Source organism: Rutilus rutilus, assembly GCF_951802725.1.
Source record: "Rutilus rutilus genome assembly, chromosome: 2".
NCBI lineage: Eukaryota > Metazoa > Chordata > Actinopteri > Cypriniformes > Leuciscidae > Rutilus > Rutilus rutilus.
This window is the reverse complement of record NC_140210.1, coordinates 40,563,486-40,707,664: the sequence shown is the minus strand read 5'-3', so window position 1 is coordinate 40,707,664 and position 144,179 is coordinate 40,563,486. Positions and strand designations below refer to the sequence as shown.

The following is a 144,179-nucleotide window of genomic DNA, read 5'->3' as shown; positions in this document are numbered from 1 at the left end:
AAAAAGACATCTAATAAAGTCAGATTTAAAATAACACTGCATAGTTTATCATAGATAGATTAAAGCTTATATCATTCAAGAGCTGCGACTGATTTTCTCTTTGCCTTTTGTAGTTTGGTTCACATTAATGGAGCAATCGTCAGCAGGTTTATTAGACTGCTGCCTCTTTAAGACCAAATGCAGATCTAATCATTATTACGCATCATATTTTCTCCCAACTATTAACGCCCATACTTAATCCTATTGTATTTGTTATTTCCCCAGTTGTAACCTGGTTTCATTGCTGTGATATCTGAGAGGAATTGGATTTAATAGGACTGCTTAGCTAATCAAATTATCGATCTCCTAACTGGCACTGTATTGTGTGTTGTAACGTAACGTACGTCGGCATAACGGCGACAATCAGTAAACGTTATGGATACAAACAATATTTTATATTTTTTATTAAGCTGTTCTTGTCTTTACTAAAATAAAAATTAGGCCAATCAAAGGGAAGAGTGCTCTTACAAATCACGAGGGAGCGATTTGACCGCTGATTTTTGGCTAACGTAATAGACTCGCTGTTTTTGCTGATGCTGAATCGTCTTTAGCACACAATACATTCATTACAAATGTAACTTTAAGTTAAACGTGTATTTAAACTACACCTGGGGAAACTCACTTCACCTTCAGAGGCTCTGGGGCAGCTCAGTCTCTCCAGTCGGGTTGCAAGACACTGCGTACAGATGCACTGTGGAGGCTGCCCTGCTGCCACTGGTGAAATTTCATTTTCGCGGGGGTCGCTGCCTTGCTAGTGATGGGTGAAACCATTGTGAGGGGGAGGGGATTCTAAATCGGCGATTTCTGTTTGAGAGGAGTTTGTTGCGGGTCTCCCTGGCCTTCAACGTGTAGGCTATGAACATAAAATATACTTAAAAAATATTATCTGATTTATAAATGGGGTGGCAACAGGGGTGGCAAGACTGTATCCCAGGGGTGGCAGCTGCCACCCTTTGCCACCCCGTAGATCCGCCACTAGATGTGAGAGATGTAGCTGCCTTGTAGCTCGCGTGAACCAATTGTCGATCTTTTCTACAACATGAAATATGAATGAACATCCGAAGTTTTAAACAGCCTACTACAATCGCCCAGACAGTTTTTTAAACGCAGAAATACGTCAATACACCATGTGAGCAAGTCAGATTTCAAATTTAGGCCTACCTCAGGAAAAGTTTGTTAGCAGGAAAAATGAATTTTAAGAAGATATATTGCAAACAAAAAGTCAATATAGGCTACTATATAATATAGTCCGTTTTCAGTGTCACATGATCCTTCAGTTTTTGCTTGAACACTTCAAAAGTTTGGGTAAGTAAACTTAAAAAAAGAAGCAAAAAATAAATGAACACTTTTATATATAAGGACAAATTAAATTGATCACATGTGAGAGACTTTTATAATGTAAATACTGTTCTTTTGAACTTTCTGTTCATCAAAGGATCATGGGAAAACGTTTCAGTTTCCACAAAAATATTAAGCAGCAACTGTTTTCAACATTGATTATAAAAGTGTTTCTTGAGCAGCAAATCATCATATTAAAATGATTTCTGAAGGATCATGTGACACTGAAACTGGAGTAATGATGCTGAAAATTCAGCTGTAATCACAGGAATGAATTACATTTTATTATATATATATATATATATATATATATATATATATATATTATATATATATAATCAAAAATATCAAAAATACAGTAAAAACACTGTAATACAGTAAAATACACTGATAAAAATACAGTAAAAACAGTAATATTGTGAATTATTATTACAATTTATAAGAAATGTTTTATAATATATGTGTGTGTATATATATATATATACATATACACATATATTATAAAATATTTATTATAAATTGTAATAATAATTCACAATATTACTGTTTTTACTGTATTTTTGATCAGCTGAAAGCAGCTTTGGTGAGCATAAGCATTCTTTCAAAAACATTTAAATAATCTTATCCAAACTTTTGAATGTGTGCATATGTTTATTCATTGTACCATTTTAAATGATGTACATTTATAAAATAAATGGTTGGATTTTAGCATTTCTCATGTATAGAGGCTCCGAAGACTCCTTCCCAAACATACATCATACATTGGGGATTCAGGGTCTCAACAGAGTGCTTTGAAATATCAACGCCTGCCATTGGCACCCTTGTCCCGAAAAGTGGGATCTCCCATCATTTTTTTTCTTGGCAGTTTCCTTGGAAATTCCAAACGGGGTGTTTGTTGGAGATTTTACTTCAGGAGGGGTTTGAGCAAACACTCTTTTCAATTGTTTTGGTGGTATCGGCCTGTACATAGATAAGCTCTGCGCTGTCAGCACAGGCCAAACTAATCCATAACCCTTTAGCGGAGCTGATCGCATTCTTGTGAAGCGAGCCACACCCTGAGACCCCCCAGAAAACAAAAGGGAGTTTCCATATGCCTCATCTACCACCAAGACTGTCTGGCGTACATTTAAGCATTTTTCTTCCCTGTCAATATCATCTTTTCCCACATATTTTTCTCTTGCAGGACCAGCAGTCACACGTTGAAGACGCGACTCTCTTTAATGTTGATCCAAGTGTTTGAGGCCTCACTGAGGGGATGACTGTGATGACCGATGGAGAGCTATCCCATGATTCCCAGCTCTCTGACTCGTGGCCGTTGCTCTATTTTCTGGACGAATCATTTGGGTCCAGGTTCTGTTTGGAACAACGACATTATTCAAGGTGGTTCTGGAGCTGTCAAGGTTTGAAATGCTTTATGGGTAACTAAAAACCTTAAATGATACTCAAAGACTAAGGGTGTGTTCACACTTGTAGTTCGGTTCTCTTGGTTCTTTGGATCCAGACCAAAAAAAGAAAATAGTACATTTAGTCCTAGTTCGCTTAGCATTCACACTGTCATTTTTAAGAAGACAGAACCTAAAGATACAAAAAATGACGTATTTTGCGATGGGCGAACATGGCATTTTGAGCAGCCTTATGCCTGTGCCTAACTGTGATTGAGCACTTTAAAATGTTGTTCTCGTCGGGCTGTCTCTCTCTCTCTTGTAGATCGTCCTGATCCTTTTGATACTCCATAAAGGACTTGCGCCAGAGCAGTAACTGCAGTATAACCCATTGAACAATTATTGAAAAATATAGTTATAGTCATCATTATGACCGCCGCTAGCATAGCTAGCGAAAGCGGTCATATAGGGATTGTCAACGTTTTTTTTTGTTTGTTTTTTTGTCAATCTACTGAATTTTCCGTCAACGATACCAGGGACACCGAAACACCGGGGAACATGAAATTTGGTGAGCATGTAGCCCCACTAGACTTTTACGGAAAAATTTCGTTTGGTCCCTGGGGGCCACTCCCCCCCGCACTGGGCCCCCCCAAACCCAAAAAATGCAGTTTTTCCTAAATAACTACCTGAACCGTGGCACCGAGGATGAAGAAATTTGCAAAGTATGTTGGTCTTAAGGGCCCACATCAACCTAGCCCATAATCGATTGTCAAAGTTTTTTAGTTTTTTTTTCCCCTTCAATCTACTGAATTTTCCGTCAACGATACCAGGGACACCGAAACACCGGGGAACATGAAATTTGGTGGGCATGTAGCCCCACTAGACTTTTACGGAAAAATTTCGTTTGGTCCCCGGGGGCCACTCCCCCCCCGCGCTGGGCCCCCCCAAACCCAAAAAATGCAGTTTTTTCTAAATAACTACTTGAACCGTGGAACCGAGGATGAAGAAATTTGTATGGTATGTTGGTCTTAAGGGCCCACATCAACCTAGCCCATAATCACTCATTTGTGATTTGCGCCCCTCCCATAAAAAATGAAAATGCAATATTATTCTGCTTTAATCGCCCCTATCTTCAGTGGAGATGTTCAGAACTGCACCATATTTCATGTGTATGATTAACTTGACATCCTCTGGGGGTATGCTAAGTTTCGTAGAATTTCATCCATGGGGGGTATAAAATAAATTCATTTATGTGCACATTTAGTGACTGTACACTCATCGGCCTGTAGATGGTGCTGTTGAGCGAAGGGTTGCTGGTTTAGGATGATACTGTCACACACACACATGCAGGAATATAAACAAACGCAAGCATGCACACACACTGACATCCACACGCAGAGACACACACCCATACACACACATACAAATCCACATGCACAGACACACACACACAAACACACATGCGCACACACAAACACACACACATACACACACACACAGACAGACATGCACATACTACTACTTTTTTTAGGTATATACATAAACACGCAATACAGCCAAATTGCTCCACGTCATTTATTTTTGTGGAAAGCCAGTGCAGGCCTGAGCGGCGGTCATATTTTGTACCGCCATGCGGTACATCTAGTTATAGTTATCTTCCTTGATGTGAACGGGACCACACCATGGTATCTTTTTAGTACCTTTACCATAGTACATGAATGTAATATTGATTCAGTTGCACTGTATATATTAAAGTACAGAGATTTTTGTAATCAATGTACCATGGTACTACCACAGTAAGAGTATACAACGTTAAAATTTTCGCATGACGGACCGTTCGTCCATGCATTTGTTCGAAGGAAGGAACGAATTATCAAACAAATAAACAAGAGAATGCCTGTTTCCTAGCTCTCACTGTGCTATAAATGTAATTCCAAGTACTTTTGGGAGCTGGATTTCTTTGTTGTTATTTCAACCTTCACTTTCAGTTTATTTGAAAATCATGAGATCTCCTTTGGAAAATATGAATTTCCTTTACTCCTGAAACCAGATTCCCACTGAGGGCTAAGACATTAGCATTTGGGGCTTTAGCTCTTCCTCTGTTGTCCCTCTTGCCATTTAGACTCGACAAGCCCGTAAAACCTCTGGTGAGCTGTAGGAACTGCGGCCCATGCTGGGTAGAGTCGTGTTAAGCTTCACTGAGAGTATGCCAAAGTGACGCTGATCAGTCTCTTAAAAAGACACTCGCAGCGGGAATGTGAGTGTACGTGGGTGTGTGTGTTTGTGCGCGCCCAGCAATCGCTCAACACTAATCCCTCCATCATTAAAGAGGAGACACAAGTTGACACTAAATGAGGCCCTGATGTCAAACTCAGGTGTGGAGGTGGGTGAACAGGGGAGCAGCGGAGAACGGGTTAGGAGGAAAATAGTGAGGCAGTGATCAAATAGTGATCAGATGAGTGAATAATACTCCCGCTGTGAGTGCTGAAGAGGTGAAATGAGTGGATGAATTCATTAAAAGGAATCTCAGAGGAAAAATTATTATTTATACATTTTTTTTGAGGTTGCTCTTTTATAGGTAATAATGGTCTCAGATGTTTCTCCTAAAAGTCCCCAAGAGAAAAAAAAATGACATAAAGATTGTAAAGCTATATAAAAGTATTTTTCTTCAGTTTTGTATTTCATTTATTTATTTCAAAATTACTGTGAATAGCAGTTCAGATCATTTGATCTTTGTAAAATGTATTTCAATTTGCCGTAAGTAACCCAAAGCTCTGGCTTTTCTTTCTTATTTTTAACTAAAAATTCTTCATTCACCTGACTAAAAATGGGATAAACATGGCAATTTTCAGTTCTGTTTACAACCTGCTTATTCATTGTGCTTATACATAAAGATTATAGATTATTATTATTTATTTATTTTCGTTTTTTTGCAATATTTATTTATTTTGGAAAAAAATGTATGTGGATAGTAGTTCAGATTATTTGGTCACTGGGAAATATTTGATGGTAAATCTGAGCACGGATTGAGGCATATTTGCTTTAAAAATGTGAGAATAGGAGAGACAACTGAGAAAAAGGAGACCTTAAGGACTTAAGCATAAGTTTCTCTCGATTTAATGTCACTGCTGTCTGGGAGACTGAGAAAGAAATCTCATTTGTGAATTTTCTTTCCTGAAGGATGCAAACCCTGCTAAGCAAGAGGTGGTTATACAAGGCAGATAAGCCGTCTTTAATAATCTTTAAGACATCCCACATTGATTTTATATAACAGTTTGGACACTTGGGAAAATGTAGACGGCTTTCAGCACGCTAGTATAACCCGATTTGACCAGTTCTCATTCAAATAAACCATGACACCTTTTGCACTGCATCGTTGGGTTTATCATGAGCAAGCAAATAATGAGAGAGATAGAAATCCTGTATCTCTCTCTGTCTCTCTCTCTCTCTCTCTCTGTCTCACCCCTCTCTCCGTCTCCAGGGATGCAAATCCGAGTTGGCACATCTCCCACCCTCACCGTAGCTGTACACCTCCTCCTCTCTCCGCTGCTCCATGCCTTTGATCTGAGTCCAATGCCCACACAACCCATGGGGGTCAACCGCACTCAACCCTTTCACAGGCTGGCACACTCCTCCTCCTGTTGGCACCGCCATGGCCTGGCTGCCGGAGCGCATAGTGAGTTTCACAAGAGACGAAGATGATCAACGCAGCCGTTGCATTGTGGGGTAATTAACCCAAAGCTGTGGGTTTCCTTCTTAATGGGGGCGATGTATGTTTGAGCCCATGCTGTTTAATCAAAAACGATTTTGATATACATTCTTCATGCGAAGGGATGACGAGATACTATCACAAAGAGGGACCTGGCTTACAATTTGAATACTTGCGAGGCTAAACATGCCATTTTCAGTCCTGTTCACGAACTGCGTATTCATTGTGCTGTCGGATATGGATTTCCTTTTCCAATGAAAACTATTGCCCAGTAGTTCACACAAAATTTTGTCTTTATTTTCTCACCGTCATATCATTCTAAACCCATAAGTCACTGGGTTTAGAAGCCCAACCTGATGTTGATGTTGTCATGTTGTGTTTTGGCCTGATGCCCCACCCTCCACCTATCTATCAATCACGAAGTCAGTAGTGTTTCGGCATCCGGGTTGCCAGCTCTGCTCTAGTTACCACAGCTGCAGCTACAAACGTGTCGGATAAAAAACGTCTAACGTTACGAAACCTAAAAGACCTCGTTATGAATCCGAAATACGTCGTGACAAAGTCCGAAATAAAACAAGGATTTGTATAGGAGATGCCTTTGAAAGATGGAGATGGCTATGTTGCGATACATAATTACTTCGCAAAACATCTCTCATGAAACATAAACATAATTAACAGAAAAAAAACTTACTGTGTAGGACTCGTCACTTGCCATTGGAAGCTCCTTGTAGCAGCCTACGTTCCTGCCGGATCCTGCAGCCTAACTGGCAACCTCGAGTCAGGGGGGAGGGGATACACCGCTCTACAGTAATTTGAAAGTGATTGCAGTACCAGTTTTGGCCACAATCTTACATACGGTTCCTTTAAGTTTATTGCAAAATATGCATATTATATATAAACATTTCAGTATTTGGAGAGCGTAGGGAGATTCGCAGTGCTTCCTGGGAGTAGGCGGAGCTAAAGAGCTGTTTTGGAGTGTGTTGCTTTTTTTTTACTCTGATTGGCATCATTTTCTGTACAGCATCATAGATAATGTAGTTTTTCACCAGGAATCCCACTGTTAAACACGATTATTAAAAAAAAATAAGCTGAAATAATGTGGACTGACAGATTCAACAGGAGTAAATACCATTGATAAACAACCTCGTAGCTCAAGGTCTGTCTTTAAAGTGTCGATTTAAAACATTGTGGAAACACTGATTTATAATATAGATGATATATAATTTCTATAATCTAACAGATCAGTGAGAGAAAAGTAAGGGGTCGTTTACACGATGCATTTTGGCTATTCATTTACACGAAAACGGCATTTTGGGGGCCTGAAAACATAGCTTTTGAAAACAGGATTCAAAGTGCAAGTTTTTTTAATAACCAATACCGTTATCGCCACCATGTGAACTACAAAAATGCGCATTTGTGAAAACGGTGACGTCATGAACATGTATTACATGTTCAGTCTATAGGCTCGTAGTTTCTTTACAAAATGACATCGCCAACTACTGGCCTGGCATAAATAATACAGCGTTTTTAGTCGTTTTCGCGGATCCGTATGAACGGGGATCTTTTTGACAAAGTTGTCGTTTGTACGTGAAAATAGTACATTGCTGTCGTGTAAACGCCCTAAATCTGTAGTGAATTATAATAATCAATAAAAAAGTTATTTTAATTTTAAAGGCAGCATTAAATTCAATAATTTACTTTTGATGTCATTCGATTTCAATGTGGGGTCAATTCTATAAAAATGTCAGCTCATGAATTCAAGGGAACAATTCCTCAGTTGTAAATTTTGCCCAATCCTCTTCAGAATTTCTCCTTTTGCGTTCCACAGAAGCAGAATGCAGGAAATGACGTGCGAGAGAGTAAATAAAGACCGAATTTTCCATTAAAGAACGCCGGTTGGTATGATGTATGCGCTCTGTTGTCTCACACACCTCCTCTTCAGCGCTATACATGTTCTTGTCTTCTCCGCTAGAGCCTTTTCTCTCTGATATTGCTCATCGGCAATTACCCCGAGCTTCTGCCGGCGTCTGTTCTTCAGCGACGGCGTATTCAATCGCGCTCCATTCACATGCAGATGTTTCCAAATCCCTGTCTTGTTTTTGTTTCCCGTGACCCATCAATCAGCACTCCTCCCATCTGTTTGTTACTCGCTGCTTACTGGCACCCTTTTAGCGCACAACAAATGAAAACATCATAATATCCCTCTCTTTAGCTCTCATTCTCTCACTTTCACACCCTCAAGCTTTTTGTATTCATATGACTTTTAGGGGTTAAAAAGGATGCGGATCCTACTATAAAACCAACACACCTACTTTTTTTTCTCTTCTCTGGACATCATGTAATTGATCATAGCGCTTTTTTCCCCCATGGTTAATGTAGGCCTGTTATAAAGAGGGAAAAGTTGTGGTAACTTAGTGATCTCTAATTATGTCATGCCCCTCAGTTCTGCGGTACAGACTGAGTTGGTGGGAGATGAAAAAGGGGAACACTGGATGATTGACAGCACCCCTTCCCTCAGGAACTCATTAGGCTACGGACTAAAAGCTAGTGGGCACACACACAAGCTGGTCTCGCTTCCTCTAGTCCTCTTTTAGTCTTACACTCAATCAGATGGAAAAAAGAAATGCCTTATTTCAGTAAGCTGCAAGAAAAGGGAAAGGAAAGGAGGGGGGGGACAGTCAAGCGCTTGTGCGCTTGTTTCATCTGTTCAGAGGTTGCTTTAAAACCCAGAGTTTTTGGCCTTTTCTTTCAATTATAGTTTCTTAGAGATTCTTTTACTCTCCCAGATCTTTGCTTCTCATGCTTTCTCTTTTTTCTTCCCTCTCTCTTTCTCCTTCTCTTTTCTGTGTGCGCTCTCTCTAAGGCTGGTTTGGGTCTGTTACAAGGCTTCTGAGGAGAGTTTTGAAGTGCTCGGCCCTTGGAGAGGCTCGCAGAGATGTTGTACAGTTCACAAAATTCGAGAAGTTTTCCTCCCCTGGAAAAAAAAAAAAAGTTTGGTAGCAACGTTTTATATAAGCTGTACTGCTAGGACTGTTTAAAAGGGAACATCAGCAGGAATATCGCAGATTTCTCCATGATCATGCTGGCCTTTGATTCGTCAAAGTCGAATCAGTACCATATTTTAAAACAGCATCCATAACCAATGGTCCCGGCCAGCTTGTGACAGTTGTACTTCAAAGAATACGGATGTAAATAAACTTTGAGAGCGTTTTTTTATGAAATTTTTATGATCCCTTTTCATTTGCTCTCACTGTTGTTTATTAAAAATTTTTTGGGGGTTGTAGTTTGGGAAGTAAACAAAACTGGTGATGAAGCTTGATGAACCAAAAAATAAACAGATTTTAAGAATGTACATGCAAGAATTGAATTGTAATATAATAATACATTTTACCATCTGGAAGTATGTTAGTCACCATAACTATTTTGACTTTTTTTTTTTGGCAGCCTGTAGTCAGTATAAGTGAATGTAACCAAAGTAAGAAAAAAGTAATTTGATAAAATGTTATTTAATCTTTTTATGTAAAAACAAAAATGTATTCAAAACAAAAACATCAATTCATTATTTTATGTAATATTTATTTTATCTTTATTTATTATACTTTAATGTAAATAAAAATATAAATACATGTATTTTTTTCAGTTTATAATATATTTTTGTTTATTTTATCTTATTAGTGTAGTTGCTCTCTACCATTTTAACGTCAACAAAAAAATTATCGCTTTAAATATTATGATGATTTAGTTTATTTCAATAATAATTAATATTTCAATCGAAATATATTGTGCCAAAAAGCATTGAGTTTCATTTGGTGGAGCGCAATAAAGAAATGTGTTAAAGTAAGCAGATACCAACATGGACAGGTTGCGTGACCTGTAAAGTACGACATCTTCGAAACCATAAAAAAAAAAAAAAAAACTATATGTATAAGAAAATATGACACAGTCTACATTAAACACAGGTTCTTCCAAGGTGACCAATATGTTTTGTGCTGTAAAACATAGGTAATAATGCTTATTATTTTCAGCTCCTGAAGCAGACCAGTTGAGAACCGCTGCCATAAAGCCAGTTATGATTTGTGCTGATGACATCACAGTGGCCCCATCGGGTCTTTGACATCATCACGAGTCAATGTGCATTCAAACGAATTCAGCGAGGAAGCTACGCCGGGTGCTTAGGAGCTCAGCCAGCGAAATCATGTGCGATGCTCGGATGGATATATTGTAATTCTTTCTATGTTTTAAGTCCGTTTCAGCTTGGGAAGATAAAAGGCTCAGTTTTCAAGGAGTCCAGCTATTAGCCGTCTCCAATTAGAGAGGGAGGGTGTAGTGTTCTTCCACAAGCCTAATCCCCTCTTAAATTAAGAGAGCCTGCGCCAGAGCCACTCAGGGCAAAGGATATGGTCCACTCACTAACTGCTTTTCATTATACATGTGCAAAACACACACATACACACACACAGAAGAATGAGTCTCATTTCAAAGCTACTGTTGCCCCTTCAGTGGGATTTGTACACTCAAGCAAGACATCTCTCAACCCTTATTTTCTTTTTTCTCTGACCAATTTATTCAACAGGCAATAGATTCATACCCCAAAACAGCCATTCATGACTCGGACGGTCTGTTTCGGCACACACAATATGCAGATTCGTTCTGATTTGGTGAGATTATGTTAAAACGCATGGATATGTTGACGTTTTGTTCACATTTTCCATGAAAAAGTGTGTATTAGCGTTCATTTTGAGCTTCTCTGTTTGTATGTTTGATTCTAAATATATATAATCGTTCCCATCTGCCATTTGAGCAAACGATTAGCTCGCTTGCGAGGAACTCGTGTATCTCAATGTTTTGGGAAATTATGTTTGAATTGAGGGGATTCCACCGCATTCAATAGCATTCGGCACAGGAACTGGATTTACCGAGCTGGAATTAATGACTGTTTTGAAGGCTTTCGAAAAGTTTTTGGTGCTAATCCAACAGTTTCGTCAAAAATTAAGAAGAAAGCTAGAAGATCAATGGAGTTTGTTTCACATCAAATCCCTTTGCTTAATGTCTCATTTGAAGTTTGGAGTGAGGAGGCTCATTCACTGGAAATCAAAGAGCTGCCATCTACATTTGGGTTTCAGGGGGATCATGATATGTTTTAGGAGTTTTAGGGGTTTCGGTTGCAATCTAAATATGAACATCAAGATAGATTGCTTGCCATGCACAAACAATGGTGATCCCAAATATTCCTCAGATCTAATGATGGGCGAAACCGCCAACAGAATGTGCAATTGCCGTTGCGTCTCTGCCGGAGAGTCATCTTTGACATTTTCGAGCCGTAACTGCACAGGCTGCTGGGAAGGAACCACATCACATGGCCAAGCCAAACACAATTGGAGGGAATCCATGTCAACCGAACTAAAACAGAACAACTCTTATATAACTCCTGTAAAACACACTTGTATATCATTCTGAGGCCTGAAGCGTAAATAAATAAAGTGTGTTGGATGGTCTGAGTTACCGCAGGTTTACTAAGGAGTTGAGTCCACAAAGAGACACGCTCCAATCAAAGGGCTCTCTGGCACGCTTCGGGCCGACCGCACTGACTACGCCACCGCCGTAACCGACCAAAGACTTTGAGCGCCGCGCCACGCGAAAAGCAAACCTAAGATAAGCTAAACGTGGTCTGGCCTAAAGGCTTTTGTGTGGCTTTGAATACTTTCTGTCGCTCGCTCTCTGTGATTCCATCTGGCTGGTCTGAAGCGATGGGGCACACTCGTAGAGCCCCTCAGAGGGTACAAAGGGAGGATTATTCCAGCTGCCAGTCACACTAAGACCCTCAGCCGCCCGCTCCCTTACCACGGGCAACGTCTTCAGCCCTCATCCCCGTCTCTCACAAAGGGACATCATTAACATGGGACAATGGAGCCTTCCAACAAATCACCAGCATCAGCCAGACACTCATCCTCCCAGAATACACACTGTACCCTCGTTAAAAATGGGGAAAAGAAAGTCCTGGAATATTCAGATTAGAGGAAGATTCCCCTAATGTGATTTCTGATTCTATCACTTACCGTGCAAAAAATGCTTTTCAGACGCTTAGTTGTGTGCTGTTTTTGACAGGGTCGCAAGGTGGAATGCGCTTGGGTAAAGGTGAGCTGAGCACACTGAGTGTTTTTACATGCACCGATTAGGCCGTTTAATAACCATTTAGGGTCGTGTAAACACCTTAAACTGTGTTTATTTATCCGGTGAAGATCATAAACTGTTTGAGCAAAACCAGATTGGCCCACGTTTTTTTACTCCAGTTTTGCTCTGCATGTAAGCACCTTTACCTACGTTCTGGCTGCTTAAGCCATGATCTACAGACACTGCAATGGTTGTACTATGACGTCGCACCACGCCTGGCTACAGCTTTTAGATTTAAGATGGGCCAAGTGACATTCCTGGTGGTCCGGAGTATACATTATTTAGTTTTTTCTCCATAACAGATTTTGTCACTTTATTTTATAACAAAAGAGGCACGTCTTAAAAGAGACTCTATATTTAAATACAACATTCAACGCTAAGGAGCTAAAAAATTAAATAAAAAATATGTTTTTTAATAAATAATGTTAAATAAAGACAAGTTAACAGTCAGTAATAAAATAAAAAGTAATCGACAAATTACAAGCAATAGCACAAATAAATACACAAACAAGGTACAGATGAAATAAAAAGATTTCAGGTAGGTCTAACTGTCACAATTATGTTCTTGTTAATCCCTGATTAGTTAATATTCCTCCACCTGTGTCTAGTTAGTTTCCTGATTTCACCCTGTGTATTTATACTCCCTGTAAACATTGTGTTATACCCTCATCTTCATCTTGTGCCCTCAACTACAACACACACTTACAGAAGAACCGACCTCTCAAAAACGAGAAAAGAAAATGGACTCACCAGCACTGCGACTCCTTCTCCTCCCTGAAAAACATAAGTGGCTGGGGTACCTGGCCTGGGGGCTCCAGAACGGAAGCATCACCCTCACAGCCAGCGAGCCTGAGGCGCCCACGGAGATCATAGAGGAACCAGAGTCAACGCAGGCAGGTCAGTCCACATCAGAGCCAGGAGCGGACCTGGACCTTATAGACGTGAGGTCCGCGGATCCAATTCCCTCCCAAGTCCCCACCCTTGAGTCTTCATCCTCCTTGCCGGTCCCATCCGGAAACCTGCAGCCTGAATCCCTGCCTGACCTCCCAGTCCTGTCTCCATCGCTGGTCACGGCCAGTCCCCTGGATCTGTCGGCACCACTAGTGTGGTCCAGCCCCTCGGCTCTGCCTCCGCCGCTCTCCCCTCCACCAGCTTGGCGTGAGGCAGAGTCCCCGGCTGCACCTCTGGCCTCCAGGCCCACTCCGCCACCTCGTCCTGTCAACCCATTGCCCTCACCTCGACCCACCACTCCTTCATAGCCTCCACGGTCCGTCTGCCCGGAAGCTCCGCTGGGCTCGCTCGACACTCCAGGTCGGCCTTTGGTGGTCGACGCCCAGCTGCTGCCACGGACTTCCGGGCTTCAGGCTGCACCCTCACCCTGCACCCCGTCGGCATCACTGGACTCCTCCCTTCTTCTGACCTCCCCATCGGCCTCCCTCACCACATCGTCACCCCGGTCATCCGTCGCCGCCTCAGTCCCGCGAGTCAGTGGCTCAGCTCCCGTCTTCCGGGTCGGCGATGTTGTCATGGTCCGTCAGCCACTCAGCTCCGCGGACTCCACTGCCACCCGCGGTGCCACCGCCGTCGATCGGCTCCCGGGTGTCGTCCTGCCACTCAATTCAGGCTCCAACCTGGCTCCTCCCCCCTGTCTGCACCACCATAGTTCCTGTGGTCAACGCCCTCAGGGTCCAGTCCGTCCCCAGCTTCACACCCTCCGCAGAGCCTCCGCCCTTTTTCTGTTTTTTTAACTTTGTTGCCATCACGGCGCGAGGACGCGCCTCATCTTCATCTTGTGCCCTCAACTACCACCACACCGTTACACTAACAGTATTCAGGTACGAAATAGTATAAATTAAATGCATATTAATCCTATTAAAGCTAAAGAAGTTATTTAGTCAAGACCAGATTTGAGCAGACTTTTTCTTTTGTTCTTTAATTAACATTAATCACACAAGATAGCAGCAAGTATATTAAGCTACTGTCACTTTAAAGCTGCAGTCCGTAGCTTTTTTGGGTTAAAAATTATCCAAAATAAATTGTTGAGCAACTACATAACCAGCCAGTGTTCAACACTATCTGCTTGCCTTAGCTCGATTCAAAACGGTTAGCTTGTAATAATGTTTTTAATTCCAGTGGTACTGGTGGATTTCCGCGGGAAATTCGAGCATGTCTTTGCGTCATTACGTCACATCTGTACACATAAAGAAGGAGTCTCGGCTAGTAGGCAGTATTGCATGTGAGGGTGTTGGAGGTGGAGATTTATAGCCTTTTCTCGCAGCACTTGATATAACTTATCAATTCGACAAACGACAATCACCAGGAGATTCACCCGCTGTAAAACGCGAAAGACTTAGGACTTCTGAGAAAAATAGAGACTGCAACCAGGCCCATGCGAAAACAAGGATAATATCGGAAGGGCATTAAATGTAGTCACGCAATGCTGAAATTGTTAATATTAACAATTTGAGATCAAAGTATAATTTGCATAGTTTGACATGATATGATAAGCGATCGTTAGATTTAATCAGCGCGATTTACTGCAATGCTTATTTTCCCTTAGTTGGTCAGAACAAAAGTGGATGTTACTTACTTGATCAGATTAAATTTTCCGGTGAAAATTCTTATGTTGGTCATACTTCCAAAAAGTAGGATCTGTGATTGCGAATGACAGTATCCACACCAGTGTGGTGACTGACAGCCACATTCTCCTCAAAACATTGGATTCATCCGCGCTGTGCCGTGCCGAGGCACAACGCACGTAAAGTTGACAATTCCGCGAATAACTGCAATTGCAGATTTTGAACAGAGATGGCGACAAAGAGGAAAAACTGCGGACTGCAGCTTTAAGACCAAACGCACGGATCTGACACACATCAGATTTTCTCCCAACTGTTTACGTTCATTAAGACTTTTTATTTTAAATTTAGTTAAGACTGAGCTTAAGAGAATAATCACCAAAACAGGCATTTTTACGTAATTTTGTGTGTATTTGTCCATCTTTGGGATGTGCTGGAGGAGACTTTTAAGAGTGCTGGACTCTTGCATTGTCAATGCAAGATCTTGACCAAAAATGTATGCACCTCTCAATGGAAATAACATCACAACATTTATTTCCACCAAGAGGTGCATCAGTTTTTGGTCAAGAACTTGTAGATCTTGATGAATACACACTCCACCAATTAGAGTTAGAAGAATTGTTGCCAAACATATAAAATGCTAGAAACATTATAATCACTGGAATAATGATCCAGTCATTGACTCTTAAACTTTTGCCTATTTAAATCCAAACAGCGAAAAATTATTTTTGGCTGGGCAATGTATATATATTTATTTATTATAATAATATATATATATATATTTTTTTTTTTTAAGGACAGTAAGCTGTTGGAGAAGGATCAGGAAAGGATCTCGACTCGGGTTGCCTGACACATCGACTTATGGCACTGTCAATATACCTGTAAAGTATGAATATACTAATCCACAAAGAATTTGCTTTTCAGCACTTCCAATGCCCACCATATTTATTTTGTCCAGGCTTTTGCTTCTTTTTAACTTAATTCATCTGTGTGAACATGCACAAATGAATGTCTAAATGTGCTTTTCATTACAGTCATTTTTCTTTAGTTTTATACGTTCATTGTATTGTGATATAAAATTTATAGAAAACTAATAATAATAAAATCTTTCATAGATGACCCTCTGCTTCATAAAGGAAAAGAAAGTGAGTTTTGGTCCATTTCAAAAACAGCACAGTGGAGCTGAACAGACAGCAAAATTGCGATGTGTGCGGATGGGGTTGGATTAGGTTGGATTCATTTTGGACACCCCTGGGATCCAATCCACTAGCTCTCCACGATCCCCTCAGGGGCCCAGCGTATCAGGGGCGATGATCCTGTGTCAGATGGCGATGGAGGCTGATGTGCACTGGGGTATGGAGTCTCCTCCGATGGGTCTATTGGTTTCTCCAGTGATCTGTTAGCAATGGGGCCCTTAAAAAACTAATTTTCTAAGACTTTGAATCAGAATTCAGGTAAATTGACATCATGTTTGAAACACCCAAATATAACTAAATATTAGCTTTGATATTGACTTCAATTTCAGCAGCTATCTGTCTGCTATTATTCATCTGAAACTTAAGATTAAAAATGTAAGTTATATTTAGAGCCATGATGATTATCATATATTGAAGATATTTACGCAGACAGCTTTTAGACCACACTGATCTTTTCTAGATTTCTTATGTGTATTCTGTGTATTTCAGGAGTTTCTTTCAGGCAAAACATGATCCTTTTCAATTTCGGATGAACATCGTCAACAAACACCAATGCAAAATCAGTACCTTGGGATAAACTGAATGTTTGCATTTGCTGAATATATATTCATAGTTTATATTTATTTTATTTTATATATATATATATAGAGAGAGAGAGAGAGAGAGAGAGAGAGCGCATAGTTTAAATGTAAACACCTAGAAAAGAAATATCTGTGTGTTTCAGGTGTTTCTTACGGCCAAAACATACACTTCCATGTCGGATGAACATCATCAACAAACACCAATGCTAAATCAGTATCTTGGGATAAACCGAATGTTTGCGTGTTTATAAGGGTGCAAATATTTTCCAACCCTGCGCTGTCTGCTTTTGAATCAGTTCTCTCCAGACACGCTTTATCAAAGTCATGCCGTTTGCTAAATGCTCAAAAGATGAAGAAATTGAAGGAGACCACTGGGGAGGAATGTTTATGGCAGTGAGGCGAGAAATCAAAGGAAGGACACGGCACATGGGAGATCCGAGAGGTGGTGAGACGGGATGGGAGGAAGGACGATGGGTCGATGAGGAGGAGATAGAGAAAGAGGAAGGCCGAACGATGAGATGGAACAGAGGCCCATGGGAAACAGGAAGGACATCGGAGTGCATGATCGGCAGCAGAAACACTGTAAACAAACTCGCCGGGGCCACGGGGTCCTCCAGAAATGCTCCCTGTTTACCCACGAATCCCTCTTGTTGAAGGAACGATTCATCGTCAAATGAAAGGCAGCAAATATTTACAGAACCCCGCTCAGCCAATGCTGTGGTGTTTTGTGAAATCATGAAAGGACCCTTTGATTTCTAGTATTCCCTTGGCCATTGATGATAGGGATTAAACAGACAGATGGTTAGGTAAGTAATGACTAGACAGGGAGTGTAAGGGGAGGGGCCTAATTTAAGAGGTGGGGCTGGGGGTTGGAGGGTGGGGTCAGACACTAGCAAGCAGACCGTACATTTGCACAGAATTTCACCATGACTAACAAGATTATAATTTCACAGTTATGAAAAATGGTAATTTGGCACCGCATAGGATACAGCTTTAAGGAACATGATGCAGAGGTCATGGGGTTTTGATCATTAATAGTCCAATAATTGGCTTCTTTGCTTTTCAGAAATGTAGCATTGTGTTTTCAAAAATAAGTAGCCTATGGTAAATATAAACTCCAACTAAAGTTTTAGTTGTGTAAAAATGTACACAACTGCCACTCAAAGGATTGGGGTTGGCTAGATTTGTTAATGTTTTTGATAGAAGTCTCTTCTGTTCAGCAAGGCTGCATTTATTTGGAATACAAAAATACAGTAATATTGTGAACAGTAATAACGGTTTTCTATTTAAATCTATTTTAAAAAGTAATTTATTCCTGTGATGCAAAGCTGAATTTTCAGCATTATTACAGTCTTCACATGATCCTTCAGAAATCATTCTAATATGATGATTTGATGCTCAAGAAACAGTTTAAAACAGTTGTGCTGCTTAACATTTTTGATGAATAGAATATTAAAAAGAACAGCATTTATTTGAAATAGAAACAGTCTTTACTGTCACTTTTGATCAATTTAATGCATCCTTGCTGAATAAACGTATTGATTTCTTTAAAAAATAATCTTACTCACCCCAAATTTTTTCCATACACTGGGGCTATTGTCAGAGTATTTCCTTACCAAAGCAGTTTAAAAAGGTTTTTATTTGGTAGCAATGAGTATTTAATCACCATTGGACTTTCAACAGCATTTGTTGGTAGAGGACAAGATAATAACAAAAGTGAGTAAAAGTGAGTTTCCCTGCTGCAATCAATGAACAGCACATTTATGTTATTATATCTCTGTGCTATGACTTCAGTGCTTTGGATTGAAGTGTTTTACGAGTGTCTTCTACACCAGACACTTGCTGACAGAGATTAACATTTTTTTTCAATTCCTGCATGTCGCTTTGGAGCTGTTTGAACAGGGTCTTTTAACCCAAAAAAGCACTCAGTCAATTTGCCTACCTGAATCCGGACTGAACTGTGTCTGGGAAATCCCTCTGAGACAAAGGCAGGGTTAGTCTTGTGTAGCCAAACGTTTGACTATCGGCTTACTCCACTTTGAATATTTATATGAAAATAAAATTCTTTTTTTGTTGTTGAAGATTTGGTCCAGCCATTAGCTCCTTAGAAGCGCTTATTGTAGCAACATCCAGGTTGATCTTCTTTTGCACTTTTTCAGTTTCATATTGCATGTGGAGGATGGTGAATGGCGTTTTTTATTTTGCTTTACATTATTGCTATACTGAAAAAAATTATTCGTTGAATTTAATCAATTTTTTTTATTGTAAGTGGTTGCACACAATTGATTTTAGCTACATTTAAACAAATGCATTAAGTTGAACTAAAATTGATTAAGTTCAACTTAAAGGGATAGTTCACTTTGAAATTAATTTTTGATATGTTTTAGCTTACCTCAAGGGCATCCAAGATGTAGGTGTCTTTGTTTCCGCAGTAGTTTCAATTTTGATATTTTTAGGTCAAACCGTTCTTGTCTGTCACTGGCTCAAAACACAAGCACAGAGTCCAAATTAAAACAATTCCCCACGTCCAAATGAAACAATTCCCCATCATAAGTACACATTGATGGTCTAAGACACGAAACGAGCGGTTTGTGTGAGAAAACGAACAGTATTTATATCGTTGTTATCTCTTGAAAACAGCACACGTCCAAATGATCTGACGGCGCGGGCGGGTATAGATATATACATAGATGTCGCCTTGGCTACGGTTTCGTTCCAATGAACTGCAGTAGCGAAGGCGACATCTAGTGTATACATCTATACCCGCCAGCGGGCGGGTATAGATATATAGGCTACACTAGATGTCGCTTGGCTACGGTTTCGTTCCAATGAACTGCAGTAGCCAAGGCGAAATCTATGTATATATCTATACCCGCCCGCGCCGTCAGATCATTTGGACGTGTGCTGTTTTCAAGAGATAACAACGATATAAATACTGTTCGTTTTCTCACACAAACCGCTCGTTTCGTGTCTTAGGCCATCAATGTGTACTTATGATGGGGAATTGTTTCATTTGGACGATGGGGAATTGTTTTAATTTGGACTCTGTGCTTGTGTTTTGAGCCAGTGACCATCGACCTGCATTATATGACAGACAAGAACGGTTTGACCTAAAAATATCAAAATTGAAACTACTGCGGAAACAAAGACACCTACATCTTGGATGCCTTTGAGGTAAGCTAAAACATATCAAAAATTAATTTCAAAGTGAACTATCGCTTTAATGCATTTGTTTAAATGTAGCTAAAATCAATTGTGTGCAACCACTTACGATACATTTTTTTTATTAAATTCAACGAATAATTTTTTTCAGTGTAGAACATTTTAGAGCTCTGGATTTTTTAAAGAAGGAGATATTTTGAAGAATGTTTCAGATTTTGTTAATGAACTGACTTTTCATACAATGAATGTCAATGGTGTCCAAAACGACATTAGACCCCATAGGCTTTAATTTTTGTTCTGCAGATGAAGGAAAGTCAAACAGGTTTGGAACGACATGAGGTTTGAGTATAAAATTACAGAATGTTTAATTTTTTGGTGAACACATGAATATTTCTTATGTGAGAATGTAATGGTTTCCTGCTCATTGTTAGTGTGACGAGATATTGACAGTGATGGTTCTTGTTTAAATGCCATTGGAGGTGACCTGTCTGAGAGATGTGTGTGTGTGTGTGTGTGTGTGTGTGCGTGTGTGTTTGATTACAGACAGGACTTGGGCTCTGTGACTCCTCAGTAAGGCGGTCATGACCTTTGACACCTTCCCAGCAGGACTTGACCCAAACTCAATGTGTGCTTCAATAACGCGGCAGGATGAAAAGACAGATACAGCATTCTGGGCTACTGGTGGACTTCCCGTCTGAGGACAAACACAGGCTGTGGAAATTGCACAGGGGTTGCCTCTACGTGTCGGCTGCACAATAAGTCTTTTGTGCACAGGGGTAAAATAAATGTTGTCTCTTTTAATGTATTTTAAAATGTAATTTATTCCAGTGATGCAAAGCTGAATCTTCAGCATCATTACTCCAGTCAGTGTTACATGATCCTTCAGAAATCAGTCTAATATGATGATTTGATGCTCAAGAAAACAGTGTTGAACACATTTTTTTCAGGATTCAAAAGAGCGGTCCATTTTGTCCAACAGAAATGAAGTATAAGTTTTAAATTAAATAAAAAATTAAACAACTTACCCATACCTGACATTTATGAAAAATACCCCTATGTAGGCTAGAAACATGCACACGCTATGGGAGACATTCTGTATGTATCCCTCAGGTCATAGATGTATTGTTTGTAAGTCTTTTCATTTTCATTACGTATTTTGACAGGCTTGCCAAGAGTGAATTTGTGTAGGTGCAGAAGGCTCCAAACTCAATAACCCAGCATAACAAATTTCCCCCTGTTGGGTCTTTTCCCCTCCCCAGCTCCATCCAGAATATGATTTTATTTTAATAACAGTATGTCTCCTTCTCGCCGTGTTATAAATCAGCAGATCACAGGACAGAAGTGGGGCTGAACGCTCAGCTCATCCCCTCCAGACACTTTCCCTTCCTCTGAACATCACCTGTATTCCCACCAATAAAAGAGTAGCAAAAACCATCTCTCGCCTCAAAACCTCCGCCACCTCTAACTCTTCTTCTTCTGACTGATAAATGGCTTTCTTTCGCCCCTCTCAACTTTAATTGTATGCTCTTTTCATCTTAATGTGATGTTTGTTTCCTGCCGTTTATTAGGCGGTGACTGGGAGCTTCACAGCTATAATTTTCGATTCAGGGGGGTTTGTCAGAACTGAAGCAGGTGGAAGAACCGCTGGATCGGCTGCCAGCTTTATCGCGGCTGCAAAGAGTGAGGTTCCACTGAACTGCACTATACTGTGAAATAGTTGTTTCATATCAAGGTAAATGCAAAATAAACATGAAATCAAAATTGATCAGTTTTTTAATACATGTTTATGGAGAATGATTCATCAGTGCACATTATTCCAAAGATAAAAAATGCTTGTCTGATCTTTTATTGCAATGATAACTTGCTCCCCCTCGGATAAAAATAATAATATATACCTGCGTTATGCCGCCCTGAAGTACATGACTCGCATCCTGTTATCTTTGGGTCGTCTGTGACATAAATGATGTGATGACAGGATTGGCTGATGACACACCAATAACACATGCACAGTACCTAGCCCTTTACTAGTGACTGTTCTGAGCTCAGCTGTGATGTCAAAAACAGCAGAAAGAAAAAAAATGTGAACTTGCATATCACATTATTCCTTTAGTGTGTAATGTTGCTGTTTGAGCATGAAAAAGGGGCTTGGTTGAGTTAGTTAGTATTGAAACTCGCAGTTATGGTAAGGCGCGTTACATTTCCCAAACACGCTGGAAGCGGTTGACCAATCACAACACACTGATCCAGCCGACCAATCAGAGCACAGCGTGCTTATCAGAAGGAGGGGCTTCATAGTTACAGAAACTAATCAGAGCGTTACTGACAGACTGGGAAGAGAGGTGCTGCAACAAAAATAATGTGTTTTTGGAACATTCAAGCATGAAAACCTTTTAAGAGCCCAAAAACAAAACACTGGCATAATATGGCCTCTTTATGATTTTAAGATTACAGACTAAATAATAATTATGATTAAATACATTAGCACTTTTTTTTTATGATCTACGGTCAATATCGTATTGAAACAATTTGAATAATTCAAAGGCCAAATCAGCAAATTTTCCCTCCATTATATAGGTCATTCCCATCCTCAGATTACAGTTAAACCAAATTATTAATCCACACAGTTCCTGATCAATAGCAATGCATGCATGAGCGTCACAGCAAGAGGGCAATCTTTTCTGAACTTCTCTTCTGAACCCAACAGTCTAATTCCCGTCTAGATTAGCAGCGCTCTGATAAATTATGCTGTGTTATGGATACATTCCTGGTCCTTCAAGGTTATATAATATTCAATATGCAGTAGAAGAGTGAGAGACAACTAAATTCAGGTCAGGACACAGCAGGACACTTTCCTTTTCATGTTTGATCCAGAGGGGTCACTTCTGCAAACTCATTAAGACGGAAATGCAAATGATCTTCTCTTTCACGATATTTCTCTTTTTTGACGGAAAAAAAGAGGCAATTATTGCGCTGTAAAACTACTGTAAAAGAAAAATACTAGGCAAGAGCTGTGCATTAACATGTAACACTGCTCTTAACTATGTTTTTGTACATTTATGTTTGCTAACAGTTGAAGGTCCAGCGATGACGCAAAGTTCGGCTCTTAAATTATGTATAAGCAGTGTATGTTTTCCTTTGAAGTCTCACTGAAATGTGGATGGTTTTATGTTTTATGCTCTTGTCCTTGCCATGAGGTCAGATACCCTCATGTTATGAAATAAGCTGATTTGGATTTTTATTCTAATTATTGACTGTATATTCTAGACACACAGAGCTGCTTTCCCATACAAAGAATGAGATTTGACTAAATTACTTCTTTGTGAACCAGGAAAATGCATTCACACACTTCACTTCATTATTTAACAATTGATTTATGATGCCAGATAACTGTACTTTTATTTAAAGTCATTTGCCTATCAGTTTTTCAGAATTGTTTTTCTGGCCATCAATCTGTGATTTGCCAATGCTGATGACAGAATTACAGCATTTTTTTCTCTCTATGCCCTACATTTTACTATAAATACATCAATAATTTCTAAATTTGAAGTTAAAAATCCTGTTAATGTCTAGGCTTTTTAACAAGTGCGGTTCAAAAATGCCTGTTTTGAGCTTTCTGGCAGCCGTAATGTATTGCAGCATTACATTAAAACAATCATGCATTCAAATAAATAAAGGTTAGATTGTCATAGAAACCAGTCTGTCAGATTAATGTGTGTTTGTTTGTGTGCATTTTGTTTTCAAGCAGCAAATTTCCCATTTGTCCTTTCTTTACGATCTCTATTCATTCACATTTACCAGTATATGTCCCTGAATTGAATCAATCTGTAGATTTGCTAATACTGAGAACATTCATTGTATAAAAATTGAATTCGAATTTAATTTTCTGCCACTAAAAAAAACATTTCTTTGTTTGACTAAATAAAAAATATTGTCAGTGCAGACACATTTAATAATCATTTTAAAATAATAAATGTTTAGCTGTCTCAGGGCTGTGGAATTACAGCCTTAATGTATTTCATATGGAGCCTTACATTTAAATAACCATGCATTAAAATAAATCCACACAGTTTACAATAACAACACATCTGTCCTGCTATGCATGCATTTCATTTAAAAACTGAAAGGTTCGATTGTTATCCCGGGAGCCAGTCTCAGTGAGTGAATGCGCGAGTGTGTGTGTGTTTAAGGCTCAGCTTTCCGCTACACTCTGGAATGCGGCCAGTCCCGTCCCGTCTCTCTCTCTCTCTCTCTCTCTCTCTCTCTCTCTCTCTCTCTCTCTCTCTCTCTCTCTCTCTCTCTCTCTCTCTGTCGCTCTCTCTCTCTCTCTCTCTCTCTCTCTCTCTCTCTTTCTCTCTCTCACACTCTTGATTCCACATTCGGGTTCCAAATCCAAAGCCTTTGATCTTTCTCGCTGTGTCTCCTTTACCCGGAAGAGAACCGTCGCTTTCCCTCTCAGCTGGGATGAAGGAGCGCGTGGAAATATTGGCGCGACTCCATCCTCACACCATATATGGTCATACAAAGAGTGTGGATGAAAGAGGCCGCCGCCGCCAGATCAAAGGCAGCCGTGGCTCCGCCCACTGACCCCTCCTCCGCCTGCTTTATAAAGAGCTGCCTCCTACTCCAAACTTATTCTCACGCAAGCCGCAGAAACACTTCCCAATGTTTTTCTTCCCCTTTCTTGCTTTCTACTACTCTGAGGGAGGGCTCCTTGCATTTATCTGGGTTTATATATTTAAATATTGCTAGCAGATTTAGCAGCTGTTTACATTTGCTTTATTCATTGCAACAATTTCATAAAATCGGCTTAATATGTTAATTCGACTAAAATGGCTAAATTAACGTTTTCAATTAAAATCTGCTGATAACGATATCTGTAATAGCCTAAGTATTTTTTAAAGCAAAATTGCACAATTGATTATTATGTAATTGTCATTGATTAATTAAATGTATAGCCTATTTCTAACAAATATTTATCGTCAAATTTCAGAGCATGTTACACAATATGATTTTTTTTTTTCTTTTGCAACGGTTCATATTAGATAGAAATAATTCGTTATGTACACGACCCCTAATAAATTACATGGTATATCAAACATTGGATGATTATACAGTGTATGTTTTATAAATAAGCTTAATTGCATACAAAATTTTAATTTAGATTACCTTGAGAACAAAAGAAGCAGTCGGGTCAACCTCAAGTATTCATTAAATCATGCATGCATGAGAAAATGTATTTAATAAGATGACTACGAGATAAAAACAACTTTATAGATCTTTTCAAACGCAATCTCATCCTCTATTATTATACAGCTGCATTAAAACGATTCACGCATTTGCATATTTGATTTCACCCTTTGCAAGCTAATGCAGATCAATGATTATAGGCTAATATAGGCCAAAAGGTGGGTTTTCTGTATTGTTATTATTATTATTTTAGCATTTTTGTTTTCTATTTAAATGACCATTTATTATGGTCATTTCATAATTGCAAAAACGTGTCTCAGATTTTTATATAATATTCTAATATTTGTCTCCTATTTTTTTGTTTATAAATCCAAAATAAGCACAAAGGGTGCTGTTGATACTATTTACTATAGTAACACTAAGAACAATTACATATTGAATTTGTTGTGCTAATCAAATGTACTTGCTCAGAAATGATTATTAATAATGATATATTATATAACAGTTATGTTATCCGCCATCCCACATATTTAATTATAATCATTTCGATTCAAACATTTGCAAACAAAAATATAAATACATAAAACATATTTAAAATCATAAGATGACAAGCCTATACAATGTTGTGCATCTTTGTGGTTCCAATATAAGTAGCCTACATTAGAAAGTGTTACTTTCAAACATTATGATGAAAAGCTCGTGGATATTAGCTATATATCGAATTAAACTGATTTACATGAAACCAGTCATCCAACATTCAATACAATGTTCACAAATGACTTCTGATGTTTCCTGTAAATCCTAAATATTTTACACCGCTTATGTATGATCCCGTAGCTCTTTTCTAATTGGTTAAACTGACGTTGTTGTTACGACACTGTTTTCGTTTCCAATAACCCCAAAAATGAACGTCCACATTTTGTCTGCTCTCTGTCCATTTTTTGTTGGACGAACTGTATAAAATCCCCCTTTACTTTCCTCTGGTGTCAGTCAATACATGTGCGTGCGTGTGTGAGGTGTCAATCACAGCGGCGGCTTCTCTTTCATCTCTATAGTCAGTCAGAGATCAGGGGGAGGAGTACAGCACTACACTCTCTCCAGCCCAACATTACTCTCAGTCTCTGCTGAGCTCATTTCTGAAGAGGGACACCTTTTTACCCAACAAACAAAACGGGAATGACACACAGCATCTGAACTCCAGCACTTTTTTTTTTTTTTTTTTGGGAGTCGGGATTTTTTTTTTAACAGTCACAACCGTCCTGCGTTCATTTGAGCTTTAACTTCTGACGCTTGCTTTAAAAACACCCAAGGAACTGTACTTTAACTTTTTTTTCTTCTTCTTTTTTCTTCAACATTCAGCGCCGCTACATTTTATTCCCCCGTCTGGATTCTTGAGTGTTTCACCGGTCGCGCGCTCTTGCTTGCAGTTGACCAAAACACTCTCGCGCGTGTTTGGAGTGCGCGCGAGCTGAAAGTATACGGGGGTTTCTGTTGCACGCGTTCGCTTTCCGGGCGTTTGTAGGGTGAGGAGGACTTTCAATCACCCGAGAAATGCCGCAGTTGTCAGGTGGAGGAGGCGGCGGGGACCCGGAGCTCTGCGCCACCGATGAAATGATCCCGTTCAAAGACGAGGGAGACCCGCACAAGGAGCAGATCTTCGCGGAGATCAACCACTCCGAGGAGGAGGGAGACTTAGCGGAGATCAAGTCATCTCTGGTCAACGAGACCGAAATCAGTCCCAACAGTAACAGTCACGACGTGAGTAACTCACTCCTCAGACCCACGTGAAGGTCTCCGTCAAACTTCGTGTCCAGCTGTTGGGAAGTTGGAATTTGTTCTCAAAATTAAGTGACATGTTGATATTTTAGCCTCTGTTTCTGTTAGTGTGTGTGTGTGTGTGTGTGTGTGTGTGTGTGTGTGTATGGTTTAAATGGTAGAGCTACACGTGTTAAAGTCAACAAACTAATTTTGACCCACAGTCCTTATAGGCGAGAGAGAAAAAAAACACACTAAAAGGGCCTCGATGGTCATAATTTTCTTCATTGATCACAGAAATGATTCAATGTTTAAATTTTTTTATAAGATTATTCATTCAAATCATCATTAACAATATTCCTTTTTAACCCACAGTCGTTATTTAATTTTCAAAGGCTTTGTTTATTAATATTTTCTTTTACTAATCACAAAATAGTCACTATTCAATATATGTATTTGAAATTGTACTAAGACAAAGCCTGCTTATTCAGTTTATTCAACAATTTATGTTGAACAGTTATTAAACAATATTGTAAACATGATATTGCAATACCATAACAATGCTAAACGTTGTTGTTATTATTATTGCAATTTTTCTGATTAATATTAATTATCTTGGAAAGTCTGCCAGATAATATGGTGATGCACATATTTTAATATTTCTGAAACAGCTCATTATACCTCTGATTGGTTTATTGTGATATTATTTTACAATATTCTGCTATTTGCTTTATTTTTATTAATATAGGCCTACATATGTATTAAAAATCAGCACACCCCATTTATGATGGCGACAAATTAATTTGCCTGTCCTCTTACAAATTACATACTGCAATTTCACACAAAGAGTAAAGAATTATCCAAAATGAATTTTGTGAGACCGTTTAGTTGAGACAGAATTTTGTGTTTCTCTGCTTTAAAAAAATCATAAAAAATCAAATCAATTCCCATTACTGCTTGGTCATGTGAATCAAGTAAAATGAACTGAAGAATAAGCAGATGCTTGGCTTTATTAATGAAATGTATTTCCTCCTGGCATCGACAGCATGCAGGGTTACAGCATGACATGAGAAAGAACAAACTGATGGGCTGAGTGTTAATTGGGAAAGCGGTGCCGATCCTCACTCTGCTGGAAGGCACCCAGAGGGAGCTGAACTCCAAATGGGAGTTTATTTCCCGGCACTTCTGATTCATAATGCGGAGTGAACGAGAATAGTAGCGAAGCCTTTCTTTTTCCTTCCTTAAGATACCGACCGCATCTGTGGTCAGACTCCACAGCAGAGAGAGAAAATGACTGAGTTTAATCAATGTATAAAAAAAAAAACCTCAAGTTATCTTTTCCTTATGGATGCCTTCAGCCAAAAATATGATCAAAGCATGCCTTATTTTGTCAGCTTTTTTCCTTCAGATAGCAGGAATCCTGGAAAAACATAAACGCGTTGCACATCAGAATTTAAGCTGTTAATATCTCTCTCCTACATTTTTGAACAGGCAGCTAGACAGTCCCAAATAACACCAGACTCTTACCATGAGAAGCACAGGGACCATCCGGATGATGGTAAGTCCTATGGCTTGGGGTAAAAACATGGCGTATTATTATTAATTCTTTGATTCAGTGATGTACTTTTTTTTTATTCTCAAAGCATGCTTTTACGAAATCATGGCATTTTCATTTTATGATGTTAAAACACTTGCAAAGAAAGCAATTTACACACACGCACACACACACACACACACACACACACACGACTATATATATATAGTCTCTCTTTTTTAAAATTCAAATGAATACAAGATATAATTTGTAATAAATATGCTGGTAATTATTCCGATTTGTTCATTCGCTTCACTGATCACGATGGCTTTGTGAAGGGAATTTCACAGCCCACAGTCTGTTTGTTGTCGACACGTAATGACACGTGCCAGGGAAGTGCCCCATCTTCCTGTGACACGCTGGCCTCCAAACACACCGTCTGAGACTCTATTGTCAAGAGCAGCATGTTGCTGTGATGGCCCGGAGTTCATTTGATCTCTGTTTGCACCCGGGTCTTTTTTTTTTTTTTTTTTTACGCCGAGCAGGGCGCCGGGGTCACAGTGAAGTGACTTGATTGTCTTTTTGCCCTTTGTTCTCTGCTTGCTGTGAATTAGGATGCTAATTTTCAGCTAAACACTTCAGTGGCCTCAAAACGGCTTCCTCGTTTTAGATGCCTACTTGATTTCCTGTTTAGCTTGGATTTCATGCATTTGTAAAAAAATGTGGCATTTGCTCATTTTTGATTCGTTGTTAAAGTTTTTTGTTTTTGTTTTTGTGACTGGATCACATCAAGTATTAGTTCAAATAAATGTAAATCTTGCCTAGGAATTCTTATTAATTCAGGTTGAATTTTATTCTCTCACAGGAAAGCACCAGGACATGTACAGCAAAGGCCACCCGTACCCCAGCTACCCAGGATACATCATGATGACCAATATGAACAATGATTCCTACATGAACAACGGTTCTCTCTCGCCTCCCATTCCCAGAACGGTGAGTGTTTTCCCGTGCCGTTCACTCCCGATCCCTCGCCGTCCGCCAGTGACATTTTTCATAACTTTATATCTTCCCTCATTGTAGCGTGCAGCTTTGGGTTATGACGTTAGTTGCTGCTTGGCGGCGTGTCTGTGACTAATGCTGTGACCCATATCCATATCTGCTCGTACTGTCTATGCTTTTCAGCGTGGCAGAAAAAAAAAAAAAAAAAAAAACGATATTTGTATGATTGTTTTGAAAGGACGTGCACTCTTTTGGATAAATGTATAGAACTTACAGACGTTTACCCTCTCGGTTATTCTATAACGCAACCGCTGATGGAAGGAGGGGGTTTAAAAAAAAAAAATGAAAAAGATGGTGGATACGCTAGCAGCTGTCCACCCTAATCCTGTTTGGTAGTTTTTGTGTGGTTAAGACTCCCTGTTTGGCAGTGTACTGGTGCCTGGAAGAGATGGCCGCTGCAGGCAGTCTGTGAGCCCGATGAGAGAGAGGGCTTTCTCCGCTGAGCTCATCTCATCCATTGTTTGCACAGCTCTGAATTCAGCTCCTTTATCAGTCTGCGGCCGTGCGATTATGGTTCGGTTTTTGCTGTGGTGACGGACACCAAACAGAAGATTGACCTGTAATCAATCGAAGCATTTGGGATAAATGGTTATTATGACTTAGTTAACATCTTTATTGCTTGGTTCTTCTTAAGCAGATACATTTACACAACGAGATGTGGTTTATATGCACAAACACAAAAAATGCCTTTGGGTCAGCAAGGTAGTCACTGGAACATCCTTTGTGGTTTTAAAGCCTTTGCTTGGGAGGTACACACACAAAAAAAAAAAAAAATCCACAAATAATAGCAGATTATTTCCACTCGCACTTTTACAATGATTTTGCAGAGTTGTTGCAGAATGTGCGACCATTTGCAACTTACCTGAATTTCTCTTTTTCACTCTGTGTGCAAATAAAACCGCAATCACGCCAGATCCTTTTCCTCGAACTCCTCCGCCTGTTGTCTCTTTCTCTTTCTCAAATATTCGGACACAGTATCTCCAAGGCCTGGGATCGGTTTTCTGCGAGATCAAAGGCATCTTCTTTTTTTTTCTACTCCCTCCCCCCCCTTCATTCCCCTGAAGTTTGGATTGATTTCCATTGGCTATGACATTCCAGTGCCTGAACTCCCTCCCAGTCATGAAACAGACAATATTCTGGTGGTCAGCATTTTTTTTGAGTGCGTGTTGTTGCTACCTGGTGAAACGCCAACCAACCGTACGAGTACAATGTTCTCCAGCCCCCCAGCAGTAGTGGATATTGGCATCATGGTGCTTAGTGATCCATGAAAGCTTTACATGTTGCTCTAATCTGATAGACGACATCTGGAAATGGCATCCAGGGTTCCTTTGAGATGACTAACTTGGGGTCAGCAGATAATGTTTCCAGGTAAACACTGGGGCTGCATTGTCTCTGGTGCCCGTAGCTTTGAAGTTATAATATTTTAACATTAGTATGAAATGGTGAATTGGGAATTAAGACAACCTAGGCATTTCCTCCTTTTGAAATGATTTCCCTCGCGCCGGGACGTTTCATGTAGTTCCGCTTATCTCGGGCCCCTTTTAATCAGTTGGAGAGAAGAATGGGGTGAATGGGGTCCTGGATTTCATTGAATTGTTTAATCTGTTCTTCATCCCCTTTCTTTCGTTTCTTCATCTTAAATTGGATTATTTAAAGTTCGAGCGCAAAGTTTCGTCTCACTAAGTGTTTGAGATGTTACATGTTTGACCTGTGACCCATGAGTTAGTTAATGCCTTTATCTAAACGTCCTGAAATTCTTCAGAATGTGCTGATCCAAAGGCTTTTTCACGTTTCGAAACTATAACAATAAGGGAAATGAGTGATCTACTCAAAGTAAGCAAATACGAAAATCTAATTTCCCCATGTATAATAGGTGGTGCTGAATATCAACCAAATTTACTCCTGTATAGTGGTTTGCACACCGCTTTTTTTCTATTTTAGCTGCGATTTCAGATTCAAAGCTTTTCTATATTTGGTTGTGAAGTTGCTATCATTTGATACAAACTATGTCATTGGGCAACATTGTAAATGGCATATTATTTCAAAACCGTGTTTGTGACAAATAGTCACGTTTGGTGTGCAAAAGTCTCAGAGAAGAGCAGAAAATTTAGAACAAAGACCATTAAATCCATGGAAATTAGGTTAAATTATCATTTAAGTTGATTGCAGTGACGCTTTGAATTCTACCTTACTTTCAACTAGGCTGTTTTGATGGGTAGCTTGCTCTCCATATGTATGAATGGCTACTGTAGTACATTTGCTGGAGCTACTGATGGAGCAACTTCTGTCCTTGTGCCGTATACCTCCCCCATCCTGACTGGCCTCTGGCAGTGGAGCTCGGGAAGAACCGACCCAAGATATACACTCGCACTCGGCCTGCTTTGATGTGGGATGTGACGGATCTCTTAGCGTGGACATGCCGTGGAATCACAAACCCCCCCAAACCCTGGCTTTGCCTAAAGAGATTTCACACAGCTGGATCATCTACTCTTACTCTTTTCCTTTCTGCACCATTCGAAGAAACTACAGTTCCCAGCAGCCCTTGTGTGTGGTTTTTGTAACATTATTTCTGTAGCACACTTTCATAGTTTTCAGTATTAGCATTATTATTGACATCATAATCTACATTTTTGAACTTCTAAACTCGCCCATATGCCTTCCTGACGCTCTTAGCACGTACTTTAAACGCGTGTCATCTTTTGATGAAGGCAAGCAAAGCGAACCGCACCCACACATGGGTGATAAGGGGCAAACAAGTAGCCATATCATCTGTTGAGCAGGTCTGAACACCAGCGTGGCCTAGACCTCGCAGATTTCAGCAACCCACGGCCCTTTGAAGTGCACTGGTACAGACGCAGGGTTTTGAAACAGAGGGCCATTGATACTCTGTTTACATCGGCTGGTTACCACAGTCATATTGAATCCATGTGTCGGATGTACAAAGAAAAACAGGCTGGCAGTGTTATTAGGTTAATTTTCAAAGGTTTGCCTCCATGGGGCATTTAACCAACCCCGAAATATTAATGGCAAGCGACCCACTGAAATTCGTTAATTGCAATGTCTTCATAGTAGGAGACTATAAAAACTTTTGAAATTCTGTCCAGAACGCCCAAATGAAATAGCTTTTGTGTGTATTCGAGAAATGCTGTCATAATATTGTGTTGAATAATTACTTTTGTTCCTCTTTGTAAGTCGCTTTGGATTAAACCATCTACTAAATGCACGAATGTAAAATTCATTAACAATTTTCGTAATATACAATGCCAAGTTGCCATCATTTTTGAGCTGGCGTTGAACAGGCTTGAACACACGAGTGTTATTTCTTGACTTTTTAATGCACATCTATTCTGCAATCCAGCGGTATAGCACCTGTTGAGAGGATCCTGAGGGCACGTGTAAATGAAGTGCAGTGTTGTGTTTTGTCTTCGCATCACAGTTGTCATCACTTTTCCTGTATGTTATGTCTCCAGGCCCGGCTGTGACCTCCATCACCCTCCGGCGGCCTCTTTAAATCCTGCTTTATTTTGACAATATAGCTGACGCTCTTGTAGCTACCAGTTTAGTTGTTTTTCTTGTGCAACTCCTTTTCATTGAATGTTTTTGGCTTCATTTTGTGTATTCTCATTCCCAGTGTCATTTGAAGCTCGTTTAGTCTCGAATGACTTAAAATCCCCATGTTTTTCTCTTTTTACAATTGTTTGTTTGAGAATCGACATTCGATGCGTGTCAGTAACCCTCTTCGCTAGTTGTATAACTGTTGAAAATTGTGTAGCACTGGTTATTTTGGCACGTAGAAACACCAGAACAGACAAGTCGAGTGTCTCGTCAAACCTTCGTCATCTCAAGAGAAATTCATCAGTGACAGTGACTGAAACCGCATTGTGTTTGCGGACATGCATGCGCGCATCTCTGAACTTCACGTGCACTGCTTTTTACTGATTAATAGAGGCTCTGTGCCACTAGGTTCCACTTTTTTCCCCATTTTTTTTTCTGAAGCTCATTATTTTTATTTTTTTGTCAGGCTGTTTGTGTATGTGGGGGCAAAAGAGCTTCACATGCTCCGTGGATCAGACGCCACTGAAATATTCATGCTCCCTGGTGTAGGAGTTTGGTAAAGGGTTTCTCTGAGTTACAGTACAAAAGATGGCTTGCCACCAGGCTTTATTAGCAAGGCTGTTTAATGGATGTATAGATACAGCCTCTTTTTTTCTTTTTTCTTGCATGCACTCACTCCCTCTCTCTGTGTTGCACACCAAAACCCCTCTCTCTCGGCATCTCGCAGTCAGTCAACTCATGTTTGCAGCGGATGGGAGGGGTGGGCTTTGCTATCAGCTCTTTTTGTGTGGTCTCTCGGCCGTAAAAAACACCCTGTTCTTTGAATGTGAAAAGAGCCTGTCTTTAATTTTTGGGGAACTCATAAAAGTTTGTCGCTCCTTTCATATCTGCCCGCGGAATTAAAAACAAATGCTTCCTTTTTTCATCCGCCTTTGAACTGGCCAATTATGGAGTTGTGAAAATAAAAATCACCCTGTCAATCTCTCTTGCTCCCTCTCCTCCTATTTTACTCCTTTCTTTTCCAGCTTTTTCCGTTTTAACGTCGCTCTCTTTGATTTTTCTCTCCTTCGCTCCCTTGTTTTTGTCTTTTTCTGTCTTCCCTTCTCTCTCGTTTGTGTTGAAGGTGTGTGTGTTGGGGGGGGGGGGGGGGGGGGGGGATCAGTGATGTCAAAGTCAAAACCGAGAGCATTAAGAAAACTGGCGAAATGCAATCCAGCTGCAATCCGACATGACGCTGGAAAAAGGGGGCTGTGGAGCAGAGAGCTGCGGCGTATTCCCAGGGCGCACAACTGCTCGCGGCCTTGGCTTTGATCTCTTCAAAGCCTTCTGCCTCCTACTAGATGAAGAGTCTTGGCTTCGTTTCGTGAGCGTTGGAGAGAGAGAGAGAGAGAGAGGAAGGGGAGGGTGAGCGAGGGATGGTGAGGGGAATTAGAGGGGGTTGTTGTGCATGGAAATGGATAGGGGGGGGGGAAGCCGAACTGAGATGGCGAACGTAGAAAAAAAGTGACAAAGATACACTGAAGGAAGGCAAGCAGGAAGTTAAAGGTGTCCTCTTGCCCTATTCGGACCAAAATCAATCAGATTGTGAGAGTAATTACATGTAATTCAGCACAAGTCTCAGGGGGTTTTGTTACCTGAGGGACTCTGACCCCAGAAACGGAGCCCAGGCAGGGGAAGGGAGGACCAGCGGAGGGAGGGGGAGAGGAGGTGTTGAAAAGCAGGCTGCCCTGTTGCCGTCCAGCAGAGCAGAAAATGGGAGCACAATGCAGTGATTACCCTTGCAGATGTCCCCATATTTATGCGGGCGATGTTTTGGTGTGGCGTAGGCGGTGGGATTGCTACGGAGCTAACGAGGCTCGGCTATTGTAGTGGAGCGTGTGCCCGGTTCTGCCAACACCCCCCCCCCCCCCCCCCCCCCCCCCCCCCCAACCTCCAGGCTTTCCCACATTAGACTGAAACGGGGAAACTAGCCCGCCCCTGGAGGTGTCCAATTTGCGCAAAATACACTTACTTAAGATGCTGATGGCAACATAAACACATTTTCAGTGACCCAGAGAGCAGGGTGGCCTGTAGACATCTGTTATGGTGATATATAGGCTACACTGGAAAGAAAACTGTGTATAAACAACTTTCACAAACAATTACTAAGAAATGGCAAGTAACACATTGAATTACATGTGATATTTTGTAGTAGAAAAACAGACTTTTTTTTTGTGTTCATTGCATGATGAATTTATTAATGAGTAAATGAGATGTGCACAACATTTCTGAAATCAGTTTTTATACATGCATGTTTATATTATATAAATTTATATTAAAACAATAAAATATTCAAAAATGCTTATTTTTATGTAAACAAGTTTTGTATAAAAATTTAATAATTTACGAAAATCATTTATATGTGACCCTGGACCACAAAACCAGTCACATGGGTCAGTTTTTTTTTTTAAATTGAGATTTATCTGAATAAATAAGGTTAGAATAGGACAATATTTGGCCGAGATACAACTATTTGAAGATCTGGAATCTGAGGGTGCAAAGAAATCAAAACATTGAGAAAATTGCCTTTTAAAGTTGTCCATTTATGTTCGCGATTGTGCTGCATTCACTCACAAAAATAAATGTTTTATATATTTACGGTAGGAAATGTACAAAATATCTTCATGGAACATGATCTTTACTTAATATCCTAATGATTTTTGGCATAAAAGAAAAATCCATAATTTTGACCCATACAATGTATTGTTGGCTATTGCCACAAATATACCCGTGCGACTTGTGACTGGTTTTGTGATCAGTTCGATTATTAATTTATTGATTTATTGATTTATTTTTTCAAAGAAATTACTTTTATTCAGCAAGGACGCATTAAATTAATCAAAAGTGACAGTAAAGACATTTATAATGCTACTTAAGATTTCTATTTCAAATAAATGCTGTTCTTTTGAACTCTCTTCATCGAAGAATCCTGAAAATATTTATCATGGTTTCCGCAAAAATAATAAGCAGCACATTTGTTTTCAACATTAATAACAATCAGAAATGTTTCTTGAGCAGCAAATCATCATATTAGAATGATTTCTGAAGGATCATGTGACACTGAAGACTGGAGTAATGATGCAAAAAAAAAAAAAATGCACAGGAATAAAAGACTATATAGGAATATATATAAAAAAATATATTTAAATTGTAATATTATGGCTTTGCTGTATTTTTGATCAAATAAATAGGGGTTTTTTTTTTTTTTTTTTTTTTTTTTACTGTATACACACCACTCAATTCTTGTTTTGTTTTCTCCTATGTTTAAGTACTGATGTTCATGCCTCGATCACGGTTTACACAAACCGTAACCATTACCAGTGCCCCCTAATCTCAGCCTATTGTTAATAAGGTTCATCAGACAAATTGACTGCTCTGCTGCTTTGATCTGATCTTTCATCTCTGATTCTGGCCTTCTGCATTACTGTTACTGATCTCAACAGACCTGCATTGTGATGTTTTTTTTTTTCTTTTTTTCTATCGCTAATTGATTTGAGCCCATGTGGAGTGTTTATTTATTGCTAAAGGGCCCTTCACAAAAATATAGAGCCTGTGATATAAGACAGCATGGTCAAATACACTCTAGAACGGGCATTTCTGTATTTTTTTTAGAACATGCGTTATTATTCACCCCCCTATTTTGTTCTATGATTTGCTCTGTCTAACTCACTCTCGTTCTGGTTGCGGATGTGAGGCCTGAGACGAGGAGCACTTTGTTTACTTTCCCTGGTTGTTTGATGCTGGATGATGAAACCTATAAAAATACTCCGCAAGACTGCGTTTGTTCATCTTTGCCTTTGTGAACTTCTTGCAACCACTTCAGCGCTTTAATAATGACATCTGTGCCTCTCAAAGGATGTGCATAGGTAAAAATAACATTTAATTTACATCTTGGTTCGAGACTACACTATACTGATGTTAGGCCTGCAAACTTCTGAAGGAACTTGACTGTGTTTGTTTCTCAAGACCTTAAAACCCTTTTGATCTGAAATGTTTGAAATTAGTTTTGTAGATACGAAACTAGTCGTTTACATTCTTTATCTTTATCGAAATTTTTTAATTAGAATCTTGCAATTATAATGCATGTGGCTTTTATGATGATTAATTGCGAGAATACATGGAATTTATTCTGTCAGTTATAAAAGTATTTCTCACACCATTTAAAATTATGCAGTGACGGCAAAAAATATTAAAAAATACTTTAAAAGAAATGGTGACCAGTTATAGGGCCTAAGAAGGACTTTCATAGATTTTAAATTGATATCTTGATATTAAACATTAAAATAATTTCATAGTTTTGAACTTTTTGTAGTTTGTCATTGACTGGCTGTGCGTAGAATCATAAAGATGGCTGGAAGCGAGCACTGAGTTACCAAGATTTGGAGATGGGCTGAAATATTTAAGTTTTGAAGCCATATTTCAAATGATCTAGCATGTAAGCATTTTATATGAACACAAATGCATTAAAATATCTCTTTGACGATGTCCGTTTCAGTCCTGTTGAGAATAAGCCTTAGGGATACATATTGTTGACACAAATAACAGCTGTAAGACATAAGAAAGAAGTTTAAAAAGTGTTTTCCACAAATTTCTAGTGGATAATTTAGTTGCATAATAGTCAAGAGTTGCTACTTGCTATTGCTAGTCGGTTACAGAAAGGTGGTATTTCTCATTCTTGAGAGCATTTCATTGGAGAACAATTTGTCTACGCCCCTGAGTGCAAGATGAGTCCTCAGTATTTTCCATCTGTACAACAGAAGAGAAACACTGTAAATGCATATTTGCACAAATATGACCTCCAAAGCTAACAGACACGGAATAAAAGCCACAAATGTCAAATTCATCAAACATATTCCGATTGGCTGTGACTTGTGTAGTACATTGTGGAGTTTTGGGGATTTTGTATGTACCATAATGGTATAATTCATATTCCAGCAGAATACTCTAGGTAGGTTTGCCTGGCATACAATGATATTTATACCTGGTCTTTAATCAATATTAATGTATCTTAGATGGCATACATCTATGCTGCTTATGCATTATAGATTTAGTCTGCAGTTATTGGAGCCATTTTGAAGATAATACTGACTGATAGTTTCTCAGCTCGTTCTGTATCTGCACGCCCATGACGTGATGTTATTTATGAACTTGTTTTGAGATTGAACATTAATTAAAACCTTGTTGTAGCACATGGCACCTTTATTTACACTTCTGTTTTTCAATCTGTTATTTAATGGACGATGCACAAGAATTTTGCAGACACAGGGTTAGGCTAATTTTATGAGTTTTTTTTCTTTTTTTTTCCCGTTAGACCAGATCTTGGACCTGTTCCCTCTCCTATCCCATTATCTCCTATTTAAATTGCACAAAGTCAAGAAAACAAAGATCTTGTGCACGTTTGCATACTCCGCCGTCCCCTCTCGCCTTGTTTGCACACAGCCGATGTTTTGTTTGCTTTAGTCGGGACAATAGCCACAAAAGTATCGAACCGGGGGAGGTGCCCGTCCTGTGTGTGAGCCGACTTTCAAGAGCTTGTTGAAGTGCTCCCTAGTCATGCGTGGGTTGAGAGAAGTCATTTGTTCTCCGGGGATTATAGTGCGAGTGTGTGTGTGCGCTCTCAGACTGAGGGTTTTCGCTGGCTGATGCTAAATTGAAAAGCAGTTGTGTTGAGGTTAACTAGCTAATTCCCTCACAATGTGAGGAGGCCACATTTATATGAGAGGTTTGTGCGTAATGCGGTATTGTCCTACCTACAAGCAAAACAGTGCAACAAAGGCTTTGTGTGATAAAAGAGTGAAGATGTAGGGTTGTTACAATTGATCCCTCTGTCTTATTGAGACTTATTCAGTCTTGAATCTGACAGAATAGATTGTGATCTCTTGCGCTCTTTGAGAAATATCACAATTACTTTTTAAATGATCTCTGTGATAGAGAACTGCACAAGTAACGATTTCAAGCAAAATAATACGAAAATAGATTTTGGGAAATAACTATTTATTTTATTATTATTGGCATTATTATTATTTTTGTAAATTAGTGGAACATGAATAACATGCTAGTTGAGGACAGGTGTTTAATTATTTTTCTTAGTGAAAATTAGTGTTTCTTACTGACTTATAATAAAGGAGTGTCATATGATTTCATAAGCCTTATGATTTCTGTGATGCCAAAAACAAACAGGCCCCTACCCAATGCCTCCGCCCCCATAGTCATGTACCAGTCTATGCAACTATGGCGAAATCTGAGGGTATGATGTCATCGATAAGTGAAAGCATTTCGTGTTACTACAATAATTCAGGTTGAATAGGTATCTAACTCCTCTACTTATTTGATGGCAAAGACATCGCTTCCATCCCAAAAACCATAGTTTTCATTAGAGATGCACCTATATGAAAATCTTAGCCGATACCGATAATTATTTATATTTGAAAGCCGATAACCGATATATTGGCCCATAAATCTAAATCCAAATTTTTATATAATTTTTGCTTACAAAAACAAAAATCTCACCATTACAATCCATGTCCCAAGCACACACAATTATAATGTTCTCATTATAATCTTATGTAGCCTATGTGACAGACTTGTGCTGCACACGTTGCACTGTATTTTCATTTTTTGAGTGATTCCAATCATATTTCAAGCAATTCAAAAGGATCATGGCGAACAATGCGCATCTGAAGGGTCTCAGCTGAAGGACATAATCCATTGTTTATCGACTTTAATACATCGGCCAAATTTCTTATCGGGCCGAAAACGATAACATCAAAAATGAAGCCGATAACAATATGGTTGCTGATATCGTGCATCCCTAATTTTCATGAGCAGCTCCATACATAACACGATAGATAGTCCAAGTAACTAATATATTACAAATGTGACAAGATTAAGGAGTTAAAGCGATCACTAAAAGGGGAACTAAAAGAAGAAAACATATATTAGGAGTATGTTATCTCACTTTTCAGAAACACTTTGGGAGCTTATGCTTTATCCGGGCGGTGGAGGTTTAGATGTTCCAGGTTTCTAATTATTATTAATTACTAATAATGAACTATTATTAGTCAAGATCAGGCAAAAGGGAAGGACCTGCGTTAATATCGTAGAAGATTTCCAGCGCTGTAGAGACCTTAAAGGGATATTTCACCGCTGGAAAGATGAATGTGTATTTAAATTAGGTCATTTATGTAGTAGAAATGTGAAATTATTTTAGAAGTTGGTGCCTTCTAGACTAAGAAGTTTTGGCTCATGTGGATGAAAGACAACAACTCCCAGAATGCACTTGCTATGCTGCCCTACGAGGACACTTCCAAGTAGTGGTGGAAAGTTTGATTCTTTTCAGAGACTCGTTCATTTTCAGTTCGTTCACCAAAATGATTCGTTCAGACTCGTTCACTGATTCGTTCAGTGATAATTTCTTCATATTAGATATATACTGCAGCAGGTGGCGAAAAAGAGTGTATTTTATGTTATGTTTTAATGAACGTATTTACTTGTTACAAAAAAAGTGATTTGGCTTTGTTAAAATGTGTGCCTTATTTACTAAATTAATAACATAAGTCTAAATAAGTGGTTCAGATGACCAAACCAAGGTTTTCTTGCATAATATTAACATTTTAATTATTTAGTCAGACATACACATTCATAAATCTGGGATTATATTAAACGTTGATGTTCTGTATGTTGAATATGAATATAAACAATTATATGTGCACACCTATAACTGCGCTTTGAATGAGATTAAATCACATGCTAAATGACCGATCTACCCAGTACTCTCATTCACGAACGAAAGTACCAGTTCAATTCGTTCACGAACGAGATCTCTCCCTCTCGTTCAGACTCAATACAGAGCGATCTCAGCAGTGATAGGCAAATTCGTTCAGTAGATCCAACCAAATACATGCCCCTTCACAGCCCGAACTGAAATGCTATTTGCTGACGTTATGAGACCAATAATACTGTCATATTTTTTTGGTTTGTTTTAGTTTTTAGAGAAGTGCATACATGAATAAAACGTAATGAATTCATTTTGATAATACAAAATGAACACAAGTAGTCAAGTAAATTGTTCAAATTGCAAAATACCACAAAACTAAGACTAAAACACACAACCAAAATATAAAAAAAAAGCAGGTAACGAGAAGTGTAAATTTAAATCAAGTAAACAGTCAAGTGCGCCCCCCTTAACTCAAACCAAGTAAAAAATGACGATGTTAATTTGTCTTTGTTATATTTAACCAATATATTGCGTTATTAACCTGTTTTCATTACAATGGTAAAGTGTAAATTTGATTATTTGATGCAAACATGCTAACTACACAAACCTAGCTCTATCGGTTCGCCATCATTATCGTTCAAACAACTGGTTATTTTCGTTCATGAACGACATACCAGTTCGTTCAACTCGTACACAAACGATAAGATCTCTCTCTCGTTCAGACCCGGTTCAGACTCAAAAGCAACTCGGTCAGTCAGTGAAGGGCGTATTCGTTCACTACATCCAACAAATCACATGCTCCGTCACATCTCATACTCGAAGGCTATTGGCTCGAGGTTCATTCTTTGACAGGTTGAAAACACCGGTTCACTGAGCTGCGCATGCGCTGCTAATAGCGCCGTGCTGCTGTGGAGGGAGGGATTTCAGTGAACGAGAAATATGAGTCAATTGATTACGTGAACGAGAACGATTCGTTCACCTAAAGGATTCGTTCAAAAAGAACGATTCGTTCACGAACGTAACATCACTACTTCCAAGCCACGCCTACCGGTTACAGAGGGCAGTATCGGAATAAATGATACAACTAGGCTACTAGTGACTCGAAACTGAAAAGACGGCGTTTTATCGTGAGATCCCCCTATGGGTGGGTTGAACACATGCAGAACGAGCTCCTCCTACTGGCTGTAGTCTCTCGCCTCTGGACAAAAAAGCCTCCCATGATGCAAAATGACGATTTTTGTGTCATCTGAGGTTTTTTTTCCAGACACACAATACAGAAATCTCTCGTCTCAGGGGGACACGAGGGAGGGAAGCACGGTCATTCGAAAATACTACCGGGTTTCTACAGATACAAAGCTTAATGCTAATCGGTGAAGTATCCCTTTAAGGAGCAGGAAGGCCTTAAGGTTGCTTTATTTCTTCTCGATACGCGAGTAACGTTGGTTTTTCTGCGTTTCACAGAACTAAGATATGCTGTCTCTTGCTTGATCGTAACCCTTCTTTTTAAAGTTATATTCCCCTGGCATTTTCGTCTTTTGTATTTTCTCTGCCATCTCTCTCTTTCTATAGTCGTTCTGCTAATGTCGGTCTTGTGCACTGAGCTCTCTCTCCTCCCCCTTACTGCTGATTGGCTACAAGTGTGTTTTGGTGCTCAAGTAAGAGATCAAATCTGCACCATGAACGGCAGAGTATGTATTTTCTGCAGAGCTATTGGCAGCAAAGGTAATTGGAAAAATAATGGTTTCCAAACATACAGAAGACTGCATTTATCTCAAGAAACAAGCAGTATTTACTGGTTTCTTAATGTCATGTCATTGTATTGCCGTTTCGTAGAGAAATTTACTTTTTTTTTCGCAATTGGCAGACACTTCTTACAGTGCATTTTATCATTTATAATTTCATGCATTCCCTGGGCATCAAACCTATGACATTGACATTGCTATATGTGGAAAAGTTTACTTAGCACATTAGCACTTTAGAAAATGGAAAACACTTTACCTTTAAATATAACAGTATGCTTGGGATACAGTGAGTTTATTTGGAGAGTTAAAGGACTTGGAGAGTTATATCAGAGTTTTTTTTTTTTTTGGGTGGTATCCTAAATGAGCAATTCCACTGCACATTTTGTCCCATTGCTGAACACTGGAAACACAAGCTCATGCAAAAAAAGTTTAACCTTTCGCTGCGCTCAAAAGTTCAATTTTGGCGAATTTGTATCACGCGAAGACGTGTGTCCAATAGAAGATCGATATGTGATGCACTGATCTTTTAACTGAATTAACAGAACGCAATCTTTAAAGCTGCAGGTTTGCAGCAACGCAGGAAAGTGGCGCAGATTGTATATTTTTACATTTTTGATTTGTAATATGTTGAGCTTGTTTTTAAAAAAGACGCCACAGAGCGTGATGTCATAACATGACCGTTGCAGTGCTCAGAGAAAATGTGTGCTAAAATCCACATCTTCTGCTATGTTAATTTGCTTTCAACCGGTGTAGACTTCTGTCTCTTTCCCACCCTCCCCCTGCTCTGCTTCCTCTTTTCTTCTCATCTCAATCCCTAACTCTGGGCCGTAAAGCTCAGGCTTTGTTGCTGAGAGTGTGAAACTAGGTCACTACCCGGCATCTGAAGTAGCTCCATTCACTACAGCCCAGCACTTCTGATGTTGCAGGTACAGTCACACGTGCACGTACTCACACACGGTAACACACACACACACACGTGTGGCAGAGGATCACCACTTCACTCAAACATTAACCTGAGCCTGCGAGGGAGCGGATTGTTCCAGCCCTCCATCACAAGCTCCCCCACAGGTCTCATTCTCCCCTCGCTGCAAGTTCCTCCCAAATCCAGAGTGGCAGCCATTTATGTGCCGTATACCTGTGTCTGCACATGCCAGGCAAATCCCATTCCTTCAAACGCCTGCTCAGAAATGACTCGAGAACTTGATATATCTTCCACCGCTTCCTTCTTTATTTGTGTTGTAGAAGAAACTGATTTTTTTTATGTTTTGAGGGAAGCAGCGCTTGCTTGTGCAAAACTCAGTGCCATGATGCTAGGTTGTTTTTGGTGATTGCTGTGCAGTTAGGTGTTCTGAGCTATTATCGTGAGGATCAACTATTACAGCAATTGAGGAGTTGAAATGGGTACATACAATTTTTTATTTTTTTTTGGTAATGATTCTGCTCTTAACCTTGTGGTGGGACCAATTATTTCTGTAGAAAAGACCATTTATCTATTTTGAAAATTTAATTGAAAATTACATCTATTTTAATGTCAATTTTTTATGCATGTACTTATTTTAAAGTATTATTAAAATAAATATGAATTTAAATAAAATAAACAAAACATTTATGTATATTAATATAGAATAAAACATGAAATAATTTTTTACATTTAAATTGCATGTATTTTTATTTTCTTAATTTTGTTTCTTTAAAGTGTTTTTATTTAATTTAATTAATTGATTAATTTTTGTCTCATTAGTTTAGTTGATTTTTGACAATTTATCGTTATGAACCCTTTTCACGGACTGTGACGCGTTTCCACAATTATCAACATTGCAAATCTAGTCATTTTTTTACAAAACTGAATACACATTTATAAGGCTATATATTGTTATATTACCTTGTCAGTAAATGACAAAAAGCTAATGAACGCTGCTGTGAGGGTGTTTCTAATACAATGACTGAGGGAGTGACCGCAAATTTGACATCTTTCTCTCTTCTGACCGCTGTAAATCAATCTCTCAATATTTCCCCCTTCTTTTGGAAAGTCGTGGAAACACTATTGCAGATTTTAACAACCATTAACAAAAAAATTCTGATCGCTTGAAAAAATAACAGTCTGCCTCTACTCAAGCCGCATGATTTTAGGGATCATTCATGTCTGTTACACGTTAATGCTTTGGGTTGTAATGTTAAAAGCTTTAGAAAGAGCGTCTACTGTAAATTTAGCAGTCCTTTAATTTGTGCTTTGCTACTGAGCTGTTTCATTTTCGTTGTCTGTTAAGCTAGCACTAGCATGTTGCATATACAGCGATTGGCCAGTCTGATTATGTTGGAGTATCGGCCTTCCATAAATAACCGAGTGAGAGAGAGCGAGAGCTGGCTCGGTATGAAAGAAAGGAATAAACAAGTATTCATTCACATGCTTTCCACACTTCCAACAACATTGTGAGGATCACGAATGCGTGTGTTTGGCATGTAGAAGTCGAGCTGGCTTTCAAAGTTTAATGTGTGTGGCTGTTGTGTCAGAATGCATGCTAATGGCACGTTGTGTTTGTGTGTGTGTGTGTTTGGCCAGTGGATGCTGCGTTGCCCGCTGACACCGGTCCACTTCAGTGGAATGTTTGACCTTTCGGTGGCGCTTTGAAGTGACCAGGTCCTGCTGTGAAAATGAGCCCTGCGTAAGCCTCAAGGTGAACGTGCAGCAGGATGTTGAGGACCCTTATATAACCTCCACGCAATGCAAAACTGTGACGATATTACCTCACAACCAATCAGCAATGTCCATATAATTGCAAACGCATGCAATTGTCGTCACAGCCCACACTCCAACACTTTCCACTTAATCCTTTGTTGTCAGTTTGTTGCAGCATTATTGTCGCCTTATTGTCTTGATAATTATTGCGTTTTATTCTCAATGAGCTTTAAATTCCTCGCCTCAGGTTGGCGCAGTTCCAGCGCTTGTGTATCAGATTTGTGTTTGTTTTATGGTTCACATCTGTCAGAATGCAGCACTGCATACGCCGGTGATGTGGTTTTCTGGGCCATTAATGGGTGAGATGTTTGATGTTCTGCTCCTCTGCTTGACTATTGCAGATGACAGCTGGTGCACTGCTGTCAGATTTCTGAATGCCATGTTTTGAACTTAAGCTAGCACATGGATTGAAGAGTTGGTATGGCTAAATACATTTGATTTATTTATTTTAGTCCCTAATTTTTTTTTTTTTGTAAAAACCCAAAGGATATTAAATGTTTTCTTATTATTTCTTATATAAATATATATTTCTTAAATATAAATATAAATAAAAATATATTATTATTATTATTATTATTATTTTTATTTTTTTTATTATTATTTTTTTTATTATTTTTTTTTTCTGTAAAAACTACCTGATCAAATGTAAAATATATTTATTTGTTTATTTGTTTCAAATTTCTTTTTAATTTAGATGATTATTTTTTGGTGGGTGTAACATCCAGGTTCTGACAACAATGTTCAAAATCTACTTGTCCCTGAGAATGATTAAAATAAGGTCTGTCTTTCGCTCACTCTCTTTCTTTTAAAGCCTTTAGGGCAGGCTTTCCTCCATTCGTTCCCGTCTCCTCTACCTCTCTCACTCTCCGTCCCACCCTTCGCTTCCTCCTCTTGTTTGTATCGTTACCTTGGGCATGTGGCATGTGCCATGAGAGCTCTTCATTAATTGGGTTTGGTTACTTTAAGCCCCAGAGCCAACAGGCCATCCTGCCAATATCACATTCCATTTATAACCCATCGCTTTAGACTGGGGGCCTCTCTTTATTTTGGGCGTCTCAGCACTGGGGTTGCTCACTTACTGGGGCTTTAAAGGGGCCAATATATCGAATTGAGTGGGCAACACATGTGTGTTTATCTTTGTTATTTAAAGGTCATGCATTCCACCAATGGGATGTGAGTATGAACACCTGGGCTAGGGTGTGTGTTTGTGTGTGTGTGTTTGTGGGCGAGAGCTGTTTTGGCTGGTAGTACAGGGTGTGTTTCTATTCAGGACTGGGCTGTGTTTTGTCAAATGTTTCAATAGTCACAAAACCTGAAGCAAGTACATGTTTCTCACAACAATTTTTTGGTTTTTGCTTGTTTATTCTGATTTTCCTGTATAGTGCTAAAGAAATGTGCATGGTTAAATATACGTTACCTTTGTGTATGTCAATTTACTGTTTACAATTTGTTAATTTCAACTCCCTCCTCTAACAATTATTGCTATTTTATTACTTTTTTTCTGTACGACACCACTGGATTTATTTATTCATTCATATATATCATGTTTTTTTTTAATGGTTGTAACTTCCATGTTCCAACTTCAGCATTCTCTTTTTTTCTATTCAACAGCAATTTTTTTAACATTTTTATTTGTATTGCTTAATCTGATTTTGATTTGGGAAAGTTAGGCGTCTTACACACTGCTTTAAAGGAATTTTCAGGGTTAAATCTAAATTACCATTGTGTCAATGTCAATTTATCACAGAAGATAGTTTCAACCCATTCGTCTTACAAACAAACTAAAATACACACCGTTTCAAAAGTATAGCCACAAGACTTATGCATGCCGACATAGACAAGACTAGTGTGATAGAATCGCTTACTGACCTTTCCTTATATGTGGATTAATTTAAATATATTTTATGTGGTGATCTTATATATGCGTATTGAACCCAGAGCGACCTGAATATATGGCTTGTTTGAACCTACCTATGCATGCGTTGCATTCACTCTTTAATTTCCTTTTATTCATGTGTGGTCATCTCTCTCATGGGTGAACAGTATAGAGGGATTTCACCTAGATTTGTAGCTGTTTGGCAATCTGTCGTTACCACTTAAGTTGCCAACTCTCGAATGTTTGCAAAACACCTTGCGCTCTTTCACTCAGCCGCTTTATTGTAGCTGCGGGCATGAGGAGTCCTCATTGCATATAAATTACAGTAGAGGGAAGCGATTATTATAACCCTCCCCCCCTCCCCTCAACACCACGGAAATGAGATAATTGAGTAGAGGACAAAGGACTGGTGGTGCGAAGAAAACGCTTGTTGGTAACGTACTGACAATGTTTTGGGCAACATAGGATGATTGGAAAAATGTGCTTCTACCTACATTTTGGCAAAACTACAAAAACATATAGTATTTAACTGCAGTTTCCAGCTGAAATGAACACTAGTGGCAGTAAAACATCAACAATTCTTATATTACTACTTACAGAGACCGATTATCTGTTAATAAAGACTTATTTTCGCACAGTTAAGAACACTTTTACCATAGTGCATGATTTGTAAACAAATCTATTTAGACATCTGCATGACCAGCTCCATATGTATTGCTTTTCTGATGTAGTAAACTCGCTCTGTAACTCTCATGAACTTGAACTTGCAATGCGAAGCAATCGGGTACGAATCCCATGAAACACCAGTCACGATAAACAAGCTCAAAGTCTTGTAGAAGCAGCGGAAATAGCATGGTTGCTTCAACAAATGTGTTTGATCTCAACGCTGGCTTTTGTCAACACTATTAGTTTGGTTTTGCGTCAGGATTAGTGTAGTTGGTACGTTATTTTCAAACGTGATGGAGCATTAGCCTTTTAGTGCAACTCGCCAGACATTTCCTTTCTGAACTGCCGCGATACGTTCAACAACCAGCATAATAAAGCGTTACCAGATCTGTTTCGGATAAAAGTTGATGTGCTTTTAGTGCTACTCACTGGACATTTCACTTTGAAAGTGGTGCGAAACACGTCATTTTGCAGAAATGTTGCCACAACATTTTTTTTTTTGCAATGAGCCTGGTTAGGTTTTGGGTTAGCAAAGCCATATCTGGATGGTAAACCTCAACCTGCTGTGAAAGACAGAAAAGGGGTTATCATCTAGACCTGATCATTTTCATTAGCTTTCAGAGTTTGGTGCTGCTTGGTTGAAGTAGAGGTGCTTTTTTGGAGAGGTTGTTGAACTGAACAGTGTCCATTTTGTCTCCCAACTCATTGCACCCAAGTTTGCCATTTCCCGCACTCTTGCTTTTTCCTCTGGATTTTCTGCAGGCCCTCAGCCAGCTTGAGTTCTGCACAATGAAATTTCTTTTAAACCACATCTGAGGGGCTCTAGAGGCAGGGTTGGCCAGACCTGCTTATAAAATCCTAAATGGACATGCTTCTTTTCAATCGGCACCGCCTCTCTGCAAATATGAATAGAAAAACCTAAGCCTATTATTTTTCTTCATAATAAAAGAGAGAAGGGGGGGGGGGAGGTACGTCCGTGCCATATCCTGTCGCCCTGGCCTGTGAAAAATCTGGCCCCTGAGAGATCCTTAGGGATAAATCGCCATGGCACCATCCGACCCGGGTTCCTGTGGGCATTCGGGGTGTCCGGCCACTTCCTGGTCGGGTTGGGCGAAAGTGTTTTTAGTTTAATACGCAATTGAGCCGGGTTGGGAACTGGGTGGCGCAGCCTGTGATCTCAAACCACCTGGAAGGATTTGAATGGCCTTGAGTGGCGGTGAATCACTCTGCGTGACTTTTATTTAAGACCACAGAAAGCCAAAATAACCAAACCCTGCCTTTTGTATATTAAAGGCAACCACATTTTTGGAAAGCTGAATGTATTTTAAATATGACATTTTATTTTGCTCTCTTTTTTTTTGGGAAGAGTGAGCATTTTTCAAGGTTGTGCCTCGGGGGCCCCTACGAATTTGCCACTGCAGTCTTGAGGTTCCCTGCTGGAATTTTAGCTTCATGCAATGCTCCGAGATGGCAGTTTATTAAGAAGTTGAGAGAAATGGGCTCTGACAGCTGCGACTGAGAGGACATAAAAGAGGCCCCGATCGAATAAGGTGGAACGCAAAGTGCCAGCTCCCACTTTTCATGGCTTCCGTGAGCCGAGGACCCCGTATTGACACACTGGAGAGTTGTGCTGTCTTTTGTATGATGCTTGCGTTGGACTCCTTTCTTCAACTCGAACTGTTTTAAGTTCTTCCTCTGCTCCTTGGTATCTCTTTTTCTCCTTTACTCTGAGACAGAGACTAGGGGCTTAAATGAAAAATATGCCTGCCTCTTATCTCTCTCCCAGAGGAAAAGCCAATAAGAGCTGAGAGGCGTAAAATGAAGAGGGGGTAAGGATGCTATCGTGCAGTCTTCCAGTGAAGGCCTTTCACAGTAGCTACTGTCACCCCAGTCACATATTAGTAATGAGGGCGAGTCAGGGAGCAAAAGAGCCTTTTTAAATCTACTAGTCCAGATTAGCCTTGACCTCTGACAACCAGTTGAACCTGTATTTAAACCACATAATGGAGTGAATTATTAACAGGCTATTTTTTGTTTTGTTTTTTGTAAAAAGAGCAAAGAAGATGTTTTACTATTGTTTTTACTTTATTAATAATGTTATATTTTTATGTTATTACTTTATCTGTACAGCACCAGTGTACAATTTGTTTGTTTCATTTAAATCACGTGAATTCACTTATTTAGATGACATCAGCTATCATACTGATAAACAAGTCTTACAAAAAATCATCATCTGATTGAATCTTGACCCATCATAAACCTTGTCAGCCTGCATCATGAATATTAATTGGGCACATAACGTTTGCCCAGTACCAATTTCAAGTTTGTTCGATTGACTGCAGATGTGAAAGGTTGGCAGAGGCTTGTTCTTGGTCTCAAAACGACATTCCAGCTGGCTACAATTTGTTTCCTTTGTACTGAAGTAAAGCAAAGTTTATATACGTTTAAGTTATTATTACCCCAAAAGTGGGGTCGAAATAACCTTCTAAAAGTGGTTAAATATAATATTTGCTACACCAAATAGGACATGCTCCTTGTTCAACATCCTTGTTGGTCTTGGAACAACATTCCCAGCATATTTTAGGGATACACTTAGAGCTTAGGGCTTCAATAACATGATCAACCTAACATTTTCCTTTGGTTTTACAAGGGTTTGGGTTAGGGATAGGGCTAGGACTATATTTGTTTTTCCAGGACCAACAAAGGATCCAAGTGCATGTCCTTCATCTGGCATCAAAGGCATTGAGTAATAAAGAAATGAACAGTTTTGTATTATCAGCATCGAGACTCCCAAAAAATGCCTTGGAAAATGTAGGCGTTTCGGACGTGTTTGGAACTCCTAGTGTTGGCTATCAGAGCTGGGATCTTTCCAGAGAATACCATTCATCTCATCATCCTCCCTCTCAGACGCTCCAGTGTCTGAGAGACTCCGAAATAACGCCCCCGTCCAAGCGCACACGGACACGCTCTTCCCTCCCCATGGTTTTACAGCAGTACGTCTGCCGAGGAAATGGCACCCTACACCTGCCTCTCTGGCCAATTAGCTGGTCGGAAACAGCAACCTTTGCTCCCAAATTAGGACAAACCACTCATTCATGCCTGTGGGAGTTTTGCCTGTGGCACGGGTGGGCCGCTTCTTACCCGTGCGAGACGGGTAAAGTTGTGGAGATTCAATACAGCTGAACCTTAATTAAGTTTTAGGGAACAGTAGGCAATCAATAAATGATTTTTTGCAAGGGATTTCGTGTTTGTTTTTGTATTCAGATTGATTTCATAGGACATTTTTAATACATTTGTTGAAATGTGATTATAAGCTGCCTTCAAGTCTTCCTGGGAATTTTCCACAGTGAACTAATCTGCGTTCTTGTGTCTTTTTTTACTGGCTAACAAATACAGGACAGTTTTATCGCGCTAGTGCAAATTAATGAATTGTGAAGGATGTGCATGTGTAATGATGCTTCATGTATTTCATAATTCTCATGCTACCACACTGATCAGTGGGAAAGAGATTTGTCTCCTCATAAAAATATTTTTCTATAAGTTTTATTGCTATATCAAAGCTACAAAGTGTTGATAATAGTATCATTGAGATTCTATTATAGTCTTTACCAATATTTTGAAATGGTTTATATTTTTATACTTTCCAGTTCGATTTTAACTAAAGATTTGGTCATTTTATTGAGTGTTTTCTTTACATCTATAAAGTATTTATTCATTTTTATTTGAGTTTTAGCTGTTTTAGTACATAAAGTTCAACTAAATGAAAATGAGAGATGTTGCTATGGCAAATAAGAAAAAAAAGTTTTATTTCTGTTTACATTTATAGTAACAAAAATGTTCTTTCATGGTTTTATTTTAGTTAACTATAATATCCATGAGCTACACAAATGCATATACAATTAAATTAAATTAGTCAAAAATTCACAATTGCAACCAGTACCAATTAGCTTCCACTTTGATTCTTTTATTGACAAACCCCCAACTTTGACTTTGGGCTCTAAAAAAATCCAGAGTTTGGCAGTTACGTCTCTCATAAATAAACTATTCTGGACAGAAATAGATCATATGTAGACCAGGTAAAGGAGAAGCTCACCAATTATCTGCAAAATTGCTTCATGTTCTCGCACACTGTGTACTTGATGTCCTTTTGTGGTGTGCAGAGCACTGCTTTGTGAGTCAGCTCAGAGCTGTGTGTGTGTGTGTGTGTTTGCGTGTGTGTGTGTTGAGTCCACTGCTGACGTGATTAACCCTGCTTAGTTCCACCGCAGACGGCCGGGGCTCTGTAATGAACTCCCTTATTCACTGGCTAATGATTCCCTTTGATCTTCAGCCCCGAGACCTCTGGTCTGCCTCTGCCCTGTGGCGTTCCCATCCTCCCTCCCTGTTTCTCATTCTCTCCTCCTCTTTCTCTCCCAACCCCCTTCTTTATTCATTCGTTTCTGCCCCAAACTACTGCAGTAGACAATCCACACATCAGCATTGGTGAGCTGGAAGTGTGCATGCACAACTTTTTTGGGTTGTTGCCCATTTGTTAGTCTGAATGCCTCGGTCACATTTGATGCTGTGTTACAATATACGTTTTTTTCCCTCTGTGTTTTGCAGTCAAATAAGGTGCCGGTGGTTCAGCCGTCCCATGCCGTTCACCCCCTCACCCCTCTGATCACATACAGTGACGAGCACTTCGCCCCCGGCCCACACTCGGGACACCACCCACAGGACATCAATCCCAAGCAAGGTAAACGCATGCAAACCGCACAAATACGCTACTGTTGTTCATTGCAAACTATTAAAAGTCATTTAAAATCACAATTTAGCAGCTATAACTACGTCTGCCATTGGTCTGTACATTAAAATTAAAATAAAACTTAGTTAACTATAATATCCATGAGCTACACAAATGCATATGAAACTAAATTATATAGTCAAAATTCACAATTACAACCAGTTCCAATTAGCTTCCACTATGATTCTTATAATTGACAAGCCCCCAACTTTGACTTTAGGCTCAAAGAAAATCCGTTACGACGTTGTGCACATATCTCATAAATAAACAATTTTGGACAGAAATAGATCATCTGTAGACCAGGTGATGAAGAAGATCACCAATTAACCATTAAGTTGGGCTAACAAGTCATTTAACATGGAAAAAGACATCACCTTTAACTTGAAGCAGCATTCAAAATACATGTAACGCATTTTGCCATTTCTGAGTAAAACAGAATATTCAGTGGAAAATTATATAGGACTGAGCTTGATTTAATCCATTTTATTAAATTGATATTTTGATATTAATGATTTAATATTTTTGGTTACATCAGCGGAAAAGAAAATTGTTTTGGATAGGCAAAGGAAGTTAAGGGAAACCGGAAACAATATGGGTAAAAAAAAAAAAAATCATATTCACCCAAAAATGAAAAATCTGTCATTTACTCGACCTCATGTCGTTCACTTTATTCTGAGACACATAATATAAGATTTTTTGAGAATTCTTTTTTTTTTTTTTCAGTACAATGGAAATCATTGGTCATCAAAAGTGTTTGGTTATCAACATTCTTCAGATTTTGTGTTCGACAGATAAAATAAATCGGTTTAGAATGACTCGAGGCTGAACAAATGATGACGGAATTTTCAATTTGGGTGTACTGTCCCTTTAAGTCTGTTGGAATGTTATTTCCTGTTGTTCTTAAGCATTATTTCTCTAATATCACTGATCCGAAGAGACATGAACTATACACTTACACTTTAATAAGCTAACAATTCATTCTTGGTAGAATCCCATTTCCCCCAAGTCTGTCAAAGGTACTGGGGTTACAGTTTTAAAGGGGCGTTGAGATTTTTGGCAGGCGTTGTTGCACGCGAACCCAACTCCATATGTGCTCCTTCCGGCGAGCACTCACCTCTGTGGTAACCGGCGAGGGAGAGGGCAGACAGGATGTGATGAAGTGGAGGAGGTCTGGAGAGCTATAAATAGCCTGAATGAGGCTGCACGCCACAAGCAGATTGGCCAATGATCCAAAACTTGCTCTGTTTTCATACACAAACACAAACATGGAGTCACTTATTCATCAGACATAATACGCCGAGGGCGGAATGGATAATACACTTACACAAAGAATATGTGAGAGATTAGCCTTTTTCAAGATCGTTTTCAGTAAGAATTCAGGTAAATGTGCAGTGTTTTAATGTTTCAGTCCTTTTACTTAGCATGAAAAAGCACAGATAGTCGGCGTGAAATCAAAGTAGACCATGTTTACCTTTTAAATATACATTCCTGGTGATCCTACTGTGCATATTATTCCAAAGTAAAACCTAAATGTTTATTTTCATCATCTTTCTGAAATGATTTTCCTTTTCCGCTGGCTGATGTCATCTAGGCCATGCACGAGGAAGACAATGATGTTATCTAGTACTTAGCGCAGTAATTTAAAGCCTATTTTAGCCGTTTGCAGTAACAGACCACACATTCTGAGCTCCATGTGAAAGAAAAATGATCAGTTGGAGATGCAGGGGTTGTTTTTAAACTGAATGTTCTTGCTGTTTGTGTATATATCCCCAGGGCTTTGTTGTCTTCCACGGACACCCTTTTGACAGTTTAATTTAGCCCTAGGGCCTTACTTCACTTTTCCCTCCTCGATTTAAGTCTTTATACACAAACACTGTCTTGACCTTGGTGCAGATGTGTGTTTGTGCGAGTGTGCACGCGTGTGTTTGGGGTGAAGTTGAGAAGCTTAGTACCGCAGGCCAACTGACATCCATAAGCAGCATGAATCATATCAGCGGGGCTTATTAGAACAGCGCAAAAGCATTCCTAATTATCCCATGATCCGCTTATGCACCGCACCGGACCGTAGGGCCCAACTGTGCAGCACGCATTGATGTCACACTGCTGTTTTCCACATGTGTCCTTCTCACACTAACGCACGTCACTGTCGGTTTCTCATCCGCTTCTTCTTGAATCCTGAAGCAGGTATGCCCAGGCATCATCCTGGACCAGACATTCCCAATTTCTACCCTCTCTCCCCTGGGGGAGTTGGACAGATGACCCCTCCACTGGGATGGTGAGTGCACTAACGACTACTTTAAAGAGAACGTCGGTTTTCGACAACTGTGAAACGAATGGTTTTGACGTAAGCAGATCAGGTTGTATTAGAGCTATTTGTGTAAAGTAGAGACTGAAAATTCCATACATTGGCTATACATAGACTTATTTGATTTGATTTTGAGAGCATGAATATTCAAACGGTTAAGATTAGCTATGGATACGGATGGTGAATGACACATTAACACACACACGCATTATTTTTCACTTTCAGGTTCTCTCATCACATGGTACCAGGCCCTCCTGGACCCCATGCCACGGGAATCCCCCATCCCGCCATTGTCAACCCGCAGGTGAAACACGAACCGCATCACGACACAGACCTGATGCACATGTGAGTGTCTCGTCCATTCAGCTGCAAGCTTTCTACAGCATGCTAAAAATACAATCAACGTCTCTATGTTCCCTGATCGCACATATATTTACACAGCACTGATTATTGGCCAATATTAGAGATTTTTTGTTTTAATTTATTGGTATTGGTTAATATGAGATAAATTGGCTGATAGAGTATATTTATTTGTGCATGCTTATTTCCGTATAAAACACTAATAATTTAAAGGTGGGGTAAGCGATATTTGAAAAACGCTGTTTGTAAGTTAGTCGGACCGACACAAACAACAACAAACATCTGTAGCCAATCACCATTAGGGGGGGCGTATGACGGTGGAGGAGAGAGACGAGCAAGAGAGGGAGATTTTAAGAAAGACTGCAGAAATAGAGATACAGTACAAAAGAGAAAAGCTCAGTGGAAATCCCTGGAAAATAAAGGGTTATGACCGCGTTAATATTAGAAAAGCTTCTCAGCGCCGGAGAGAGCTAAGTGGGAAGGCCTGAAAACAGACACGGACGTTGCTTTGATTCGCTCTACACGTGAGTAACACTGGGTTTGAGTGTCATTGTTTGTCTGGAGCTGCTGTGCTGTTGGCAACTAACAACAAACCCTTGTTTGTAATTACTAGCGCTGACGACTGCTAGAGAATGCTGTGTTTAGCATCATTGTTAGTGCACTCGCCTCGCATGCTGGTGATCGAGGTTCGAGACCGACTCGGGGCAGGGCGGTTTGGAGTGTGTTTGTTTTGGTTGATTTCAAATATCAACAATGTACAACAGCGTTTTTGAAATATCGCTTGCCCCACCCTTAAATAGCAAAATGTTTTATTGTAAGCTTGGCCACGTGACCAAAACATTTCCCACTTTTTTCAGTAAAAGCATTTGATTTTATCTTGCTTTTTGACGTCTCTTGTCTTTGGTGGAGTGTGCGGACTCTCTTGAAGTGCCTCACTGATTGGAATTTTTTGTCTACGCACCTCATATGGACTAAATTTTAAGGTCCCTAGCTACTCCCCTGGTACAAAAATAAGAAATGTCTAATCAGACAACAGACAAACATCATAGCATAAGAAAGAAAATAGAAATAAATAAAGAAGTAAAATAAAGAAATTAAATAAATGCATACAAGCATGTAGTCCGCAGTTGTTGTTGCTGTTACGTGACGTAGCAGTATCTGACTAGGGTCGAAACGTGGGGTGATGACATCATCGTTTCACAAAATATATGGATTGGCTGGCTTTGGCTGTACCACAAAAAAAACGCAAGAGTGTAGTTTTTTTTTATATTTATCCAAATTTTTCTTTTAAATAGCGGTTTCAGACTCCCAAAACGCCGGATTCGTCTGGACGAAACGCTGATATGATACAAACTTTTTACGTATATAGCTAAACGCCTGGACAAAGCCTTAATCTGCTTAAACCCTGCCCTGGCAAGCCTCCACTTTTGAGTGCAACGTCCACATCTCAAAGTCCCACCCTACATTTTTTCAATAATCTGTCATTATGAATCAAAAGATCTGTTGCGACTTTAAAACTATTGATTTTTAGTTTTTCTGTTTTATTTTTTATTCATTCACACAAAATATAATAGAACAGTTTTATATTGGCCATTTATCGGTCAGCTCAAATTTGTATTTTTGGTGCATCTGATTTCAACGATTATGAGTCGTGCAGTTGGCTCTAGGTCACCAATGGGAGTGAAACACTGGAACTCTCGTAGACTAGAAAGAGGGAATATGAAGGTTTGGTTGCCATTACTGGTGAAGTAATCTCTTTGCATGAAAGCACCCAACTGGACATAATTAAAAGCCGCTGCTAGCTTTTCGGCACTGGCTCCCAGATTGTTCTCTCATGCAGCTTTCTGATTGGTGGTTGGAATCAGACATTCGGCGCTCTCACACGCCATGGCGTCGCTGTGGCAGCCGCTTTCGCACCTCCCTCTGAGCGGTTTTCCCCTTTTGTATTTCCCTGTATCACTTAATAATTCTTCCCCCCTTTTTTAACTCTTTCCTCCTCCTGTTTCTCCAGGAAATCTCAGCATGAGCAGAGAAAGGAGCAGGAGCCCAAAAGACCTCACATCAAGAAACCTCTAAACGCTTTCATGCTGTATATGAAAGAGATGCGTGCCAATGTGGTGGCCGAATGCACGCTGAAGGAGAGCGCCGCAATCAATCAGATCCTCGGCCGGAGGGTACGTATGTGGTTCGCCTTCACGCCTTTGGGTCTCTTGCACCACAAGACTTCCTTCACGAAGAGGTCTATCATGGTTAGCACATCTGTATAACTCAACATAACAAGTACACCAACACACAAGCTGGCGGTTCAGAAATTGGGGCCTTTGGGCAGGTAGCTGGTTTAACTGTGTATTCCTCCTTTTTCGGAGTTGGAAAAAGAGGAACCGTTAAACATATTTAATGCTTTATGGCGGTTTGAGGCGGCTAGCCACAGCAAAGGACCGTTTTGCGGCGGTGTGGGGTAATTGCACCCTGACATGGTTTGAAGTAAAGCGCCGCTAAATTGGAACCAGTGTTTTGATATGAAATCAAAGTTTCGTGTTTTTTTTTCTTCCCTTCTCTCATCGCTGCATATGTTAATCTCTTCATCATGTTCCATTCCACCCCCAGGCACGCGCACACACACACACACACACACAGATTTACACGTGCACACACACACACACACGCACGCAACATTTGAGTTAACAAGGATTTTTAGCCAAACACCAGCATGCGTCTCTTTGGAAGGAACTTAAAAGTGCATGTCAGTAATTGACTACTTTTTTCCCCCCTCTCTCTAATCTCCCTCTGCACCGAACAGTGGCATGCTTTATCTCGGGAAGAGCAAGCTAAGTATTACGAATTAGCCCGCAAGGAACGGCAGCTCCATATGCAGCTTTACCCAGGATGGTCTGCCAGAGACAATTATGTAAGTGTCCACACTAACACACTGCCTGAGAGTGAGAGTTGTGCTGCGTGTTGATTGCATGACAGTAAATGTAATGCTCGCAGTGAATGTCTTAAAAAGTGAAAATATATGCATACTTGCTACTACAGATGACACGACTCACAAGTCTACGTTGTTTGTTTGTTAATTTTTTACGAAAAACAAGTTGTAAAACAAGTAGGTTTGGTTACACTTTATTTTAAGGTGTCCGTGTTAGTGTAATTATACATTCAGAGAACTGAGTAATAATAGTTAACTACATGTACTTACTATAAGGTTAGGAATTGGGTTGGTTTAGTTGCATGTAACTATGCATAATTTAGGTTATTACTACAAGTAACTAACATTGTAACGTGTAACAAGGACACTAAAATTGTAAAAGTGTAACCGTAGGTCTAAAAAGTCTAAAATCCTATTCAAAAATATATTTAAATAATGCAAATATTCACAAGATAGATGGCAATTTGTTGTATTTGATTAAAAAAGATATAAACTTGGCCTTAACAAAAAGGCTGATCATTGTTTTACAATGACTACTATTGATGGTTATTCAGATCATTTTTTGAAGGATTTTTATTGGGACTCATTCATGAAACGAGCAGAAAAATTTGTGTAAATTGTTCAAAAAAGGCATTTCTGTAAATGATTGCATTGAATGTATTAATACAAATTAAAAAAACAAAGGGTTTTATGGCTGATATACATATCCATTCTTCTTGAGTTTCATAAATGAGGCTCAGAAACACAAGCAGAATTGTTAATCGTTTGTAAGAAAAATAAGTAAGGGATAATGTAGAGCGAGGCGGTTGTTATAGCGAATACAACCCTGACAGGCTGATCAGGGCACCGACGCGAAGCGGAGATAGCCATGTAATAAGCGGGATACCGCCTCGCACTACATTATCCCGCTTATTACATGGCTACCTACCAAATAAATCAATAATTTGACACAAAATATTGATTTAAAAAGGAGTTTATTGATTTAAAAACGATTGTATTGCTTCCGCTAAAGAAAATAGTCGGTTCCGTCTCTACGGTTAGAATCCTGCGTCCATAGCAACGCTCTGTTTTTCATGGCAACGGTGTGTTATACTTAGCAGCGGTCTGTTATCAAGAAATAAGAGGCCGCATTCTACATTAGAATTCAACCAAGCCGTGTAATAATAATAATTATTGCGCAAATTGTTGCACTGAAAGTGATTCTTTACATAAGAATGGTTTTATGATAACTTTGTTCTGCTCCAGCCTCAGAAATGAGCAGAGTGAATTAGTGTAAATCGTTCTTGAAAATGTTCTTGCGCAAATTATGCCAATTAAAGTGATGTTGGTTTTACGACTGATTCATGAAACACAAGCCTGATAAGTTTGTGTAAATTGTTTGTAAAAATGCTCTTTTGCAAATTGCGTTGAATGTGACCGGTTTCATACAAATGTTTTTATGAACAATTTACTCAATTCTTCAATTGTTGAATTAGGATGTTTTTACACAACGATTTACATTCATCCATTCAGCTCATGGTACATGAATGAGGCCACTCGCATCTTGTTATAAGCATTTCATTGTGCCAAAAATTTTGGATGTGATGTGAATAGCCATTTTACTTGGTGTTTTCATGAGTAACCGCCTTAGTGTCGCTCTGTCACAATCTGAACATCAGTCAGAAAAGCTGGTGGTTTTCCAGAAAGGATATAATGCTAACTCAATATTATTAACTTTATACAATTATTCCTTTAGTTTGCACATGTGTGGCAGATATCAAGGCAGTAGGCTTGTAGAATTCACCTCCAAAATGTATGGTGTGAAGTTTTAACCTGCATAAATCTCACTCGATATGAAGTGCCAGGATGTGATGCTAAAACTAAAACCTGGCTTTCACACTAATCACCAAATGGAAAAGCAACAGGACTAAAACGAAACACTTCAAAGACAGATGAACTTTCATCTCCACTTATATATTAGTGGTGGGAGCACACTTGTATTTAATAGTGCTAAGGATTCTGAGCGTATCCCTGCTCTGTCATCAACGCTTCTACTGCTCTGGGCTTCTTGGTTCTGTCAGCCAGGGCTAGAATACACAGATTAGTGACTGAATAAGTGGATTATCAGACTTTACAGCAGGCAACCAAAGCGTGGCTCATATTGGACTGCAAAATGACAGTGCGGCACTATCTATACCTATAGTCATCCTGCCAGGGGATTTTGGGTAAGCTACAAATCCTAAAGCAGTCCAGACTTCTCACTCTGGAGGAGTGTTTGTCGTGTCAATTGGAGCAGGGGCAGATGTTTGATTCTTGTTTAACTTTCTGATTGGTGATTAGAACATGGAATCCAGAAGAATTAGGAAGGATATTTTATTTTATTTATTTATTATTTTATTTTATTACAGTTCAGCTTACTAAGGAGTTTTTTTTTTTCAATTGACAAATGGCAGAAGTGTCATGCTTTCGTGGCAGCCCTTTAAATATTCCTCTGGCTGTTTTATAGGGAAAGAAAAAGAAGCGGAAGCGGGAAAAGATCCAGGAACCTGCCCCAGGTAAGACTCAGAAACCTATTCTGGCTGTAATATGTCCGATTTCATTAATGTACACGCTAACTTAGCTAATGTCACTTAGTTTGTGTAAATGGTAACAAGTGGTTTATGATGGGATGCCACGTGCTCAATATATGCTTTCACACAGCGAATTCCAACCATAAAAGAACATTTCTAAAATCAACATGAACATTTATGAATTTATGACTCTGTTGGTTGCCTGAAAATCCACAAGTCTGCAGTTTTATTGTTCTGTACATTTTATTTAATTTGTACTTTTCACAACATTATGAACAGCACACCCCACCCAACCACTCCATCTTTCCATCTTCTCCTCACATTTAAGTCTTTAGGATTAGTCTGTTTTAAAGTCCACATGCTTCCTTCATTGTTTCTATATGTTCTGGCCTTTTTATAAATGCATTTGCAATGTGTGCTTGTACCATGTATATCTGGCACTAAATCTAGATCATTTAGAGTTGTGTATAATGGAATTAAATGGATAGTTCACCCAAAAAGTAAAATGGCATCTGGCATCATTTACACTCCCTCATTTATTTCAAATGGATATGACTTTTTCTTTTATGGAACACAAAAGGTGAACTTTGGGCTGTCTAGCTAAAAAATGACAAAATTGCCATAAAGCTCTCTTTAAAGTGTCCATATGACTAATTTGTAGCGATGTTTAATTTGTGAATGGAGTTCTTGTGAGTCAGATCTTTTCAATAAATCATTTAACAAGAACCATCCTGAATGATTCGTTCAGCACATTATTCAGATTTTCTCCCTTTGTGTTCATTGCAAGAAAGTAAGTCATAAAGGTTTGAAATGACATGAGGATGAGTAAATGATGACAGAATTTTCATTATTGGTTGAACTGTTCCTTTAATGAACAATGCTGATGTGTTAAATGTGCCAGCAAATTATGTTTGTTGGCCCTACATTGACAATTAAGACCAGAGATGGACTTATATGTTACTTGGAGGCACATCCTGGTAATTAAAAGCTACGATTTCCTGCAGGTACAGGCCAGAGAATGAAAACGGCGTACATCTGAACAATGGTAAGAGCCTCTTCCGTACCTCTGGTCTGATTGAGTCATGATTTTTCTAATGTGGTTCTTGGCAATCAGAAATACATGAGACTAATCCTAAAGGCAAACCTTGAGTTCACCAATCAACCATTCACTGTTGTATTACGAAAGCTGTTGTTTGCATTGTGTGTGTGAGCGCTATTGTTAAAGGGTTTACTCTTATGAACATACCGATGAATTGTTGTGACAAGTCATTTTTCTTTCCTAACTCTGTTTAAGAACTCCATTACATCCCTTTTCCTGTACTCTGATGTGTGGCTTGTGGCATTGGGTGGCGAGTTAGTATTTTCAGAAGACCAATGCTTTTATCAAGCGTACCATTTGTTTGAAAGATCACAGAACAGAATGATCTCGACAAAGTCGGCTCAGAACATCAAGTCCACACTATCAGGTTTCTTTCCTCATTCATTCCTTCCATCATTAATATTTGGCATGCACCATTAACATACAATCCTGTGGCTCACGGCCATGTTTGACTGGCGCTTTTTTGAGAACATTTGGAAACCGGGATGGTTTTGAAAGAGTCGACCCAGATGTAAGCTAACTCTCTTAGCATTCACCCATATGGCCCCCATGTGTTATCTAGCCAACCCTGTGAATGAATGAAGCCCTTGCCAGCAAATTTGGCTTGCGCTTTGCTTTTTAATTTTTTAGCAATTAAACCAGCAACTGGCCTAAAAGAATCTAGTTCTCTAAACAAAGAAGAGAATCCTTTCCGTCATGTGAAAGTCTTTCAGCATCGAGGACAGTAGTGAGCAAGAGAACGTATCTATGTTCCCTCTTAAGTCACCCCACATCTTGTTTTTCCACTTCTTTTTGTCACGAAAGCTGCACAGATGTGACAAATATGGTCCTTCCCAAGCTACAAGACAAAGGTTTTACGTTTGATCAGTTCACTACCCTGTGGCTCCCGAACACAAATTAGACCGTTTCACACTCTCTTTCTTCTTTTTTCTCTTTCTGTGGGCTGCAAGAGCTTTGAAAACGCAGCTAAAAGGCGCTCTATCTTCGGTTCAGTAATTAGTGAACTGGGGATTGACGCTCCAGCTGATTCATCGTGACAACCTTAAACTAATATACATAAAACAGAGAATATTGCCACTGCTTGTCAATTTATGCAGATCCGACAGACTGCGAAACATCAAATTTGTCTTCATTTATTCGCCTTACAAATGACAAAATGTACACTTTAATACTTTTAAATAAAGTGATAACATTTTTGATAATTGATAGCATGTACATAGTGCAAAAACATCCTATTCTTAACAAGTATCATTTGTGCTTGTTTTCCAGTTAAAATATCCAGTTAAAAGACCCTAAAACGAGATTAATTTACCTAAAGCACCGCTAAATAAGATATTTTTAGAGAATGAATCTCTATTCTTTAAAACAAATAGAGCAAAAACAGCAATACTGTCAAATATTATTACAATTTAAAATAACTGTATCTGTTTTGAATACATTTTCAAACGTAATTTATTCCTGTGATCAAAGCTGATTTTTCAGCATCATTACTCCAGTCTTCAGTGTCACATGATCCTTCAGAAATCATTCTAATATGATGATCTGATGCTCAAGAAACATTTCTAATTGTTATCAAAGTTGAAAACAGTTGTTCCGCCATATTTTTGTGGAAACATTACTTTTTCCCCCCAGGATTCTTTGAATAGACAGTTCAAAAGAACAGCATTGATTTCTTTTGTAACACTATAAGTCTTTACTGATCACTTTAATCAGTCCTTACAGAATAAAATTATACATAATGGTATTGTACATTCATTCATTTTGAATGGTTTTGTACATATACTTTAAAAACAATTAAAATCTTGATTTAATAATGTTTGGATATTTTCCAGGAAAACGAGTCAAAAAGGACTAATTAAAAACATGCTTGCAGTGTATCTATTACTAGATGTCACAGGAATTCAGTATGTGTGTGTGTAAGACATTCAGGGTGGAAAATAGGGGATTTCTCAGGGAGAAAACGAGTTTTTTATTTTTGTTCTGCTCGGTCTTTATTAGATGCCTTATGACACATAATCCTTAACTCTGACTTAAAAACAAAAAAAAATTAGGTTATAGAATTTTCTTCCTCACACATCCCACTTTTCCTGCCCGTCCAACATTTCCACATCCTCTTGTTCTTAACTGTGTCTGTTTCTCAGATTTAGCTGTGAGAGCTTTTGTCTGACTAACCCTTGTGATTTGCAGGCTTTGAGATTGTTATCTGAGCTGGGGCATACATGCCCTCAGTGTTGTTACTTTTTTGCCACTGTGCATTTTTTTATTTTTTCATTGGGAATGGGGAAAGTCATGTAACAATGCTGGTCTTTTAATGGAAGCTGGCGCTGAAGATGCAGTCTTAGTCATTCAAAGAAGCCAAGGTTGTGAGTCACGACAGTCTGGCACATTTCAACATGCTGCTTTGTTGCCACCTGGACGTTGACTCTGTGTTACGATGACTGTTCTGCGGCGTTTCACTTTTGATTTTTATGGCGTCATTCTTCGGCCGAGTTTGATGATGTTGGCAAGCCCCTATATGAGGCTTACCGTCCTATTGGGAGTGTTCGGCCAAAGGTTTTTGAAAGCTTTCAGTGTTCCAGAGGTTGACAATAGTGGGGCAGTGTGGGAAACCGTTGGAGGTACTGGGCACTTTGGAGGTCATAGCCTGCTCTGTGAAGCAAGTGCTGCTGGACAGCTGTGCCCGAATCGGGTCGTCTTTATCCAGCTCTGTGTCTGTGATGAGTGAGACCAGAAGTCAGATGTCAGCCTTTGATGAAAAGGCATGAGAGGGAGAAACTGAAAGTCCCTTGTGTGCTGATGAGAGCGCCCTGTCTCTCTTCTTAATGTCCACTCTGCCTCCGGCACATGAATGGCAGAATAACTGATACTCTTTGTGCCTGAAAACCCTTTCAATTTACAGAAAGCTGGAACGAAGTACCTTGAGTTGCTTTACCAGAAATGTTTGGATTGGAAAGGTTGGACCTGCATGGGTAAAAACACGTAACTAGAGTCAGGGTTGGGCAGAATTCAAAGAATTGGTTCCCTTTCAATTCATGAGTGTAAATTTTAATTGAATGGCCACATCACACAGGAAGGGTTAGGAACTGGAATTTTAATTCAACTGACAAGAACAGGGATTTACTGAATTTACTCTGGGAAATGGGAAAGTGTTCTTCCACCCTACTCAACAAATTGTAATTATCAAGTATGATGAAATGTGTAAACGATACAAATTTTATCGGGGCATTTTCATCTATCTGTCTGTCATCTATCGCCATCTATCTGTCTGTCAAGACTTTGTCTGTTTTTAAAATTTCAGACAAGACTTTTTGACATACTTTGCATTTCTAGGAAAAAAGTTTAGTTAATTTGTATAGTTCCAATCAAAAAAAAAAAAAAAATGTTCTACCTCAATCCAAATTCAGAAACTGCCTTCAAGTTGAAAATGAATTCTCAATTCAATTCAGCGCAATACTAAACCCTCAAGTATGAGTCACTGTCAATAAACTGGTTAATATCACTGAGCGCAGCGGAAACCCAGAGGTTTCCTTCCTTGTATTGCTGCCAAGAACCTCTGCAGCGCTATAAAAAGAGAGTCTGGGAGTTGCTGGTATGTAGGTGCAAGGAACAAACTTGCAGAAATTGTTGAATTCAATATGCAAATCACCCCCATCAGATCCTTCATATAGATCATTGGATGGTTCCAGATGTAGACACCACTGTAGCACGCCAAGCAGCAGAGGAATCAAGTAAACCTTGTGGCGTCTACTACGTTTCCTCTGTCGCTCTCGCTCTTCCACGCCCCAGCCGTCGTCTGCTCTTTTCTGGAGTTCCTCTCCTAGGGAGTAAATCTGGCTCCTATTGTGAAAGCAGGCGTAACCCCCGCTCCCCGTCCCCCCGCTCCTCCTTTGAAGCGTCCGGGCGGTGGAGGGGAGCAGTCATTGTGCTGCTCTTTGATAGTGCCGCTCAGGCTATGCAGGAGTACGTCGTTCCCGGGCTCCCATCCCACTGCTCCTCAGATGTGGGAAGACCCCACTCAAGCCTTCGTGTCCCCTACCCCTCACCTGATGTTTTTTTGTTGTTGTATTGAGGGTTTTATTGAGGTGAACATTCTTTCCTCTGCCTTTTTAGAGAGATCACAGCAGAAAGGCCACAGCCACGGCTGGTTTGTAAGAGTTTTCCCCTTCTTTAATGTTACTGTCTCAGGGCCAAAGGAAGTGCTGACTGAACCAAGCGGTTTGTTTAAATCCGATTTTTCATCCAGGTGCTGTTTTTATTACTCAGGCCGGGGTTTTTTGAACCCCTCGTCCTCCTCCTCCTCGCAGATCATTGGTTATAGTGCCTGTTGAATTTTTATGGACTCCTTGAAGGACGCTGCCAAACCAGAAACAAAGCCAAGTGCTACAACACAAGGTCACTGGTCCAAAGTCAGTTTGGTGTGAAAGTGGACCTTTTCAGCTGACTAGGCTTAACACAACCCAGATTTGAGCTCTTCGTCCATACTCCCATTCCCTGCCAGTGTTTCATCGTAAAGCTTTGGACCTTCTCTCGTTCCGCACGTACAGCTACAGTAAGTGTCTGTAGAAACAGTTGCTTTACACCAGAAGTGAGATTTTTAGGCACCCCTCTAAAGCCTGGATACGTCGTTTTTCTGGCTGTTGTTACTTCTAACAGTTCAGCGTTCTCTTTGACCCTGAGCCCACGTTGGAAGCATGCACACAGTTTTGTAATACTTCACCTGACCTGTAGAGGAGAGCACGGTTTTGTGTCCGCTTTATGCCGTCAAACTCAAGATGTACAAATCGTTCAACCTCTTCGCACATCTTTTGTTGTCATTTTCACCCTTGACTTGAGTTTTTTCATTTTTATTTTTTGACTTTGAACAAGTTTGTCCTTAAGACAGAATATATTTACATTTACTTGAGATGCAACATTGCATTATATATGTTTTTTTTAAAATCTTGTTTTTCGTAAGCTTTATTTTATATAGATTTTTTAAGTGTATGTTGTCATTCTGCACTGGCAGATTTTTTTTTTTTTACTTTTATATTTATAATTTAAATAATTTTAACAATGCTTTCCAGCCATTTTTGTTTTTCAGATTTGCAGACTTAAAAAACTGAGTATTTTTGGCTAATTTCCAGTAAAAATAACTAAATGCATTATAATATGAATGTTTTATCTTACTGCGCTGTAAAAAAAAAAGTACTTATTTTGCGAAATTTTTTTTTTCCTTTTCCATTATCATTGACAATTTTTGAAATCAACTTTCCAACTGTTAGCGCTGCCTCCTAGTGAACCCACCAATTACTGCACATATACGCGGTTATAACATTTGACCTGCGCGCAGTGAAAATTTAGCGGCAAACGTAAAACCGCAGCCCACTTTCTCCAGTTTTTCAGAACAATATTTTTTTCTTGCTCTCTGACCACATCAAGCCTCCTTCTCTGGTTTTTGTGGAAAAGGAAGGGTTAGACCGGGGGGGAGGAGGTGTGTTGGTCCCAGCTGCAGGCTTTTTGATTTGCCCCGGGAGGTGAACGGGCCAATTGAGTGACACAGGGCCATGCCTGTTATCTTAACCTCCCACACTTCAAAGAACAGCCTCGCTACCGCAGAGCGAGCCGAAGAGAAGGACGGAGAGAGGCTGGCCCTCGAATACAGAGGAGCGTTTCATTTCCTGCGAGCAGGGCCTCGACATTCCTCAGCGCCAATGGGAAGTAGCTCTTGAATCCCTGCGTTTGTATCAGAAAGGACTGTAAAGCGTGGCCCGACGGCACCGTCCTAACCTCTCCAGACACCCCGACGCGCCCCCCCCCCCCTCCCCTTCCAACAGGAGGCTGGCGGGGAAAGGCAGGAAAGCATGCCAATTTTTTCATCTGTGGCCGGGAAGGAAAACGCTCTCCAGGAAGGGGGCGCAGGGCACAGGGAAGCTTTGAGATCATAGGATGAAAAGGGTGGGCAAGGGGAGGTAAATAAAAGCGTCCCCGCTCACTTTATTCTGTGACTCTCTTTCTCTATCCTCGTTCGACACCAGGGTCAGATCTCCCTGGAAAAGTAGTTGCCTTTCATCCACATGTGGTAAAGCCGTCCACATGGGTGTACGAGTGTATTTATGTGTGAAAGTGGTCCAGGGTGGAGTTGTGGAGCAAAACTGACATCTCGCTGAAAAAGGTTGCGTTCGACCTCCGCTCCAGGGAGGAGCCCGCTACTAGTCTTGCATTTTATCTGTCTCTCTCTTCTCTATCTCTCTCTCGCTCCATCCATCAGAGGTTTGCTCCTGTATTCCTGCTTCTCACTTTGATCAGGAATTCCATTTGATGCACTTCTGAAATAGCCCCATACAGCTCGTCGACCAAAATAGTCTGATACATTTAATATTTCACATCTCAAAAAGGGATTCTGATTGGACAAACAGTTTGTGATGAAAAACTTTGGGCTTCTGAGAACGCCATTCTTGTACAGCTGAAACAACTAATCGATTTAATCGATTAAAATCGATTATTAAAATAGTTGTCAACTAATTTAGTCATCGATTAGTTGCTAAATAACTTTTATTTGCCGTAAGCGGCTCATTTCGTGCATATTTTAAATCTGCGGTGACCAAAGTGTGGCAGTAATGAGCCACCGGAGGTTTTACTCAGCCAGTACAGCAGGAGAGGTAGCGAATAGCCAATAGCTGGCCTCGTTTTATGTCACGTGCTTCCCGCACAGCGTCTCTGCAGCATTCAGCGAGATGGCAGGCGGCAGTGGAGTAACTGTACGTTCACACCGCCGCCGACTTGAGCTTCCAAAGTTAACAGAAGTCATTCATTTTCAATGGAAGCTGGCTTCTCTCAGAAAAAATAATTAATTGCACAGTCTAACCATCATAGAGTGAAAGTGTATCATTTGCATGTGTTTTTAAGTCCTGTCAGTTTAACAGGGCGCGCTTGACAGGGCATATGAACGAGCAGAGAGAGAGAGCCCCGGCCGCGCGCGCACTCACCCGAGCGCTGTCTTGCTCTCTCTCTCCCTCGCGCATATTAATCAAAATCAATTGATACGCAGATTATTAATCAAAATCAATTGATACGCAAAATCAATTGATACGCAGATGTTTGCAAATGTTCAGTCGTAAAAGCTGATAACATTGCTTTTTAAAGCTTTACAAACATGTTCTGTGATCAGTTTGTCGTTTACCAGTTCATAATTCAGTCTTGTCAAATGGGCAAAACTAAAATATAAGTACATAAACCGATTAATCGATTAATCGTAAAAATAATCGACCGATTAATCGATTATCAAAATAATCGTTAGTTGCAGCCCTACATTCTTGATTAATGTTGGACGTGGGGATATTTTTTTTCTTTCAAAATGGCATGCTTGGGGACGTTTTTGAGTGTGCCAATTTGTTATAAACTTGTTTTTGCTCTAAATGTCCTCATGTGCAATACACAAATCATAATGCGTGGGAAAAAAATCCAGAAATTAGACTAAAATTTGATCTTGCAAAATTCTTGTGTACTTGATGTACAAAATGTACAGTACTATGAATTGTTGCTATGTTACTATGAATTGTGACATTTTGGTTATGATATTGATTTACGAATTTATTAAAGGGATAGTTCACCCTAAAAAAAATCATTTATTCACCCTTCTTGTTTCAAACACAGGGTTTCTGCAGGTTTCAGTAAGTCAAATTTAAGACCTTTTTAAGACATTTTAAGACCATAAAGATTGAAATTTAAGACCTACACGACACATTATCCAAGTTAGATAGATAGTTACCTTGGGATCATTAGAGTATCTATCTATCTATCTATCTATCTATCTATCTATCTATCTATCTATCTATCTATCTATCTATCTATCTATCTATCTATCTATCTATCTATCTATCTGTGTGTGAGAGAGAGAGGGAGTATGTACTTTTGCATATTATACTGTAAAAACAATTATTGTTGATCATAGTTGATCATAACTAGAGAGGAAATGATGAGATGATTAAAGTGACCAAAATTATCATGGTTATCACAGAATCCTGTTCAAAAAGTACTAATACTACAGAATGAAGTCAATTCAACAAGTTTTATGTCGAAAAACAGAAAATAACAAATTGATTAGCATCAATATGCACTTTTTGTTTACGTAAACATTAAAATACCATTAAAAATGATGGCCAGATTTTAAAAGAGTGTCTTGCAACATGTTATCTACTAACATGTACAAGTTCAAATAAAGTTTGACAAAAAAGGTTTTATACAAAGATAAACCTCATATTTCAGCCTTTAAATAATTTTTTATACAAAGAATGAGTCACAAAAGATAAATGACTGACATTTACACATTAGCTTATATTTATTAGTAGTGTTTGGGTGCACCCCCATCCTTTATGTTGACTTCAATGTTGTTATGGTTGGTTCCTGTCACATGACCTGCGGTGCGTTTGCGGCATTCTGAAAAGTTTAGATTTTTTTCATCTCGTTGCGCCTGGTAAAAAAAATTAGCCCGTCGCTTCAATTATAAGCGCGCTTGCCGCACGCCTACATTTGAACAAACTTGAGCGCGCAAAAGACGCGATATGTGAACGGCCTCTGGCGAGCTAGCTCAAGCCACGAGCTATTGGTAGCACGTGAGCGACGTGTTGGAGACCCCTGCTCTAGGGCTCCGCTTTGTAGGCTACAACTCGATACTTTTTTGCTACTTTGTAATAACTTTATGCGGCCGGCGTTTCTGGAAATGAACGAGGGTAAACACTTTTTTAGACCTGACTAAATGAAATTTAAGACCTAGCATGGGAATCTGGCCGTTTTTAAGGCCTTAAATTTAAAGTTCAGAATTTTAGACTTAAGACTTTTTAAGACCCCGCGGAAACCCTGCAAACAAAACGTTTCAGTAGTTTCTTTTTATGGAAGCTTGTTTACGCCACAGAATAGAAAATAAAAAAGTAATTACGACTTCGAAATTGTGAGTTTACATTTCAGGATAATAAACTCAGAATTCAGAATTGCGATTTAAACAATTCTGAGAAAAAAAGTCGCAATTATCTTTTAAAATGTTTTACTCTGTGGCGGAAACGAGCTTCCATGGTTTTTGACCATACAATGAAAGTCATAGGGGTCCAAAACAGCACTGGGCCGCTGACTTTCACTGTATGGACCTAAAAAATAAATAAAAAAACATTACGAAAATGTTGCCAGAATTCTCAATTTTGGGTGAATTATTCCTTAAAGTATAATAATATATAATTTTTAATATCTAACCACGTTTTCCTCTCCATTTGTGTTCTACAGGAGGAAAACGGACTTCTTTTTCCTCTTGCAAAGCAAAGACAGCAGCTACAGGCCCCCTTTTAGAGATGGAAGCCTGCTAGACTCCTCAACCTTTCACCCCTCCGTCACCTCTTGACCCCTGAGGAATATCCAGAGGGTCCCGGTCCTTGAATCTGCTCCTCGGCTGCAGGCGCTGCTGTAGAGACGTTGAACTGAGAACAGACAATCACCAACACAGGCCCTCACGCAGACCCGTGAATACCTTTTTTTTGTTTTGTTTTGTTTTTTTGTCCTGAATTCACTCCCGAAGCCGAAGGCGTTGCACTGATTATGTTCCTCGACCGTTTGTAAAGCGCACACATGGCCACATGTACACAAACACACACGTTCCTACACCTGTTCCTAAGTTATTCTAAGTTATTTGGCACCTCTGTCTCTTCTGTGTGTTCACGACGTCACTCCCTCACTTCCTCTCGCGCCCCGTAAAACGTAGCATCGCGGGAGCCCGACACGCCACACAACGTTCTATCGCAACATTTTAGGGATCACGCGTTGCCCTGGAAACAGTCTCCGTAGGTTGCGTTTTGCATTTTGACACATTGCTGCAGAAAGGGTCGATGTTTTGATTTCTCCTCAACATCTTGGGTTCAAGTTTATTTTGAATGCTTTTTTTATTATAATTCTTTATTTTCATTTCTTGGTGTATATTTTAAGTGATTTTTTTTTATCATTTATATATATATATATATATATATATATATATATATATATATATATATATATATATATATAATGGTATACGAAATAAGCTTGGAGACAGGAAAGCCATTTTTCTTGTTGAAGCGTCTTGCAGAAATAACATTTTGAAAGTCTTCTTTTTGATAACTATTTGTAACGGATATTGACTTCTCAGTCTCTACTTGCGCAGATGTAAAATAATGCTCAATGTGTACTTTTTAAAAAGAGATGTCTGGATGTCACTGTTTCTTGGTATTTTTGCAGGCAACATTAGGACAAAGGTGAAAGAGTACAGTAGGTACCCAGAGGCCTATATTTTATTGATCTAAATTGACAAATGAAGCAGATATATCTATATATATTTACCCCAGCACTTGGCAGTCTTTCTTTAATTGCAATGTACCTCTGTCTCTCTGGTAGGTAATAGAGTGGTCTTTTACCATGTTTATTCCATGCAAACATTTCCACATTTTATTCCTTTTAATTATTCTCTTTTAGCATTCTCAGATGTTGTTTTTTTTTACATTCATTGTCATATTTTGAATCGTTAACTTGGTGTAGCATTTTGCTTCCAAGTGGTCACATTCGAACTGTTTCAACATGTCTTTTTTTATGAAAATAAATAGGCATCTTTGACTGAAAACGATTGCAGTATGTTTGTTTTATCATATACACTGAAATATTTCTCGGTTAAGTAGAGAGAGAGAGCATTCCTGCATCCTAGAAGAAGCATTAGGAATTATAGAATATATCCGGTGGATCTCTGGGGAAACTTCAAACGGCTTCTTAAAATCAACGAGAAATAAAATGCAGCAAGTGTTCATTTTAATATGCATTTGAATATTCATTCGGCATTAAGTACATGATAATAAGGGATGATTTGCAGTATAGCTCAAATAATTAAATGGCCATTCATTATACTCCTGACAAATGCTCAAATTGGGGGTCTACAATTATATAAAGCATCATTTTTAATCTTTAAGTCTTTCAGTAGGCACGCTGAATGCAATGGCAGATTCACTATGACAGACAGCACACAGAACTGTGAATGTAGGATGTTCTGCATAAATGTTTTTAGAAGCAGTAAAGCTCACCGTTGACGTTTATGCTACTACAGTGCCACCTCATGCATGAAACTCTGCCATCTGAGTTATGGACATAAATAATGTTTTAAGTGTAGTTCTTAATAAAATGCTTGTCATTTCAGCCTATATGATTCACAATTATACAGAGTTCTAATTGTTAACAGTCTTTTGTTCTGTCTTGATGCTTTTCTGTGGGTGTTGTGCTCATGTTTGGCAAGTGTTTTTTTGGTCTCATCAAGGATGTTTGTTACTGCAACTGAATTGGCTAGAGGACAATGTATGATAGGGCGCCACCTACTGGAAGAAGATGAAATAAAAACATGACTGCCTTATTACACTATACTCTCATGTACAGGAGTAGTCATGTGATAATCTGATACAGCACCTATAGTATCGAGCATACTATCTGTATGTAAAAGACAAACAAAAATTGAATTTGTCACGAGCTCATTTAAATGCATTTGTTTTAGTGCTGTAAAATCGATCAAATGCATCTAACATAAAAGTTTGTTTATATAACCTGTGTGTGTGTTTATATATATATATATATATATATATATAAACAAAAACGTTTATGTATATATATATATATATATTATATATATATATATATATATATATATATATATATATATATATATAACAAAAACGTTTATGTTAGATGCAATTAATCACGATTAATCGTTTTGACACCACTAATTTATGTAGGTCTACATTTATTCAAAGGCAAAAAGCATTTTACAACGACTAAACGCTGGATGTTGCAGTAATGAAGCTGTCTTCTGTTTAAATATAAGTGTTAAAATAAGGTAAGTGCAATATGACATTAGAAATAAGTTACCAAATTACCCTACAGACCTACCAGAAAATAACTAAACAGTGGTTTAAACATTTACACACACACACACACACACACACACACACACACACACACACACACACACACACACACACACACACACACACACACAATAAAACTCTTGTATTTATATCATAATATTGTTCATATTTGTGTGTAGCCTATTATTCGTAATCTTGGGTCTAATTATTGTTTGAACTAATTTTGTGAAAATAGGAATAGCCAATTAAATATATTAATATAATATAAAAAAGTGCTGTCAATCGATTTTTAAAAAGTGACTAAAACAAAATTTTCTGTAAATAATCGGAATTAATCGCCAAATTAATGTAGAAACAACAGGAAGACGTTATATTTTAAATATTTGAACTGAAATTAGGCCCATTATTCGCAGAAATCAACGCGGTTTTGAATACAAATACAACATTGGCTTAATATCACGTTTAAGAAGCTAAAAAGTTCAGTTAAATGATAAATTGTCCCTCACATACATGTATGTAAATACAGTAATAAGTAAGTTTGAAGTGTTTTGACTTGATGTGAGCTTTATCAAGCTGTCCTCGTGGTTCCGAATGTGATGATGTAGGTGTGATGTCATTTACTCACTCAGTCTCAGTCTGGTCTCTGTGGGCGTCGCTGTAATGATGGCTGTCTGCCAGAAGAACCTCAAACACAAAGTGACCAGCGGCCTCAGAACAATCACCACAACAGAGAAATGAGACAAAAATGGCTGTTTGAAATGGAAAGTCGTGTAGTAGGAAACCTTCCACTGTTCCCATGAAGTGTCCAGACGGCGGGGTTCCCAGGAAGGCCTCACCGTCCGGGGGAAAACGTGAGTTGGAAAGCTACAGTAGGAAATCATTTATTTGCAGCTGCCACTAATATTTAACCTAATGCAATTAGATTTAAAAGCCATTCTGTCGTATTAAGATGTTTATCATAATATTGTACTTATTCTGGACTGTAAAATTAGAGATGTGGGCCTAGTTTTGAATGATAATTTAAGAAATCAATGTTTTGAATATTTCCATAGCTCCATGTGAAATTTTGTTGCTGTTGCTATTGCTGGCCTATCTTTTTTTGTTTTTTTGTCCAAGTTTGCAACAACTGGAATTACATATCTAATATAAATGCATATGCAGTTAGGACTGAAATACATGAATATTTTCATGAATTCTTCAGAAGGCAAAGTTCTTACATCAAAATGTGATGAGGTAAGAGCATCTTGAGTTCACTGTAAAGTGCCTTTATTTAAACTAAGAAGTCAGATTGTTTAGTAAAAAATAATCATCAGCAAATCAGTTTTGAGAAGCACCAAAAGTTCATATAAAGCATAAATAAACAATATTCATCAATGTTATTTTAATATTCATAGCTTCAACTAAAATGCAAGATTTTTTCAATGAGCTTTCTCTATGATTTTAAATCATACAGTGGCTACAAAATGTATTTGGACATTAAAATCTTTAGTCTTTAACATGAATGTCACTTGGTTTAATATTCTATTTATTCATTTTTAAGTGTGAGCGGAGTGTCCATATAGTTTTTAAGGCAAATGTACTTGTAATTTTGTGAATTCATTGATATTTGCTTTTTGGAAGACTGGATTTATGTGCAGGGAGCACATTTACATCAAATAACACTTTAGTTAAAGGGAATGTTCACCCAAAAATGACAATTCTGCCATCATTTACTCGCCCTCAAGTTGTTCCAAACCTGTATGAGTTTCTTTCTTCTGTTGAACACAAAAGAAGATATTTTGAAGAATGTCGGTAACCAAACAGTTATTGGGCACCATTGACTTCCATAGTAGAAAAAAATTGAACTGTTTGGTTCAAATCGTTCTTCAAAATATCTTCCTTTGTGTTCAACAGAAGAAAGAAACTCATACAGGTTTGGAACAACTTGAGGGTGAGTAAATGATGACAGAATTTAAATTTTTGGGTGAACTGTCCCTTTAAGATCTATTGAGAGTGAACTCCGTTTGAATTAATGATGAAACACCGACCTCTAGTGGTTGAACGTTGTACTACGAAGTTTATCTCACAACATCATTACTCCAATAATAGGCTTGTTCGACTTGAACCGGCGCTGCACAGACCGATCGGTTTATGACATCAAAGTACCGCGAGAGCAATTCAAAAGCATATAGGAGCCGTCTACTTTCTATTCGCTCTCGCGGTACTTTGGTGTCATTCACCGATCGGTCTGTGCAGCGCCGGTTCAAGTCGAACAAGCCTATAGATTGACAATAACGAAGACTATAAAAGCTTGTCTTCCTGCTAATATCAATTGATGTGTATATGACAATGAATAATTACAAAACACATTGAAACATTTTCAAACCTTTTAATGCAACACATTCAAAGTTCATATAATTATATCAAGGCACTAGGTGTAGAGGAAGACATTGCTGTCTTATAAACCTTTTATACCCCGATTGATCTGGTCCAGAATTTCATACAGGACTTCCCTGGGAAAACTGGTGCATCTGACCACCAATTAGGTTTCATTCCTGACTATATACATTAACATTGGTGCAATTCATAAACAGTCTTTTAAGGACTAGCGGCTTAGTCCAGTGCATTTCGTTGACTGGACATTTTTTGTCGGTTCATAAGGTGAAAGGCTGGTAATCTTCACTTGTTACTTGTATTTGTAGAATCCCTCGCCAGTTTTCTTGCCTAACTTGCCCTCTGACACCAGTTTGTTGAGCAGGGGACTGGTGCCAAACAGGGGGTTATCGGGGTCCATCGCATGCCAACCTACACAAACACAGAATTAGAAATCCTCAACACGATACTATTACATTAAAACTGGGTACAGTCAATTAAAAATGCTCACCGTCAATAATAAACTTTGAAGTGTCCAATCCAACATAGTCCAGAAGCTCAAACGGACCCATGGGATAACCAGCCCCAAGCCTCATCGCCACATCAATGTCTTCCTTGGAGCCGTGACCTGAGAAAAATATACAGCATTATGAAAAAAAAGAAAAAAGTTTTGGTATCCGTTCATCGCCCTTGACTGCTTCACACACGCACCTCTCTCATGTAGTCGAACGGCCTCCATCATGTAAGGAACCAGCAGACGATTCACTATGAAACCTGGAGTGTCCTGAGAGGAGACAGCAAGTGTGCTTCAAATCTCAAACCACAACAGGAAAATGAGGCTACAATTTGCACGGTCTCACCAAAGTTAGACTATAGAAGATTGAAAAAATGTTGCCTGGTCTGATGAGTGACACGAAGAATTAAAGCAGTTCTGAAGGCAGAAGTGGGTCCAACTCGGTACTAACAAAGTGTAGCTAAAGCGAGTGTATATAGTCATGTGAAAAAGAAAGCACACCCTTTTGAATTCTATGGTTTTTACGCATCAGGACATAATCATGTTGTTGTATTTACCTAATTTTAAGACCTGCTATAGACCAGATGATTTTTATTCATGTCCCGATACGTAAAACCATAGAATTCAAAAGGGCGTCCTTTCTTTCTCACATGACTGTAATAGAAGATTACAGAATGCTTACTTTGCACGAGACGGGATGCTTCCCCAAAGCTTTGCTGAACCCAAGGAGAGCGTCAAAAGTCTGTTGGCTTGTTGCTGGAGCTTTAATCACCTGAGATAAGACAGTCAAGTCAAGAGAATGAACCTACTCATGTTTAAGATATTCAATTCAATGCAAGCTTCAATATCTTGAACAGAATTTGACATTTGTATTAATGCGGATGGTTGCGCAGTGAGTGAACTGTAATTTCAATCCAAACCTCCACCAACTTCATCATTGGGACGGGGTTGAAGAAATGCAGTCCGCCAAAGCGATCTAACCTGGCCGTGGAGCTGGCGATGTCTGCGATCTGCAGGGACGAAGTGTTGCTCGCGAAGATGGTGTGTCTGAGGAGAACACGGACATCTGACTGATACGACACTGAAACAAGCTCTCTTCGCCATTCATGCTAACAAGGAAGACCCAGTTTACAACAAAATAAAACCCTGGACATTAACTCTTATTTTCTCAGCTCTCCAGAATACTAGATTCTGATTGGCAGATCTCTGCATTCTTCATCAAATGTTTTAGTATAATGATGATGAACAGTATAAGTGACATATTTCCAACATAGCTGTGCTCTTTCTTCTGGCGTAATATAAATCAGTTAATAATTGTTGAAAACAATCACTTCAGAAGCAAATTCTTGCACCTGTTTATTCTGATAAATAAAACAACGGACTTCTATTAATTTAATACATAGTCATTGCTATTTGTTCATTTTAAAACTACAGAAAGTAAATATTCTGAAAGCTTATAGTGCTCAAAGGACAGCCAATAATAATTTAATACAGCTTTACGGTGGCAACAATATGATATTTTATGATAGGCTATGCTATGATTATCATATATTTAAATTTGATGGTTTCATCATAAATCAGGTGAATTTACCATAAGTTGACCAATATCATGTCAACAAATGGAAAAGTCAGCCAACTGTTTATTATGTTTGTCAAGTTTAAACCCCAAATACCATATTTTCCATATTCTTCAGATATTGCAAAACTGTTGATTTAATTACCTTGAACAAAACATGTTTTTGTATCAAAATATCAGTCTTGAAACTATTCTCATTTGCTACATAAATCCATAACATTAAAAAAAAATGGATCAACTTAACTCAGAATTGATTTTGTGTTGCTGCCTACGATTGCATGAGTTTTTGCGCCATCTAGTGGTTACAACCCCGCTGGACCTTTAGCTCTGTTGCACCCTATATTGTTTCCTGAGAAATTGAAAAATGATTTTTTTTTTCTTACTCTGGGGCCACTTTGTCCAGAGCTCCAAACAGATCTTGTTTGACTTTGAGGTTTTCCACAATAGCCTCCACCACAAGATCAGTGCCCTGAACTACAGACGCAGCGTCTGAGCTTGTGGAGACATTCTTCAGGACTTTCTGAATGAATGCTTCTCCATCCTAGAGAATGCGAGCCACAGTTATCTTTCCATGATTTAATGAGCAATAGAGCAACATCAGCCATTAAACCACACATGAAATCAACAACTCTGAGACTCTAGTTCATGTCGGTGCTGTCAAACTAACCTCAGGCTTTTCTGCAAACTTCTTCTTCGCCACTCTCTTCAGACTAGCCTCAATGCCCTTTGCAGACTTCTTCAGTATGTCCTCAGATGTGTCCACTAACACCACTGAATGTCCTGTGGATGCAGCAACCTGAAACATTGAAGGGATAGTTCACCCAAAAATGAAAATTCTGTCATCATTTACTCACCGCCATGTCGTTCAAAACCCGTAAGACTTTCGTTCATCTTCAGAACACAAACGAAGGCCTTTTCAATGAAATCTGAGAGCTTTCTGTTCCTCCACTGACAGTCTACGCAACTACCACTTTCAAGCCCCAGAAAGGTAGTAAAAAAGACATCATTAACGTAATCCATGCGACTCCAGTGGTTTCACCTCCATTTTATGAAGCAACGCGAGTGCATGAACCTGTTTAATCGATGATCGATAAGTTTTATCGATTAAATGTATTATCGACAATTAATCGATCGTCGATTAATCGTTAACATCCTTAATATAGAACATACTTTTTTAGCGGTCATAAATAATTACTAATTCAAAATAAGTACAGACTCATGAGAGTATGCCCACACAATGGGTTACTGAAGGTGACTTACTACTTAGGGTGAGTAAATTTAGGGTGAACTATCCCTTTAAGCTATTTATTTCAAGCAATTTCAATTTGCTTATGAACAAACACACACGCACATACACACATATATATATATATATATATAATTTATGTATATATGGGTGTTTCTGCAACTACGGGCACTTTTGACTATCCTAATTTAAAAAAATAAAACTCTATGAATTTCAATTTTAACCATCACAGTCTGTAATACATATAAAGATTTACACAAAATAGAATGTATTTGTTAAGATTTTAATCTGGAACATGTTTATTTTTTATGTTTTTCGGGTCATCTTCTTAAAAAGTGTCCTTACCGCAATGTTACAATAACGTTCATTTTATACATTTTTCTTTAGTAATTTCTATAAAAAATTTAATATATTTAAATAGCTTTTTCAAATTTGATGCAGTTTTGTAAATACTGATATAAAAAAATAGTATACAAAATAGGGAATTTCATGTTTTTTTCTATGCCATGTAAAAAATTTACAGTAACCTTAGATGTCAATTGTTTCCATACACACAAAAGATAACATAATTAACTTTTTATGACAGATGTTGCAATTTCAATGTGTTAATCATCTCAACTTAAGTGTAAAAATATTTTTTTTTGCAAATGAAAATGTGAAAAAAAAAGAAAATAGAGCAGTGCTGCGGTAATGACATCTTGTGTCGGTAAGGACAAAATTAAATTTTTAATGTAAAAAATTGCATGTATATATATATATACTAATATAAATACTAATATATACTTAAGTACTAATAATATACTAAATATTTGTAATTTAATATACAGTAAACCTTGAATTTGTCTCTACCGCAACAAAAAGTCTTTACCGCAACACCCAAATTTGCTGCGGTAAAGACATGTTGCGGAAATGACATTTTTGCTAATATTTTAGCTAATTGGCAGCTAGCAAGGCCTACCACATTAGTTTTGACTCTTAACATCTTAATATATGTGAATTCAACAGTAATATACATTTATTTTTAAAATGTAGTTATAAATACACAATTATTAAGCTGAATGGTAAGGACGCACAATAAATACTAGAGCAGAAAAGATGATGTTTACCTTATTTTTTTGGTATCTTGTGAGTGAGGTAGTGTGGTGGTCCAGTCTGTCAGCAATGTGCTCATGTGATAATTTCTGTTTCCATAGAAACTAGACTTGTTTGTGTTCGATAAAATGTCATAATAAAAGCTTTTTTTCATTGTTGCGGTAAGGACTCAAAAGTGTGGGACAGGCACATTTAGTTAAAAAAATCATAAAAATGATCAGTAAATAATACAAAGAATTTTAAGATGCTGTAAATGAATCTATATATTAAACAATTCCATTTGAAATAATGTCATATTGTAAAAGAATGAGCTAATTTTAAGTATCTCAACATTGAAACCACGGGTGTGGGACATGAGCAAAAATGGTGTTTGGACCTATAAATGCTTCATAATTTTACATTAAATCATATTATTTATTCATCATTTTTTATGTCAAGGTGTGTATTGACACTACGTTTATATTTATGAAACATCAAATGACAAATTTTAACATAAATCTAAAATTTCACTCCTGGGACTTAAAAGTGCCCGTAGTTGCAGAAACACCCATATATGCTATATAAACAAAATCGATAGGAAGGAATACATGATTAAGCATTAACCTTAACTATATGTAGAAGTGGGTGAAAGGTCACTCTAGTAGTAGAGACAGTCGCAACATGGTGGGAGAAGTTTGCAACAAATTGGCCACGATTTATTGACACCCATCCTAATCACCGCAATGCAACTACATGCAGCTTGAATCTATAAAGAACAATCTTCTTCTTTATTAACTGTGTGATAGCACTTAGCTTGTAGCCTGGATGGCTACACAAACTATTTGCAAATTAATGCAGTGGTGATATTTCTCTGTCGTTACCTGTGCAATGCCAGCACCCATTAGTCCTCCTCCGATAACTGTGACATGTTTAATTGCATGTAACGCTGCAGAAGATGAGAAGCTCCTGATGTACTGGCGCGTGATGAATGCCATGACGGCTGTTTCGATAATGACACTGACGATAGCCAAGCTTCTCTGCGCGTGCTCGAGAACTGAAGCAAGGTTGAACTGATCACGTGGTTTGCTCCTATGGGTTTGCTCCTCGTGCTATGGCTTTTTCACATAATGGAGTAGTATGACCTGTTGATTTGCTGTTATAATATAAAACTCTTTGACAATGTGTTTAAAGTTATTAAACACCAAAAATGTAACGTTTTATCAAAAAATAGTGCAGTTGTTTACCAAGGAGGCAACAGTGTTATGTTTTGGCCATTTTCACATAAATCATTCAGATTTAGCTCATATTTCAAGAGGCAAATTAAAGGACTGAATCAGATTTTGTTTAGTAGTCAAAGATGAAATATGATGAAATACAAGGAAAATGTTGCTTTTCAGCAGAATATTTTATTGTGCATCATTTCCAATCAATCAGTATGTGTTTTTTTTTTTTTTTTACCTTTATTTAACCAGGAAAGTCCCATTGAGGTTAAAAAACTCTTTTTCAAGGGAGTCCTGGCCAAGAGGCAGCAAAAAACACAGTCAATTACATTTATAAAATTTATACAATACAAATAATTAAAAACATTTACAATTTAAATAAGTCATTTCAGGTTCTCTCAATCTGGACTTAAAAGCATTTAAGGAAATAAGTTCAGATAATTTTCAGTCTTTCAAAGTTCAGTCTTTTTGCAAAAAGTTCCATGCAGAAGGAGCGGAGTAAACAAAAGCCCTTTTTCCCAGTTCTGTACGGGCAAATGGAACAAAGAGCAGCAAGTGATCATTTGATCGCAATGAATAAGAACCAACACTTCTCCATGTTATTAAACTACAGATGTAGGATGGCAACAGACCAAGCATGGCCTTATAGATAAAAATATGCCAGTGCCCTGATCTCCTATTAGACAACGATGGCCATCCCACTCTGGAATATAATTCACAATGATGGGTCAAGTTTTTACAATTCGTAATAAATCTCAGAGACGCATGATAAACAGTATCAATCTTATTCAGACATTGTGCTGAAGCGGTCCTATACACCAGGGGCCTCATTTATAAAACTGTGCGTAGGAACCTTACTAAAAGTGTACGTGCGCCCGAAAGCCAAAAATGGCGTACGCAAAAAAATATTCAGACTTATAAAACCGTGCGTACGCCAGAACCTGCGCAGAATTCACTTTATAAATCCCAGTCAGCGGAAGATTGTGCGTACATGCGTCTCCACCCGAAATAACCATATATGGAGCTTACAACGCCTAGTTTTACTATGCAGATCCTCATCTACATATCATTTGCATATGATTATTCATCCAACTCATCAATTCATAACTTAAACGTTATCACGTCATTCACGTGGATGAATAATCATATGCAAATGATATAAACGGTACAAGAAACATTACATTAATACAAATCAAGTAGTTGTCTATCCTTGCCTTGTTTTTGAATAGCCTACATAAATCAAATAGTGTAAAATACATTTCAGAGAAAGTTTTTCTCAATCTTTTCCACTTGCCGAATTGTATTTTTAATTGATTTATATTTTTAATGGAAACAGATAGGCCTTTTTCTATTTTCTCAGACAATCTGGTATTATCATGATAAGCAATTATCTCTGTGGTTAAACATTAAAGCAGCACGCCACAGGAAAAGTGTTCAAAAACAATCGCATCCACAACAAATATTTCTAATGATTGAATTTAAAAAAATGTTGTAACTTCAGTAATGATTTCATGTTTAAGTGTTTAACTCCATTAATTTGAATGGCATATTTAATATAAATGTTTATATCAGAAGTATTTTATTTATTTTAAACTGTTATTTGCGTCAGTTTCACTAAACGGCTCAACACGCTCGCTGCCGCGGACATTTAAGAAGGAATGGATATTTGCTTCAAGTGACAGGCTTGGTGATTGAAATTGTATTTGTATAATCTTTCTGTATATGTTTAATTTTCTTTAGATTTTCTGTATAAAAGTGACCAAAAATACATTTAACTCCAGCTCACCATCGGTGTCGCCAAAGTGCTCCATCTCCAAAACGTTCGTACGCATGGGTCAGAGTTTGCGTGCAGGTGCGCAAATTTTCCCGTCAAGTTTTTCTTTATAAATCCCACCTTTTGCGCAGGAACTGGCGTACGCATGTTTTCAGCCCCATTTTGTGCGTACGCAAGCTTTATAAATGAGACCCCAGGTCTCCATAATCTAAGACAGATAAAAATGTTGCAGTGACTAGCTGCTTGTTTGCTTTAAAAGAAAAACTAAATTTATTTAGAAAGAAAAAGGACAGTTTAAGTTTGAGTTTCTTCACGAGGTTGTCTATATGAGGCTTAAAAGTGAGAGCATCATCAAGCTAGATGCCAAGGTACTTATTTTTTTGCTTCATCATACAACTACAAAGCCCTTAGTAGCCTGGTCAACACGGTCCACCAGTGCAATTTTCTTCCCAATGATGCCTGTTCAGCGTGCTTTAACACAGACAGTAAATGGGCATGGAGCCAGAGTCAGGCCGAAGCGTCCATGCATGGAGGGAGCAGATTTCCCCTCAGGAAGCCTGAATGTGAAGGCCTGCATTAGGCTGGTGAACATCAGAAACATCTCCATCTTAGCCAGCTGCTTTCCCATGCACACCCTGCGACCTGTGGCATACAGAAACGACTTGTTTAAACATAGTCCTCATCATAAGAGCAGTTGGTAACTTAGGGTACGTTTACACGACAACGATGTACTAAAAACTGAAACTTTTTTCCGTAGCATTTTTCGCATACAGACGATAGCGTTGTCAAAATGTGAATCACAAAAATGTCTAAAAGCGCTGTTGTTACGTCCAGGGGTCTCATTTATAAAACTGTGCGTAGGAACCTTACTAAAAGTGTACGTGCGCCCGAAAGCCAAAAATGGCGTACGCAAAAAAATATTCAGACTTATAAAACCGTGCGTACGCCAGAACCTGCGCAGAATTCACTTTATAAATCCCAGTCAGCGGAAGATTGTGCGTACATGCGTCTCCACCCGAAATAACCATATATGGAGCTTACAACGCCTAGTTTTACTATGCAGATCCTCATCTGCATATCATTTGCATATGATTATTCATCCACGTGATAACTTAAACGTTATCACGTGGATGAATAATCATATGCAAATGATATAAACGGTACAAGAAACATTACATTAATACAAATCAAGTAGTTGTCTATCCTTGCCTTGTTTTTGAATAGCCTACATAAATCAAATAGTGTAAAATACATTTCAGAGAAAGTTTTTCTCAATCTTTTCCACTTGCCGAATTGTATTTTTAATTGATTTATATTTTTAATGGAAACAGATAGACCTTGGGCATTATTTGCATGAAACTATATTCTCAGACAATCTGGTATTATCATGATAAGCAATTATCTCTGTGGTTAAACATTAAAGCAGCACGCCACAGGAAATGTGTTCAAAAACAATCGCATCCACAACAAATATTTCTAATGATTGAATTTAAAATTTTTTTGTAACTTAAGTAATGATTTCATGTTTAAGTGTTTAACTCCATTAATTTGAATGGCATATTTAATCTAAATGTTTATATCAGAAGTATTTTATTTATTTAAACTGTTATTTGCGTCAGTTTCACTAAACGGCTCAACACGCTCGCTGCCGCGGACATTTAAGAAGGAATGGATATTTGCTTCAAGTGACAGGCTTGGTGATTGAAATTGTATTTGTATAATCTTTCTGTATATGTTTAATTTTCTTTAGATTTTCTGTATAAAAGTGACCAAAAATACATTTAACTCCAACTCACCATCGGTGTCGCCAAAGTGCTCCATCTCCAAAACGTTCGTACGCATGGGTCAGAGTTTGCGTGCAGGTGCGCAAATTTTCCCGTCAAGTTTTTCTTTATAAATCCCACCTTTTGCGCAGGAACTGACGTACGCATGTTTTCAGCACCGTTTTGTGCGTACGCAAGCTTTATAAATGAGGCCCCAGAGCCGTAAGGTTTTGTTTGTGTGTTCCCAATCTGTGCTCTGTTTCTCTCTCTCTCTCTCTCTCTCTCTCTCCCTGTCTCACTTCATAGGAGAAATCGTTTCCACCTGATCCAATAATCAATGCCCTGCTGTGATTGGAGGGGAAGGAGAGTATTTAAACTGCAACCATCATCAGAGCTGTGTTGGTCTGACTGAAGAATTTAAGAAAAAAAAGGGAGGAGATATTAAAAGAACATCCTCATCTATTGGAAAAAAGAGAAGAAAGAGATAATACAATGGATGTCCCATTTGGAATGACAGAACTAAAACGAGCACTGAGGAGAATGAGAGAAACTACTCCTGGTCAAGATTAAATTAGCTATTATATGATTAAGGAGTTAAGCGAGGAATCGTTGAACGTAATGTTAGAGTTCTATATTAAAATTTGGGAAATGGGGGTACTACCACAAAGTTGGAAAAAGGCACTGGTATTGCCAATAAGGAAACCAGGGAAGGATCCAAGTAAGTCGGCTAATTTTAGACCAATAGCCCTTACATCTCATGTAAGGGCTATTGGTAACACTTTATTTTAAGGTGTAAGTATTACTGTGGAATTATACATTAGTACTGAGTAATAATTAACTACATGTACTTACTATAGGGTTAGGATTAGGATGAGGCTTTGGTTTAGGGTTAATGAAAATCCTTCCAAATCTTTTTGAGTTAAAACAAGGTAGGATAGAAGCACATATTATGTTGGTTCCAGCCCATGTGGGATTAAAGGGAATGAAGAAGCAGATAAATTAGCCAAGCAAGCAGTAGATGACGAAATGGTAGAAATTGAACTACCACATAGTACAAGAGAAATAAAATCAGTAATGAAAGAGAAAGTGATTAAAAAGTGGCAACAGTATAGGGATAATGAGACTAAAGGGAGACATTTATATGCCATACAAAAGAAAGTCGGAAAAGGTAGAAAGAGTGGGGGAAATAGGAGGGATGAAAATATAATTACAAGATTAAGGATGGGACATACAGGTTTGAATACAGTTCAGAATCGATTCTTTTGGGGAGACAATAACTCCATTTATCCTACACTTTGATATTTGAAACTTTGCAGACCTATTACATTCACAAACAGCTGTATTACACACTATATGAAAGGTCAAGTCGTCTTCATTTATATAGCGCTTTTAACAACGTAGATTGTTTCAAAGCAGCTTTACAGAGATAAGCGTATCATTTAAGGTAACAGAGATTGTTTTGGCTTTATAGCGGTTCTTTAATACAGTTATTTTTCAGCTAAAGTTAATTTTGATTGATTCGCTTCTGTCGCAACGATCATTTGTTATTTAATTAGGGGCCGCTAAGACGACACCATTCTCTCTACACAGACTTTAAACGCGAACCTGTGATAAACGTGGCGTTCACATGCGCACTAAGAATTGGTTTTATAGTTATGTGCGTTTGAATGTAAGTGTGCAGGGTTGTAATTCCCTACAAACCAAGCCTAAACAAAGTACTGGTCTTTCATTATAATTTTTGTAATTCATTATAATTATGATTTCCGAGAACGCTTTATCTGTAGAGTGGTAAAGGGATCCTCCATAGGGAGAGACTAGTTGGCACTTCAGCACTGCGTTGTCATCGGGTCCAGGCGAAGGTCCTTCGTCAGATCTGGATACGGCCTGGATCCGGCAGGCTGCGGGAAAACCTCAGGATACACAAAGACACTAAAATTAGCGTAGATGCCATTCTTCTCATGATGTAACGAGTACATCAGGATTTATGGGAAGTGTTCCCGGTTCCGGCTGACCTAATCTATGCAGCCTAACATTGAATTATAGAAGTCTATAATGTATTATGTGTATGCTAGGTCAAAGAGATGCGTCTTTAATCTAGCTTTGAACTGACAGAGTGTGTCTGCTTCCCGGACAATGTTAGGAAGACTGTTCCAAAGTTTTGGTGCTAAATAGGAAAAGGATCTACCGCCAGCAGTCGATTTTGATATTCGAGGTATTATTAACTGGCCGGAATTTTGAGATCTCAATAGACGTGAAGGACTATAATGCGTTAAGAGCTCGCTCAAGTACTGCGGCGCTAAACCATTTAGTGCTTTGTAAGTAATCAGCAATATTTAAAAATGTATACAATGTTTAATAGGGAGCCAATGCAGTGTTGACAGAACTGGGCTAATATGGTCATACTTCCTGGTTCTGGTAAGAACTCAAGCTGCTGCGTTTTGAACTAGCTCTAGTTTGTTTATTAAGCGTGCAGGGCAACCACCCAGTAGAGCATTACAATAATCTAGCCTTGAGGTCATGAACGCATTAACTAATTGTTCCGCATTTGTCAATGAGAGCATATGGCGTAATTTAGATATATTTTTAAGATGGAAAAATGCGGTTTTACAGATACTAGACACGTGACTTTCAAATGAAAGATTGGTATCAAAGAGCACACCCAGGTTCCTAACCAATGATGAAGACTTGACAGAGCAGCCATCAAGTGTTAGACAGTATTCTAGATTATAACGTGTGGGAGTTTTTTGTCCAATAATTCGAATCTCTGTTTTTTCAGAATTTAGAAGTAGGAAATTACTAGTCATCTAATTTTTATACATCAGCTAAGCATTCCGTTAATTTTGTGAATTGGTAAGTTTCGTTAGGTTTTGAAGAAATATACAGCTGAGTATCGTCAGCATAACAGTGGAAGCTAATTCCATGTTTCCTAATGATATCTCCTAATGGTAGCATGTACAGAGTGAACAGCAGCGGTCCTAGTACTGAGCCTTGTGGTACGCCATACTGAACTTGTGATCGATAAGACATCTCTTCATTTACTGCTACAAACTGATAATGGTCAGATAAGTATGATTTAAACCATGCTAGTGCAATTCCACTAATGCCAACATAATTTTCTAGTCTATTTAAAAGAATGTTGTGGTCAATGGTGTCAATGCAGCACTAAGATCAAGTAACACCAATAGAGAGATACAACCACGATCGGATGATAAGAGCAAATCATTTGTGACTCTAACGAGAGCCGTCTCGGTACTATGGTACGGTCTAAATCCTGACTGAAAATCATCGCAGATATGATTTCTTTCAAGAAAGGAACACAGTTGTGAGGATACTGCTTTTTCTAATATCTTTAACAGAAAAGGCAGATTCGAGATCGGCCTGTAATTGACTAATTCTGTAGGTTGCGTTTTTTTAACAAACGGTTTAATCATAGCCAGCTTAAAGGTTTTTGGTACGTATCATAGAGACAAAGACGAATTAATGATATTAAGAAGAGGATCTATGACCTCTGGAAGCATCTCTTTCAGTAGCTTAGTCGGAATAGGGTCTAACATACATGTTGTCGATTTAGATGAATTAAGGAGTTTGCAAAATTCTTCCTCTCCTATAACAATAAATGAATCAAATTTTTCCTCAAGAAACCCTACAATGCACTGCCCAGGGGTGCAAACACATGTATGGTCAAAAAAGAGAGAGGTAATCGAAGCCCTCGTCCCGCGGCAAATATCCAGATACTACATTGCCACCATCCCCAACCCACCCCTATAGGCACATAGAGTCAAATGAAATTTAGAAAAACTATCTTGCACTTCTGCTTCTTGCTTTACTGCTACTTCCTGAAAACAATTTCACCTGATGATTTGAATAGCTCTTTTTGTAAAGAATTAATAATTCTAGGATGATTGGGGTAATTGTGTAGGGTAGGCCTACTGCATCTGCATAGAAACTAATAAACAAAATACAAATATAAATACAATAAAACACAAATACACGAGAAATAAAGCAGTACTTTATGTTTTTCAGGTAAATTAACTGTATTAAGTATTAATACAGTTTATCTTTTGACAAAACGTGATTTTTCTCTTTCTCTTTTGTTGTTTGATTAACTTTGGTGACACAAACAGCTGCAGGTATATTGGGTGCTGTCCCTTTAAGACGAATGCACGTATCTAATACCGGTAATGACACGCATCCGTTTTATTTTGACTGCGTTTACGGGGAAACTAGTTGAGACGGACACTGGCTTATTTTTTCGTGCACATGTCTGTTCAAACACAAGTAGGAGCAACTGTGTCTAAAGTGCTGGAAAAGAGAGAGTTAAAAGTTTCTGTTGCAGTATCAAGTTCCTCTAAGCTATCTGGGATGCTGAGATGATGAAACTGATTAGGAAGATTATTAATAAAGCAATCTTTAGTGGCAGAAGTAATAGGTCTAACATATTTATAACACGGAGTCGGCTTTGCAGCCTTGGCTAAATGTAATTTACACGAGACTAGATAATGATCTGAGATGTCATCGCTCTGCTGCAGAATTTCAACGGCATCAACATCTTTTCCATTTGATAATATTAGATCTAGAGTATGATTACGACAATGAGTAGGTCCTGACACGTGTTGTCTAACTCCAATTGAGTTTACAATGTCTTTAAATGCCAATCCCAATGCATCTTTTTCATTATCTAGGTGTATATTAAAATCACCAACAATTAGTACTTTATCTGCAGCCAATATTAATTTTGATAGAAAGTCTGCAAATTCTTTAATAAAGTCTTTATGGTGCCCTGGTGGCCTGTATACAGTAGCCAGCACAAATCTCAAACGTGATTTATTGTTTACACTATATATTTTTACATTAAGCACCAATACTTCAAAATAAGTATATTTAAAACTTGATTTCTTAGTGGTTTTAAAAATATTACTATAAATTACAGTGACACCTCCCCCTTTGCGTTTCAGACGAGGTTCATGTTTATAACTGTAATCTTGCGGGGTGGACTCATTTAAAGTTATGTAATCGTTTGGTTTTAGCCAGGTTTCTGTCAAACACAGCACATCTAGGTTATTATCTGAAATCATATCATTAACAATGAGTACTTTTGGAGAAATGGATCGAATATTCAGCAACCCAAGCTTTAGCATGTGCTCATCTGTATTATATCTGTTTTTTATTTGTTGAACATCAATTACATTTTTAACCCTAGAAGAGTTTGGACGTTTTTTGGATTTCCAAATTGGGGGAACAGACACAGTCTCTATATGATGATATCTAGGTGAAAGAGGCTCTATGTGATGGGATTTATCTGACCTTGGTGACGCGAGGCCGCTAGCAGACAGTCGGTTAAGCCAGTCTGTCTGCTTCCTGACCTGGTGCCCGGTGTTTGGTGTTTTAAGCCCCCAACGGCGCCTTCCAGGCAGCAAGGGGATGTGTAGGTTTACGGTTGAGGGTAGGGTTAGCTGCCTCTAAGGAGCCACTGGGGGCTTAAAACACCATCGAGCCCTGGTGCTCAATTTGTCATTTTTTTATGGAAGTAAAATAATGTCAAATGTTTTTGAAACAAAAAGCCTGTTTAATTGCACTACTTGAAAAAAAAATAGGCATTGCATTAACCATGCTTGCATTTTAATGCATTGTATTTTTAGGGCTTGCATTTTTATGGGCTGAAATTCAACATGGTTGAAAATTTTAGCTGTGAATATTTCAATTAAAAACATTTCAAACACTCTTTCATTATTAAAAATTCAATAATCCATATTCACCTTTCATATTTCACTTCCAAAATATTCAAACTGTTTAAAAATACAACCTATAATATTCAACAGGCAATTTTCGGTCCATTTTATTTCGCTTTGCAAATTCGCGTCCACAAATTCAGTGGTTCAAATTCGACAGTAAATTCAACGGAACTGCAGGAAAAGCAATAGATTACCGAGCATACTCTTCATCTGCTGTTAGTCAACCCCACCAGCAGATGGTGCAAAAGCGCTTGTTGTTGACAAAGACAGAGCAACAGTTAGAGCAAGCCATTCATTCATAAAACTCATTTACAGCAATGTAAGTGTATTTGTGATTATTATGACAGGGTTTTATGTTAAATTCAGTGTCTTTACGGTTACTTTCCCTGTGTAGCCTACAAGCATCTTTCTCTACCGTGAACGAGATTATAATGTTATTTCCCGATGCAGATATACAGATCCAATGTTACATTTTTGAGGTTGACGTATATTTCTCTTGGTTGTTTAGTTGCCTTAACTTTAAATTGTGGTGATGTGCTGCATGCAAGCTATTAGGGTTTCCCTCAATACATCTGGATTCCCCTGCTGAACATATAAAACGCTTAACGTCGCTTAATGGACTAATTACAGTGATATTAAAAGACCAAACTCGCAGGCAAGCAGATGGACTCAGAATAACGAGCAAAATTTAATGCTGAGCGTTTCCCAGTGATACATTGGCATAAAGTTGGCTTAACATTGGACATTCGCACATTTAGGGACCGTCTCTAAAGTGTACACGTCTTTGGTATACACGTTTCTAACTTCAACAGCATTTGAATAGAACGACTTACAGTCATAAAACCAACTGTAAAGTGTTCATGTGGTGCCAGCCATAATTTTGAAATTTATTCAAATAAATTAAAGTTTGCTATTGAAGTTAGAAACGTGTATGTGAATGTTGTATGCAACTTTTGAGACGGTCCCTAAATGTGCGAATGTCCAATGTCAAGCCAATTTTACATTTAGGCTACATTTAGTCATTTATTTAGCAGACGCTTTTATCTAAAGCGATTTACAGTTAAACTAACAATAGGAGGACAACAATATGCAAGCACTATGACTCTTCCCAGTTTAAGCTAATGCAATACACGTAGGCATAGCCTACTATACTATATAGGCTATATATATATAGAGAGAGTGAGAGAGTGAGAGAGAGAGAGAGAGAGAGAAAAGAGAAAAGAAAGTGTTAGTATTGATCAAGTGTTGATTTTATGCCAGTATATCACGAAACGCTCGCATGAAACTTTGCGCGTTACGTTCATATTCTTAGTCCATCTAGCCTGTAGCCTAGCCTACAGCCTACATCCCCAATAAGGAGAGAGTTTGGTCTTTCATATCACTGTATTAGTCCATAGCGTTTTGCCCTGAGGGAAGGGGAATCCTTGAGTATGAGGTATTGAGGGAAACCGATTATAATCCTGTTCATGTAGGTAGAGAAAGCTGATGACATGTAGGCTACACAGGGAAAGTAACAATGAAGTTATTGAATGAAACATAAACACAGCTTTTGTGTCTTTATCATCTTTTCCGCATATATACTGACACGGGTAATCATTTTCATTTTATGAATGAATGGCTTGTTCTAACTGTTGCTGGTCTTCGTCAACAACACGCGCTTTTGCACCATCTGCTGGTGGGGTTGACTAACAGCAGATGGAGAGTATGCTCGGTATACTGTCGAATATCAACCACTGAATTTGTGGAAGCGAATTTCCAAAGCGAAATAAAATGGACCGAAAATTGCCTGTTGAATATTATAGGTTGTATTTTTAAACAGTTTGAATATTTTGGAAGTGAAATATGAAAGGTGAATATGGATTATTGAATTTTTAATAATGAAAATGTGTTTGAAATGTTTTTAATTGAAATATTCACAGCTTAAATATTCAACCATGTTGAATTTCAGCCCATAAAAATGCAAGCCCTAAAAATACAATGCATTAAAATGCAAGCATGGTTAATGCAATGCCTATTTTTTTTTCAAGTAGTGCAATTAAACAGGCTTTTTGTTTCAAAAACATTTGACATTATTTTACTTCCATATTTTTTATCTCTAAGACTATGAGCCAAATTACTAGAGAGAAGAGCAGCACCATCCCAGGACGGATTAATACCATCTCTTTTCAACAGGTCAGGTTTGCCCCAAAAACTTTTCCAATTGTCTATGAATTCTATATTATTAAGCGGACACCACCTCGACAACCAACCATTAAGAGAACACAATCTACTGACTATTTCATCACTCCTGCGAACAGGAAGGGGGCCAGAGCAAATTACAGTGCCTGACATCGTACTTGCGAGTTCACACACCTCTTTAATATTAATTTTGGTGATCTCTGACTGGCGGAGTCGAACATAATTAGTGCCGACGTGAATAATGATCTTAGAGAATTTACGATTAGCATTAGCCAGCACTTTTAAATTTGCTTTGATGTCAGGCGTTCTGGCTCCCGGTAAACATGTGACTATGGTGGCTGGTGTCTCTATTTTCATGTTCCGTGTGGTTGAATCACCAATAACTAGGGCACAATCAACAGAATTCTCAGAGGGTGTTTCACTGAGTGGGGCAAATCGATTTGTTATGGTAATCGGAACGGAAGAGTGGTTTTTTGATCCGCGACTAGAGCGATCCCTCACTGTCACCCATTTGCCTGGCTGCACAGGCACTAATTCAGCTGGAACCGAATCATGTAAAGAGTTCACTATGCTAGGTGCATCCAAAATAGTATCTAAAGCTCCAGCACTCTTACTATCCTCAATTAAAGTTTGGATGTGTGTCTCTAGTTCTGAAATCTTCTCCGTCAGCCTGACTGTCTCCTTGCATTTATCACATATAAATCCTATATTGCCAACAGAGAAGGCTATGCTAAACATGTGACATGAAGTGCAGGTGACAGTAACAGGACAAGACATTACTCACCGTGTTTGTTGACTGATTCTTACTCACCTGGGCTTTTTATGAACTCAAAGGCGCGAGCGCGCGAGAGAAAATAAATAATAAATAACTGAGCGCCAGAGGTGTGGACTCGAGTCATGTGACTTGGACTCGAGTCAGACTCGAGTCATGAATTTGATGACTTCAGACTCGACTCGACAAAATGTACAAAGACTTGCAACTCGACTTGGACTTTAACATCAATGACTCGTGACTTCACTTGGACTTGCGCCTTTTGACTCGAGAAGACTTGCTACTTCCCATGAAAACTGGGGGAAAAAAATGTCCACATGGCCGCGCCGCTCTCAGTTTATCTGCATCTGTGAAAAAAATGTGCACCACCTGTATGCATGCAGAGAGCGCGCGCGCTGCCTGCACGACATCCAATCACGGTCCCATGTTGTTTTGATTCGACAGCATCTAACGCCCGTTTCACATTCACACATACTCCGTTTGCAGTGCGTATGCGCCAGCGGGTGCGTATTTTTTTCCGTACCCATGTTAACAGAGCTTTCACACTGCACGCGGTTGCAGTCCGTCGATCCGTTCCAGGTGCGGTGCGTATACAGCAGTGCCGATCGTTTCCGCACCGAGTCTATTTCTGCTGTGCTGCACATGTGCTGCACGCGCTGAATTAAAGTGACAGCGCATGTTTCGTGGTCAACATGAACACAGATTGACCTAAAAATGTAGTAATTTCACCATAAATGCGATTAATTAAATAAAATGTAGTAATCTCACCATAAATGTATTTAATTAAATACTATTTTCACTTTAAGACCAGGGTAAAGCAAGGAAAACTACAATTTACCTCAACAAGGCGACATAATGAACAAATCTCGTCTCATTCGTGGAGGTGGAAAAACATGTTCCTTGTGACATGCAAGATTTATTGTATTAATTTAAATATAAAATAAAAGGCATGAGAGTCGGCTGTTTTTTTATATAAGTAGCCTACATGGTTAAATATTTGACCACTTGCTTTAGGAACTTAATATAAGTAGAAGTAATGCATTGAATAATAGGCCTACGTTGTTTAAATTGTGTTTAAACGTGCATACGTCTATTAAAGAGTGTATATGTGTACAAAGAGAATCGCAATGCTGAGACGTAAGACCGGGGTAGCCTAAATCAAGGGAAAATACATATTTCAACAAGGCAACATAACACTCGTCTCATTCGTGGAGGTGGAAAAACAAGTTCTTTGTGACATGCGAGATTTATTGTATAAAGATTTAAATTATGCAAAAGAAAGAGTATGAGTCTGCTGTTTTTGTCAATTTTAAGTTTTAATTTAAAATGTAGGCTATGCGATTTTAATATAAGTACATGGTTAAATATTTTACCACTTGTTTGAGCAACTTAATATATAATTATATAAGAGTAATGCATTAAATAATACGTTGTTTAAATTGTATTTAAACGTGAATACGTCTATTAAAGAGTGTATACGTGAGTACAAAGAGAATCGCAATGCTGACAATTTTTTTTTAAAATAAAAGATGCTAATAACTTCTGGATTTGAAATACAAATAGTGAGTATGTATTTGTGGTACAGCCGCGGATCACGCACTGCAAACGCAGCATATGTGAAAGCACTATTGCTCGTGCTGGTCTTGCACCGCATACGCACTGCAACACGCATTCCAATTATATTATCAGGTTGGTCCAGTTTTTCAGAAGTGATAATTTTGAGGAGTGAGGATTTTATTGATGACATGTTTAAAAAGGTTTAGGCTAAAACGACCCATGTCTATTTGAAAGTTAAACTGTTTTGCAATATGAGGTTAATACAATACAGGACTGAAGCTGCATGCTGTGCATTGTTCTAGTGCAATATTCTGTTGAAATACAAGCATTTTTTGTGAAAATTAAATTTTCTGTTTTTTACTGTATTTGATTATAATTTAAATCAAAGTATAAAAAGAGGTTTATATAAATACAAATCTTACAGACGGTCATGATTTGTATAGATTTTATTTCTGTGGTAAGAGGACTTGAAATGACTCGAAACTAAAATGGTGGGACTTTGGACTCGACTTGAGACTTGTTGGCTTTGACTTTTGACTCGACTCGGGACTTGCCTCATCTTTGACTCGACTTGACTCGGGACTCGAGGGCAAAGACTTGAGACTTACTTGTGACTTGCATAACAATGACTTTGTCCCACCTCTGCTGAGCGCACAGGTGGCGCGTTAACAGGCTAGCCAATTTCTATTCGTGCTGTGCTAATAATAACGGAAGCTAGTGATGTTAGGTTAATCTGAGATGTTGGGTAAGCTGTATTTAGTAGTATAAACAACTAGAAATTATAGTAAATGATGGTTCAAATCAGAGAGAAATACGAGGATATACGGAGCTTACAGCACCAAAGCAAACAAACTCACAGCAGGCAGCGAGGCAGACAGGAGCACAAATCCCATACAGTGCAATCCCATACAGGTTAATATAACCTATAACAGGTAATATATAAAGGTAATATATGTAACATTTTGTCATTCAAAAACATACCTATTCCAAATGGAATAAAACAATCTTTCCTGAGAAGCTTGCCCTGTTCATCCAGAAATCGGGCTGGATTGAAGTCATCAGGATTTTCCCACACAGTAGGATCCCTGTGTACTGACCAGAGGTTTGGGATGATAACTGTTCCTTTAGGAATAGTGTACCCTCGGAACTCTGGGAAGAGACAAATTTAGCTTTTAACTTTTTATGTGTCTTCTAAAAGTATTTGTACAGTGATAATATTTGTACAACCTTTGGATTTGATATAAAAAAATACAGATTTTAAAGGTTAAGGTTGACTATTATCACCCTTGTGGATTATGGCAGAGTTCTAGTGGACCTGGTTTAGTTTATTCATTAATAATTTACTTTAGAAAAACATATACAAAAAAACAACACAGAAAAACAAAAGTCCAAATACTTTCAGCTGGGCACTGTATATAAAATATTGAATATATAGAATCATGATCATAACCAGGTCACATTTCACCTCAAATCAAATGATAAATTAAATATATATATATACTGTATGTGTGTGTGTGTGTGTGTGGTGAGTTAAAAAAATAAAGAAATACATACATTTTATTTATACACTATATATATATATATATATATATATATATATACACTCACCTAAAGGATTATTAGGAACACCATACTAATACTGTGTTTGACCCCCTTTCGCCTTCAGAACTGCCTTAATTCTACGTGGCATTGATTCAACAAGGTGCTGAAAGCATTCTTTAGAAATGTTGGCCCATATTGATAGGATAGCATCTTGCAGTTGATGGAGATTTGTGGGATGCACATCCAGGGCACGAAGCTCCCGTTCCACCACATCCCAAAGATGCTCTATTGGGTTGAGATCTGGTGACTGTGGGGTCCATTTTATTACAGTGAACTCATTGTCATGTTCAAGAAACCAATTTGAAATGATTCGAGCTTTGTGACATGGTGCATTATCCTGCTGGAAGTAGCCATCAGAGGATGGGTACATGGTGGTCATAAAGGGATGGACATGGTCAGAAACAATGCTCAGGTAGGACGTGGCATTTAAACGATGCCCAATTGGCACTAAGGGGCCTAAAGTGTGCCAAGAAAACACCCCCCACACCATTACACCACCACCACCAGCCTGCACAGTGGTAACAAGGCATGATGGATCCATGTTCTCATTCTGTTTACGCCAAATTCTGACTCTACCATCTGAATGTCTCAACAGAAATCGAGACTCATCAGACCAGGCAACATTTTTCCAGTCTTCAACTGTCCAATTTTGGTGAGCTCGTGCAAATTGTAGCCTCTTTTTCCTATTTGTAGTGGAGATGAGTGGTACCCGGTGGGGTCTTCTGCTGTTGTAGCCCATCCGCCTCAAGGTTGTGCGTGTTGTGGCTTCACAAATGCTTTGCTGCATACCTCGGTTGTAACGAGTGGTTATTTCAGTCAAAGTTGCTCTTCTATCAGCTTGAATCAGTCGGCCCATTCTCCTCTGACCTCTAGCATCACCAAGGCATTTTCGCCCACAGGACTGCCGCATACTGGATGTTTTTCCCTTTTCACACCAATCTTTGTAAACCCTAGAAATGGTTCTATAAAATCCCAGTAACTGAGCAGATTGTGAAATACTCAGACCGGCCCGTCTGGCACCAACAACCATGCCACGCTCAAAATTGCTTAAATCACCTTTCTTTGCCATTCTGACATTCAGTTTGGAGTTCAGGAGATTGTCTTGACCAGGACCACACCCCTAAATGCATTGAAGCAACTGCCATGTGATTGGTTGATTAGATAATTGCATTAATGAGAAATTGAACAGGTGTTCCTAATAATCCTTTAGGTGAGTGTATATATATATATATAACTTTTGAGTCTATGTAAATGAAAAAATGTAAATAAAAAATGAATAATAATAATAGCAATATCAAGTTCCACATGAGTAATGTATCACTAACTATTGTTTTTGCAATATGGTAATGATGTTTATAATTGTATTTTTCTGCCGCTAAAAATCTGCTTAATTTTCTTAACGTAGGATCTAATTTCTTATTTCTTTCTTTTTGGTTTCAGGTTGAAATATAATCAAGGCACTCACTTTTTTTGCCTCACTTTCTGTATTTTTCTGCCAAAGACCAAAACTCACCAGTGGTTTCGGAGGCCATGTGGGGTATTGACAGAGGAACCACTGCAGTCATCCTCTGCACCTCCATAATGGTGGCTTCTGTGTACGGCAAACTGCCCTTATCGGTCAGAGACGGGGCTCTCTCGGATCCCACCACGCCATCAATCTCCTGCTGAACTCTCTCTGAGGGGTCACCAGACAAAGAGCTCGTACATTATCAGCCAAACCTTCAGATGTTTGTGAATGACATCACCTTTACCTTGCACATCAGGATACAAGGCCATATAGAGAATACTCCACAGAACGCTACTGGTGGTGGTATCAGTGCCTGCGATGAAGAGGTCTGCAATGATGTGGAAGAGATCGTCTTCTGAGAACAAGCACTCTTCTGAACTCTCTTCCCTTTGCTTCGCCAGCATCTCCACCAGATACATATCTATGAAATCCCTGGGATTGTCCGGATCCAGCGTGGCCCTGTGCCTCGCTATGATTTTCTTCAGGAAGGTGGCCAACACCTCGGCGCGCCGCAGCTCCTTGAAAACGCCCCAGGGCAGGTAGTAGAGCCAGGGGAACACGTTGATCAGCAGAATGGAGGTGTCGACGCTGATCTTCAGCCCGTGAGACATGAGATCCAGCATGGTGCGGAACTCCTGGTCCTGGTGATGGAAACGCTGGCCCACACTCAGGGAGGAGATGACGTTGGAGACTGCATTGCTGATGAGAGGAGTGAGGTCGATTCCTGACGGCCCTGCATTCTCGATGAGGTCCCGCAGTTCTGTTTTGATCATGGTCAGGCCTTCGCTGATGCACGGCTCCAGACTCAGCTTCCCGAAGCCAAAGCTGCGCAGAGAACTGTGACAGAACTTACGGTTCGTCCGCCACAGCGGGCCATAGGGTGCAAACACAATCCCTGCGAACGACATCCACTTCAAACATACAAAGCTTTGCTTTTTCATATCGAAACGCTGTTTTTTTAGGAACTATTTGTAAAAAATCTCCAATAGGGTGACCAAAGTACATTGAATTATATAATTATGTCCTATTCTGCTCCAATCTACTCTACTGATCTATTCTATTCTACCATTTTTTATTCTGTTCTATTCTTTCTGGTGTCAGTCTAATACCATTCTATTCTCTTCTGTTCAATTCTGCTCCATTTTATTTTATTCTGTTCTATTCTATTATTTGTCAATCTCTTCTACTGCTCTATTCTGTTCAGTTCTAAATGATTATATTCTGCTCTAGTCTATTATACTGTTCTATTCTATTCTATTTTGCCCTGTTTTAATCTGTTATTTTCTATTCTGTCTGTCATTTCTACTGTTCTTTTCTGTTTGATTCTAAATCAGATAATGCTGTAGTCTACCACACTCTGTTATAGTCTACCACACTCTGTTATAGTCTACCACACTCTGTTATAGTCTACCACACTCTGTATCTCTTCTGCTGTTCTGTTCATTCTAAATGCAGGGTTCGTACACCTTTTCCAAGGTCAAATTCACGCACTTTTCAAGCACTTTCAAGGTCCATTTTAAAGCTTTTTCCAGCACCTTACACCACTGTAAATTACATACCAATATGTAAAAATGTCAAAATTATTATTTCGTGTTTTTATCACATTAAAAGAGATAATGCTATAAACAGCCAAAATTGTGTTTTGTAATAGCAGAAGGATCAGATCCTTCAAATCACAAGTTTTATTTTTCAAAATGTATCACAGTCTAAGTAGACTAGATGATGTCTATTAATAATGCTTTTCATTATATTAATGTCCAAATATTGCTTCCCAGATAATGTGATTTCAAGGGCTGAAAATATAAAGACATAGGATTTGAAAATAAATATTTTACAGGCCTTTGTTTTGGGACACATTCTTGATATAGACAAGGTTTGAGACAGTGCAACAACAACCTGTAATTCCATTTTAACCCAGAAGACTCTGACAGTGCACAGGCACCTGCCTAATAAATAGCCTATATTAATTGAAATAAAAAAATGTATTTCATTGCATATACATTTATAAACTGGAATAGAGCAGTGTAAATATTGCATAAGGCCAGCCTCAAGCTTACAGTAGGCTACTTGTATGACACTCCATCTGACACGATTTCTGTTAAGCAATCAACGATTGTTGTTATGCACTGGACTAACGTTTGCAGGTTTTAATTTTCGGGTAGTTAACGTTACAGTTACTGTGCTGTTCCACAATATTCATATTCATATTCCACAAATGAACGTGCCATAACGGACATGCAATACTAACACATTATCACCGCTGTGCTATGACACCCATTTATTTCAAAACGCGAAGACGTTTTGTTGCTGCGTGGACCAAAGCGTTCAAAGTTAAAAATAGTTCAACTTTTGCCGAATATTGCTGCGCTCTGTGACGATTACCCGCGCGGCCAATAAAAACGGGGCATCCAAAAAAGCGCGGAAATCAAAATGAAAACTCCGCCTACTTTTGCTCTGGACAGCCCAGACAGCAACATGGTGTCGGCTCAGATCCGGCCCACATCTGGTACACGTGGATTCCACACGTACCAGGATGTGGACAGGTGTCGTGCCAAGGTTACCCCTGAAAGGAAATGTATCCCCGGTCGCGGGAGCTGTCTAATAACAGCAGTGAATATGGACAAGTTTTTTGATTTCTGACAAAAGTTATAGTGGGATACAGATTTTTTAAGACCGTATTTTCATCCTGCCAAAATAGCCTACTTAACCCGCCCAAGCCCCCCCTCCCCCTCCCCCTCCCCCTCCAAAATCTACAGATGATGGCCTATCATCAAGTGTTTTATTGTGTGAATAGGCTACTGTACATCATGTCTAATAACAGCAGTCAGGCACGTGCACACATAGACATCAAAGGGGGCTTGAGCACCTGCCCTTTTTATTCCTGGAGAGAAAGTGCCCTTTTTTCTGGGGTGCTTTTTTTTTTTTTTTTGTAAAATAATATATATTCCTGTTTGTGCACAGCTTCCCTGTCAAACAAATATATTTATTGAAGAATAGTATATCTAAATATCAGGTCAGGAGTTCTGAAGCGCTCCCTCTCTATCTATCTCTCTCCCTCCTTCCCCCTTCAGCGCGCCCGCGCTCTTCTGCCATTGAACAGAGAGAGAGAGAGAGAGAGAGAGAGAGCCCTGGACGCGCGCGCGCACTCACTATTCAGAGCGGCCAACGCGTCAAGCTTCCCCGTACTTTTTGACAAGCGTCCTTGACAGGGCGGCTAGAGCTTCTTGCAGCTCAAGTCGGCGGCGGTGTGTACGTAAAATTAACGCTTTATCTGTTGACGGCGCTGAGGAAAAAGGATATGTGAAGCTCCCGCCACTGGAAGAAGCGGTCGGTAAACGAGTACGTTCTGCCTTCCCTTCCACATGAGTCAGGTAAACAACACTGACAAAAAATGTTTTTATTTCACCCCAATGATAGTAATATTTCATATATTTCCCTCATTTTGATCAATATATAGATTCTTTTATTTATTATAGGCCTACATTTCCAATTTTTCTCTGGACATTTTTTGTATGTTTGTAGGCTATTCAACATAATAGGCCTACCTTATTAGCTCAATTAAATGTACTGAAATGAATGTGTGACAAAAAAAATTAAGTCAAAAGCCCCTTACATTTTTTAAAGCAAAGTCGGAGGAGTTGCAGAAAAGCCATTCTCTTTCATTTTGTGGACAAGCGTGCCGCTCAAGCCCTGAAAAGTGAAGCCAAAACGTCTCGATCGCCCCCCGGTGACTGGTCCTAGTATAGGTCATAAGCCCCGCCTCCCCGTGTTATTCAACGGGACGTGAGACCAACTAAACAATTAAATTACACTTCAAATATTTTTATTCCAAAGGTGGTTCTTTCATTTGCTGTCGTTTTTATTACGCTGATGTAAATTCAAGTGTCTGTTTCAAAAATAAGTAGTTTTTTAGTTAGTTACGTGATGCGGTGGTATAAAATAAACAAATTATTAGTAAAACACGCCCCTCTGCTTGATGCAGTTGTTTAGGTTATTCTAAATATATACTTGAAACTAGTAGCATAGAAAATGTTTTCAAAACATGCACATTGTGGAATGGTTTCCTTTGCTGCTCTATAAACCTAGTGAATACTAAGGAGACCATGGTTTCTTTGTGAACTGATTATTTTGTAGACATCTTTTGAAAATGAAACAATTGCGTGAGTTTGAGGAAGATAAAGTTAATTAACTTTTTTAATTAATTTTTTATATTAATTAATATAGCCTATATACTTTTTTTGTTTAAAAAAATAAAACGTAATTATGTGAAGTGCCCTTTATTTCACTTGAACCCCTGCCCCTCAAAATGTCTGTGCACGTCCCTGACAGCAGTGAATATGGACAAGTTTCTTGTTTCCTGACAAAAGTTATTGTGGGATACAGATTTTTTCAGACCGTATTTTCGACCTGCCAAAATATTTCTATTACTGTACTTACTATCTTGCATTATTTAAATTTTGTTTTATTTTTAATATTGTAATTGTGTTATATTTCTTTTTATTATTATTATTGTGTAATTCCTATGTATGCTTGCACTATCATGTAGGCTATGTCTGCACTTTGTCTGTAGCCTACTTTCGTTCTTCATTAGAAGCACCTGTAACTAAGACAAATTTCTTGTATGTGACAACATTCTAAATATTCTTCTTTGCGGCACTGTGGTCCAAGTGAAACGATATTTCGTTCCCCTGTGTATATATGCGGAAATTACAATAAAGCTGTCAAGAAGTTTCTTCTTTCCTAGCAAAAGTTAAGTGTATTTTCACCCAGCCATAAATGTAATAATATACTTAAATTTTACTATACTAAATGTGTTTTAAATGAGTTATTTTGAAACAACTTAATAATAACAACTGTATTTCAAGATATTCCTTAAGATCAATTATAAGCTATTGGCAATATATTTTAATAGGCTATATTAAATTGTGTTACTTTTAGAAATATATTGAAATACAATGCTATATATTTTTGATGCACTTCAAATAAGCATGCTGGGAAATACTAATGTAGGCCTATTAAAAACATACTAGGCCTATTTGAATTTCAAGTAGGCCTATAATTTTAATACAAATACATATTTTTCACCTGAGTATACATAGGCTATATTACACGAGTATGGAGGATTTTATATAGCTTATATTTATGTGTCCTGCGCCAACAAACCATACATTTGTTTTACGTATCACGTGTATCCGTTTAATTTACCTTGGTCAAACCATTGGCCCGCCTTTACTGCTAAATGCGTGCGCGCTCCCGCGACCGGGGATACATTTCCTTTCAGAGGTAAGTAAGTACCTTGGCACAACACCTGTCCTGGGCTGACACTATGTTGCTGTCTGGGAGCGTAGCGCAAATCGCTGTGTATCTGAAAGGCTACATTTTATTTCCCCATTTAATAAACGAACTATTCAGTCAGATAGGTATTTGTTGTGAAAGAAATACAGTTACAATTTCAAGCATTTTATCCAAAATGTAAGCACTTTTCAAACCTTGAAAACACAACATCAAAATTCAAGGATTTCAAGCACCCGTACGAACACTGTAGTGTAAATGATCATATTCTATTCTGCTTCAGTCTGTCATACTCTGGTCTATTCTATTCTGCACTGTTTTTTTTGTTCTGTTCGATTCTGAAATAATCTAAAAAAAAATGTCCTATTCATATAATTCTATTCTATTCTACTCTAATTGTGCTCTGCTCTAATCTACTGATCTATTATCATGGGATGCAGCAATCAGGTTAACTACTTACCTTTCCTCTTGGTGATAATAGTAACGAGCGGTATATGTGGTCTGTCAGAGAACACCTCCGTGTAGTTTAACATCGCGTCCCGGACAGCGTCATATCCCGTCAGCACGACCATGAGCTGAGGCCCAACAAAAATGCTGAATATGTTTCCATACAGTTTGGACATCTCGGCAAGTCCAGCATGAGGTGACAGCGGATTTGAGACCGTATTTGCAAACTCTTCACGATTCTTTGCAAATCGTTTTAAAATAAACGAAGGCACTAAGAAGCCCCCGAAGTTGCCCACGATGGGCCATGGCTTTGGACCTGGAGGGATGTTCGCGTATCTGTGATGATTCTGGTACTGTTGCAGTACATAGAAAACAAGCACGAACGCAGTGAGAGTGAAACCCACAAGGTTTGCAGGCGAGAACACATGCCACAGGAGACCCGGGGAAGCGTCCATGACTCGCTCGGTTATCCACTGACTCCTAAAACAGACGCTTTTCAGATCCACCTGACTCCTAAAACAGACGCATTTCAGATCCACCTGACTCCTAAAACAGACGCATAGTTCCTCCAGATCAATACTTCTTATCTGCTGCTAATCAAACACATTATCTTCCTGACTGTGTTCTTGGAGCTGCAGCATGGGTTGCGTCTTGCGTGTCTTTGTATTTTCCATTGGCTGAGAGCAGAGCCGTTATACTCTTTGATCTCGCCGCCACGCAGTCACGTGGTTTATGTAGCCTAGTTTCAAACAGAGCCGCGCTGTCAGTGTCAACCAGTTTGAATGATTTTAAGCGGGACAGACAGCAGCAGCTTTATTTGCAGCAATTATCGGTAAATATTGACGCATAATGTACATTGATTATGTTGACGCTTACATTAAATATGCCTACTTATATATATATATATATATATATATATATATATATATATATATTATTATATTTAATATAACTTATAATAATAGCATTTGTTTTCTCTGAGGAGTAACAGAAACACAGCATTAATACGTTTTTGTGTTTAATTTTGGAGGGAAATGGACTGCTCCCATAACGTAGAATACATTTACAACAACGACTATATTGCAGCAATGTTCGGTAAATATTAACTTAATGAAATGAAACCGAAGAGATAGTTAATTTTACTGAGTCAATTAATGTTCATAAATACGATCCATAACATGTATGTTTTTAACATACGATCCATAACGGGATTAACGGGATTAATTTCAGTATGGTTAATGTACCCAAAATCATAAACCATTTATTAGAAAACACACGCCTACGATGTACTGTGTACAGTGTGTGTGTGTGTATATATATATATATATATATATATATATATATATATATATATATATATATATATATATATATATATATATATACACATCTCCAAGACGCTACACACCATATGACTAGTAAGTCAAAGTCCAAATCACACTCTTTGCTGTCCAAACTTAATTGATATAAGTACCAATGTAGAACATTATTGAAACTGTGTCTATTCCTCGTTTAGTGAGGTCAAACATTAAATCTACTGTAGAATCTAGGAAAAATCTAATTGTGATTAAACCAGAAAATCTCAATATTAGTGTACAAAAACAATTTATAAAGCTAGGTCTTCTAAACATTAGATCACTCACACCTAAGGCGGTTATTGTGAATGAAATGGTCACAGATAATAGTTTCGATGTACTTTGCCTTACTGAAACCTGGCTTAAACCAAATGATTATTTCGGTCTTAATGAGTCTACTCCTCCTGGATACTGTTATAAGCATGAGCCCCGTCTGATTGGTCGTGGCGGCGGTGTTGCAACAATCTATAAAGATATTCTTAATGTTACCCAGAAAACAGGTCACAGGTTTAATTCGTTTGAAGTACTTGTGCTAAATGTTACTCTCTTAGATGTAAGAAAGAAATCCCTATTATCTCTAGCCTTGGCTACTGTATATAGACCGCCAGGGCCTTACGCTGATTTCCTAAAAGAGTTTGCAGACTTTCTCTCAGATCTATTGGTCAATGTCGATAAAGCATTAATTGTTGGAGATTTTAACATACACGTAGATAACACAAATGATGCGTTAGGGGCTGCGTTTACAGATTTATTAAACTCCTTTGGGGTCAAGCAAAACTTCACTGGTCCCACTCATCGTCTTAATCATACGCTAGATTTAATTATATCACATGTAACCAATCCAACCGATATAGATATTATACCGCAAAGTGATGAAGTCACTGACCATTACATGGTAACTTGCATACTACGTACTGCTGAAATTTGTCATGTTGCGCCACGTTATCGACCAGGCAGAACAATCCTTCCAACCACTATAGATAGATTCTCAAATAGCTTACCTGATCTATCTCAGTTGCTCAGTGAACCCAAACAAACAGATGAACTAGAGGAAATGACTAGCACTATGAGCACCATTTTCTCTAGTACATTAGACATCGTTGCACCAATTAGATTAAAAAAGGTTAGAGAGAAAACGAAAGCACCATGGTATAACAGTGCTACGCATGTTCTAAAGAGAGAAACTCGTAATTTAGAGCGTAAATGGAAACAAACTAATTTAGAGGTCTTTAGAATCGCGTGGAAAGACAGTATGTCACGTTATAAAAAGGCCCTAAAAGCAGACAGGGCTGAGCACCTCCGCAAACTAATAGAAAATAACCAAAATAATCCAAGGTTTTTATTTAACACCGTGGCTAGACTAACAAATAAACAGACGTTACCTGAGCAAAATATTCCGCTACAGTTTAGTAGTAATGATTTTATGAATTTCTTCACTGAGAAAATAGAAAACATCAGAAACACAATTGTAAATGTACAATCTTTAATGGTGTCTTATGATTCAGCCTCAATTATCCCTCAAGAACAACTACACCGCTTTACTACTATAGGACAGGAAGAGCTAAATAAACTTATCACTTCATCTAAAACAACAACATGTTTATTAGATCCAATACCCACTAAACTACTGAAAGAAGTGTTACCTGTAGTGGCAGAGCCTCTCCTCAATATTATTAACTCGTCTTTATCTTTAGGTCATGTTCCAAGAACATTCAAGTTGGCAGTTATAAAACCTCTTATTAAGAAACCACAATTAGATCATAATAATCTAGCAAATTACAGACCGATTTCAAATCTTCCATTTATGTCTAAAATACTAGAAAAAGTTGTGTCCGCTCAACTGGGCTCTTTCTTGCAAGAAAATGATATCTATGAAAAATTTCAGTCAGGATTCAGGCCGCATCATAGCACTGAAACTGCGCTCATTAAAATCACAAATGATTTACTTTTAGCTTCTGACCAAGGCTGTATCTCAATACTAGTTTTACTTGATCTTAGTGCTGCGTTCGACACTGTAGATCACAAAATACTCTTAGATAGACTACAAAACTACACTGGTGTTCATGGACAGGCATTAAACTGGTTCAGATCGTACTTATCAGACCGTTACCATTTTGTCTGTTTAAATGGGGAAAAATCGATCATAACTCCAGTAAACTATGGAGTGCCGCAAGGATCTGTGTTAGGCCCTCTGCTATTCTCAATATACATGCTGCCACTTGGTAATATTATAAGAAAACATGGAATTAATTTCCACTGTTATGCTGATGACACTCAATTATATATTTCATCACGACCAGATGAAAACAATAAATTATCTAAATTGACAGAGTGTGTTAAAGATATAAAATACTGGATGACGTGTAATTTTCTGCTATTAAATTCAGATAAAACGGAGGTATTACTTATTAGTCCAAAAAACTGCCCACAAAACCTCTTACAATACAACTTCAATTTAGAAGGGTGTCCTGTTACTTTATCCTCTACAGTAAAAGACCTGGGTGTTATATTAGACCGCAACTTGTCTTTTGAAAATCATATTTCATATGTTACAAGAACAGCCTTTTTCCACCTTAGAAACATTGCTAAGCTACGTAAAATGCTATCTGTTTCTGATGCAGAAAAATTAGTTCATGCATTCATGACCTCGAGACTAGATTACTGTAATGCCTTATTAGCTGGTTGTCCTGCATCCTCAATAAACAAGCTACAGTTAGTGCAAAATGCAGCCGCTAGAGTTCTTACTAGATCAAGAAAATATGATCATATAACACCAATTCTATCGTCTCTACACTGGTTACCTATAAAGTTCCGTATCAATTACAAAGTATTACTACTGACCTATAAAGCCCTAAATGGTTTAGCTCCCCTGTATTTAACGGAACTTCTATCGCCCTACAATCCATCGCGCTCTTTAAGATCACTAAATTCGAGGCTTCTGGTCATTCCTAGGATATCTAAGTCCACTAAAGGAGGGAGGGCGTTTTCACATTTAGCTCCTAAACTCTGGAATAGTCTTCCTGATATTGTTCGAGTCTCAGATTCGCTGTCCCAGTTTAAAACTAGATTAAAGACGCATCTCTTTAGCCAAGCATTCACATAATAATTACCTTTTATACCACAGTTGAATCAGATTGAATGCATTAATATTATGAACAGCAGCTACGCTAATTATTTCCCATCTGCTTTTCTGTTGTTATCTCGGGACGCTAGTCCCGAGATAAATACAGATCGTCAGCTCCAGTTTGTATCCAGCCTCCCATGGAAACTACAGATGCCCCAACACCCGTGAAGAGACGACTCGACGCCCGTGAAGAGACGTCTCGACGCCCGTGACGAGACGACTCGACGCCCGTGAAGAGACGACTCGACGCCCGTGAAGAGACGACTCGACGCCCGTGAAGAGACGACTCGACGCCCGTGAAGAGACGACTCGACGCTGGCGATATGTTTATGCCCTAAATCAATACATGATTAACTAACTGTATTTCTCTATGTACATTTCTGAAATGCACTTTCTGTAAAGCTGCTTTGAAACAATATGTATTGTGAAAAGCGCTATACAAATACATTTGAATTGAATTGAATTGAATTGAATATATATATACACTCACCTAAAGGATTATTAGGAACACCTGTTCAATTTCTCATTAATGCAATTATCTAATCAACCAAACACATGGCAGTTGCTTCAATGCATTTAGGGGTGTGGTCCTGGTCAAGACAATCTCCTGAACTCCAAACTGAATGTCAGAATGGGAAAGAAAGGTGATTTAAGCAATTTTGAGCGTGGCATGGTTGTTGGTTCAAGGCGGGCCGTTCTGAGTATTTCACAATCTGCTCAGTTACTGGGATTTTCACGCACAACCATTTCTAGGGTTTACAAAGAACGGTGTGAAAAGGGAAAAACATCCAGTATGCGGCAGTCCTGTGGGCGAAAATGCCTTGTTGATGCTAGAGGTCAGAGGAGAATGGGCCGACTGATTCAAGCTGATAGAAGAGCAACTTTGACTGAAATAACCACTCGTTACAACCGAGGTATGCAGCAAAGCATTTGTGAAGCCACAACACACTCAACCTTGAGGCGGATGGGCTACAACAGCAGAAGACCCCACCGGGTACCACTCATCTCCACTACAAATAGGAAAAAGAGGCTACAATTTGCACAAGCTCACCAAAATTGGACAGTTGAAGACTGGAAAAATGTTGCCTGGTCTGATGAGTCTCGATTTCTGTTGAGACATTCAGATGGTAGAGTCAGAATTTGGCGTAAACAGAATGAGAACATGGATCCATCATGCCTTGTTACCACTGTGCAGGCTGGTGGTGGTGGTGTAATGGTGTGGGGGATGTTTTCTTGGCACACTTTAGGCCCCTTAGTGCCAATTGGGCATCGTTTAAATGCCACGGCCTACCTGAGCATTGTTTCTGACCATGTCCATCCCTTTATGACCACCATGTACCCATCCTCTGATGGCTACTTCCAGCAGGATAATGCACCATGTCACAAAGCTCGAATCATTTCATATTGGTTTCTTGAACATGACAATGAGTTCACTGTACTAAAATGGCCCCCACAGTCACCAGGGGCCAGTTGCATAAACCTCTAAAGGTGCGTTCACACCGGACGCGAATAGCGCGTCAGGCGCGAGTGATTTCAATGTTATGTGCGTTCACACCGCACGCGAATAGCGCGTCAGGCGCGAGTGATTTCAATGTTAAGTCAATGCAAAGACGCGTTACGCGCGTAAAAAATTCCTGCGGCGCGAATGAGGCGTAGAGCGCGGCGCGGTATACGCGAATACGACTCATTCGCGCGTCAATTTCGCGCGAATTGAGTGTCTGGCGCGTTAAGCGCGTTACGCGCGAATGATTTTATTAGTGCTTTTTGTGCATTCACGCGTTTGACGCGAATTCGCGTCTGCCGCCCGAGTTGAAAAATCGGAACTTCTGCGTCAATTCGCGCCGCGTTAACCAATCAGGAGCCTGCTTGCTGCTGCTGTCACGTGGTGAAGTGACAGTTTATAATGTTATTTTATGTTTGGCCTCAATAAATTATTTTGTAATATGACTAAAATGCACAACAAAGCAAATCTTTCACATAAAAACTCGATTTCAATATGAGAGATACTCATTTTTTATTGAATGCTATTTATTCCATATCTATTCTAGATTATATGAAACTTTATTAATCTAATGTAAAGACAACAAACACAATTTAGTGTATAAAAACTTTAAAAAAAAAATCACAGGACAGGTTTCACTTTTGGAGGCTGGCTCCATTTATTATCAAAACAAAAATAAATGACAGATTAGGTGCGGGCGAGGGTGAACCTCGCGCCGGGCTGTACAGCGCAGGCTCGTCAGGCAGCGACCAGTCGAGGCCGAGGCTTACCCCTCATTTACACCGCACACGTCTGCGGCGCATTACGGCTGCGACACGGCTACCGGATCTGATCGCGCCCATTCTAGTCAATGCTTGTGTTTACACCGGCCGCGACGCGGCGCGTTTCAGAAGCTTCCCAGAAGCGGCTCTCCGCGCCGCTTCGCTAAATATAGGCGCCTAGTCTATTTCTGACGGGCGCGCATCCAAGTCGCACCGGAAATACAAAATAAAAGTAAAAAAAAACATTGTAAAATTCAAAATAAACACCCTGTGCAAACTCCCAAACGTATTACACACCAATATCCTTGGTAGAAACCATAGACTGTATGGTAGAAACCCAAAAATCAAGAAAAACCACGTCGGACAGGCAAATCACGTGGTCTCGCGCATCCAGTCGCTCCGCTTCTGAAATGCTCCTGGTGTGAGTTGGCACCGCTTGGAGGACGGAATAAAACCTTGTCGCAGACGTAATGCACCGCACACGTGTGCAGTGTAAATGAGGGGTTATACGGCCTACGCTGTCCTCGTCAGCGTCCTCACCATTAGGTGCACCAAACCTACCTCCTGGAGCAAATTGTGAAACTCCTGAAACCCTCCGGAGGGTCTGGTGGACCCGAGTACAGCGACGATGTCCCCTACGCAGCTGTTTCTGCTCTCCAGAGCATATACGAGCGGTGACTCTCTCGATTAATGCTACTGCTAATGCTCGATAAACATCTAAAAAAGATGGCCGCCAACAGGTTTCGAAACTTTCGCCTCCGGATTTCGCCTCTGACGCGCGTAAATTTCATTTCAAACTTTTGATTTTACGCGCGTCAATTTCGCTCTTGACGCGCGAATTAACACAAAGTGGTCAAGCGTATAACTAGACGCGGCAGGCGCGAATTTGACGCGCTATTCGCGTTTGGTGTGAACGCAGCATTAAGTCAATGCAAAGACGCGCTATGCGCGTAAAAAATTCCTGCGGCGCGAATGAGGCGTTTAGCGCGGCGCGGTATACGCGAGTTCGCGCGAATTGAGCGTCTGGCGCGTTATGGGCCTTTCACACAGGACGCGGTATGCGCGGAACTGCGCTATAAAACCCATTCATTTCAATGGCCTGCGCCGCGCAAGGACGTTTTGTTGCTGCGTCGACCAAAGCGCAAGCGCAGCGGTGCGCATCATTGGCGTGCTCACGCGCACGCCGCGGTCAAAGTTCAAAATAGTTCAACTTTTGCCGCTGCGCTCTGTGATGATTACCAGCGCGGCCAATAGAATCGGGGGATCCAAACAAGCACGGAAATCAAAATGGATGAACGGTTAGTACTGTGTATATATATAATTTGTTTTTTAGTTTCAGGTTTAATGTTTGAATAAATGTTTTATTCTAAAAAAGAGCTGACTTCATGATTCTTGTTTTGATTCAGATATTAAAGTATATCAAATTGCGTTGTATCTGAAGGGCAACGCTGAACCCAGCGGCAAGCGCCGCGCATACCGCGTCCTGTGTGAAAGGCCCATTACCCCTCATTTAAGCCTTGTTTATACTTTCGCCTGGCTCCGCAGCGCGAGTCTCCGCAGACTGCGCGCGCACCTCCCCAAACGGACGAGGCGTTTATACTTGATGCGCTCGCCGTTGTACTATTCTTTGAAACGACAGGGGGCGACTCGAGTAATTGTCCTCTAAACCATCAGGAATCAGCAGTGAGAAGAAGAAAGCTATACACACGTGACAATGTTTATTTTAGTAGACACCACTGTTACCACACTAAAAAAAGAATCGTGTAAAACCCAGTAAACCCTGAGATTATTACTCGTGACAATAAAACAAAATATATGGATATGAGAATGTGTACAATATAAATAAATTAACGATCTCTTACATATTTTCTAATTTCACTAAACATTTCATTGTTTCATGAACATTTTTATTAAACATGGACTTAATTATGTTCATTAAAAATACTTTTTATGCTATTGTATGCTCATTTTTTAAATGTAAGCAACTCATTTAGACGTGCAAACTGGGTGCCGGTGTGGTGAGAAGTTCGAGCTCGGCCAGATTCGGTTCGAAGTCGTTCATCTTCGGATGCGGCGCCGCGCGCGTTGTTACAAAAAATGTCGCGCACACCGCCAGGCGAAATTGGGTCTTGCGAACCCAACGCGCACGACCGCCCACACCGCAATGACGTCACTTTTGCCGCGCGCACCTTCGCGCTCGTGCGGACGCGTCGAGTATAAACCAGGCTTTAAGGCCTCATTATACTTCTGCGTCGGACATACGCCGGAGCCTATACGCCGTAGGCAACGTGTTGGTTTTAATTTATACTTCTGTGTCGTTGTCCGCGTTGACGCGTACCTAGGGAGCGTGTGAAACCCCGAGGGAGGGGTTCTGGCAGACCAATCACAGCGCTTGTGTCCGCGTAGAATTGACGCGTTGTTACATTTTTGGAGAGGTGCACGTCAGGGTACGCCGTAGGGTACGCGCGCTACACACAGCCTACGACGTAGCTACGGCGGCAGTTCGACGCAGAAGCATAAAACAGGCTTTACACTGCACACGTGTGCGGTGCATTACGTCTGCGACAAGGTTTTATTCCGTCCTCCACGCGGTGCCAACTCACACCAGGAGCATTTCAGAAGCGGAGCGACTGGATGCGCGAAACCACGTGATTTGCCTGTCCGACGTGGTTTTTCTTGATTTTTGGGTTTCTACCATACAGTCTATGGTTTCTACCAAGGATATTGGTGTGTAATACGTTTGGGAGTTTGCACAGGGTGTTTATTTTGAATTTGACTATGTTTTTTTAACTTTTATTTTGTATTTCCGGTGCGACTTGGACGCGCGTCCGTCAAAAATAGACTAGGCGCCTATATTTAGCGAAGCGGCGCGGAGCCGTCGCGGCCGGTGTAAACACAAGCATTGACTAGAATGGGCGCGATCAGCTCCGGTAGCCGTGTCGCAGCCGTAATGCGCCGTAATGCTTATTTAATGCTTAAATTAAATGCTTATTTAATGCTTAACGCCGTAATATACTGTACACAGTACATCGTATGCATGTATTTGTGTGTGTTTTCTGATAAATGGTTTATGATTTTGGGTACATTAACCATACAAGCAGGTGCTCTGGACTGATGAGTCAAAGTGTGTTTGTGTAAGTGTGTGTGTGTACATTCATACATGTGTATACACATACATTCATACATGCGTCTCTGTATGTGTGTGTGTGTGTGTGTGTGTGTGTGTGTGTGTGTGTGTGTATATATATATATATATATATATATATATATATATATATATATATATATATATATATATATACAGTGCTATGCATAAGTTTAGACACCCATGCTAAAGTTGACTAAAAAGAGGAATAAAAAATCATCTTTTGGAAATTGAACTTAATGCCTTAATTAAAAAATTAGGAAAAATCCAACCTTTAAGGACACCAATTTTCTTTGTGAATGAATAATGTATCGTAAATAAATAAATGTTCTTCCTTAAAATAGGGTGCATAAGTCTGGACACCCCTATGTTAAATTCCCATAGAGGCAGGCAGATTTTTATTTTTAAAGGCCAGTTACTTCATGGATCCAGGAGGATACTATGCATCCTGATAAAGTTCCCTTGGCCTTTGGAATTAAAATAGCCCCACATCATCACATAGCCTTCACCATACCTAGAGATTGGCATGGTTTTATTTCAGTTAGCCTAATAGCTAGTTTGATTTGCATTGAGAGATGATCTTATGGAAAGTACTCCATGCCAATCTCTGACAGATAACATTTATTTATTTACGATACATTATTCATTCACAAAGAAAATTTGTGTCCTTAAAGGTTGGATTTTTCCCAATTTTTTTTAATTAAGGCATTAAGTTCAATTTGCAAAAGAAGATTTTTTTATTCCTCTTTTTAGTCAACTATAGCATGGGTGTCTAAACTTATGCATAGCACTGTATATATATATATATATATATATATAATATATACACACACACACACACACATATACATACATACAGAGACGCATGTATGAATGTATGTGTATACACATGTATGAATGTACACACACACACACTTACACAAACACACTTTGACTCATCAGTCCAGAGCACGTGCTTGTATGGTTAATGTACCCCAAATCATAATCCATTTATCAGAAAACACACACAAATACATGCATACGATGTACTGTGTACAGTATATATATATATATATATATATATATATATTTATATACTGTATATATATATATATATATATATATATATATATATATATATATATATACACTTACCTAAAGGATTATTAGGAACACCATACTAATACTGTGTTTGACCCCCTTTCGCCTTCAGAACTGCCTTAATTCTACGTGGCATTGATTCAACAAGGTGCTGAAAGCATTCTTTAGAAATGTTGGCCCATATTGATAGGATAGCATCTTGCAGTTGATGGAGATTTGTGGGATGCACATCCAGGGCACGAAGCTCCCGTTCCACCACATCCCAAAGATGCTCTATTGGGTTGAGATCTGGTGACTGTGGGGGCCATTTTAGTACAGTGAACTCATTGTCATGTTCAAGAAACCAATTTGAAATGATTCGAGCTTTGTGACATGGTGCATTATCCTGCTGGAAGTAGCCATCAGAGGATGGGTACATGGTGGTCATAAAGGGATGGACATGGTCAGAAACAATGCTCAGGTAGGCCGTGGCATTTAAACGATGCCCAATTGGCACTAAGGGGCCTAAAGTGTGCCAAGAAAACATCCCCCACACCATTACACCACCACCACCAGCCTGCACAGTGGTAACAAGGCATGATGGATCCATGTTCTCATTCTGTTTACGCCAATTTCTGACTCTACCATCTGAATGTCTCAACAGAAATCGAGACTCATCAGACCAGGTAACATTTTTCCAGTCTTCAACTGTCCAATTTTGGTGAGCTTGTGCAAATTGTAGCCTCTTTTTCCTATTTGTAGTGGAGATGAGTGGTACCCGGTGGGGTCTTCTGCTGTTGTAGCCCATCCGCCTCAAGGTTGTGCGTGTTGTGGCTTCACAAATGCTTTGCTGCATACCTCGGTTGTAACGAGTGGTTATTTCAGTCAAAGTTGCTCTTCTATCAGCTTGAATCAGTCGGCCCATTCTCCTCTGACCTCTAGCATCAACAAGGCATTTTCGCCCACAGGACTGCCGCATACTGGATGTTTTTCCCTTTTCACACCATTCTTTGTAAACCCTAGAAATGGTTGTGCGTGAAAATCCCAGTAACTGAGCAGATTGTGAAATACTCAGACCGGCCCGTCTGGCAACAACAACCATGCCACGCTCAAAATTGCTTAGGCAAGGCAAGGCAAGGCATTTTTATGCAAATTACCTTTCTTTGCCATTCTGACATTCAGTTTGGAGTTCAGGAGATTGTCTTGACCAGGACCACACCCCTAAATGCATTGAAGCAACTGCCATGTGATTGGTTGATTAGATAATTGCATTAATGAGAAATTGAACAGGTGTTCCTAATAATCCTTTAGGTGAGTGTGTATATATATATATATATATATATATATATATATATATATATATATATATACACAGGGTTTTTCCTGGCTCAAAATGAGGCGGAGGTGGTAAAATCCTAATAATGTATTTTAATAATAAGGTAATTAAATTAGTATTTTTCATAGATCATCATATAGCCTTATGTGTTTCCCACATTATTCTTGTGGATGTGCCACATTACGTTTCATGTTTCATTACATCACTGTTTGAAAACACTCGGAATAATTTTTTGTACCTTTATAAAAGGCTTTTTTTTTTTCCTAAATGTTTGCTCCATCTTTCATTTCAAAGTCTTAAATTTGATCAATATATTCAATTAAAATAATAAGACACTAGGCTGTTACCAATCAAATTAAATAATTTACATTGAAAAATTATAACTGTATTAAATGAGATTATTTTAAATATTTTTGAATATTCAAATAAGGAATGTTGAAAAGAATGATATAGGCCTACTTTATGAAACTAAACCGCCAGTAGGAGGCGGCAGGCGACCGTGTTAATGAGCGAGTCATTGAGTCATTCATTCAAACGATTCGTTCAATCGGCTGATTTATTCAGAATGAAGCAGTTTATGAATAGTTAATTGAATCTTTGACTCAACCGATTCGTTCAAAACGCTGAATCATTCAGTGTTGCTGTGAGATCCGCTATGGTTCTGCTGTGATGTTTGGAACTATTTTCGCTGCTGAAACAGAACAAAAAACAGTCATTGCGTCTAAAATTTTAACTATTTGTTTATTGAACTGTTATGAAATCAGTATCTGTTTCAATCTTGATGGCATTCAGGAAAATAGCTCTCTGGTCGTGTATGTTTAAAGTCGGAAATGTTTCCTGCTTATTAAAAAACGGCAGTTTCTTTGCAAAAGGAATAAAAAGCTGTACAAGATCTGACTGAAACAACACTGAACAAGCTCTCTTCACCATTCATGCTAACAAGGAAGACCCAATTTACAACAAAATAAAACACTGGACATTAACTCTTATTTTCTCAGCTCTCCAGAATACTAGATTCTGATTGGCAGATCTCTGCAGTCTTCATCAAATGTTTTAGTATAATGATGATGAACAGTATAAGTGACATATTTCCAACATATTTCCTAAATAGCTGTGCTCTTTCTTCTGGCGTAATATAAATCAGTTAATAATTGTTGAAAACAATCACTTCAGAAGCAAATTCTTGCACCTGTTTATTCTGATAAATAAAACAACTGACTTCTATTAATTTAATACATAGTTATTGCTATTTGTTCAACTACAGAAAAAATGCAATTTAAAACATATTCTGAAAGCTTCTTAAAGTGCTCAAAGGACAGCCCATAATAATTTAATACAGCTTTACGGTAGCAACAATATAATATTTTATTATAGGCTATGCTATGATTATCATATATTTAAAGGGATACTCCACTTTTTTTGGAAATAGGCTCATTTTACAACTCCCCCAGAGTTAAACAGTTGAGTTTTACCGTTTTCGAATCCATTCAGCCGATCTCCGGGTCTGGCGGTACCACTTTTAGCATAGCTTAGCATAGATCATTGAATCGGACAGGACCATTAGCATCTCTCTCAAAAAAATGACCAGAGAGTTTCGATATTTTTCCTATTTAAAACTTGACTCTTCTGTAGTTACATCGTGTACTGAGACCGACGGAAAATGAAAAGTTGCGATTTTCTAGGCTGATATGGCTAGGAACTATACTCTCATTCCTGCGTAATAATCAAGAAACTTTGCTGCCGTACCACGAGTGCAGCAGGCGTAATGATATGACGCAGCGCCTGGAAATAGGCTAACTTCCGTCACCAATCCAGCACCCATTAGTCCTCCTCCGATAACTGTGACATGTTTAATTGCATGTAACGCTGCAGAAGATGAGAGGCTCCTGATGTACTGGCGCGTGATGAATGCCATGGCGGCTGTGTCGATAATGACACTGACGATAGCCAAGCTTCTCAGCGCGTGCACGAGAACTGAAGCAAGGTTGAACTGATCACGTGGTTTCCTCCTCGCGCCTTTTCACATATAATATGGAGTAGTATGAACTGTTGATTTGCCTTTATAATATAAAACTCTTTGACAATGTGTTTAAAGTTCTTGTAAAAAATAATAAAAGTTATTAAACACCAATTTTTTTTACGTTTTATCAAAAAATAGTGCAGTTGTTTACCAAGGAAACAACAGTGTTATGTTTTGGCCATTTTAAGTCAGATTTAGCTCATATTTCAAGAGGCAAATTAAAGGACTGAATCAGATTTTATTTAGTAGTCAGTGATGAAATATGATAGCCTGACGTCGTCATACTCAATTCTAGTCAGAATGTGAGTCTGATACTTTTCCATAGAGATTTGATTATGGGGCGTGTCTCAACCAAACCAGGAAAAAAAAAACCTCTGCACTCAATTGGATAGACCTACAACCAATCAGAGCAACGGAGTAAATGACGCATGTTCTTCATTCATATTTTCAACCAACAAAATGTCGCGGCTCTCTGTTCCTCTTTTAAAATGAATGCGCTGTCGATATAACAGACGCGATGGCGGAATCTACACATGATGTTTCATAAACAAAGTTCGGGAGGAGCACGTACAAATAATCAATCCAATATAAACTTGTCATCAAACAATACCATGTCTAACGTTACCCTATCTATCAGCATGAGGAAGCATATTCACTCTGTAAACTTACCTAACACTCCTTGACAGTTTTTCAGCATCCCTCCACCACCCCGAATCCTCACTCTTGTCTTGTTCTCTCACAACCAGGAATACGGGGGAGCATGGCTACCGAGCCCACAGCCCTCTCCTCGGACAGCACGTCATATACGCATTTATTCTATCGACTTATTTGTGTGAAATCTTATAAACGCATTTATTCTATCTGACTTATTTGTAAATGTGAACTCGTGAAATCTCAATTCTCCAGCAGCAGTCGTCTTTGTTGTAAACTAATTCAAATCAAGCGCTCTTTGGTGACGTGGACGATTACGTTGCATTGCTCATCTGTCCATCATCGTATAAAGCCCGCCCTGACAATTTGATTGGTCCGAACAATTTTTGTTCGGGCATAATAGCTCCTCAACGGAGCGAGTCCAGACCGAACTTCCCGACCAAAAAATATTGTGGGCGGGGTTCGGGCTGGCACCCAGGCTAGAAATATGATAAAATACAAGGCAAATGTTGCTTTTCAGCAGAATATTTTATTGTGCATCATTTCCAATCAATCAGTATTTTCTTGTCACGTTATATAAAAAGTGTGAAAATACTGTTTATATATAGGACGTGCAATTAGCTCTGAAATTAGCCGTAGCAAGACAAAGCTGGCCATTTTATTCCATTATTTTTTTTATATATTTTTTTTATAATTTCCACCACACAATGACATCAGAGCCGATACATCATCTCTAAGATGTGGTGGAAATTACTCTATCCTGGAAATGTTTATGACTTTTAGAAAGAGGTCCACTGTCCATTGTCCATTAGTGAACAAATTAAATAAATTAGCAAGTATTAGTTAAAAAATAAAATAATAATTCTAAGGACTTATTTTCTGGCCTACATCAAACAAATGTTTTGTTTTTACTATAACATTGAACAATGAAATAAAGTGTTTTAAATAATTTTCGACAATAATTCAATAAAATAATAATAACAGTCTTGTAGTACAGTACAGTAATCCAGTAATCATTTTGAAAAATAATCCAGTTCAGTTTGATTAAATTAAGAAATGAATATTTTAAAACAAATGCAATAATAAAACTGAAATATGCTGATATAATACTTATTGGAGGTTATTTCTTGAAATTGTTCAGGCAAATTTTACAAAACATCATACAACTACAAAGCCCTTAGTAGCCTGGTCAACACGATCCACCAGTGCAATTTGCTTCCCAATGATGCCTGTTCAGCGTGCTTTAACACAGACAGTAAATGGGCATGGAGCCAGAGTCAGGCCGAAGCGTCCATGCATGGAGGGAGCAGATTTCCCCTCAGGAAGCCTGAATGTGAAGGCCTGCATTAGGCTGGTGAACATCAGAAACATCTCCATCTTAGCCAGCTGCTCTCCCATGCACACCCTGCGACCTGTGGCATACAGAAACGACTTGTTTAAACATAGTCCTCATCATAAGAGCAGTTGGTAACTTAGGGTACGTTTACACGACAACGATGTACTAAAAACTTTTTTAGCATTTTTCGCGTACAGACGACAGCGTTGTCAAAATGTGAACCACGAAAACGACTAAAAGCGCTGTTGTTACGTCCAGAGCCGGAAGGTTTTGTTTGTGTGTACCCAAGCTGTGCTCTGTTTCTCTCTCTCTCTCTCTCTCTCTCCCTGTCTCTCTTCGTAGGAGAAATCGTTTCCACCTGATCCAATAATCAATGCCCTGCTGTGATTGGATGATGGGAGGGGAAGGAGAGTATTTAAACTGCAACCATCATCAGAGCTGTGTTGGTCTGACTGAAGAATTTAAGAAAAAAAAGGGAGGAGATATTAAAAGAACATCCTCATCTATTGGAAAAAAGAGAAGAAAGAGATCATACAATGGATGTCCCATTTGGAATGACAGCACTAAACCGAGCACTGAGGAGAATGAGACACTACTCCTGGTCAAGATTAAATCAGGTATTATATGACATCTCATGTAAGGGCTATTGGTTACACTTTATTTTAAGGTGTCAGTATTACAGTGTAATTATACATTTAAGTACTGAGTAATAATTAACTACATGTACTTACTATAGGGTTAGGATTAGGATGAGGGTTTGGTTTAGGGTTAATGGAAATCCTTCAAAATCTCTTTGAGTTGAAACAAGGTAGGATAGGAGCACATATTATGTTGGTTCCAGCCCATGTGGGAATTAAAGGGAATGAAGAAGCAGATAAATTAGCCAAGCAAGCAGTAGATGACGAAATGGTAGAAATTGAACTACCGCATAGTACAAGAGAAATAAAATCAGTAATAAAAGAGAAAGTGATTAAAAAGTGGCAACAGTATTGGGATAATGAGACTAAAGGGAGACATTTATATGCAATACAAAAGAAAATCGGAAAAGGTAGAAAGAGTGGGGGAAATAGGAGGGATGAAAATATAATTACAAGATTAAGGATGGGACATACAGGTTTGAATACAGTTCAGGATCGATTCTTTTGTTGAGACAATAACTCCATTTATCCTACACTTTGATATTTGAAACTTTGCAGACCTTTTACATTCACAAACAGCTATATTACACACTATATGAAAGGTAATATATGCAAAACCATAATAGGAGCACTTTAAACGCTAAATATGACTGTTTTTTAGGCTACATTTTGTCATTCGAAAACATACCTATTCCAAATGGAATAAAACAATCTTTCCTGAGAAGCTTGCCCTGTTCATCCAGAAATCGATCTGGATTGAAGTCATCAGGATTTTCCCACACAGTAGGATCCCTGTGTACTGACCAGAGGTTTGGGATGATAACTGTTCCTTTAGGAATAGTGTACCCTCGGAACTCTGGGAAGAGACAAATTTAGCTGAAAAATTAATTAAAACAATTTAACCCTTGTGCATTGTTCAAATCCACTACCCTTTCGTTATGTTCGTGGCTGAAAACAGCCACTACTTTAAACTGCTGTAAAAAAGTATCAGATAAATATTTTTTTTGTTCAATTTTTTTTGCATAAATCTAGCCTCAGTCCTGATCAAAACTACTAAATGTTAAAAAAAAAAAAAAAATCAGGATTTTAACTCTTTAATTGCCAAGTTCATAAATTATGTCACTGATTTGGGGAAAAAACACACACAATGACTTATTTTCAATATAAAATGTGATTGTGGACTGGATTTTTTTTGTTTTACTTTTATCACAGTCTTGGACATGTCAAAGATTAGAAACAACATTGGTTTTGATGCATTGTTAGTTTTTGTGCAGCATCAGATTTGAACTTTTTCTCCCTCATTTACTGTTCGTGGCTGTTTTTGCCCCATTGACTTCCATTATAACCACATTTTTTGATTGCAAAGCCATGACACCATATAATCATGCATTTTTGATTGTTGGTGGTTTTCCCTGTTGGGAAGAGGTAAAATTTGTAATTTTTACTGTTGATAACCAGGTGGCACCATTAACCCTTTAGATAGGCCTGTGCAAAAAAAAGCTTAGTTTCTGGCTTTTACAGTACATGGAGTTATATGGAGTATAATAGCATATTAAAGTGTGTGTGTACATTTTTACAGCAGTTTAAAGTAGTGGCTGTTTTCAGCCACGAACATAACGAAAGGGTAGTGAATTTGCCCACAGTGTACTGTTGAGTTTTTGAAAATTTTCAAAGCATTTTCCCCAAATATGTGTCAAAATAAGATTTGTCACCAAAAATCATTCGGAGAAAGTTATGGCCAAATTAAGACTCAAAAATACCCCATAGTGGATGAAAACATCCCCAACAGCACATAAGGGTTAAAAAACGTATTAACTTTTTATGCGTCTTCTGAAAGTATTTGTACAGTGATAATATTTGTACAACCTTTGGATTTGATGTAAAAAAAATACAGATTTTAAAGGTTAAGGTTGACTATTATCAACCTTTAGGATTATGGCAGAGTTCCATTTGACCGAGTTTAGTTTTATTCATTAATAATTTACTTTGGACAAACATATACAAAAAAACAACACAGAAAAACAAAAGTCCAAATACTTTCAGCTGGGCACTGTATATAAAATATTTAAAAATCTTGGGTGAATCATAATCATAACCAGGTCACATTTCACCCTTAAATCAAATGATAAATGAAATATATATATATATATATGTGTGTGTATATGTGTGTGTGTGTGTGTGTGTATATATATATATATATATGAATATATATTATTATGAATATATATTTCATTTATCATTTGATTTGAGGTGAAATGTGACCTGGTTATGATTGATTCACCCAAGAATTTTCTATATTTTATTTATATATATATATATATATATATATATATATATATATATATATATATATATATATATATATTACTTTTGAGTCTATGTAAATGAAAAAATTTAAATAAAAAATGAATAATAATAATAGCAATAGCAAGTACTACATGAGTAATGTATCACTAACTATTGTTTTTGTAATATGGTAATGATGTTTATAATTGTATCATTTGTTTTGCATTACGGCAATAGCCAATCATTCTTGGTGTTGTGTATAATGTTTCTGCCGCTAAAAATCCGCAGGATCTAATTTCTTATTTCTTTCTTTTTGGTTTCGGGATGAAATATAATCAAGGCACTCAGATGTGCCTCACTTTCTGTATTTTTCTGCCAAAGACCAAAACTCACCAGTGGTTTCGGAGGCCATGTGGGGTATTGACAGAGGAACCACTACAGTCATCCTCTGCACCTCCATAATGGTGGCTTCTGTGTACGGCAAACTCCCCTTATCGGTCAGAGACGGGACCCTCTCGGATCCCACCACGCCATCAATCTCCTGCTGAACTCTCTCTGAGGGGTCACCAGACAAAGAGCTCGTACATTATCAGCCAAACCTTCAGATGTTTGTGAATGACATCACCTTTACCTTGCACATCAGGATACAAGGCCATGTAGAGAATACTCCACAGAACGCTATTTGTGGTGGTATCAGTGCCTGCGATGAAGAGGTCCCCAATGATGTAGAAGAGATCGTCTTCTGAGAACAAGCACTCTTCTGAACTCTCTTCCCTTTGCTTCGCCAGCATCTCCACCAGATACATATCTATGAAATCCCTGGGATTGTCCGGATCCAGCGTGGCCCTGTGCCTCGCTATGATTTTCTTCAGGAAGGCGGTGATGTCGACCTCGGCGCGCCGCAGCTCCTTGAAAACGCCCCAGGGCAGGTAGTAGAGCCAGGGGAACACGTTGATCAGCAGAATGGAGGTGTTGACGCTGATCTCCAGCCCGTGAGACATGAGATCCAGCATGGTGCGGAACTCCTGGTCCTGGTGATGGAAACGCTGGCCCAGACTCAGGGAGGAGATGACGTTGGAGACTGCATTGCTGATGAGAGGAGTGAGGTCGATTCCTGACGGCCCCGCGTTCTCGATGAGGTCCCGCAGTTCTGTTTTGATCATGGTCAGGCCTTCGCTGATGCACGGCTCCAGACTCAGCTTCCCAAAGCCAAAGCTGCGCAGAGAACTGTGACAGAACTTACGGTTCGTCCGCCACAGCGGGCCATAGGGTGCAAACACAATCCCTGCGAACGAAATTCACTTCAAACATACAAAGCTTTGCTTTTTCATATCGAAACGCGATTGTTTTTTTTTAGGAACTATTAAAAAAATGCGAAATTTTTTTTTTTATGATCCCCAATAGGGTGACCAATATTTGGTATTATATAAAGTACATTGAATTGGATTTCTGAAACTAGGCCCGGGTCCTTTGTTCTATTCTATTCTGCTATTTTTTCCTATTCTGTTCTGTTCTATTCTACTGTGACCTATTCTGTTTTGTTTAATTCTATTCTACTTTATTGTTTTATGTTGTTCATTTCATGCTTGTCCTGTTCAGTTCTACTCTGCTCCAGTCTACTTTACAGATCAATTCTATTCAAGCCCAGAAATTATATTTTCTTCTTCTTTGTTCTATTCCATTCTGCCATTTTTTTCTGTTCTGTTGTTCTATTGTATTGTGACCTATTCTGTTTTGTTTACTTTATTGTTTTATGTTGTTCATTTCTCGCTTGTCCTGTTCAGTTCTATTATGTTTTACAGAATTATATCATTATGTTCTATTCTGCTCCAGTCTACTCTATTGATCTATTCTATTAAGGCCCAGATTTGATATTTTCTTTATCTTTGTTCTATTCTATTCTGCTATTTTGTCCTATTCTGTTCTGTTCTATTCTATTGTTAACTATTCTGATTTGTTTAATTCTATTTTACTGTATTGTTTTATGTTGTTCCTTTCTCACTTGTCCTGTTCAGTTCTATTCTGTTTTGAAGAATTATATCACTATGTTCTATTCTACTCCAGTCTACTCTACTGATCTGTTCTATTCTACCATGTTTTATTTTGTTCTATTCTTTTTGGTGACAGTCTCTAATGCCATTCTATTCTGTTCAATTCTGAACAGTTCAATTCAAATCCATTTTATTCTGATCTATTCTATTATTTGTCAATCTCTTCTACTGCTCTATGCTGTTCAATTCTAAATTATTCTATTCTGCTCTAGTCTATTATACTCTGTCCTATTCTAGTTTGCCATGTTTTATTCTGTTCTTTTATATTCTGTCTGTCACTACTGTTTTATTCTGTTAAATTCTAAATCATTCTATTCTGCAGTAGTCTATCATACTCTGTTATATCCGATTACATTCTGCCTTGTTTTATTCTATGTCTCTTCTGCTGTTCTGTTTATTCTAAATGATTCTATTCTATTCTGCTCCAGTCTGTCATACTCTGCTCTATTCTATTCTGCACTGTTTTTTGTTCTGTTCAATTCTGAGACAGTCTCTTCTACTGTTCTATTCATATTATCCTGTTCTGTTCTATTCTACTCTATTGTGTTCTGCTCTAATCTACTGATCTATTATCATGGCATGCGGCAATCATTAACTACGACTGGTTATCTTACCTTTCCTCTTAGTGATAATAGTAACGAGCGGTATATGTGGTCTGTCAGAGAACACCTCCGGATAGTTTAACATCGCGTCCCGGACAACGTCATATCCCGTCAGCACGACCATGAGCTGAGGCCCAACAAAAATGCTGAATATGTTTCCATACAGTTTGGACATCTCGGTAAGTCCAGCCTGAGGTGATAGCGGATTTGAGACCGTCTTTGCAAACTCTTCACGATTCTTTGCAAATCGTTTTAAAATAAACGAAGGCACTAAGAAGCCCCCGAAGTTGCCCACGATGGGCCATGGCTTTGGACCTGGAGGGATGTTCGCGTATCTGTGATGATTCTGGTACTGTTGCAGTACATAGAAAACAAGCACGAACGCAGTGAAACCCACAAGGTTTGCAGGCGAGAACACATACTGCCACAGCAGACCCGGGGAAGCGTCCATGACTCGCTCGCTTTTCAGATCCACTGACTCCTAATACAGACGCATAGTTCCTCCAGATCGATACTTCTTATCTGCTGCTGATCAAACACATTTTCTTCCTGACTGTGCTCTTGGAGCTGCAGCATGGGTTGCGTGTTTTTGTATTTCCCATTGGCTGAGAGGAGCACGCTGAGAGCTGATTGGTGAAACAACCGATGACGAGAACGAATGGGTGGGTTCAAGTGAGGTCACTATCCAATAGAGGAAGCAGACAGAAGTTTCACAAGAGATGATAATCCCTTATTATGGGGTTTCACTTCTTTTGTAAAGGAAAACAATATATATATATATATATATATAATCTCAATAATCATGATAAATAAATACCTTTCTGTAGAGCCTCTACAATAACAGTAAAACTTGAAATAAAAATGCAAAGACAAGTAATTATATTTACAGGTTTAAGCATCCCAATTTGCTGCCTCAATGCAATTTTGAAAGAGATAGTGAGAATTTTATGCAACAAGAAGTACACCAGGTGTTAATGTAGACCATTTATTTTTGTAGGTCTTTATGTTTTTAAGACAGAAAATAAGCATAAAATAAACTAAACTAAAATTGAATTTGCATTTAAAATATAAAATAGCGTATAAAATTAATAAAACCCAGTTTAAACTGACAAACCTGTTTGTCAACATTATGACAAACCTGTTTTAAATAACAATTAAATACAAGGTGGGAAAAAAAACAAGAGGAAAATATGACAACTAAGAAGCATGCACAAACTGATAGATTTGTTTTAATCCATCATTTTACAACACGTCCAGTAGGCCATTTAAAATGCTTACAAAAGTGCTTATTTAAATAGCCACAATGAAGGAACATAAATTAATGTAAAAAAAACAAAAAAACTTTTCAAATATTAAGTTTTACAATTTTTGGTCATCATGAGCTGTTTGGCTCTTTGTTAAATGAGATGTAATTATAAACAATAGCCGAACAGTCTTTGGTCTTTGGTATGGTGTAAACACTGAGATAGCCACAAGCCAAAAACAAAGCATTTCCACGTGGTGGTCGAAGCGTTGTGATATCACATCACTCTTCTCGGCTGCTCTGCACCATGGAATATTTCTTGCAGGGGTTCTTCAAGCAGGCAGGGGGCCATGTGATCGGCCAGCAGAAAGAACAGGGCACTTGGGTCTGGACATTCCTCTCGAAGAAGTTAAACACGGGGTTCCACCAGGTGTGAGTGAGGTAGTTGTTCGGAGAACACTTTAAAGTCTGGTGAAAACAGGAAAATATTATTTCTATTATAATATAAGTCATACTAAGGATATATACAAATTATAGAAACAATAGAAAGAACATTTTTATGCATGTTCATGGTTTTGGTGGCTATGTCAAGAATAAAATAACTAATTTAAGAATTTAAAAATGCAGAATTGTGAGGAAAAAGCCAGAATTGCGCGTTATAAACTCAGAATTGCGAATCATGAACTCAGAATTGTGAGGAAAAAGTCAGAATTGTGAGTTATAAAGTCAGAATTGTGAGGATAAAGTCAGAATTGCAAGTCATAAACTCGGAATTGTGAGGAAAAAGCCAGAATTGCTTGTTATAATCTCAGAATTGTGAGGAAAAAGTCAGAATTGTGAGGATAAAGTCAGAATTGTGAGGAAAAAGCCAGAATTGCTCGTTATAATCTCAGAATTGTGAGGAAAAAGTCAGAATTGTGAGTTATAAAGTCATAATTGTGAGGAAAAAGCATGAATTGCGCGTTATAAACAGAATTGCAAGTCATAGTCATAATTGAGAGGAAAAAGTAATAATTGTGAATTATTAACTCAGAATTGAGAGAATATAGTCAGAATTGCGAGTAATAATGTCAGAATTGAGAGGAAAAAATCTGAATTGCGAGTAATAAAGTCAGAATTGTGAGGAAAAAAAAATCAGAATTGCGAGTAATAAAGTCAGAATTGTGAGAAAAAAAAGTCAGAATTGCAAGTTATAAAGTCAGAATTGTGAGGAAAAAGCCAGAATTGCGAGGAAAAAGAATTGCGAGGCATAAACTCAGAATTGCAAATTAGAAACATAATTGTGAGAATAAAGTCAGAATCGCGAGTTATAAACTCAGAATTTCAAGAAAAAAGTCAGAATTTCAAGAAATAAGTTAGATTTGCGAGTTATAAACTCAGAATTGTGAGAATAAAGTCAGAATTGTGAGTTATAAAGTCAGAATTGTGAGGAAAAAGTCAGAATTGCGAGTTATAAAGTCAGAATTGTGAGAATATAGTCAGAATTGTGAGTAATAAAGTCAGAATTGTGAGGAAAAAGTCAGAATTGCGTGTAATAAAGTCAGAATTGTGAGGAAAAAGTCAGAATTGCGAGTTATAAAGTCAGAATTGTGAGAATATAGTCAGAATTGCGAGTAATAAAGTCAGAATTGTGAGGAAAAAGTCAGAATTGCGAGTTATAAAGTCAGAATTGTGAGAATATAGTCAGACTTGTGAGTTATAAAGTCAGAATTGTGAGGAAAAAGTCAGAATTGTGAGTTATAAACTCAGAATTGTGAGAATAAAGTCAGAATTGCAAGTCATAAACTGAGAATTGTGAGGAAAAAGCCAGAATTGCGCGTTATAATCTCAGCATTGTGAGCGAAAAGTCAGAATTGTGAGTTTTAAAGTCAGAATTGTGAGAATATAGTCAGAATTGTGAGTAATAAAGTCAGAATTGTGAGGAAAAAGTCAGAATTGTGAGGAAAAAGTCAGAATTGTGAGGAAAAAGTCAGAATTGCGTGTAATAAAGTCAGAATTGTGAGGAAAAAGTCAGAATTGCGAGTTATAAAGTCAGAATTGTGAGAATATAGTCAGAATTGCGAGTAATAAAGTCAGAATTGTGAGGAAAAAGTCAGAATTGCGAGTTATAAAGTCAGAATTGTGAGAATATAGTCAGACTTGTGAGTTATAAAGTCAGAATTGTGAGGAAAAAGTCAGAATTGTGAGTTATAAACTCAGAATTGTGAGAATAAAGTCAGAATTGCAAGTCATAAACTGAGAATTGTGAGGAAAAAGCCAGAATTGCGCGTTATAATCTCAGCATTGTGAGCGAAAAGTCAGAATTGTGAGTTTTAAAGTCAGAATTGTGAGAATATAGTCAGAATTGTGAGTAATAAAGTCAGAATTGTGAGGAAAAAGTCAGAATTGCGAGTAATAAAGTCAGAACTGTGAGGAAAAAGTCAGAATTGCGAGTTATAAAGTCAGCATTGTGAAAATAAAGTCAGAATTGTGAGGAAAAAGTCAGAATTGCGAGTTATAAAGTCAGAATTGTGAGGAAAAAGCCAGAATTGTGCATTATAAACTCAGACTTGCGAATCATAAACTCAGAATTGTAAGGAAAAAGTCAGAATTGTGAGGAAAAAGTCAGAATTGCGAGTTATAAACTCAGAATTGTGAGAATAAAGTCAGAATTGCAAGTCATAAACTGAGAATTGTGAGGAAAAAGCCAGAATTGCGCGTTATAATCTCAGCATTGTGAGCGAAAAGTCAGAATTGTGAGTTTTAAAGTCAGAATTGTGAGAATATAGTCAGAATTGTGAGTAATAAAGTCAGAATTGTGAGGAAAAAGTCAGAATTGTGAGGAAAAAGTCAGAATTGTGAGAATATAGTCAGAATTGCGAGTAATAAAGTCAGAAATTGTGAGGAAAAAGTCAAAATTGTGAGGAAAAAGTCAGAATTGCGTGTAATAAAGTCAGAATTGTGAGGAAAAAGTCAGAATTGCGAGTTATAAAGTCAGAATTGTGAGAATATAGTCAGAATTGCGAGTAATAAAGTCAGAATTGTGAGGAAAAAGTCAGAATTGTGAGTTATAAACTCAGAATTGTGAGAATAAAGTCAGAATTGCAAGTCATAAACTGAGAATTGTGAGCAAAAAGCCAGAATTGTGAGGAAAAAGTCAGAATTGTGAGGAAAAAGTCAGAATTGTGAGGAAAAAGTCAGAATTGTGAGAATATAGTCAGAATTGCGAGTAATAAAGTCAGAAATTGTGAGGAAAAAGTCAGAATTGTGAGGAAAAAGTCAGAATTGCGTGTAATAAAGTCAGAATTGTGAGGAAAAAGTCAGAATTGCGAGTTATAAAGTCAGAATTGTGAGAATATAGTCAGAATTGCGAGTAATAAAGTCAGAATTGTGAGGAAAAAGTCAGAATTGCGAGTTATAAAGTCAGAATTGTGAGAATATAGTCAGACTTGTGAGTTATAAAGTCAGAATTGTGAGGAAAAAGTCAGAATTGCAAGTCATAAACTGAGAATTGTGAGGAAAAAGCCAGAATTGCGCGTTATAATCTCAGCATTGTGAGCGAAAAGTCAGAATTGTGAGTTTTAAAGTCAGAATTGTGAGAATATAGTCAGAATTGTGAGTAATAAAGTCAGAATTGTGAGGAAAAAGTCAGAATTGCGAGTAATAAAGTCAGAACTGTGAGGAAAAAGTCAGAATTGCGAGTTATAAAGTCAGAACTGTGAGGAAAAAGTCAGAATTGCGAGTTATAAAGTCAGCATTGTGAAAATAAAGTCAGAATTGTGAGGAAAAAGTCAGAATTGCGAGTTATAAAGTCAGAATTGTGAGGAAAAAGCCAGAATTGTGCATTATAAACTCAGACTTGCGAATCATAAACTCAGAATTGTAAGGAAAAAGTCAGAATTGTGAGGAAAAAGCCAGAATTGTGCGTTATAAACAGAATTGCAAGTCATAAACAGAATTGTGAGGAAAAAGTCAGAATTGCGAGTTATAAAGTCAGAATTGTGAGGAAAAAGCCAGAATTGTGAGTTATAAAGTCAGAATTGTGAGGAAAAAGTCAGAATTGTGAGGAAAAAGTCAGAATTGTGAGGAAAAAGTCAGAATTGTGAGAATATAGTCAGAATTGCGAGTAATAAAGTCAGAAATTGTGAGGAAAAAGTCAGAATTGTGAGGAAAAAGTCAGAATTGTGAGTTATAAACTCAGAATTGTGAGAATAAAGTCAGAATTGCAAGTCATAAACTGAGAATTGTGAGGAAAAAGCCAGAATTGCGCGTTATAATCTCAGCATTGTGAGCGAAAAGTCAGAATTGTGAGTTTTAAAGTCAGAATTGTGAGAATATAGTCAGAATTGTGAGTAATAAAGTCAGAATTGTGAGGAAAAAGTCAGAATTGTGAGGAAAAAGTCAGAATTGTGAGAATATAGTCAGAATTGCGAGTAATAAAGTCAGAAATTGTGAGGAAAAAGTCAAAATTGTGAGGAAAAAGTCAGAATTGCGTGTAATAAAGTCAGAATTGTGAGGAAAAAGTCAGAATTGCGAGTTATAAAGTCAGAATTGTGAGAATATAGTCAGAATTGCGAGTAATAAAGTCAGAATTGTGAGGAAAAAGTCAGAATTGTGAGTTATAAACTCAGAATTGTGAGAATAAAGTCAGAATTGCAAGTCATAAACTGAGAATTGTGAGCAAAAAGCCAGAATTGTGAGGAAAAAGTCAGAATTGTGAGGAAAAAGTCAGAATTGTGAGGAAAAAGTCAGAATTGTGAGAATATAGTCAGAATTGCGAGTAATAAAGTCAGAAATTGTGAGGAAAAAGTCAGAATTGTGAGGAAAAAGTCAGAATTGCGTGTAATAAAGTCAGAATTGTGAGGAAAAAGTCAGAATTGCGAGTTATAAAGTCAGAATTGTGAGAATATAGTCAGAATTGCGAGTAATAAAGTCAGAATTGTGAGGAAAAAGTCAGAATTGCGAGTTATAAAGTCAGAATTGTGAGAATATAGTCAGACTTGTGAGTTATAAAGTCAGAATTGTGAGGAAAAAGTCAGAATTGCAAGTCATAAACTGAGAATTGTGAGGAAAAAGCCAGAATTGCGCGTTATAATCTCAGCATTGTGAGCGAAAAGTCAGAATTGTGAGTTTTAAAGTCAGAATTGTGAGAATATAGTCAGAATTGTGAGTAATAAAGTCAGAATTGTGAGGAAAAAGTCAGAATTGCGAGTAATAAAGTCAGAACTGTGAGGAAAAAGTCAGAATTGCGAGTTATAAAGTCAGAACTGTGAGGAAAAAGTCAGAATTGCGAGTTATAAAGTCAGCATTGTGAAAATAAAGTCAGAATTGTGAGGAAAAAGTCAGAATTGCGAGTTATAAAGTCAGAATTGTGAGGAAAAAGCCAGAATTGTGCATTATAAACTCAGACTTGCGAATCATAAACTCAGAATTGTAAGGAAAAAGTCAGAATTGTGAGGAAAAAGCCAGAATTGTGCGTTATAAACAGAATTGCAAGTCATAAACAGAATTGTGAGGAAAAAGTCAGAATTGCGAGTTATAAAGTCAGAATTGTGAGGAAAAAGCCAGAATTGTGAGTTATAAAGTCAGAATTGTGAGGAAAAAGTCAGAATTGTGAGGAAAAAGTCAGAATTGTGAGAATATAGTCAGAATTGCGAGTAATAAAGTCAGAAATTGTGAGGAAAAAGTCAGAATTGTGAGGAAAAAGTCAGAATTGTGAGTTATAAACTCAGAATTGTGAGAATAAAGTCAGAGTTGCAAGTCATAAACTGAGAATTGTGAGGGAAAAGCCAGAATTGCGAGTTATAAACTCAGCATTGTGAAAATAAAGTCAGAATTGTGAGGAAAAAGTCAGAATTGCGAGTTATAAAGTCAGAATTGTGAGGAAAAAGCCAGAATTGTGCATTATAAACTCAGACTTGCGAATCATAAACTCAGAATTGTAAGGAAAAAGTCAGAATTGTGAGGAAAAAGCCAGAATTGTGCGTTATAAACAGAATTGCAAGTCATAAACAGAATTGTGAGGAAAAAGTCAGAATTGCGAGTTATAAAGTCAGAATTGTGAGGAAAAAGCCAGAATTGTGCGTTATAAACTCAGAATTGCGAATCATAAACTCAGAATTGTGAGGAAAAAGCCAGAATTGCGATGTTATAAAGTCAGAATTGTAAGGAAAAAGTCAGAATTGCGAGTTATAAAGTCAGAATTGTGAGGAAAAAGCCAGAATTGCGAGTAATAAAGGCGGAATTGCGAGTTATAAAGTCAGAATTGTGAGGAAAAAGCCAGAATTGCGAGTAATAAAGGCGGAATTGCGAGTTATAAAGTCAGAATTGTGAGGAAAAAGCCAGAATTGCGAGTTATAAAGTCAGAATTGCGAGTTATAAAGTCAGAATTGTGAGGAAAAAGCCAGAATTGCGAGTTATAAAGTCAGAATTGCGAGTCATAAACAGAATTGTGAGGAAAAAGTCAGAATTGTGAATTATTAACTCAGAATTGTGAGAATATAGTCAGAATTGCGTGCTATAAAGTCAGAATTGTGAGTTATAAATTCAGAATTTCAAGAAAAAAGTTAGATTTGCGAGTTATAAACTCAGATTTGCGAGGAAAAAGTCAGAATTGATCATTTTAAACTCAAAATTGGAAGTTTTAAACTCAGAATTACAAGAGTCAGAGTTGCGAGAAAAGGTCACAATTGTGAGTTATAAACTCTGAGGAAAAAAAGTCAAGAATTGCTAGGAAAAAGTCAGACCTGGGATTTATAAACTCAGAATTGTGAGAAATAAAGTCAGATTTGTGAGATAAAAACTCATAATTGCTAAAAGATAAAAAGTTTTTTTTTATATTCCGTGGCAGAAAAAAGCTTTCATAATGTTTTAGATCCAAAGCAATTCCATCAAAATCAAAGTTATCATTAAAGGACAGAAGCCCTAAATCAACATCAGGACACAGACGTTATTGTGTTTCCGATCTCTCCTGTCAGGATCCAACAAATCACATTTGCATAAACCTCTCGCTGCATTTACATTAATTCATTGATGATTCATCACCACAAATATAATTTCAGAGATATGACAGTTTTGATAACGTAGGCTACTCTGCTCATAACTGAATGGACAAGTGTGATGTGTTTTGATAGTTTGAAAGGATTTTTTCCTGTGTAAAAGATGGAGATTGGCCCAAATCGAATGTGCTGCACTTTACCATCATCAGGGAGTCATTTCTCAAATGCTCGGCCTAATGGATTTTGATATTCTCAGTATACTCTGAGTCATGTAAACACTTTCAGTAAAAGGCTTAGTGCCATTTTGGTGCCTTAGGTTTAATGACCCCCAGAATCTAAATCACTAATTGAGCTGCGAGCATCCTTTGGTTTCAGTTGTCTAATTTGGGTTTGTAGTTTGTAGCCTCTACACGAGGCTGGAGGTCAAACCTAAGGTCAAAGAAATCAACAATATGCAAAACAAAACATACCAAGCTATATATGTGAACTTATTTAGACCCCATGAAATAAAAATGTTGACTTTTATCTTACATTTCAGCTTTGAGTCAAGCTACACTACCATTCAAAAGTATGATTTTTTTTTTAAAGAAAAGAATGTAATACTTTTATTCAGCAAGGATGCATTGAATTGATCAAAAGTGTCAGTAAAGACTTATATAGTTATACAAAATATTTCGATTTCAATACGCTGATTTCACGCAGCCGTTATTTTGAAATCGAAAGCGAGGCTCCGGTGGGAAGAAAACCGGAAGTGTCGCCTTTAATCATAGGAGAGTCGTGAATGCGATGGCGTATTGTGGTGTTTAATGATGCTGTGTCAATTCTAAAACTGTACATACATTTCTTTCATACTTTAGACTATATACAGTGAAATTTATTTATAAATAAAATAATTTTTTTATATATAATTCAGAGAGTAAAAAATGAAGCAGGAATGAACTATATACATATCCTATATTGAATATTATCTTCCAATAGTGTAAATCGCGGCACCAGCTTCAGGTTGGTAGTCCAAGGCATTGTTGTTTATCTGTACTTCCGGGGTTCTTCCCACCGGAGCCTCACTTTCGATTTCAAAATGGCGGCTGCGTGAAATCAGCGTATTAAATGCTGTTCTGACACTAAAGACTGGAGTAATGATGCTGAAAATTCAGCTTTGATCACAGAAATAAATTACATTCTAAAAATATATTCAAATAGAACATTTATTTTAATATTTTGCAAAATATTACTGAATTTACTGTATTTTTGATCAAATAAATGCAACCTTGGTGAGCAGAAGAGACTTATTTTAAAAGCACTTTAAACATCCCCAAACTTTTGAACAGTAGTGTATACGCTAGTGTAAAATATTACCAAAAAATATGAATGACATAATCTGATGCTTATTTTAATCCCTTTGATATCATATGACACACCTGAATTTCCTCTTTTAAGGGTAAACACATATAACCAAAATCCTTATATAATAAAAGCCCTATTCAAGCATTTCTGCTTCTGTTATTTCATATTACTGATATATTTACCTGCAGATTAGCCATAGTGTGATACCAGTAGAACAGTCGTGTGGTGATGAAATATGCCACCACCACGTCCACGCTGTAGTGTTCATGAGCCACCAGGATACACACAACTCCCACAGCAGCCGTTAACCAACACATAAGATGGTACCACCAGAAAGAACGAGGAGAGTCTAAAAAAAGGAGAGAGAATCAGCGATGAATCATAACGGGATGCTGTGCGAATGCTGAACATGCAAAAATGAAAGTGCCTCAAAAAACTGAATCTAGGTCTGTAATCAGCAAACAGCCATTGTATTTGAGCGTCGAAAATCAAGTCTGGCATCTGAGAAAGTGACATACACTCCTTGAGGAAGAGGTACGTGAGCGTGAGAATGACAGTGTGTCCGCTGTACAGGAAGTCTCCACACAGCAGATGGGAACCAGTGATTGATAATCCACCGCCAGAGAGCAACTGCAGAACACGCTGCAGCTTCGCTTGCGAATCTCCGTAGAGCTGAATGAAAGGGTCGGGGAAAGTATGAGTGAAGATACTGAATGTTTAAAGATGAGTGGTTTGTTGACATGAACTCTTTGTAAAGGCTGTGATATTTGTCTCGAGGGAGGCAGAGGATATTACAGATTTAAGAAGCCAAATACCTTCTCTTCTCTTATAATATCCAGGTATAAGATCCTGAGGGGATCATGAGAATGAGGAACAGCTGAGATACTGTTTTAAATTGGCGGTTACCTTTGGGGCGCAGACCATGTGCATGCCAGGCACGGGTAGAGTGGTGACGTACATGGTTATGCATCTGTACATGTACAGTGTGCCCAGAAGGAAGAAATATCGTCTTCCTACAATAGCCCTATATGGAACAGGAAAAAAATAAGTCATTGAATTGATGATTTATTTTAGTTAATAAGTTTTTTTTAAATGTAATATTTATGTGCTATAAAATTGTAACCCAATTATTTACATCAGTTGGACCCTTTTTGGCAGGATGGGGGGTACAAGAGTAAATACGTCCATTTTTCATTAGGAAAATTCCATTTTTAAAAATATAATTATGAAAATTCATCAAGATCAAAAACTAATTTTAATTTTTATGGAAATGTTAATTTTTAGGAAATTTAAGATGTTAATTTAAGGAATTTAAAATGTCAACAGATTTACACACACACACACACACACACACACACACACACACACACACACACACACACACACATATATATATGCTCAAATGTCTAAATGAGGTGTAACCTTATTGTGTGTGTGTGTGTGTGTGTGTGTGTGTGTGTGTGTGTGTGTGTGTGTGTGTGTGTGTGTGTGTGTGTGTGTGTGTGTGTGTGTGTGTGTAGAATTACACTCACACACACACACACACACACACACACACACACTATATATTTATGCTCGAATGTGTAACCCAACTAAATAATATTTTTGTTCCTATATACTTTATATGAGGTTTACCATTTTTACCATTTTTAAATGTCAACTAAAAGTAACTTTGCAACTACATATCAGCTAGGATTCATTAGAGTATTAGTAGACTTTAGTGGACTGTTAGGTTAGGGTTCAGGTTAGTAGAATAAGTTGACATGTAGGTGCAAAGTTACTTATAGTCAGTAGAATTTAAAATGGCATTTGTAATTTTATATACTATATGTATAATGACAATAAAGTCCAAGTTCAAGTAGAATGTCTGTTGGGGAGCATCAAAATAAAGTGTTAGCAGATATTAAACTAACAGTCTACTAAAACTCTAATGAGTGTTAGTTGACATGTAGTTGCAAAGTTACTTATAGTTAGTATCATATCTTAAGTGGACCAACAAAATAAAGTGTTACCTTTAGTTATATAATTAAATATTTTTTGAAGGTTAAGGTCCTTTTACTACTGACCATACAAAAACTTTTTTAAGAGTGTCAAGTCTTATTTTATAATCTTTTTTTTTTGTGTGGAAAGTGCTTGGTTATGATATCTATGAAATTGATTTTCTCAATGCGATATTAATTTACATAACTGTCCTCAAGTTTCACATTTAATTGTCCCTGATCTACATCATCTTAAACATAACCCTGAAAAACCATTACATGCCAGAGTAATCCAAAAGAGCAGATCAATAGACTACGATGTCCTCATCAGTCTAATGTTGAGTGATGCATCTTACTTGTATCTGTGAAAGAGCAACTGAATGGACCATACAGACACCAGAACCATTCCATTGACCTCAGTCACGGTAAACGCCCACTGCACGCGGTCTATATAGTCAAAGAACTTATCCGGCAGGGGTGGGCTGTTCTCCTTGGGTGGTACTCTCTCATGAACCACCGTGATCATAACCGTGGTCAAAACCAGGTTCAAAATGGCATAAAACAAAGCGATGAACGTCTTCCACCATTCTGACGGCAATCGGTTGACCTTTCCTTCAGGCACAGAAATTTTGACATAGTCTCGGTGTCTGACCAGTCCTTTCCTCAAGCCGTTCCGCTTCGCGTCTTCAGCGGTGTGGCTGTGGACGGGGCAAGATGTGCCAGGGGATGGAGCTCCATCTGTTCTGGAAGTGTCAGCGGGGTCCTTGTTTCCTTGGTGGTCTTCTGATGCCATGAGTGCCCACAACTACCCACTAACAACTGACTTCCTGCCAAGACGCTCTCCTGTAAGGCACTGAAGGTTCCTCTCCTCTGCAGTGATAATGAAAGGCCTCTGTTTTCAGCTCTCAAATGATGTGGCAGGAACAGTCTTTTGAAAAAAGAAAACAGAAGTACATTGAATGGACAAGAAGTACATTGTAGACATATATGAAACATTAAAAGTGTTGCGTCATCTAACATGCAATGGCTGTTTTTGACCATGAATACCACAGGGCACACACTTACCCTAAAAGCAAAACTAATGTACTTAATTGACACGATAAAACAAAAGAGTATGTAAAAAAAGAACATATTAATACTTTTAATCAGCAAGGACACATTAAATTGATTAAAAGTGACAATAAAGACATTTATAATGTTACACAAGATTTCGGAATCAAATAAATGCTGTTCTTTTGAACTTTCTATAACAGCAAAACTGTTTTCAACATTGATATTAATAAGAATTGTTTCTTGAGCAGCAAATCATCATATCAGAATGATTTCTGAAGGATCTAGTAATGATGCTGAAAATACAGCTTTACATCACAGGAATAAAATACATTAAGTTGTAATAATATTTCATGTTATTACTCTTTTTATGCATTTTTGATTAAATAAATGCTGTTTAAAAAATGAACGCACACACACACACACACACTAAAAATCACTAAATATTAACAGTTTTATATATGATTAATCAGCTGATTAGCAATTTACTTTCTCAATTTGTTTGAATGGTTTGATTTTAATATACTTTTTTTTTTTTTATGTAAGTCTAGAAATCCGTCATCTATACTGTACGAAACATCATCGCAAAAGCATATCATTTAAAAGCCGAAACATCAGAAACAACTGCAAAATGCTGTCTAGAGAAAAGCCACACGGACTAAAAGTATCCGCGTTCACGTTTGAGTCCAGCTGTGACTTCTCAACCCAGACACAAGAGCACTTCAGGAATGGCCTTTTCTATTTATCCGAAAGCTTTCAGGTCTGAGAACATCTCTGCTCCATCACACCCCAAAGTGCATCTCCAAAACCACAATTACGAAGACATACAATATTTATAAACAACAAACAGAGCTTCAGGAAATACGCAGAAAGAATGATGGATTATGCGACTCACTCAACACGAAGGCATCGATTTCCTCCAAATCAATTTAGGCTATTGTAATTGCATTGGAAATGAGTTCTTATTACAAATCTGCAACATTTGTCCACAGTACAGCAACAAGAGAAAAACACGCATCATCACATCTAATAACTCTTGTACATAACTACATTATGTGAATGCAACAAAAAAAAAAACTAAATCACAGATCAAAACCTATAGCTATATTTCTCTCATTCAGAATCACTTGCCTGTTGTTTCCCGCAGCTCTACACTCCTCCTCTGACAATCTCTCTCAAACTTACATGTTCAGAGGGGCATGTTTTCCCAGTCTCCACCCTGCGCTCTAATAGTGATGCTTGTGGTGGAGACCAGGCAGGGGAAAATCTCTTCCACATGCTCCCAGAGACAGTAAATGTATGGCTTGGCTCCGCGTGCTATTTCCAGCCCTGCCTCCTGCCTCCTGCCTCCAGACCAAGGCTGTATTTTACTCCCAGGGAGCAGCGCTGCCCGGTCGCAAACAAATTGGTAATGATATGTTTCCGAGGCCTGTTGAGCTTTCCCCCTCCCAGCTCACGCGGAGCTTCTATTCAGCATCAAAGGGAAGGACGGAAAAAGCTGAAGAGACCCCGCCCCACACTTAAAAAGATGAGAGAGAGAGAGAGGCTTTTCTTCTAGTGTGCTGACTCCGAGTTGATTAAATGATCCCTTTCAGGCACACTCATCCACTTGCGTTTTTGAACTTGCGTACTTTACTGAATTCGAGCGGCTTGTGAAACATGAAGGATTCAACACTTGTTGTCTGTGTCGTTTGCATAAAGGCCTCTGCTTCATGAATAATGTAAATGCACATATGAATACTACACTAACCTACGCTTCTTGGAATATGTTTTGGATGTGGATTGAAAACCATCAACCTTTAGAAATTACCGTTTCAATTTTAACATTGCGTTACATTGTTAAAAGTTGCAGTTGCCACCTTATGAGTTATTTCTACACTGCAAAAATTAAATAAAACAATGATTATTCAAGCATGTTTTACAAGAAAATCATGTTTTTATCCACCTTCAAAATGTCATGTTTAATTCAGTGCATCTTGCTGTTTCTTTGTAATTATGGCTGAAATTTACAAGCAGTTTCTGACTAAAAATTGTTTCTACTCCAAATGTTTTTCAGTGTGCCTGTTCTGACCCTTAATGTCTTTAGTTGACGTTTTCTAACGTATTCAGTGATATTTTGACTTGAATAAAAACATGATGTTGATGTAGAAACGAACTAATTGTCAGTTTTGAAACCTGATGGAGGTGTGTGTACAGGTTTGGCTATGTAAATCTAGTGAAAAACAAGCCCCTGATTTGCAATGGGGGTTGAATGGGGGTATATATATATACAGTGGGTACGGAAAGTATTCAGACCCCCTTACATTTTTCACTCTTTGTTATATTGCAGCCATTTGCTAAAATCATTTAAGTTCTTTTTTTTTTTTCTCATTATTGTACACACAGCACCCCATATTGACAGAAAAACACAGAATTGTTGACATTTTTGCACATTTATTAAAAAAGAAAAACTGAAATATCACATGGTCCTAAGTATTCAGACCCTTTGCTCAGTATTTAGTAGAAGCACCCTTTTGATCTAATACAGCCATGAGTCTTTTTGGGAAAGATGCAACAAGTTTTTCACACCTGGATTTGGGTATCCTCTGCCATTCCTCCTTGCAGATCCTCTCCAGTTCTGTCAGGTTGGATGGTAAACGTTGGTGGACAGCCATTTTCAGGTCTCTCCAGAGATGCTCAATTGGGTTTAAGTCAGGGCTCTGGCTGGGCCATTCAAGAACAGTCACAGAGTTGTTGTGAAGCCACTCCTTCGTTATTTTAGCTGTGTGCTTAGGGTCATTGTCTTGTTGGAAGGTGAACCTTCGGCCCAGTCTGAGGTCCAGAGCACTCTGGAGAAGGTTTTCGTCCAGGATATCCCTGTACTTGGCCGCATTCATCTTTCCCTCGATTGCAAACAGTCGTCCTGTCCCTGCAGCTGAAAAACACCCCCACAGCATGATGCTGCCACCACCATGCTTCACTGTTGAGACTGTATTGGACAGGTGATGAGCAGTGCCTGGTTCTCTCCACACATACCGCTTAGAATTAAGGCCAAAAAGTTCTATCTTGGTCTCATCAGACCAGAGAATCTTATTTATCACCATCTTGGAGTCCTTCAGGTGTGCTTTCATGTGTCTTGCACTGAGGAGAAGCTTCTGTCGGGCCACTCTGCCATAAAGCCCCGACTGGTGGATGGCTGCAGTGATGGTTGACTTACTACAACTTTCTCCCATCTCCCGACTGCATCTCTGGAGCTCAGCCACAGTGATCTTTGGGTTCTTCTTTACCTCTCTCACCAAGGCTCTTCTCCCCCGATAGCTCAGTTTGGCCGGACGGCCAGCTCTAGGAAGGGTTCTGGTCGTCCCAAACGTCTTCCATTTAAGGATTATGGAGGCCACTGTGCTCTTAGGAACCTTAAGTGCAGCAGAAATGTTTTTGTAACCTTGGCCAGATCTGTGCCTTGCCACAATTCTGTCTCTGAGCTCTTCAGGCAGTTCCTTTGACCTCATGATTCTCATTTGCTCTGACATGCACTGTGAGCTGTAAGGTCTTATATAGACAGGTGTGTGGCTTTCCTAATCAAGTCCAATCAGTATAATCAAACACAGCTGGACTCAAATGAAGGTGTAGAACCATCTCAAGGATGATCAGAAGAAATGGACAGCACCTGAGTTAAATATATGAGTGTCACATCAAAGGGTCTGAATACTTAGGACCATGTGATATTTCAGTTTTTCTTTTTTTAATAAATGTGCAAAAATGTCAACAATTCTGTGTTTTTCTGTCAATATGGGGTGCTGTGTGTACAATAATGAGGAAAAAAAATGAACTTAAATGATTTTAGCAAATGGCTGCAATATAACAAAGAGTGAAAAATGTAAGGGGGTCTGAATACTTTCTGTACCCACTGTATATATTTGCAAACTTTTATGTTAGATGTGATTAATCGATTTGACAGCACTAGTTCTCACTATTTGAAATATGTATACTAGGGTTGGTTTAACATACATCATCACCTCTGAGATGTCTTCCCTGATATAGTGAAACCAACATGTGTGTGTAACCATACAATTATGTTCAGATGTAAATTATGAACTACATACACACCCTTTGAGGGTTTATGGGATGCCTCCTTGGCTGGGCTTAAACCACTGCGCCTCTCCCAAGTGAATTGATAGCTGGATGAGAGAGAGGATGGTTGCAATGTAATGATCTGAGTTATTACATCCTACAAAGAGTGCATGTTTGTAATGTTCAGCAGGTTTCTAAATTTAGATTGTGTTCATTGAATTGGACTGTCAATTGAACATTATGTAACCGGAAAAAGTTACAAATTATCTCTGAATATAATCAAAAAGATCTAGAAACAGGATTATAGAAATTCCATTCAAGTTTATAGTTCACCCAAAAATAGAAATTGTGTCATTGTTTACTCACCCCCAAAGTTATTCCAAACCTGTATGAATGTCTTTCTTCTGCTGAAAACAAAAGAAGGTATTTTGGGATGTCAGTAACCAAACAGCTTTGTACGGCTTCCACAGTATGGAGAAATACTATTGAAGTCAATGGGGCTCATCAACTTTTTGGTACCAGCATTTTTCCAAATATCTTCTTTTGTGTTCAGCAGAAGAAAGACATTCATACATGAGTAACGTAAATGATGACACTTTTTTATTTTGTGTGAACTATCCCGTTCGCAATTATACCAGAATTCCAGCTGTCCTTTCTCTTTTAATCCAAAACCGAATATCAAAGCAATGACAGCATCAAATTAGATGTCATAAACTGTCAGGTTTATAATATAACTCATTTCACGTATTAAAGAAGAAACATTACCTTTTTTCATGTTTAGTGAGCTCTTCCTCTGCAGTGTTTGTTTATCATCTCTCGCGCTCAACGCTCTTCACCGCGACCTTTTTTGACTGATTTGAGGAGATCAAAGAAATCTGTGTGAAAATGCTGATTTGGCTGCAAAAATAAGGACGTAAAGTTAATTTTGAAACTTTGTAAGATTCGTTAAACTAATAAACATCAATTCAATTATTCAATTCTACATGAAAGTGCTACTCGTACTCTTTTTACGTACGAGTTTATAGCCTACTCTTTTCAGTTTTTTTTTTCAAGTGCATCAGTGAAAACAAAAGCAAGATTTTAAACTAGATTAATTACAATATTACAAGTCAAAATGGTATACAAAATGTT

The 144,179-nt window shown here is 38.5% G+C and overlaps 5 protein-coding genes across 6 annotated transcripts; 1 reads left to right on the top strand and 4 right to left on the bottom strand.

Annotated features, from left to right (window-relative positions):
* The first annotated feature begins 26,386 nt into the window (after window positions 1-26,386).
* Window positions 26,387-71,981, top strand: lef1 (lymphoid enhancer-binding factor 1). The gene is given in 11 exon segments (XM_084401787.1): window positions 26,387-27,099; window positions 28,588-28,654; window positions 29,496-29,623; window positions 52,624-52,756; window positions 54,989-55,079; window positions 55,335-55,454; window positions 57,481-57,643; window positions 58,270-58,377; window positions 60,881-60,929; window positions 71,296-71,349; window positions 71,352-71,981. Coding segments are annotated over 11 exon segments (1,179 nt in total). The 5' UTR covers window positions 26,387-26,892; the 3' UTR covers window positions 71,411-71,981.
* Window positions 71,982-76,289: 4,308 nt separating this feature from the next.
* On the bottom strand, window positions 76,290-81,780 carry hadh (hydroxyacyl-CoA dehydrogenase). The gene is made up of 8 exons (XM_084402227.1): window positions 81,578-81,780; window positions 79,047-79,175; window positions 78,763-78,920; window positions 77,724-77,850; window positions 77,486-77,575; window positions 77,001-77,073; window positions 76,801-76,917; window positions 76,290-76,721 (listed from the first exon to the last, which is right to left on the bottom strand). Exons 1-8 carry the CDS (start codon window positions 81,689-81,691, stop codon window positions 76,603-76,605), a joined length of 927 nt encoding a protein of 308 aa, XP_084258353.1. The 5' UTR covers window positions 81,692-81,780; the 3' UTR covers window positions 76,290-76,602.
* A 2,229-nt stretch (window positions 81,781-84,009) lies between these two features.
* LOC311286154 (cytochrome P450 2U1-like) lies at window positions 84,010-105,144 on the bottom strand. The gene is made up of 5 exons (XM_084402225.1): window positions 104,554-105,144; window positions 99,046-99,696; window positions 98,808-98,969; window positions 96,674-96,841; window positions 84,010-84,332 (listed from the first exon to the last, which is right to left on the bottom strand). Exons 1-5 carry the CDS (start codon window positions 104,993-104,995, stop codon window positions 84,154-84,156), a joined length of 1,602 nt encoding a protein of 533 aa, XP_084258351.1. The 5' UTR covers window positions 104,996-105,144; the 3' UTR covers window positions 84,010-84,153.
* Window positions 105,145-120,001: 14,857 nt separating this feature from the next.
* Window positions 120,002-126,989, bottom strand: LOC311286153 (cytochrome P450 2U1-like). 2 transcript variants are annotated; one of them, XM_084402224.1, is made up of 6 exons: window positions 126,418-126,989; window positions 124,384-125,037; window positions 124,146-124,307; window positions 122,155-122,322; window positions 121,560-121,619; window positions 120,769-120,904 (listed from the first exon to the last, which is right to left on the bottom strand). In XM_084402224.1, exons 1-5 carry the CDS (start codon window positions 126,854-126,856, stop codon window positions 121,597-121,599), a joined length of 1,446 nt encoding a protein of 481 aa, XP_084258350.1. In that variant the 5' UTR covers window positions 126,857-126,989; the 3' UTR covers window positions 120,769-120,904; window positions 121,560-121,596. The 2 variants fall into 2 exon arrangements, with proteins under 2 accessions (XP_084258349.1, XP_084258350.1); XM_084402223.1 differs by lacking the exon at window positions 121,560-121,619 and having other exon boundaries at window positions 120,002-120,904; window positions 126,418-126,987.
* Window positions 126,990-127,378: 389 nt separating this feature from the next.
* Window positions 127,379-140,476, bottom strand: sgms2a (sphingomyelin synthase 2a). Its single transcript, XM_084402226.1, has 6 exons — window positions 140,130-140,476; window positions 138,305-138,876; window positions 136,876-136,993; window positions 136,488-136,641; window positions 136,152-136,318; window positions 127,379-128,116 (listed from the first exon to the last, which is right to left on the bottom strand). The coding sequence occupies exons 2-6, from the start codon at window positions 138,739-138,741 to the stop codon at window positions 127,931-127,933; spliced, it is 1,062 nt and encodes a 353-aa protein (XP_084258352.1). The 5' UTR covers window positions 138,742-138,876; window positions 140,130-140,476; the 3' UTR covers window positions 127,379-127,930.
* Between the last annotated feature and the right edge of the window lie 3,703 nt (window positions 140,477-144,179).

Excerpts from the sequence above, each read along its gene's own strand:
- hadh (XM_084402227.1), bottom strand. The coding sequence starts at position 81,691 with ATGGCATTCATCACGCGCCAGTACATCAGGAGCTTCTCATCTTCTGCA. Across the intron at positions 78,921-79,046 it reads AGTTTGCAGAAAAGCCTGAG|GATGGAGAAGCATTCATTCA; the intron begins GTTAGTTTGACA and ends CGCATTCTCTAG. Across the intron at positions 76,722-76,800 it reads TTCAAAGTTTATTATTGACG|GTTGGCATGCGATGGACCCC; the intron begins GTGAGCATTTTT and ends GTGTTTGTGTAG.
- LOC311286154 (XM_084402225.1), bottom strand. The coding sequence starts at position 104,995 with ATGGACGCTTCCCCGGGTCTCCTGTGGCATGTGTTCTCGCCTGCAAAC. Across the intron at positions 99,697-104,553 it reads TATTATCACCAAGAGGAAAG|GGATTGTGTTTGCACCCTAT; the intron begins GTAAGTAGTTAA and ends TGTCGTTCGCAG. Across the intron at positions 96,842-98,807 it reads CATGGCCTCCGAAACCACTG|AGTTCCGAGGGTACACTATT; the intron begins GTGAGTTTTGGT and ends GTCTCTTCCCAG.
- LOC311286153 (XM_084402223.1), bottom strand. The coding sequence starts at position 126,856 with ATGGACGCTTCCCCGGGTCTGCTGTGGCAGTATGTGTTCTCGCCTGCA. Across the intron at positions 124,308-124,383 it reads CTTGTATCCTGATGTGCAAG|AGAGAGTTCAGCAGGAGATT; the intron begins GTAAAGGTGATG and ends GTGACCCCTCAG. Across the intron at positions 122,323-124,145 it reads CATGGCCTCCGAAACCACTG|AGTTCCGAGGGTACACTATT; the intron begins GTGAGTTTTGGT and ends GTCTCTTCCCAG.
- sgms2a (XM_084402226.1), bottom strand. The coding sequence starts at position 138,741 with ATGGCATCAGAAGACCACCAAGGAAACAAGGACCCCGCTGACACTTCC. Across the intron at positions 136,642-136,875 it reads ACATGGTCTGCGCCCCAAAG|CTCTACGGAGATTCGCAAGC; the intron begins GTAACCGCCAAT and ends CCTTTCATTCAG. Across the intron at positions 128,117-136,151 it reads ACACTATGGCTAATCTGCAG|ACTTTAAAGTGTTCTCCGAA; the intron begins GTAAATATATCA and ends TGTTTTCACCAG.